Genomic DNA, 144,179 nt, shown 5'->3' with positions numbered 1-144,179 from the left:
ATTTTTCTCTGTTTATGATAAAACCCAGATTTTCTAAAAGGTCCATAACTGTCTTGAGATCTTTGATGATCTGAGTATAATCTTGAGAAAGAATCAGGATATCGTCTAAGTAAATGATGAGACGAATCCCTTTTTCTCTTAGACATGAAACAACTGTTCTCAGTAGCTTGGTGAAACACCAAGGGGCAGAGGAGAGGCCGAAAGGTAGAGCCAGAAATTGAAAGAGATGGTTTTTCCAAAGAAACTGAAGATAGGGTTGATGATCCATTGCCATGGGAATTGTAAAGTAGGCGTCCTTCAGGTCCAATTTGACCAACCAGTCGCCTTCTAGTAAACGGTCTCTTAGAAGATGGATGCCCTCCATCTTGAAATGTCGATAGACCAGGAATTTGTTGAGTTCCCTGAGATTTATTACTGGTCTCCAACCCTTGTCTTTCTTCTCCACAAGGAATAAAGTACTTATGAATTTCATCAGTTCCATAGGAACTTCTGAAATTGCTCCTTTTTGTAACATTGAGGAAATTTCCTCTTCTATAATTTTTTCTTGATCTAGTGTGAGGGGAATCGGTGTTGGATGAGAGTCCTGGAAGGGAATCTGGATGAAATCTATTGAGAAACCAAGAACGGTGTTTAGAACCCAAGGGTCTTGAGTAATATTTTTCCAATTGTTGTAAAAGAACTTCAGTCTCCCACCCACTTTTAGGTTGGAAGAAAGGGGAGGGGGTGGAGTACTCACTTTGAGGGGTGGATTCGGTAGACGCTCCTCTGGCTCGGAATCCTCTTGAGCGGAAACCTCTTCCTCTGGGTGGATAGAACTGTGGTTGGTTGGATGGTTGGTAACCTCTACCAAAATTTCCTCTGTTTCTTGGGAAGGGGCGTCGATTAAAGCGGCCGGAAGATTGCCCTCTTCTTCCTGCCCTTCCAAAAAGGTTACTGTTGTAATTGAAAACTTTTTTCATATTTTGGTGCGCTTTATCCAAGGCTGTAAAGGTCGATACATATTTACCCAGGCTTCTTATTAAATCTTCTCCAAAAAGTAGACCTTATGGATTGATAGAGGTTTCTTTTTCAGCCATGTCCGTTAGTTTGGGGCTGATTTTGGTAAGAACCACTCTTCTTCTTTCGCAATTAAGTCCTGCATTTGCATTTCCTAAGAGGACTAGAGCCCTTTGACTCCATCCGCGAATGGAGTGTGTATCAAGGGGGCAACCGTTAAGGTAACTTTCCTCGGCTGCGTCTATTATTTTTGTCAGAGGACCTAGGATGTCAAGGACTTTATCCTGGCAAATCTTAAGTGATCTTTCTAGACCTTTGCGTGGGTCTCTTCCTAGTTTAGAAAGATAAGTAATTAATTCTGGATCAAGGTTCGGAGTTTGACAGACTTTACCTTCAATAGAAGGTCTGTTACACTCCGCCCTTAGGAGATTGCGAGTCTCTCTCTCTAATGGGTTCCTAATCCATTTGGTTATGAATTTGGATACATGCTCGTGTGGGGTCCACTCAGAGCTCCTAGGATGTTTAATATTAAAGGGGGAGAACATTTCCTCTCCCAAAGGATCCAAAATATTATCTCTGGAAGATGAAGGAGCATCAATTTCATTTGAGAGAAAAGACTCAATATCTTGATCGTCTTCGTCAAGATCAAGAATATATTTATCGGGGAATACTGAGCCATCATCATCATTGTCTAGAGCACTTTGATTTATTGTGCCGCGAGGGTCACCCATTAAATTTGTGCCGCTGAGGACACCTTTCCAATTTGTGCCGCGAGGGACACCTGAGGCAAATGAGGTGCGATGACCTCCTGTTAAATTCGAGGTGCTAGGACCTCCCGTGCTCTCTGGGGTATAATCTATATTTTTACTTTTTTTAAGCCTCTTACCCCTTTCTTGCGTTACATCATCAACCTCTTCTGGATCTGAAAGATCATTATTATCGTTGATAAGGGGTCTTTTTGATGATATAACTTGAGATAAGGTAGAGAACATGCAAGATCTCATTTCCTTATGTATGAGTTTTTTGATGGCATCATCATTAAAATTTGATTCAATAGTATTATTATGTAGTGAATCAGAATCTGAGTCAGACATGATTGTAAAACAATATTAAGGTCTGAACTCGTGTATATATTATAAAATGCTTTCTATTAAATTATAATCTGCTCCTTTTTTTTTTTTTATATTAACGAAGGCAACTCTAAATAAACCTTAAATAATAATACTGGGGTGGGTGTTGGGATATGGGAACTGTTAAAATCGGTAGTAATGCGAGAAAACACTCATAAACGGCAGCGCGTTGGAGGAGGACTGTTATGATCGGCACGAGCGGAGATAACATCCGTTGCTCGGCTCTTGCGGTGTTTACATTGGTGGCAGTGGAGGAAAGTACCTTGGCAACCAGCGCACGCAGCGCGTGTGTTGCTAAGGGTCATTTCTTAAACGCCCGGGTGCTGGCGACATGGCGGTAGCGAGGGTAAAGTGCCGAAAATAAAAAACAGGTAAATGTTACCTCACGTGAAGGCGGCGCACAAGCCTAAGTGGAATCGGCGAAGGCGAGTGAGCCGAAATCAGTAAATGTAAAGCGCATTTGCAATTTTTAGTAAAGCGGCGATTTTAAGTAAGAGGGGGGAGGGGCGGGTACGCAATGAGGAAGCCGATCTCCGTAAATTGGAGAACGGGTGCCCGAATCAGGGGTAGGGTAGGGAAAGATAAGGAACAAGTTAAACGGGTGAAATAGACAAAAGTCGTTTAGAAGTTAAAACGCTTGTCAAAGGCAAGGCAAGGCAAGTGTAAGCAGTATGTAAGGAATAATGATACATAGGTTATAATAGGTACATAATCAGATAACAGTCAATAAGGTTAGTAATGATAAGGAGGATAAGAAAAACATGACTTATCTGTTTGGAGCCGCATTGCACAGTTTTGCTCGTAAACTAAATTTGAACACGATAACTATTGCTGAGATTAATGACCAAATGCATAAGTGGTCTGAGCGAGAACGGTTGTATTTCTTGAGTAAGTTTGGAGATGAAGTTGTAGACCGATTTAGAAAGTATTCAGATGATTTGGAGCCTAAGGATGTATCAGTTGGTCGTGAGGATATGCGTAAAGGTCTTTTTGTTATTGCAGATGCAGATCGGTTTTTTCAGCGGTTGGTCAAGCTACGGGATGAGGCGTCAAGACTACGGGAGGCAAGAAAAGCATCAGATGCGCCTGCGCCAGGATCGATGGAGAAATCCAAAGAGTGTTCCATCTTTGGAGCAGATAAGAGTTCTACAGTTCATGTTATGCCTATGCGTGAAGCTGCACCTTTATATGTCCCTCCTAAAGGGCAAGGTACAAGCGATGATAAAATGTCTGCGGATGCCAGGGTATATTTTATATATATTTGGGTTTATACACCATGGAATAGAGCAGATGTTATGGCACTAAAAAATGCTTTGCCTGACCCCCGTAAGAATCTGGCAGCTTTCTATGAAGGAGTGGAAGGGGCTATTTTTTCGTGTGTTATGACGCTGGTTGATATCGACCGTTTCTTTGGGTTAATATTGCCTCGTGATATGTGGAGGGCGATTCGTAAGTTCGATGATCGAGCAATCCTGGGGGCGGATTGGAAAACTTTATCCCAAGCTGATTTAGACAGGGAGCCTGCATGTAAGCCATGTCAATTAATCTTAGATCTCCCGACGGCGAATTTTGAATAAATTAAAAACACTTGTTCCCCCTAAAAAGATTGATTGGACCATGTTAGCCTCTTGTAAGCAGAAGGCGGATGAGTCGGTGTCGGATTTCTTCTCACGTTTTGAAGAAGCATTTCATGACTATAGCGGGCAGTTACTAGCAGAAGACACGGGTAGGCATTTGTTTGTTGATAAGTATGTAGCGAATCTCTTACCGGAGATTTTGAAACTCTTAAAGACTAGTGAAAGTTCCTGGACCACGGCGACCCCTGCTTCTTTGCTGACTATGGCTCAGTATTATGAACTTCTAATCAAGGGTGAGGGAGATGGATTGTGGATCCATTCCCTTTCCAAGTTAGCATGTAATCATCAAAGGGGAATGGATCACTTGTCCTGCTCAACCATTAGGTATGCAGGAATGAGGATGTCCCAGTGAAAAAAGACCCTCATGCACGTGATGGGTATGGTGGTATCTGAAGCGGTATATCTTGGTTCTCCGCTTATGGATCACGTGTGTGCATAATCATTAGGTCTATTTTCGGTTTATGCAGCCTCCACCAGGAGGTTCTTACCCATGGTTGACGCAGTAGTGAGCCAGTGATAAGGGTTCTGTTAAAAAGACACAAAAGCCAGGAGTTCTGGTTCTTTATTGTACCCGGTTATTGGCCTAGTAAACTCTATGGGAGTGCATCACTTGGACTGAGTTACGAGTACTAGATGCGCTCAGAGTGATAAAAAGGGGAATTGTGGGGGTGTACTTAAAAAAAGGTCGACATGTTTCTGCCTCTATCTGCCTGGGTTTAGGGCTTACGGGCATTCATCAGGACCAGTGGTGGGAAAACGTGAGGAAGTAAAATTAGGTGCTCAAAGGTGAAAGAAAAAGGTTTTGACCTGTTTCTCTGGACTGGAGGTCTTAAAGTACCTTGCGCATTTGATTAACACGCTCCTGTCGGATCGTAGAGCTCTTGGAAGGGGCTGTTGCACCCGATCCTTAGCTTGCTTCGTGAGTGCGCTGCTCTGCCCTTACTGATCCGGAAAAACTGCTGACTATGGCTCAGTATTATGAACGACAGGAATTGGAGGCTAAAGAGAGTACTGATAAGAAAACGAAGGAATTAAAGACGAAAGTGATGTTGGTACAGGTTCATGCTACACAGCTGAGAGGGAATGATAGAGGTAGGCATGGATCGTATGGTATGTCTTCTGTTCGTACCGACATTGCTGAGGACCAGTGTGCATACTGTAAAGAGTTTGGACATTGGACCTCAGATTGTCCGGTGCTTCGAGAACAACGTAATCAGCGTGGTCGAGGAGGTGGAAGGACACGGAATAATTATTCAGGAGCGAGGGGTGGAGTAAGTGATCGCGGCAGGTTTGAAGCGAGGGGTCGTGGTCAGGCTGATAATAATACTTTTGATCGACGGAATCAGTATCAGATATCGGAGGGTGAGAATGTGGAGTCTCAGGACTATGTACATGCATAGGATTGCGTAGGATGGGGTGTGGAATCGGTTGAAGTACCAGTAGATCAAAGAGGTCCATACGTATCAGCGGGCGTTTTGGGTTCTACTGATCAGTTCCTGGTTGATACAGGAGCTACTCGTAGCGTTCTGTCTAAAGACTTGGTTCCAAGGGCTCCCCTGTCTGGCGAAACGATTACATCAATGGGGTTCGATGGAACACCCTCTCTTAGCCCATTGTCACAACCCCTTACATTTTACATTGACAGATTCTTTGGTCCCTGCCCGTTTTTATTGTCACCAAACACTCCAGACAATATTATGGGGATAGATTTGCTCAAATACTTTCGAGCGACCATACGCTGCGCTCCTTGAAGGAGTGCGGGTTATTTTGAATGACAATTACCCAGATGTAGAAAGATTGTGCACTATGCAAGAAATTGAAGCGCTGGCCTCTCTCCCACAAACGTTATGGGCTACTTCAGACACGGATGTGGGACAGATGCTTATTCCCCCTATTCGAATAACTGTCAAGGAGGGTGCGCCTCTGCCTCGTGTGCCACAGTATAAAATATCCAGGGAAGGTGAAATTGCCTTAACTCATATTGTACACGATTTGATTATTGCAGGCGTTGTGGAGGAAGTTCCCTATAATGTCTGTAACAGCCCTATTCTACCGATTTTAAAGAAAGATACTGATGAAAAAATCTATCGATTTATTATTGATTTGAGAGAAATTAACAAGATAGTAGTGCCCCAGTACCCGTGGTGTCTGATATTACCACCTTACTTACTCTGATTCCGCCCACTGCCACCACGTTTACCGTGATTGACCTAAAAAATGCCTTCTTTTCCATTCCCATCCATCCTGATAGCAGATATTTGTTTGGTTTCACATTAAATAATAAATCGTGTAGATTTTGTCGAGTTCCTCAAGGCTATACAGAAAGTCCTAGCATTTATAGCCAGGCTTTAAAAAGACAGCTTGATTCTTTCGATTTACAGTCTGGAGTGGCTCTCATTCAGTATGTCGATGACATTCTACTTGCAGCAGATACGCAAGAGCAATATGAGGAGATTAGTCTTGCTTTGCTTTCCTTTCTTGCTCAGAACAATCACAAGGTTTCTAGGAAAATGCTTCGATATTGTAGACCAAAGGTGACCTACCTCGTCATCTTTTGTCTAAGGAGGGACGTGCATTGACATCTGATCGAATCCAAGCGATTTTAGATACACCAGTCCCCCGCACTCAGAGAGATGTGCGTGCTTTTATAGGCTTAACGTCTTTTTGTAGGCAGTGGATAATGGGATTTTCACATATTATAAAGCCTTTGTTAGCATTCAATTCAATTCAATTCAGTGATTTATATAGCGCGCTACATACCCAGAGGGTCTCAAGGCGCTTGGAGAAGGGTGGGGAGTTACTTGTCGAATAACCAGGTTTTAAGTTGCTTTCTGAATTCTAGGTGGTTCTGAGTGTGGCGAAGGTGAGTGGGAAGTGAGTTCCAGGTTTTAGCTGCCAGGTAGGAGAAGGATCTTCCTCCCATGGTGGTTTTGTTGATGCGAGGAACAGTAGCTAGGGCTTGGTGGGAGGAGCGTAGCTGGCGGGAGGGGGTGTAGAAGGAAAGTCGAGAGTTGAGGCATTCGGGTCCAAGTTCGTAAAGTGCTTTGTGTGCGTGGGTTAGAAGGCGGAATGTTATCCTCTTATTGATGGGGAGCCAGTGGAAGTTTTTCAGGTGACCAGAAATTTGATCTTTATGCGGAATGTCTAGAATGAGTCTGGCTGATGCGTTCTGGATGCGTTGGAGTTTTTTCTGAAGTTTTGCGGTGGTACCGGCGTATAGGGTGTTTCCGTAGTCCAGGCGGCTTGTAACCAGTGCGTGGGTGACCGTCTTTCTAGTTTCAGTGGGGATCCAGCGAAATGTTTTTTTAAGCATGCGAAGAATGTTGAAGCAAGATGATCAAACTGCGTTGACTTGTCTGGTCATCAAGAGTGAGGAGTCCAGAATGACGCCCAAGTTTCGTGCGTGGTCTGTTGGGATGGGTGCTTTTCCAAGGGATTCTGGCCACCACGAGTCGTCCCAGGCAGAGGGGGAGGTACCTAAGATAAGGACTTCTGTTTTGTCGGAATTCAGTTTCAGGCGGCTGTGCTTCATCCACTCGGCTACTTCTCTCATTCCTTTGTGTAGGTTGGTTTTGGCGGTGTTAGGGTCTTTGGTGAGTGAGAGGATCAGTTGAGTGTCATCAGCGTAGGAGATGATGTTAAGGTTGTGTTGACGTGCGATGGTCGCGAGGGGGCTCATGTATACGTTGAAGAGGGTGGGGCTGAGTGAAGATCCTTGTGGCACGCCGCAAATGACTTCAGTGGCTTCTGATTTGAATGGTGGGAGGCGGACTCTCTGAGTTCTTCCGGCAAGGAACGAGGTGATCCACTCCAGTGCTTTTCCTTGGATTCCGATGTTTCTGAGGCGTTGTAACAGGGTGCTATGACAGACTGTGTCGAAGGCTGCGGAGAGGTCGAGGAGGATGAGTGCGACGGTGTCACCATTGTCCAGTAGAGTTCGAATGTCATCTGTTGCTGCGATGAGTGCGGTCTCAGTGCTGTGTTTGGCTCGGAAGCCGGACTGTGAGGAGTCGAGGGATTTGTTGGTTTCGAGGAAGGCGGCGAGCTGGTTGTTGACGGCTTTCTCGATGACTTTGGCCGGGAATGGAAGAAGTTATATGGGGCAGTAGTTTTTGAGTTCGGTGGGGTCAGCTGTGGGTTTTTTCAGAAGGGCGCTGAGTTCGGCGTGTTTCCAGCTATCAGGGAAGGTGGCGGAGGTGAGGGAGCAGTTGATGACATCTCGGAGGTGGGGTGCGATGATGGAATCTGCTTTGTTGAAGATGTGGTGAGGGCATGGGTCTGTGGGGGATCCTGAGTGGATGGAGTTCATCAGGCGGATGGTATCATCCGTGGAGATTGGGTTCCAGTCATTAAGGATGTTCAAGGGGGGTGAAGGAGTGGCAGAAGGTTGGGTGGGTTGGTCTCCGGGTTGGTTGTCGAAGCTGTTGTGGATGTCTGCGATTTTGTTGTGGAAGAACGAAGCTAGGGAGTCGCAGAGGTCTTGAGAGGGAGTGATGTCGTTGGTGTTGGCAGTGGGGTTGGTGAATTCTTTGACGATGTTGAATAATTCCTTGCTGTTGTGGGCGTTGTTGTCAAGTCGGTCTTTGAAAGCGGCTTTCTTGGCAGTTCGGATCAGTTGGTGGTGTATGCGGGTGGCGTTTTTGAAGGCGTCTCTGGTGCTGGTGTTTGGGTCTTTTTTCCAGGTCTTCTCGAGGGAGCGACAGAGTTTCTTGGATTTCTTAAGATCGTCGTTGAACCAGGGGTCGTTTTTGTTTTGTTTGATTTGACGTTTTTTCAGGGGTGCTAGGTTGTCGGCGCTGTTGGTGAGCCATTGTGTGAGGTTAATGGCTGCTTGGTTGGCGTTCGATGAGTGGGCAGGGGGGTTTTGAAGAAGCGATGAGGAGATCTGGTCGATGGTGATTTTGTTCCAATTTCTTCGCAGAGTAGGTTGGGGATGGTTGTGGGTTGTGGTCTTTTTGTAGTTAAAGTGAACGCAGCTGTGGTCCGTCCAATGGAGAGCTGTGGTGTGACTGAAGGAGATATGTTTGCTGGAGGTGAAGATAGGGTCGAGTGTGTGGCCTGCGAGGTGAGTGGGGGTATTGTCCAAGACTACACCAATGCCCCTTGAATGGACAGATGAATGCCAGAATGCTTTTGAACAATTGAGACAAGCCCTTTGCTCCGCACCAGTGTTAGGTACACCAGATTGTACGAAGATTTTCACATTATATGTACACGAGAAGGATGGGTGTGCATTGTCAGTCCTAGTGCAGACACACGGGGATAAACTGAGACCTTGCGCGTATTTCTCAGCAATACTTGACCCCGTAGCACGAAGATTACCTGGGTGTTTTTGAGCAGTTGCAACAACAGCAGTGGCCATACGACAGAGTGAGGGAATAGTTTTGTCACATAAATTGTTGGTGTTAGTTCCCCATGCGGTAGACACTCTGTTAAACCAAACAAAAACTCAGTACCTCACGAGTGCACGTTTAACAGGATATGATCTCACACTGTTGGCGCCGAATATCACATTAAAGAGATGTGCTACTCTGAACCCTGCTACTTTATTGCCGTATCCAGTTGCTGAGGGCCAGGAGGAAGAGCACCATGATTGTGTTTTCCTGACTGAAGAACAAACAAAGGGTCGTGTCGACTTACAGGATACGCCACTTCCAGATGTGGATGGGGAACTGTGGGTTGATGGATCGTGTTTGAGGCTGCCAGATGGTACAACGTCCGCAGCATATGCAATCACGACACTTAAGATAGTGGTAGAAGCAGCACGAATACCGCAGAAATCGGCCCAAGCAGCAGAACTGATAGCCTTAACAAGAGCATGCGAATTGAGTGCCGGCTTATGTGTGAACATCTACACTGATAGCCGGTACGCCTTTGCAGTAGCGCATGATTTTGGCCTAATCTGGAGAGAGCGAGGGTTTTTGACTTCACACGGAGTGCACATCATGCACGGAGAACTAGTGCGTGATCTTCTGAATGCGCTACTATGTCCAAAGAAAGTGGCGATAATTAAATGCAGTGCACATAAGAAAGTGACAGACAAAGTAGGACAAGGAAACGCCTTTGCAGATTGCATAGCGAGGGAAACTGCTATGTTGCCAAAATGCCTAGCCAATGTATGTAGTGAAATCGCAGACTGAGCGACGGCATGATGCTAGAGAGGAGATATTAGACATTCAGAAATCAGCGTCTGAGGCAGAACTTGTAACCTGGGAAAAGGAGGGAGTGTTGGATGATGAGGGTTGCTGGAGGAGCAAGGACATGGAGAGATGGAAATTGCCTGCAGCTTACTTGCAGGCAATGGTTCAAATGACACATGGATTGGCACATGTTGGAGCTCTCGCAATTACTAGATTGCTTACGCGAGTCTGGGAGCATCCTGAGATTGCCAATACGGCCAAAAGAGTAGTGCAGACCTGTCTGATATGCTTGCAGCACAATCCTGCTAAAGGGACGTATACTCCGAAAGGAGGGTTTGTTCCACCAACTGCACCATTTGAAGTACTACAAATGGATTACATCCAGCTTGAGCGTTGCAATAACCTTAAATATGTCTTAGTGGTGGTGTGTGCTTTCAGTAAATGGATTGAGGCCTTCCCCACGAAGGATAATACAGCGCTGACAACAGCTAAGGTTTTGCTCAAAGAGTACTTCCCACGCTATGGTGTTTGTAAATTTTTGTGGAGCGATAATGGTCCTCATTTTGTTGGAAAAATTGTGGAATACGTCATGAAGGGATTGGGAATTCAGCAAAAATTCCATGCTGTATTTCATCCGCAGTCAGCAGGTCTTGTGGAAAGGCACAACGCTACTTTGAAATTGAAGCTAGCAAAGATTGTGGCATCCACGTCTTTGAAATGGCCGGATGCTTTGCCTCTGGCATTGCTATCTATTAGATCAGTACCCCATTCCCGAACTGGCCTCACACCTCATGAAGTGGTGTTTGGAAGGCCTATGAATAAATGGGGAGTTCCTAAGCCTCGATTGTTACATGAAGTGCCTTGTATAATGATGAACGATTATTTGGCACGATTAACAAATGATTTACTTTCCATTCATCAACAGGTTCGAGAAGCGCTCCCAGACAATTCCATTGGAGAGGCTCACAATCTTTGTCCTGGCGACTACATGATGGTCCGGTCCTTTGAGAGAACAAGCAGCTTGGAGCCGAGGTGGTGTGGACCCGAGCAAGTGCTACTAGCGACTCGTACGGCTGTGCGAGTTACGAACAAGAAACGGTGGGTGCATTCCACTCATTGTCGCCGTTTCTCTCCAGATCTGGTGAACCCAACTGTGTTGTCTGATTATTGAGACATCTTGGACGAGGAGATGAGCCCAGCTGTTACGTCTACTGAATCGGAGGGAGCCTTCCCGGACCACACCGTCTCTGGTAGAGAGAGATACAATCTACGACCAAGAGAAGCAGTTGTTTTGTGCGAGACTGGTTGAGTTACCGCTCCAGGTTTGTGAAACGGAAGCCGGGAATATAAAGGGGGGGGGGGATCAGTTCTGCCAAGTGTAGCGACACCTGTCTTGAATCTCGGAGAAGAAACCAACGGCTACCTCGGAGCTCAGCACTCATATTTTAATTTTTTAGTTGCTTTCTTTTTGAGACATTTTGAACTTTGAACTATGGCATCTTCTACAATGCGAAATAAGAGAATTCTTGGTGCAGTACTCTTTGTTATGACAATTGTGGTGATAGCAGTAATAGCTTGGGTGGTAGAACTACTGGTGCTGGCAAGAGAACATTTATTGCCAACTACCCCAATTCCATCTGAACATTTTCATTTTACGTTGCCTTATCATGAAGAACGACACAGACAGACTTATCTGAATAATAGTTTCATCCAGATTCTGCATCACACCCGTAATATGACGAACACTTCGAATTGTTGGGTATGTGGGATGTTGCCTGGACATCAAAAGAAAGGAGGCACTCCGCTTATCCCACTCCCATTCTCTCGCAATGGTTCTTGTAATGCTTGGTATACTCTTCTATTCACTTTGCGATGGCCGACAAAAGGTGGACTACTTTTCCGACTTAATAAGGTCTGTTTTAATGACCGAGATGGTTATCCACAAGCTGAAGGAACTAAATTTGAATGGGAAGAATATCGACCAGATAATGTATCTTCGCCTCGAATTTATACTAACCAAAGAAATGTAAATATGTCCAGCCTGCATGTAATCACAGTTATTGATACGAAAGCTGATCTGTGTGTCCGAAATAAAGGTACATTCCCAGTAGGAAGAAGTGAATGTAACACTACTCTCACCTTTGACACTCCAAATGGTATTACCTTTGTGGCTTCACGAAACACTTACTTTATCTGTGGAAATAAAGGTTATCACCGTCTCCCTATAGGATGGCTAGGAACATGTTATATATCCTTTGTATCACCCCCTGTGTTTATTGCCCCACCTATGTACCATAATGATTTCGTTTTATATCATGATTTTATACTGAATAGAGTGAAAAGAGCATTAGCTCTCGATGATATAAACCAGACTGATACTTCTCTGCAGCAGTATGTCGATTTTAATTTAGGTCTTTTCTCATTTGTTGGGGCTGCTTTAAATAGCAGAAAAATAAGACGACTGACACGTGTTGTAGAAGCTGTTGCTAATGAGACAGTTTTCGCTCTAGGGAACTTAGCTGAGGAACTTTAAATTACCAGAATTGTAACGCTTCAGAACCGAATGGTTCTAGATGTAGTGTTAGCTGATCGTGGGGGTGCATGTCGCATTATCGGAAGTAGTTGCTGCGTGTACGTGCCAGATAATTCACCCTCTGTATATGATGCAATTTCTAAATTACATAAGATAGCTGCTGAGATACATCCTGATAATGGTACTTGGACACTTTCGGGTTGGTTTTGGACATTGATTAGTACTTGGGGTTGGAAGCTGCTGACAATCCTATGTGTAATAATTGGGATACTGTTCTTTCTATGTCTCTGCATTCAGTGCGGCCCTATGTTATGTTCCATGTGCCTTTCTGCTTGTATCCCATCCAAACGAGCTATTGTTAAGAATGAACAAATGATTCAAATAGAAGTAGCAAACATTATGTCCATTAATATTGATGATGAATACCCTGAATATGTCAACTATGAGGTAGCTTCAGCTAACCGCTAAAAGGATCGTCTGTCGTAATTTGACGGTGATCGGGTTAGCGTTAAGCTTTGCTACACGAATTTCCCCTTATCTTGACTATAGTATTCGGAGGCCATTTTGAGAACGCTGGCGTCCATTTTAGATGCTGCCTCGTGGTCAGCATGCCCTTTTGTCCTTTCTCTGTACCGCTGACCACTTAAACTTGCCCAGCAGCAGGCTATTTTTAGTATTGGTCAAACTCGCACATGCGTAGTTAAACCCTCTGTACTAGTGGACAGTCATCGCTTAGGAATGTACTCCAAACTGACCAGTGGTGTTGTAACTCCTCCCATAAGTTGGCTGTGTTCCAAAAATGACCTTATATGTACCTAAACTGAGTAAATGTGTTCCGCCTACTCTTTTTATTACTGTAAAACTATATAAAAGAGGTCGCACCCCGATGTTCGGGGTGATACTTCTTGCATTGCCGAAGGGTGCTGTAGGAATGTACCACCACCCCATGGGTCTTAATAAACTTGTCTTTTGCATTTTCCAGTTTCCGTGCCAACGTCTGTTTTATGGTGTAGTGGGTTTTGCGGAATATGTAGGCCTGGAGAACCCAATACCACAGTATGTGTGGAATAAAACCTGTTTTAGGTATTGATTCTTTTTATACGTATTTATCTCTTACATATATGACCTTGATTATAGGTTGCAAAAAAACACCTCAACAGAGCATTAATAGTGAACAAGTGATTGAGCAAGAGGTCTTAAAGAGGCCATCCAGTGAAAGATGCCACAATTGGCCTCAAAAGCGCCATCCAAGGAACCTTCTAGTATGCCTGTTCTTGATAACTGTTGGTGATGCAGGACTCGATAAAGAGAATTTAGGGGCATATTAACAAGGGCAGTATCGCCGCTTAAGCAGCACTTTTTGCAGCTAAAGCGGTGATATTTTCATTGCCCTATTTACAAGGTGGTGCTAACATGCATTAGCGCATGTTAGTACCCGTTTTCCCGACGCCTTGCTTTGCATCTCTAATGAGATGCAAAGTGGGCGTCACTGGACGTACCTCTGACGAACTATCTTGTAAAATATCGCTAGATGTACATAGCAATATTTACAAGGAGGCCCGCGCATTTTAGCCGACGTTCATTTTTGGCGAAAACCGCAGTTTTTGCCAAAAACTAACGTCTGCTAAAATGCTGACTTACCTATACCTATCAATGGGGGGAGATTATGCTGATACGATCACAGGGTCGTATCAGCAAGGTTATTGCCGTTTTCCATGGAACATCGCTGCAAAACCAGCGATGTTCCATGTAAAACAGCGCTACCGCTGGAAAATTATCACCATTGCACTATGCGTTGTTGATACAGTGATAGCATGTCGATAATTGCCAGCAATAGCTGGCAATATATAAGTTCTCGCTAAGAGCAACCAGCGATAATTATCGCTGCCGCTTGATAATATGCCCCTTTGTTTTTAGTCTTCAGTGAGATGCCCCTTGAAGTTAAAGAAGAATACAATATATCACTATTATGCGGATGCAGTAAGGGTGCGCCAGGAGGGGGTATTAAGACACTGCAGAGTGCAATTATTTCCCGATGTGGTAATTCCTCATCATTTCTAATTCTATAGGTCAGACAGTTTCTTGTGTTTTTCCTGCTCAAAGTTCACCAGGTGTTACCTGATGAAGTTAGCATACAACTTGAAATGTTTTTGCACCCGAGTCTGAATTTACAGTCATCTCTAAAAAGAACTTATTATTTGCACAGCGAACAAAATAATGCATTAGGATTGCCCTAAGGATGGCCAGTCAAAGGAGGAGAAAGTGAGTGGATTAGGCTTCTGTTTGGCAGAACAACACAAGAGCTCACAGAACAAGTCTTGCTTCAGTAAAGATCTCATAATTCATAAGTCATAAGTCATAATTACTTAAAAATTAGCTGCCCAGTGTATGCTTTACAAATGATATGCATGCGGTTTTGGAATATAAGCTGCTGGCATTTCTTTCTGATGTATGTATTTACCTTCTGATTTTGAATAAAACACATTTGCATCCTGTTTGGGTTGTACAACAGAAAGGCAGCTAGCAATACTGCACTACTTAAAAACAGGGACAAGCACACTTGTCCCCACCCAGAGCAAACATATACTTAGTGAGTGATAGCTTCAGGCTATGGGAGAGGAATACCTGCAATTACTGTTTCTACCACAATTGCACATGAAAACTAGGCAACAGGGGAAACTCCTTGATGACAAGCAAACCACGAGTAAAAGGATCTGTTATGCGTTGTTAAAATCTAGATAAGTAACATAGTGGAAATGAATATTTCCTAAAATGTGTGTTACAGGATCTTAGTATAGTAAAAAGTCTGCATTTTTCATTATAGTGCAAAGGACAAATTGAATATTATTTGTAAAATGGCTTTAAAGAAAAAGAAACAACTGGCCTCATAAGTTCCATTTATTAAGGATCTACCTAACATCCCTGCGTGTTTTCTGATTTTAATGTTAAATGTTCTTTTTATATTTTGTACACATAACATAAATCATATAAACCTGTTCCCTGGGTTTATTGTCCCCAGTCTCCTGAAGGTAAACATTTTGTAAAACGTTGCTAAGGCCCAGGTTTTTCCATGATTTAGGATGACTACACGACATAGCCAAGGCTACCAGCATCTCAAGCACAGCTTTTAGGGGTCACACTTCATTCCAGGAGAAGCCACCAGCAGGGTCCAGGGCACATACAGTCTGAACCACTCAATTGGGCTCCTCAGGAATAGGGGCTTCATGCTTCTTGTGTACGTGTAGCTTAACAGGAGGTCAGCCAACAGAACATTGGAGTCCATTTCTTTGTCCTGGGTATAAGTCAGAACAGGTCCAGCCTTTTCATGTCTCCACACAGGTCTCAACAGTAGGTGAAGTCCTTCTACTACCTTCCACAGGCGCAGTAGTGTCCTGAAGAGGTTGCACATGGGTGCCACATTTATGCATGTTACTGGCCTGTGGGTGGGTGAAGTTAGATTTCTCAGGGTGGCTGCAATAGGGCCATACCCCTTGACAAATCCCCTGTTATAACGTGTCAGGAAATCTTTAACCTGAATTTGGGTTTTGGGAGGTTTCCAAGGTTAGATTATCTGGATCTTGGACTGGAGAGGCTGCACATGTTCTTTACCAACTTGGTGGCTAGGTAGAATGCAGACCCCTTCCGTAGCTGCACTTGCTGGCCTTGACAATAAGTCCCACCGCTGGCAGGGCCTAAAACACTTCCCTGAGGTAGGTGAGCTATTCCTGCTAAGTGGTGTTAAAGACAGCAATATCATCTAGATATGCTGCACTAATGGGCTGCAACCAAGACACTACCCTGTTTACCAGCATCTGGAAGGTGGCAGGGGCATTGTTTAATCCAAAGGACATTACTTTTAATTGGAAGGGGGCTTTAGGAGTTGAGAATGTTGATCTTTCCTCTGCTCGCTCAGTCATGGCAACCTGCCAGTGCCTGGAAGTCAAATCAGATGTACTGAAATACTTTTTTTTGTTTCAACTATGTTTTATTGTGTTTTGTGCAAGAAATAAAACAAACCATACAGTGCAAGAGTCTCTGGTTCACAGTATGTCCTCAAGAAATAACAGATGGAAAGTCTTTAAGTGAGGGTTACATCACACATGTCAGGGCAGGCATGATTTGAAGAGACCACACTATGTTTATTTGGAAACATTACAAGCGGCATACCGTAATACATAAACCAAATCAGGTATCCAAATCTTTTTGTGGTATACTTAGAATTGATACAGTTGGTTGTCACATTAGTCCTGAAGAAACAGAATGGTCAAACAATTCAGCCTTCACCATCTGTGCTAACATCAGCATCTTCTTCATTAAATTTATCAAGGAGCTGTCCCCATGCCATCTAATCTGTACGCACCAAATGCATATGTTGTTCTTCTGCTACTCCCCACTCTAGCTTTGTGTGTGGCTGTCCCAAGGGAATTCAGGAAGCCAGCTGTCACCCACCCCAGATGTGTATTGCAGAGACAGGCTAGGAGCCATGGGGTCATAATCAACTTTGACTTATCCATGAAGTTCCAGATCTGAACTGTAGTCTCTACCTGTTTCTTCCAGTTGCGGAAGATAAGGAAAATCAGCAGACTTGCACTGGTGCAGGCAGTTCTAGATTAATTTGCAATTTATATTGCAAATAAATCTAGAACTTAGTTCTAGCTCTGGTCATTTCTCATATCTAGTAAGCTAACTCACTCTACTTCGGTCTGCCACTATATCTAGTCAAAAGACTGCAACTTGGACAGAAGTAGGCCACTAGACTGATTTTTCATCAGTCCAAATGGCAACATACTTCCCCTCTTATGTGGCAGCAACATTGGCTCCCCATACCATAGCGCTGTGCCTTCAAAATCGTGTGCTTCATTTTCAAATCCTTGCATGGCACTTGCCCAGAATTTGTCTCCAATATTATTCAGCGACACATACCCACCCTCAATCTCCGTTCAGCCCACATGACCTTCTGTTCACTCCGTTCTATAAACTGAAGCGACTAGGTGGCAGCAGATTTGCGGTGCAGGCCCCCCCTTTCTGGAACAACTTATCCCTTGACATCAGATCCTGTACAGACCTCCTGAGATTCAGAAAACTCCCAAGACATGGTTGTTCAGTCAGCCATATGAATAACTCACCAGGGCTCAGGCTACTCCTATATATAGCACCAAGAAACCAACCAGTGCGCTTGTGCTCTACAAATAATTTTAACATAACAACATATCAGACAGGCTGAAGGCACTAAATGGTCTAAGTAAGAAAATGCCAACATTTGAAAAGTGGCATTTTCAGAACTGCAATTTAGAAATCTATTTCAGCACCAGTTGTGTTTTTAAAGTGTGAGACAAATACACCAAATTTGGGTGTCCCATCTCCTTCCAATTGGAAATTACACTTATGAAATGTATTAAGTCATTCCCAATGTTAACCTATAGGAGAGATTGGCCTTGCAGTAGTGAAAAACTAATTTAAGAGTATTTCACTATCATGAAATTTAAAACCAAAAAGTACATGTTCTGCTTTTTAAAAACTGTCCGAATCTTTTTTTCAACATGCTCCTAACCAAGTGTCCTTCATGTCCAGTGTCAATAAATCTTGCCCTTAACTGTTGCAGTGGAATGACACAATCGCATCTCAAAATCTTATACCCTTGAATGCTCAATTCATCTTTTACCATAGTGTCAGGTCTTACCCTTTCACTTAATTCCCCTGCCAGTTTCCAATTACCTCTTATAAGCTTCTTCCATTCTTCATAGATTTCATCACCTTCCGCAGCTTCTATACATTAACTCTCAGTCTACGCAAACTGACCCACAGCACAATTTTCCATGCTCTCTTCTTCTTTTATAAACAAAAGATCATAAAGTGGTAATCGTGATAAACAGCCACAACATGTTTTTCTCTCACCTATTCCATCCAAAACTGAAGGCCATGATTGTTAATAACCATCATACTATCCATAATGTTACACTGCCTTCCAGTTTCCTCCTACACTTAAATGTGTGCAGCAAGGGGGTTATGATCAGTACAAACATTAAATGGTAAACCCCACAAACAATCCTTGAAATCAGTAGTTCCCAACAACATGCCAATGTTTGTTTTGCTTTTGCAGAATAAGATTGCTCAAAACTCTGGAGCCTTCGTGAAGCAAAGCCTATGATCATCTCTTGTCCAGCCATAAGTTGGGATAGTACTGCTCCCAATCCAATATTGCTCGCATCAGTTTAACACTTGTTTTCTTGTTCACATCAAAATGGCCTAAATATGGTTACTCAATAATAGATTGTTTGGAGTTCATAAACACATTTTCACATTGTGTTCCCCATTCAAATGCATAGATAGTTTTTGATAAAACTCGCATTGGCTCCACTCTCTGTATAAAATTACATATGAATTTGGAACAATTTTCCGCTAACCCCAGAAGATTTTTATTGATCCTTATTCTTTGGTCTAGTTGCATCTGCAACAACCTTTATAATGCCCTTCTTTGGTCTGATTCAATTCATAGAAATTTCATGACTCAAATAGTCTACTTTAGTTTTCTTTATTGACTCTTTTCCCTCTATAAAGTTAATCCAAATTTCTCAATTCTTGACATTACTTCCATTAACAATCCTGCATACTCTTCCTTTGATTCACCTAATACCAACATTTTATAAGTAACATAAGACTTCATGATTGGCGTGAAAGTGGTTTACACTCTGATGAAGAATATGGTTACCTTTCTGTTAGCAACCCGCTAGCTCTCTGTATAGATATCCTCCCAAAGATTCACAAGGAGCGTATTTTCCCGCCGGGTCTCCCCATTATATCGGGCATTAACTCACCAACAGAACTACTTTCTCAATACATTGACATATTTTTACATCCCTTAATGACTAATCTTCCTGCATACATACAAGATACCAGAAACAAACTTCAGAAATTTGAGGGTCTAACATGGTCTGACGATTTAATGTTTGTTGCCATGGACTTGACTGGACTGTACACATGCATACAGAAACATTTTGGAATTATGGCGATGCAATATTTTTTGAGAACACGTACAGCAAATCATATGGAGCATAATGAGATGCTGATCGAAATTATTGACATCATTTTATCCAAAAATGTATTTTTACATGATGGAACCTGGTACCATCAAATATAGGGGACCGCTATGGGATCCAGGTTTGCTCCCTCTTATGCTGGCCTATTTATGGGTTGGTGGGAGAGAGAGCATGCCTGGGGCAAGTATGACTCCCCCTGGATTGACATGATTGTCTTCTGCGGGAGGTATATTGACAATATTGTCGTACTGTGGAAGGGTACACCTAATCAACCTATTGAGTTCCATGCTTTCCTTAAAAATAATCCCCACAATGTGCAGGTAACCATTAAGTACAGTCACACTAGTATTGCATTTCTTGATCTTTTATTCTTTTTGGTAACACCATACAAAGCACTATTTATCGCAAACCCACAGCATGCAACAGCATCCTACATGCCACCAGTGCCCACCCCAAGTCTGTCATCAAGAACATTTCATTCCGGGAAATGGTAAGTGTTTGCCGGAATTGCAGCTCTGAAATGACATTTAGGGAGAATATCCTGGATGTCAAAAACAGATTTAAACATCATGGTTACAGTGATTAAGTTCTTAGAAAGGCTGACCAAAGAATTCAAGGAGTAACTAAAGCCAGTACACTAGTGAAAAACTAGACAGACATAACAACCAGGCGTTCAATTCACATTTGGCTTTTGTTACTTAATATACCAACAACAGCAGTAGTCTGTTAAAAATTCTTAGGAAACACTGGGGACTGATATATGACACACCGAGTCTGAGGGAACACAACACACACACACCAAAGGTTACCTTCCGAAGGGGTAAAACCCTCAGAAATTTGCTTTGTCCCAGTTACACCAGAGGTGTGATTAACCAAACCTGGCTTCCGCTGCCCCTAATGGTATCTTTAAGCATCAGGGTTGCAATGTTTGTCCTTTTGAAAGCAACAAATCAAAAAATTCTGATACAATACCATGAAAGAGCATGAGATAAGACACTACATAAATTGTAAGACGAAGTATGTGGTGTATATTTTGGGTTGGAATGTGATAGGATGTATGATGGAAGTACTGTGAGACCACTCAAACAACATATGCAAGAACACATATGTGCGATCTGGAACAATGATCTGAAGTATCCCCTTACCTATCACATGGGTGAACATCATGGTGGTGAATGTAAAGTCAGGTTCCATGGCATTGACCACATCCCTGCGCACCCGCGTGGAGGAAATTGTGAATTGTCCCTTCGTCGCAGGGAAGCTGTTTGGATATGCCGTCTAAGATGTACCAAAATGGGTCACAACACGATGAGGAAATGCTTTACCATTTATGTTAGGTTAGAGCATGTTATGGACTAATTTCTGTTCGCCTATTTAGACGAGTGGTGGTAATGTTGTTATATCTAGCATAAGTGTTTCTGATCCATGGGCCAACATGATAGGGGTTCCCCCCCTTTCCACGGTGCTTTAAACGCATATTATTAGCCATTACATGTTGATGTATTTCTAAATTGATGAATTCCTGCATATTCTCTCCTGTCAACTTTTTGTGTTAAATCTCTCCCATTTTCCACTGTTTCTGATATATTGGCTCCCATGTTGACTTGCTTGATTACACTTATCTAATGGTGTTGGATACTGACCAGTGGGTGAATACTCTTTACCTTTGGATGGTTGTTAATATGCTTAGCTTACCATGAATACATTTTACAATATACACAGAGTATATTACCTTAGCCTTAAGCTTTTTCATCTCTCTCTTTTTGTCACCCATTATACTATCATGTTGTGCACATTGCCCTAGCCTGTAGCGCCGCTAAAGATTTGTCTTAGACACCCATGATATTATATTGGCGTGTCACATATATGTTTCATAAACAGAAAGAGTCCACACCTTGGTGTTTCTAGAGTAAGCCCCACAGTGGTGGAGAGCACTCAGTGTTCTTTTGATACCCCTCACATACCAAAAGGACCCTTGGTGTCATGCTTCATCATCGGGGTCTTCGCACCCCTCTACGGGGTGCTCGTGCTGCTAACCGAGAAACTATATGGGAGCACTTAATGAGATGACTATGTGTGGTGTGCGAAGGGGTTATGTTATTCAGTGAGTGGTGGGTTTGGGGTGAAAATAGTGAGAAAAATTAAAAAGAGCCTGGCGCGTGAAATCTAATAAATTTTAATATGCTTCCGTGCTGGCCCTGGTAAAAGGTTTGTGTTGAGGTGTATGTGTATATTAAAGTACAACACCTCATTGGTGCGTCAACATGTTTCGATGCAAAGCATCTTATTCAGGACAGGGGTGCACAATCCCCACCTTACTCACAACTAAATGTTGAAAAGACAACAATATTTCAACAAAATCAGTTTAATTCGGCTTTCCGAGGCAATTTTGTGCCTACTTTTTAGTTATAGTAGATACCATCATTGGATACTTGCTGCCAAACGAATTCTATGTCAGGACAGGAGGCTCTGATTATGCTTTTCTCATTTCTTTAATGAAATGCTCAGCAGCCAATAAATGAACAAAAAACTACATCTCCCATGAACACCAGGGAGTATAGCGTATAAAAGGTCAACACATTAGTCTGTCTTCCTCTTTCTTTGCTGCTCCGCACCCAGTTAAGTGCATTATCTTTATTACTCTTGGCATTTTACTGTTTATGTTAACATTGTGCCTTGTTGCTGACTGTCGCTTTGTGCTTTGCCTTTGCGCAGTGTGTCGCGCGTCTGGGGGCTCGGTCTCCGTTGTTGTTCATCGCGCTTTTTCGCCGCTTTTAGCGTGCAGTTTGCATGGTTACCGGAGCGTGTGTCTCACCTCCGTTTTGGTCGCTGAGCGCTTCCTAGCTGCTCGCGCGCTTCTTGTGGAGCGGGAGCAGGGGTTCCGTTTGTTTTGGAGCGCGAGCGCTCCTCGGCGGTTTTCACTGGCAGGCGACAGTCGCGCATGCGCGCTGTCCCATTTCCGGTTGCTTTCTCCTCAGCTGGTTGAGTGACGGCGTTTGTTGACGTCTTGCCCACGGCCTGTCAGTGCAATTAACCCCGTCTGACGCCGAGGTCTTTTAGGACTTTGGTTGGATATTTCCTGGCATAGGCTCTGCCTAGAGTGTTGTTTGGTGCAGGCTTTGGCTCCCTCCACGTCTTATTTGCTAGCAAGTCAGGTTTGTTCCTGCTTTTAAGCCTGCTTTGGGGTTTATACACTCCCCCTTGACTTGTGTTTTTCCAACACTCCATATTTTTTTCTAGTCGTCTCGTGGGCATTTTACCTCTACCTTGGTGTAGAATGGCTGACTATTATGATGACGCTGAAGACGACTACTATTATGCTGATGAGGAGGAAGGCTCCTTGGAACAGGATTTAGTTGAACAATTGGACAAGGGTGTTCAACAGTCCGTTAACAAAGCACTTGTACGTGCTATTAATCCTTTGAAGCGTCATCTCAATCTCTATGCACAACAGCAGGGCTGGTTGCCTGCTTCCAAGAAAACGGCGAAGTCGCCTGTTAACCCTCACAAGACTGACTTTCAGCGTCTGGCGAAAAGTTTGGCATCTGCGCCTTCCTCAACTGCTTATCTTCACGATGCTGATTCGGACAATGTGCTATCTTCCGCATCTTCAGACCATGTTTCTCCTCCACCTAAAAAACGGGTCTGTAAAGAACATTTTGTAGACGCTCCCGAGCGTCCTCCGGTGCTCAATTTCGAGCCTGCAGACATCATTCACCCGAACTCCTCCTCATGGGTGCCTTCTCCAGCGGTAGCTGCCTACATTGAGGCACATATCCGCCAGCCTTTTGAGGCTTCAGTTCGTGCCCGGTTGCGCTCCGAGTGCCCGAGGCCTGATTTGTCTGCCCATTTGGCTGTCAAGATAAGATGTTGGACCTGCTTGGGCCTCTCACTAAGATTTTGGACCTAGGTTACAGAGCACAAGAAGCTTCTGCCCTTGTGAACCCAAAGGAGATGATCGAATGGGCGCAACGGGCGATTTGCCAATTGGGAAATGCGAATTGTGCAATGTCTGCGGAACGTCGCAGGTCCATCTTGTTGAAGCTTGACCCTAGACTCTCTGAATTAGCCACTTCAGAGTCGGGCCCTGAGGCGGACGGCCTCCTGTTTGGTCAGCCATTCCTTAAGGAACTCACGCGCTTTGTATCCACCTTCAGTGGCATCGACAAGGCGCAGGCCTCCTTGCGGCGAGCCATGCGTCCGGTTTTTGGAAAGGCCGGACGAGGTAGGGGACGCTCATTCGGCCGTGGTTCTGCCAATCAGTCCCAGAGAGGCAATTCCTCTCAGCACAGAGGCTCCTACGACGCAGGTTATTCATCGAGAGCCAACTTTTATCCTTCCAGAAAAGGAAAAGGCCAGTACGGCAAAGGACGTTCCGGTGGTCATCAGGGACAATACCAGGATTCCCACTCTACAGGTGAGCCTGATTCGTGCATGCGATGTGATGTTGGGGGGTCGCATTCAGTTTTTCCTGCAGAATTGGCGCATGCTCTCCGGCGATGCTTGGGTGCTACAAACTGTTCAAGGGTTCAGAATAGAATTCTATCACCCGATGCATCAGTCTTGTCCCCCTCCTTGTCTACGTTTTTCTCTTCAGGATCAGGTTTGTCTCTCCGAGGAGATAGACTCTCTCCTCAAGAAGGGGGCGGTTGTTCCAACCACCCGTCATCCAAAGGGTTTTGCCAGCTCTGTCTTTCTGGTTGAGAAAAAAGGGGGCGGTGCTCGCCTTGTTCTCAACCTGAAAGACTTCAACGGCGGAGTAGTTTATCGACATTTCAAGATGGAGGGAATCCATCTCTTGAGGGATCTCCTTCGAGAAGGGGATTGGATGGTCCGGCTGGACCTCAAAGATGCGTACCTCTCGGTTCCGATTTACAAATCACATCGCCGTTTTCTCCAGTTTCTCTGGCAGGGAGTCTGGTACGAGTATCAGGTTCTCCCGTTCGGTCTTTCGTCGGCACCATGGTGCTTCACGAACCTGTTGAGACCGGTTGTGGAACATCTTCGGTCTCTGGGTGTCAGGTTGATTATTTATCTGGACGATATTCTCCTTATGGCGGATTGTCCACTCAAACTTCTTCAACATCTGGAATTGTCCATCACTCTTTTACAGTCTCTGGGTTTTCTAATCAATGTTCAGAAATCGGTTTTGGTTCCAGCTCAGCGTATCGATTTCCTGGGCTTCCAGATCGACTCGGTAGCTTGTCAACTTCTCTTGCCCAACCAAAAGATGCGTTATATCAAGAGAGAGTTGACATCTGTTATTTCCAGACCGACTGTGTCATTGAGGTCGTTGGCACGTGTAGTAGGTCTGCTGGCGTCGTCCATTCAGGCGATATTTCCGGGTCCCCTACATTACAGGGCAATGCAGCGCCTGAAAATTCTTCATCTCCGGAAAGGCCTCGGATATTCCGATCAGATTCCTCTTACGGAGGAGGTCCGGTGGGAGATGCAGTGGTGGTTGGACCACATGGAGGCCTGGAACGGCCGAGCCCTCTTCGGTGTGTCCCCGGATCTAGTGATAGAATCCGATGCCAGTCGGTGGGGCTGGGGAGCCCGTTGCGGCTCGGTCTCGACCGGGGGTCGTTGGTCCCCTCAGGAATTGACACTACATATCAACTGTCTGGAACTTCTAGCGGGTTCCTTTGCGATCAAATGTTTTTCCCCCCTGCAGACCAGTTGTTGTGTCCTTCTCCGGATGGACAATATATCAGCAGTCCGCTATGTAAACAAACTAGGCGGGACCAGGTCCAAAGTCCTGGCGGAGATCGCCAAAGATTTTTGGCACTTCTGTCTGCAGAAGAAGATCACTGTTATTGCGGAGTACCTTCCGGGATGCCACAATCAGATAGCGGACTGGCACTCCAGGCATCTCCGGGATTACAGCGATTGGAGGCTGCATCCTCGGGTCTTCCGTGCTCTCCATCGGCGTTGGGGTCCTTGCCAACTAGATCTCTTTGCCTCACGCCTCAATGCGCAGCTTCCGCATTTTTACAGTTGGAGACCGGACCCTCAGGCTCTGGCCACGGATGCCTTTCTCCAGCAGTGGCCATCGACCCTCTGCTATGCCTTCCCTCCATTTCTAATGATTCCCAGGGTATTGGCCTACTCCAAACGATTTCAGACGGATCTGATTCTGATTGCCCCTCTCTGGAGGGCTCAAGCGTGGTTTCCGGTCCTTCTAGAAATGTGTTCGGCTCCACCGTTTCTCCTTCCCCCATTGTGGAATCTCCTGTTGGACCCTCTCGGAGATCCTCATCCCCTGATCCTCTCGGGCTCCCTCCCCCTTCTCGCGTGGAGGATCTCGGGGATCGCTGGTCGCTCCCAGGCCTTTCAAGCGACGCTTCCAAACTCCTTAGTGAGGCATGGGCTCCCAATACTCACAAACGGTATAAGGGATCTTGGAAGCGTTGGTGCGATTGGTGTTCACAACAACAAGTTGATCCCGTTTCAGCAGATATCAGCATGATTGTTAATTTCTTGGCCTCCTTAGCCACCTCTGGTCTGGCTTATTCGACCATCAACGGTTTCAGGTCGGCTATCTCGGCGGGTCATGCCCACATAGATGGGAAACCCGCGGGTGAACATCCTTTTGTTTCCAGATTACTTAAAGGAGTTTGTTTTGCGAAACCTCCCACTCCTAAGTATGTTACCTTGTGGGATGTTTCAGTTGTCCTCAGATTCTTGGAGGCCTGGCCTTCCAATGCTTCCTTATCTCGCAAGCAACTATCGGCAAAACTGACTATGTTGCTATGCTTGGTCTCATGTAAGCGCGTGTCGGACGTACACGCTTTGGATCTGGCGGGTCGCAGCTTCACTCCTGAAGGAGTTTCCTTTCGTCTCTCCAGACGTACCAAATCTAATACGCCTTCTATTTCTTATCCTTCTTTTCCTTCTCACCCCAACCTTTGTGTGGTTCAATGCCTGAAGGATTATGAGGTGAGTACCGCTTCTTTGCGCTCAGACATGCAGGGTCAGCTTCTGATTGCATTACAAAAGCCTTTTCGTCCTGTCTCTCCAGCTACCTTGGCGCGCTGGGTGCGGGGGCTTATGTCTGAAGCAGGAATTGATGTTTCTGTGTTTGGCGCACATTCTGCACGTGGAGCGATGGCGTCCAAAGCTTATTCCATGGGTGTTACTCTGTTTGATATCATGAAGGCTGCAGATTGGTCATCTGCTTCTGTGTTTAAGACGTTTTATTTTAAGCCTATTGATAGTGTTGCTTCTGTGGTGGTGGATCAGCTTTAAAAAAGCATAATCAGAGCCTCCTGTCCTGACATAGAATTAAAAATTTGCAAACATTCGTGACAAGAATTTTCAATTCTATTAAGGACTAGGAGGCGAGGATTATCCCACCCGTGTTTCATATTTGTATGCTAATGTATTATGACTGTATATACGCAGTTACAAATATTTCATTCCTTGTTCTCCCTCCCTGACTTGTTGTTCAGTAATATTACTTTGGATATTATGGCTTCGTATCTTTTTTCCAGGTTCAGACCAGAAGTGATGTTGTTTGTTCCTTGGCGGAATCTGTTGCTCCTCCTGGTTTCTGGACCCATGGTTCTTCGGCTGCCTTTTTCAGGATCCTCTGGATGACAGCGGCCTGTTTGGAATTGTTGTTCCTGTTGTATTTGGGATTTTATTTTAACTTGGACATTTTCCCACAAAGAAAGAGGAAGACAGACTAATGTGTTGACCTTTTATACGCTATACTCTATGGTTACTCCCTGGTGTTCATGGGAGATGTAGTTTTTTGTTCATTTATTGGCTGCTGAGCATTTCATTAAAGAAATGAGAAAAGCATAATCCTCGCCTCCTAGTCCTTAATAGAATTGAAAATTCTTGTCACGAATGTTTGCAAATTTTTAATTGTTTGCACCATGAGCCTGTAAAAGGGGAGGGGTTTTGTGCTAGATAGCAAAAAAATGCATGAGATACTCTGTCCGTGTCATCCCTGGCCTGTGGCTCCAAAGAACACTGAGTGCTCTCCACCACTGTGGGGCTTACTCTAGAAACACCAAGGTGTAGACTCTTTCTGTTTATGAAATTAAGTTCAGGGAGACCGAATCCACACCATTTAATCTCTCCTCTCCCCCCTTTGCTGCATTTAGTGTCGCATATATGGTCTGTATTGCCTTTGGCGTTCCTGTATTATTATTATTAATGCCCCTTTTCTTGACGCTTTTGATTATATGTGCTATGATTCTTGGAGCATGGGGGCTTTGGGTAGTTCCCCCTTATCTTCGTGTTCACATTACCATACCCAGTGATGAAGCATTTTATGCTTTCCTTACTTATCTGTTTGGATGGTTTCTCGTACGCTAATACAAGTTTAAATTTACGTTTTTTTAATTTTTCCCATGTTGACGGATTGTCAGTTATGTATTTCTGAATGTTTGAGCTAATGCCTCTCCCACATCTGTCACGATCTTTTTAATACTGCATTTAAATTCACCTTGAATCTTTACATGTCTAGTCAGGGCTGCCTGGGGCTTTTATTAACGGTTCACATGCATGGATGGCCGTATTTCTATTCTTTCATATAGTGCCAATATGGCGTATTCCTTTCCTGCGGTCTTTGATTGATATGCATTGTCGGGCGCACCACGTGATCACGTGGTGATGTCTGTCTACGTTAAAGATGGCCCGTAACTGAGTGCTGCCTTTTTAGGTCTCGTGGTGTTGCAGTGCGAAGCACTGCCGCCACGAGTCTTATAGCTGCTGTCTGTGCCTCCAAGGGAGGCAGAGCTAGCTACAGACCTGTGCACGAGCCGATTCTACTATCGGCACGAGCAGATTCGGGTCTGTGAACGCGCTTCACAGTGGAACAGCTTGTGCGCTGCAAGTAACAATTATCACAGCATGAGACCCCACTTATCACAGCTTGTCAACAGGCGCCCCAGGCTGCTGGAGCACTCAACTATAATTAATGTGCAGTTGAGTGCTCCAGCAGCATGGGGCGCCTCGCTGCATGCTGTGATAATTATCACTTTGGGGCCTCATGCTGGGATAATTAGGGCGGCATTCTCTATTTGCAGCACTGAACATTTTCAAAGAAGGCAAAGCAGGGACATTCATTGGAGACACTCACCCTCACTCACCCTCATGCCCTTACCCCCCTCATCCCCTCACACCCCCTGACCCCTCACACCCCCTCACTCTCACACACCCTCACTCACCCTCTCACCCTCACACACCCTCTCACCCCCTCACCTTCACACCCCCTCACCCTCACACACCCTCTCACCCCCTCACCTTCACACCCCCTCACCCTCACTCACCCTCTCACCCCCTCACACCGCCTCACCCTCACACCCCTCACCCCCCTCACCCTCACACCCCTCACCCTCACTACCCCTCAACCACCCTCACACCCCCTAACCCTCATCCTCACACCCCCTCACCCTCACTCACCTTCACGCCCTCACCCCCCTCACGCCCTCACACCCCATGACCCCTCACACACCTCCTCACCTTACACACCCCCTCACTCTCACACACCCTCACCCTCACTCACCCTCTCACCCACATACACCCTCTCACCCCCTCACCTTCACACACCCTCACCCTCACTCACCCTCTCACCCCCTCACCCTCACACCCCCTCACCCTCACACCCCTCACCCTCACACCCCCTTCCTCTCACACCCTCACCCTCACCCTCACCCCCCTCACCCTCACACCCCTCACCCTCACACCCCTCACCCCCTCACTACCCCTCAACCGCCCTCACCCTCACACCCCTCACCCTCACAACCCCTCACCCTCACACCCCCTCACCCTCACCCCCCTCACCCTCACACACTCTCATCCTCACACCCCCTCACTCACCCTCACACCCCCTCACCCTCACTCACCCTCACACCCCCTCACCCCCTCACCCCCACACACCCTCGCCCCCTCACCCTCACACCCCCTCACACACCCTCACTCACTCTCACACCCTCACCCTCCCTCACCCTCTCACCCTCACACACCATCACCCTCAAAAACCCTCACCCTCACACACCCTCACCCCCCACACCCTCACTCACCATCACACTCACACACACTCACACACCCTCACATACCCTCACCAGCATAGCATAACAAAACATAGCATAACGAAACACAGCATAGCATAGCATAACATAACAACAAAACATAGCAGAACAAAACATAGCAGAACAAAACATAGCATAACATAACATAAAACAAAGCATAGCATAACAAAACATAGCAAAACACAGCAAAACATAGCATAGCATAACAAAACAAACCATAGCATAACAAAGAATAGCAAAACAAAACATAGCATAGTAAAACAAAACATAGCATAACATAACAACAAAACAGCAGAACAAAACAGCAGAACATAACAAAACATAGCATAACATAACATAAAACATAGTATAGCATAACAAAACATAGCAAAACACAACAAAATATAGCATAGCATAACTAAACACAACAAAACATAGCATACATAACAAAACACAGCATTGCAAAGCATAGCAAAATACAGCATAGCATAAGAAAACACAACAAAACAAAGCTTAGCATAACAAAACATAGTATAACAAAGCATAACATAGCATAACAAAGCATAGCATAATAAAACAACAAAACATAGCATAACAAATCATAGCAAAACACAACAAAGCATAGCATAACAAAAAGCATAGGATAGCAAAACTAAACATAGCATAGCATAACATAACAAAACAAAGCATAGGATACCAAAACAAAACATAGCATAGCATAACAAAACATAGCATAACATAACAAAACATAGCATAACAAAACACAACAACACATAGCAGAACAAAACATAGCCTAACATAACTTAAAACAAAGCATAGCATAACAAAACAGCAAAACACAACAAAACATAGCATAACACACAACAAAACATAGCATACATAACAAAACATCGCATTGCAAAGCATAGCAAAACCTAGCATAGCATAACAAAACACAACAAAAAATAGCATAGCATAACAAAACACAACATAGCATAGCCCAACAAAACAACGCTTGGCATAGCATAACAAAACATAGCATAACAAAGCATAGCATAACAAAGCATAGCATAACAAAACAGCATAGCAAAACAAAGCATAGAATAATAAAACACAACAAAACATAGCAGAACATAACAAAAAATAGCATAACAAAGCATAGCATATCAAAACACAACAAAACATAGCATAGCATAACAAAACACAACAAAACAGCATAGCATAACAAAACACAACATAGGATAGCAAAACTAAACAGAGCATAGCATAACAAAACAAAGCATGGGATAGCAAAACAAAACATTGCATAACATGACAAAACATAGCATAACAAAACACAACACATAGCATAACAAAACACAACAACACATAGCAAAACACAACAAAACATAGCATAGCTTAACAAAACACAACAAAACATAGCACAGCAAAACAAAACATAATAGCATAGCAAAACATAGTATATCAAACACAACAAAACATAACATAGCATAAAAAAACATAGCATAACAAAGCATAGCATAGCAAAACATAGCATAGCATAGCAAAACATAGCATAGCATAACAAAACATAGCATAGCATAACAAAACATAGCATAACAAAACATAGCATAGCAAAACATACCATAACAAAACATAACATAGCAAAACAAAGCATAGCATAGCAAAACACAACAAAACATAGCAAAGCATAACAAAGCATAGCATAGCATAACAAACACAACAAAACATAGCATAGCATAACAAAACAAAGCATAGGATAGCAAAACATAGCATAGCATAATAAAACAAAGCATAACAAAACATTGCATAGCATAACAAAACATAGCATAACATAACAAAACATAGCATAACATAACAAAACATAGCATAGCAAAACAAAACACAACAACACATAACATAATAAAACATAGCAAAACACAACAAAACATAGCATAGCATAACAAAACAAAGCATAGGCTAGCAAAACATAGCATAGCTTAATAAAACAAAGCATAACAAAACATTGCATAGCATAACAAAACATAGCATAACATAACAAAACATAGCATAGCAAAACAAAACACAACAACACATAGCATAACAAAACATAGCACAACAAAACATAGCATAGCTTAACAAAACACAACAAAGCATTGCAAAGCATAACAAAAAAAAGCATAGGATAGCAAAAAAACATAGCATAGCATAACAAAACAAAGCTTAGAATAGCAAAACAAAATATTGCATAGCATAACAAAACATAGCATAACATAACAAAACATAGCATAGCATAACAAAACACAACAACACATTGCATAACAAAACATAGCAAAACACAACAAAACATAGCATAGCTTAACAAAACACAACAAAACATAGCATAACAAAACAAAACATATCATGGCCTAGCAAAACATAGCATAGCATAGCAAACACAACAAAACATAGCATAGCATAACAAAACATAGCATAGCAAAACAAAGCAAAACAAACACAACCACACACACACACACACACACAACCACTCACACACAACCACGCAAAGACACAACCACAACCATACACAACCACACACACAACTATCTATTTATCTATTGCCCTCACTATCTATCTATCGCCCTCACTCTATTTATCTATCTCCCTCGCTCTATCTATCTATCTATCTATCTATCGATCTATCTAACACCTTCACTTTATCTATCGCCCTCACTCTATCTATCTATCGGCCTCACTCTATCAATCTATCTATCTTTTGCCCTCACTTTATCTATCGCCCTCACTCTATCTATCGCCCTCACTCTATCTATCTATCTATCACCCTCACTCTATCGATCTATCGCCCTCACTCTATCTTGCTATCGCCCTCACTATCTATCTATTGCCCTCACTATCTGTCTATCACCCTCACTCTATCTATCGCCCTCACTCTATCTATTGCCCTCACGCTATCTATCTATCGCCCTCACTCTATCTACCTATTGGCCTCTCTCTATCTATCGCCCTCACTCTATCTATCTAATCGCCCTCACTCTATCTGTCTATCTATCTATCTATCTATCGCCTTCACTCTATCTATCGCCCTCACTCTATCTATCGCCCTCACTCTATCTATCGTCCTCACTCTATCTATCTAATCGCCCTCACTCCATCTATCTATCTATCTATCTATCTATCTATCTATCTATCTATCTATCTATCTATCTATCTATCTATCTATCTATCTATCTATCTATCGCCCTCACTCTATCTATCTCTCTATCTATCTATCTATCTATCTATCTATCTATCTATCTATCTATCTATCTATCTATCTATCTATCTATCTATCTATCTATCTATCTATCTATCTATCTATCTATCTATCTATCAATCTATCTATCTATCTATCTATCTATCTATCTATCTATCTATCTATCTATCTATCTATCTATCTATCTATCTATCTATCTATCGCCTTCACTCTATCGCCCTCACTCTATCTATCGCCCTCACTCTATCTATCGCCCTCACTCTATCTATCTATCTATCTATCTATCTATCTATCTATCTATCTATCTATCTATCTATCTATCTATCTATCTATCTATCTATCTATCTATCTATCTATATATCTATCGCCTTCACTCTATCTATTGCCCTCACTCTGTCTATCTATCTATCGCCTTCACTCTATCGCCCTCACTCTATCTATCTATCTATCTATCTATCTATCTATCTATCTATCTATCTATCTATCTATCTATCTATCTATCTATCTATCTATCTATCTATCTATCTATCTATTTATCTATCTATCTATCTATCTATCTATCTATCGCCTTCACTCTATCTATCGCCCTCACTCTATCTATCAATGTATCTATCTATCTATCGGCCTCACTCTATCGGCCTCACTCTATCAATCTATCGGCCTCACTCTATCAATCTATCGGCCTCACTCTATCAATCTATCTATCGCCCTCACTCTATCTATCGCCCTCACTCTATCTATCAATCTATCTATCACCCTCACTCTATCTATCGCCCTCACTCTATCTATCAATCTATCTATCGCCCTCACTCTATATATTGCCCTCACTCTATCTATCGCCCTCACTCTATCTATCGCCCTCACTATCTATCTATTGCCCTCACTATCTGTCTATCACCCTCACTCTATCTATCTATCTATCTATCTATCTATCTATCTATCTATCTATCTATCTATCTATCTATCTATCTATCTATCTATCTATCTATCTATCTATCTATCTCCCTCACTCTATCAATCTATCTATCTTTTGCCCTCACTCTATCTATCGCCCTCACTCTATCTATCGCCCTCACTCTATCTATCGCCCTCACTCTATCTATCTATCGCCCTCACTCTATCTATCTATCGCCCTCACTCTATCTTGCTATCGCCCTCACTATCTATCTATTGCCCTATCTATCTATCTATCTATCTATCTATCTATCTATCTATCTATCTATCTATCTATCTATCTATCTATCTATCTATCTATCTATCTATCTATCTATCTATCGCCCTCACTCTATCGCCCTCATTCTATCTATTGCCCTCACTCTATCTATCAATCTATCTATTGCCCTCACTCTATATATCGCCCTCACTCTATCTATCGCCCTCACTCTATCTATCGCCCTCACTCTATCTATCGCCCTCACTCTATCTATCTATCTATCGCCCTCACTCTATCTATCTATCTATCACCCTAACTCTATCTATCTATCGCCCTAACTCCCTCACTCAACTGATCGCCCTCACTCAACCTATCGCCCTCACTCAACCTATCGCCCTCACTCTATCTTTCAATCTATCTATCGCCCTCACTCTATCTATCACCCTCACTCTATCTATCTATCTATCTATCTATCTATCTATCTATCTATCTATCTATCTATCTATCTATCTATCTATCTATCTATCTATCTATCTATCTCTATCGCCCTCATTCAATCGCCCTCACTCAATCGCCCTCACTCAATCGCCCTCACTCAACCTATCACCCTCACTCAACCTATCGCCCTCACTCAACCTATCGCCCTCACTCAACCTATCGCACTCACTCAACCTTTTGCCCTCACTCAACCTATCGCCCTCACTCAACCTATCGCCCTCACTCTATCTATCGCCCTCACTCTATCTATCACTCTATCGCCCTCACTCTATCTATCGCCCTCACTCACTCTATCTATCTATCTATCTATCTATCTATCTATCTATCTATCTATCTATCTATCTATCTATCTATCTATCTATCGCCCTCACTCTATCTATCTATCTATCTATCTATCTCCCTCACTCTATCTATCACCCTCACTCTATCTATCAATCTATCTATCGCCCTCACTCTATCTATCAATCTATCTATCGCCCTCACTCTATATATGGCCCTCACTCTATCTATCGCCCTCACTCTATCTATCGCCCTCACTCTATCTATCACCCTCACTCAACCTATCGCCCTCACTCTATCTATCGCCCTCACTCTATCTATCGCCCTCACTCTATCTATCACTCTATCTATCGCCCTCTATCTATCGCCCTCACTCTATCTATCTATCTATCTATCTATCTATCTATCTATCTATCTATCTATCTATCTATCTATCTCCCTCACTCTATCTATCGCCCTCACTCAACCTATCGCCCTCACTCAACCTATTGCCCTCACTCAACCTATCGCCCTCACTCAACCTATCTATCTAGATACTTATCGCCCTCACTCTATCTATCTATCTAGATACTGATCGCCATCACTCTATCTATTTATCTAGATACTGATCGCCATCACTCTATCTATTTATCTAGATACTGATCGCCATCACTCTATCTATTTATCTAGATACTGATCGCCATCACTCTGTCTGTCTAGCCATCTGTCGCCCTCACTCTATCTTTCTATCTATCTCTCTATCGCCCTCACTCTATATATCTATCGCCCTCCCTCTATCTATCGCCCTCACTCTATCTATCGCCCTCACTCTATCTATCGCATCACCACAGCATCACTCAGCACCACCACAGCATCACTACGGGGCACAACAACATCACTATGCGCTACCACAGGATCATTGAATGCCACAGCATCACTAGTCGCCACCACAACATCACTCAGCGCCACCACAGCATCAATCTGTGCAACCATTCAACAACAACTGGGTCAAATATGTTCTCTCAATGTTTCTAGCTTTATTACAAATGTCACAAAAAGAGATTAGTATTTCACTTCTGTTCTTGGATTTTCGTCACAATAAAATACACTGAACATATTCTTCACAAAAGTTATTTACAAAAGTTTAAGCTATTGCCATTTTAAATTACAATAACTTTTATTTAAGTATTAATTATTTAAAAAATTATAAGCCATTGTTATTTGTAATATCAATACATCTAAGTCACGTGAATACAACACATATTGCATTACAAATGCTATAGGTGTCACAAGTTATAACTATTGGCATTGTAAATGACAAAGCTATTATTTTTGCTATTTTCAAAACCAACACATAAATAAAAAATGTGTCATTTGCAATACCAATAGCTCAAACTTTCCTAATGCGAGACCTTATGCATTGCAAATGCTTGTTGTGAATTTTGGAGCCATGACGCACGCCGGGCTACACTCCGCACTCTCGTGAGTACTTGCGCATTCCTTTGTGTGGCTGGGGGGAGTTATTACCCACATATCCCACCTTTGATGGAGTTTATGTGCACATTCAGATACACTTCAGATTGCATTTAGGGATGTATACAAATATATAGTTTTATAAATATATGATTTGCATGTCGGATGTCGGTTTACACGGCTAGTGTGTAGAGCCGGTTGATCGGCAGCTACTTTGATTCCCTTCTGCAGGCTTTTAAATTATTTGTGTCCTTGCTGACGCATGTTATCGTCCATATTGTGCTCACCTGTGTTGGCTCGTCATAGTCTCTCTATATTGGCAATTAATTCCAATGATTTATAGAGGAGGGTGCTGTGGGTTTGATTAACCCTACTACATTACGTGCAATTGTTTGCGTGATGTGTGAACATTTGTTGACCTAGGATAAATGCACCATGGGCTCCGTCATGTTTGTGGTTCATGGGAAATATATATCATAGCCTCATGTGAATTTGGGTCTCACACCACAATTTGTGACTTGTGCTATGTGACCCTGTGATGATGAATACATTATCATTCTCTCTATGTTCGTGAGATATGGGTTGCAAAATAGGGATGTATATAACAATGGTTTGTTTTATAGAACTATGCCCTTTAATTTTGGCCTAAGCATTGCTTTTTATCTCTTTTCCATAGGTACTCTAGCTAGAGGAAATATTTCCATCTCTATGTGCGGGTCCTAATAGAATCGTGCACGTCCCATGATCTGTTCATGGCTATAATACCATACTCCAGCTCACTATTGGGCATAGGATCTTGCCATTTTATCTTTACACCATGATTGGGATTATAATCTACAGCACGGACCAGGTATGCTTTCCTATTACACAGCACACATATTTTCCAAATGATACAGAAAATAATAGTACGTGCAACTGATTGTGTGGGATATGGACTCTCGTTTTGATCTTTACAGATGCTTGGTTATAGCCTTTGTTCAAGAAGAATCTTAATACCAAGCGCAAACCCATCGGAAGGGTTGCCAGCTACTATTGACATTGTTAGGTTGTTTTAATGTGTTCACGTAGGGCATTTCGCAGCATTGTTTGTTTTTACTTTTGATCTTGAAATGGAGTGCACTTAGTTTAGTAATCACCTTTGGATCTATAACTCTCCAGTCATTCACCCACTCTTTGGGTCTAACCTAATAATTCTTTTTTGCTGGAGGAGCTACGTCAGCAAACAAGATGGCTGCTTAGGCTCCCGGCTCCGCCGACCTCCGTAACCCGCCGCGATATCCTGTATATTATCCTGACTTTACGCCTGGTCTCTGTGTGCATGAACTGTTCCGCACTCCGATGGTGAAATCCGGAAACTTTTATTGGCTTGTTGGACGAAGTTCTGTCGTGTTGAGGTTTGCGGCCTGCTCCAGCGGTAAAGCCGGGGCCTCTGTAACTTTCACAGCCGGGCTGCAGTGCAACAACATCGGCCAGAAGAACCAGGCTGGGTCCGGTCAACCGGAGTGGAGGCTTTGTTTAAGCCCGAATTTGGCGGCGATCGTCTCTATTGCTCATTATCGATGGAGGAGTGATTCTGCTTATTGCTGGCTGTGAGTGGGGGTCCCCATCCCGCGGACCCGGTATTGGGGCCGCTGGAGTTCGTGGTTCGGGGCCTCTGGCCTGCGGCCTTAATGGTGTGGACTGTGGCTGCGAATAAAGACCGGTCACCCTCCGCATCTGCACGTTCGCGATCCTGTTTGTCCCCCCCGAGGATGCCGGATTCACCTGGGGAGGTGATTGGGATTGATGTCGGGCATGAGACTATGGATTGAACGATGCATGAGCCATCGCTGAGGTCAGTACTGGCGGAAATTTGGGCGTTTCGCTCACATGTGGATATCTTGTTGAGCAAATTGGACTTGCCCCTATCTAAGATGCTCCTGGTAGAACCGGACCCGGCCTTACGGTCGGAACAGGAATCTGCAGCCATTCAAACCGTGGCCATTTTGACTCCATGCCAGAGCCCCGTGAGGAAACAAGCATTGGAACCATCGGATGGTGCCCTGGGAGACGGTGTTCCCGAGGATGTCATGGTATCACCGAACCTTCCACCACTATTGGCTCTGGAGATATCAAAGGGCGTTCCCCTCCCAGAGACTTATGTTTGTGACTTTCCTTTCACTTTGTGGCCTTCTTCTCCTTTCTTGGTGACTCTACAACTCCTGTGCAGGATACATTGGGACTGCTCATCCAGGAGGGAGAGTTCTTCAGCGTCTAAAGTTCCTGTGGACCCACTGCCTGCGAGTCGCCATTGATTGATTTTTGATGACTCTTTTCTCCTTTATTACCTCTTTGTGTGCCTTTGGGTCTCAATGGGGGGGGTTCGTGTTCTTGTTCGGAAGGGCCAAGGTTAAGATCGACTAGGTCGGGAAGGGTTGGAGTGGCTTTCACAAGTGTTTGACCTGTAACTGTTTGCTCTAAGAGGCTGGGCGGTGTCTTACGGTACCCTCTACTTTCTTCTATAGTGTTGTCATAAGTGTTCTTTTAGTGATAGGGGGTGGCTGTTTCTGGCGGGGGGTCTAAAGGGGCTGGGAGCCCAAATGTATATGCCCTCCTCCATTCTTTTTCCTACCTTTAGGGTTTTAGTTATTAGGGGCGACAGGCACGCTGCTAGTGGGGTTAGGCTGTAGCCATCTTCAGGGGTGCAGGGTGGGGGGCTGGACAGGGTTTTTTTTATTTTGCCCTTTTTATTTTCTATGGCCTTTCTTTTCCTTCTCTTTCTTTCTTAAGGATCAGTATAGCTACGAATCATTTGGATTCTTATCGTATGCTTGTATTTAGTGCTTATGCTTTTATGGTATCCGAATTCCGGGTGGGCAGGCTCCGAGAATTGGCGCAACATGGAATGTATATTGTGTGTTCATTTGCATCGATCTGTATGCTTTGGCGCCGATTCTCCATCATAGTGGTTATTATATGTATATCCTCTTTCTTACCCTGTCCCCCGCATTCTCCGGTTTGATTGTATGGCACCTGATCCTCTCTTATATAATATAAAATGAAACCTCTGACTCATCCTGGAACTCAGTTGTGCATTCTTATACCAGTTTTGTCCTGAATCGCTGCCGAACCTCTGGGTTGTCGGCTGATGAGCTGTGTAGTACTGTAATATTGGTGGTCTTAACTTGTTTAGCGGCCGGTCCCCGCGGTTGTAGGCCCATGCTTGTATTTTATCGAATGCTAAAATAAAGGTTTTCAAAAAAGAAAAAATAATAATCCTTTTTTGAAGTGGTAATTCTATGGGCATATGAGGTCTCAGGTGTTTTATTGTTAATGTTTGTTTTGTCATCCATCTTCCCATTTCATACAAACTGTCCAGTGTGTCTTCTGACTCTCAGACTTTGATCTTTTGTCTTCCTTTTCCTCCCGTTTTCTCGAGAACTTGTCTGTACATATGCATGTCAATACCGTTCACTTTTATTCATGAATTATCTGTGTAAACTTTTGTCTTTTATATCACTTTGGGTATGGTGTAGAGAGGAATTTTCTCTTTGTGTATTAGGATTGATACACACTAATGTATCATTATTTTTAATGTGATATTTATGTATATAATTGTTATGTAGATATGAATGTTGTTGGTCATGTCAAGTGTGTTTTTTCTTCATGTATTTTTATATATGGTTTTAACTTACAGCCCTGAAGAAGTCCTATGTTTAAAAGAATGAAACACGTTGGCTGATGGTTTGTTTCAAGAACTAAATAAAGAAGAAATTGATACATATTCTGTAGTTACAACAACTTCCTTCATTGACTTAGGATTTTATAAAATTCATGGAGAATTACCTATGAATTTATTGGATTAGTAGTGGTGTAGTACCAATCTGGTTGTTCTGTATTTATCAACTCGTTAGGGGTGGCGCCTCTGGACAGGTGGCACATCTGAATTGCTGCACACAAGATTGTGTTTTGCCTTCAATAGTAGTGGTAATATACGGTATGGGTGCTGCACATGTTGCTTTGTGATCAACTGTCCAGGTTTTGAGGGTCATTTTGAAACCATATGACTGTATCCCTTTCCTCAAAAATCTTTTGGATTATTCTTTGGAAGGCCTCTAATGTTGACACTAAGCCAAAAAGCATCATCCAATAACAAAACACACCCAAATGGACAACAAATATGGTTAATGATACTAAATCCTCATACAAATTGGCTTGGTGGTATCTTGCCAACATATCCAGCACGCTAAATAACTTCCTTCTTCCCATCATACTCAGCATTTCAGTGATTTTTGGTAGTGCTTGACTAACCATATGTTCTTATTTACATCCCGTAAGTTAATGCATAAACAGATCTTTCTACTTTCCTTTGGGGCCACTAACAAGGGGGCTAACCACTCCAATGACTCAATAGGTTCTATGATTCCTTCTGCATTTTGTTTGTCCAACTTCTTCTGAAGTGTCTCCTTCATCAGATAAGGTACAGGCCTCATTTTATGTACCACTGGTACAGCACGTTTCCTCTCATATTATTTTATGGGTAAAACCTTTTAACAGTCCCCATTTATTAGAAAAAACAAAAGGACATTTCTTTATTATATCATCACTTGACATGCAATTTCTAGTGTTACCATTCTCCTGACTGTCATTAATTGCTACTATTATCATGAGAAGTTTCTTAGCACTGGGATTCAAAATAATGTTCAGGTCTTTCTGCTACTGGTGTGCACATGATGTATCACCCACTTAAGTAGTCCTGTAATACATGTCTCAGGCCTACCATTGCAGTCTGTGTGGAGTTTTGAACTGCTGTTTCGACTGGCAAAATAAACCTTTTGCCAGATCTAAACATTCCTTATGAATACATATAACTCACCCCTAGGATAGACCTTACCATCCCGTCGGGGGGAAAGGGGGAGGGGGTGTTGAAATGTATTTTAACATTTGGACATGCGTTTTACATGTCCTTGTGATAAAAAAAACTCTCTAATTAGTTTTTCACTAATGCAAGGCCTACCTCTCCCATGAGTTTGGTCTCTAAAGAATTGTAATTTAAGAGCCTCTTTAATGGTATAGTTGGATTTTAAGTCACAATTCTGAATATGCCACTTCTAAGATTCTGAGAAACAATAACAGGAGTATTGCCCGTTAACCCAGTATGCAACAAACAACAATGTCTCAACTGGAAAATATTTACAAACAGGACAAATGGAAGAAGTGATATACCACAATCGGGTTGGGGAACAAAGGAAGGGAGACCCCAACGTGATAGTAGGGTGAAGAAAATAAACTGTAATTTTTGTAAGTAGTTAAGAAGCACTACAGTACACATAAATATACAATGACCATAACACACAAATTAGGCACTGGGCATGCTGGTGAAGATGGGCAGCGTAGTGACACAGGGGTGCGGAGAACAGCGTGAACTGCGATAAGAGGTAAGGATAAAGTGGTTAAAATTAAAACATATATATATATATATATACAGTGTTTATGTACAAAATTTCAGATATATAGATTGACCACAACAGCGCCCGAGTTCTAGGCTGGGAAGTCAACGGCGTTTCAACCTGAATGATTGCAGGTCATCATCAGGACATTGGTCATTATTTTGAGGGTACTGCTCTATAGGAGGAGAGGGAGAATAGATCAAAACCTGAGTAGCCCAAGGGAAAGGGGACAATAGATAAGGTAAGTAGAAATTACCTAACAAAGAGAGTCCATGGTAAGGATCTGGGTAATCCAGTAGTAATCAAAACAGCAAGGCGTCAGGTATCCGCGTTAGTGCTGTAAGGGTAAGTAGACAGAGTAAAAGGGCATTCGGAATGCAGTGTTAACCGCAGGTAAAAGAACGCACTGGACAAGTGTGTGTATATAATTACCAGAGGTAACCCGATTAAGGGACGTGGCGACGGATCGGAAATGTAGGGCGGGAGGAAGGAGTCAAGCCAGAGTTAGAACCGGGCTCAATAACAGATCGTGTTGTGTGGTAATGTCAAGGTTGAGCCATCACTTACTTGAAGCTGAAGTATGGACAAGATCCAGGGAAGGAGTGGCGCGATGGCAGGAAGTAAATTCAAGTGCTGTAGTGGAAGAGCGAAACCTCCGGGATGCAGGTGGGTCGGTGACGAGTAAAACATCTGTGTACACTGGTGTAAAGGGAAAGGAGAATAAAACCCAGAAGGTGGATCACGTGATGCGAGTCACGAGGGGCGGAACGCTGGACTGTTGAAAGGAAAGGATAGTCAAGTGCCCCCGTGGGGACCAAAGGGTGCCAGTTAAGGAAAGAAGTGCACTGAGCGTGCCAGGTTCAAGGCTGCAGTTCTAATAAAAAATCATTAAAGAGTTTAGAAATATAATCACGCACCATAATATTAATGCCGCAAATAAATTGTGTACCTTGTAATTGGCATATCACATGGGTGAAATGAAAACAAGGGCAATGAGAATAATTGTAGTGACAGAACAATTTCATCAGTTCAAAGGAGGAGAAGTATTGGACATGAGCACAGTTAATGCGGAGAAACAAAGGTAAATACATTTGTGCAAACAGGAAATGCATGTGTGGCTTATAGAACCAAGTCAATATGTTCAAACCACGGTGGTGGAACAGTGCCTGCGAGTATGCGAATAGTCACACGGTGATAATCATTTAGTCACATGATAATGTTATTACCACAATGGGGGCCATAGGACGAGGTCAAATGAACCAATCATAGTGGCCAACAATGTTGTACAGATATAAATTATAGCAGGTGAAAATAACAACGGTTAAGGATACGTAGGGTGGTCTAATGATAGCTAAGGAGAGCCTATAATATATAATATTAGGTGTCTACCTGTGGACTATGTGCATTGGGTAGAGCACTGGACTGAGTGCAAATGGGCCAAGGAGCGAGTGGTAGGTTCATGGAGCTGTAATAATCTTATTCCATTCATCCCGGGTGTGTAGACCATTTTCAACGGAATTGCAGCGTGCAATCGATCTCCATTCGCATTTATTCAGTAACAACTGTAGGTTACCACCCCTGAGTGGAAGTGTGGGGTGGCCAGTCACCAACCTGGTTAAGTCTGTTTCAGAGTGTTTTTTCTCTCTGTAGTGGCTGGGCAAGGGAGCTGTTTCGACTTTGCATCTGATGCGGTTTTGGTGCTGAAAGAAACGCTGTTTCACCATCTTGGTGGGTTAGCCTATGCATAAAAGATTATACGGGCATCGTATTGCGTAAATGACATCGTATTGCGTAAATGACATTAGCTGTGTGACAGTTGGTGACGTTTTTAGGTCTCGTGACCTACAATGCGCGCAAGCACATTGAGGGAGCGAGAATTCAAGTGCTCAAAATCCTCGTGAAACCACAGGCTTTTTGCTGCGGTTTTCTTCGAGTTCACGTGGCCACAGGCACGTGCTTTTGGGGCATAAACTTGCATTTCTCCTCCCCCTCCCCAGCCAGCTTCCCCCAGGCAGTAGCAGCACTCCTCCCACACCTTTGAAGTGAAGCTTAGCTTCACTTCAAAGGCCCCTGCTGGTTCACACCGTGTCGCATTTCTCCTCCCCCCTCCCCTTCACTGCCTTCCCTCCATCTTGTTTACCTACCCACCAACCCACTCTCTGAACAGACAGTTCAGTCTAACTTGTCTCTGCCTCTCTCTAACGCCTGTGTTCCCTTCTATCTGAGTTGTCTCTCTCATTGTTTCTATCACCTCGCAACTGTCTTCCTGCCCAGTGCCTCTTACTTTGTCTTTTAAGAGACTGTCTTTCACCTGCCTCCCCACACTTTCTCCGCTGCCTCTGTATTACTTGTTTTAATGTCCAAAGACACTCGTTATAATTCGTGTACAGCCTCATTTCAGAACGGAAGCATGTTCAATATAATATACAACGAAGGCATTTTTCATTAAGGAGAAAGCGCAATGTAAACAAGCATCTGTTGTTCCGCAAAGGCGACAGCATGTTATTTTCAGGTAGTGCACAGAAAGGTACCACAAGCTTGAGCATTAACATCTGTAGAAGAAGCCTGTCCCCTAGCTCAGCAGCTGACACTGATTTTAAAATACATAAGATGACCACACACGCCTTCAAGGTAAAAGCAGAAGTGTATTTCCGTGCATTTGTAAACACACATCGCCGCTATGTAAAACCGCCATTAATAGGGCAGGTGATTCACGTTTTAACAGCCCCCTTCACTTGTACACCAAGAATATCTCGGAGTTCATTTTACGAGCCAAAATACAGCGAGATGAAATTCAGGTGTTTAACAGAGAGCACAACGTTGCTTTTTCAACGTCTCAAATCCGCCCCAGCACTCGCCAAGCTAAACACGAGTTGAACCCTTTGAAGCCTGTCTAATGGTATCGTCCATTTCCAAGTAACACTCGTGCAGATGGGGAGATGCTAATGCGCCCGCACTTAGACCCAGGTGAGAGCCGCACTCCAAGAGGCAGAGGGCAGTGGTGTCAGCGGCTCAATACAAACACCATTCCTTGCAACGCAGCAGCGCGTAATAAAAGGCCCAGAGCCACAACTAACCATTGGAGACCGGACGCAAAACCTTGTAGTGGCTGGAAAAACTACAGCCCAGCTTTGTTTTTATTTCATATCTCTTTCAGGGGAGTTGTCTCATCTACTCATTGTGCACTTTTTGTCACCAACTTCTTTTAGTTTTTCTCTTTTCTGTCTCACGCCGTCTCTGGCAGCCAACTCTTTGCTATGCTGTCACTTACTGGTATCTGTCTGTTCCTAAGCCCTCCCCAGCCAGCTTCCCCCAGGCCGTAGCAGCACTCCTCCCACACCTTTGAAGTGAAGCTTATCTTCACTTCAAAGGCCCCTGCTGCTTCACACCGTGTCGCATTTCTCCTCCCCCCTCCCCTTCTCTGCCTCCCCTCGTCAAATCCGCCCCAGCACTCGCCAAGCTAAACACGAGTTGAACCCTTTGAAGCCTGTCTAATGGTATTGTCCATTTCCAAGTAACACTCGTGCAGATGGGGAGATGCTAATGCGCCCGCACTTAGACCCTGGCGAGAGCCGCACTCCAAGAGGCAGAGGGCAGTGGTGTCCGCGGCTCAATACAAACACTATTCCTTGCGACGCAGCAGCGCGTAATAAAAGGCCCAGAGCCACAACTAACCATTGGAGACCGGACGCAAAACCTTGTTTAAAGGGTTGTGTTGCCCTTTGGGCTTTGAAGAGGTACATTTTAGAGCCGGCATCTGCAGGTTTTGTGGGTTGGATCCCTGTTTGATGATCTAAACTCTCCTGTTGAAATGAAAAACTTGCATCCGGGAACTCCTACATAATAGGTGTACGATGGGCCTAGCATAATGTCATCTGATTGAAAATCAAAAGCTAACATTTACTGTACCCTGGTTATACAAAGTATCTTCTTGGTTATACAAAGTATCATGGTTTATATATTAATGGCTTCAGACTTTGCACGCTCTACCAATTTATGTTATGCCAACATCAGGCAATAATTAATTAGCACATGCAAGTTGGTTAGAGGTACTATCAAAAGCCCACCAAGATTTCCTCTAGGAGCATTACTGCCATAATCCATACTGTTGCAAAAGATTGAAGGGTGCTGATAAACGTGCACCATGACCCAGCCTTGAAGCCGTCCCTCTTTCCTTGATTTTTATTAGTCTGCGGCTTTCTCCTGGGCTTCACGTTTCTGTCGTTGTTGTGAAGCATGGACCAACTACCGTTTCCTGTTTGCTTCCAGTGTCTTTTTTGCAGTTAATAATTATATTTTTTTAGTTTTTGACATGTGCATGTCTCTGCAGTGCGTGTCTCGCCCTTCTCCTACTACCTTATATAGCTTTCTCCACCCCTCTTTCCTCCCATTGTCCTTTGTTGGTGCTTCCTCCAGCTGTCCGTTGCTGCTCCCATTGCTGTTCCCCACATCTGTCGTGCTTGTTTCCCACGGCCCTCCTTCTGTCTGTTTTGCTGCTCCCTCCTCTCCTGCACCTCCCGTTTGTGGCTTGTTTTGTTTGTCTTGAAATAATGCCCCCTTTGGCCCTAAAAAAACCAAGCACTGGCGTTGCCAATAGGTCTCGCAGTAGGAAAGTTGGAGCTATTACAATTGCAAATAACAATGCCTTTTATTTTTGTTTTCATTTTAAAAACATAAAGGGCTTTGTCATTTACAAAACCAATAGCTCCAACTTTCCTACTGCGAGACCTATTGACAACGCCAGTGCTTGTTAAGTTTGTAAGTCTGTCCTGCGTTTACGAATTCCTTTGTGTTGTAGGTGAAGTACATGCTATACAGGATTGACATTTATAGTGACCAAGGGTCGGCGGTAGCCCCCACAGTGAGGTCACTGTTTGGGTTTTTCTTTCAGTTTAGGGCCATTTGATAGCATGCACCAGTATGTTTGCTAGGTTGCTACCCCTTTTGTAGGAGAACAAGGGAGGTTCTTTAAAGGGTGCATGGGGTACGCAAGGGTGCATGGGTACGCAGTATTGGCCAGTTTCTTTTTATAACCCTACTGACCAAGGTGCTAGAATGACTCTAAGTCGAGACAAATGGGATGCATAGATTGGTCTGTTTGGGTAGGGAGAGAGTAGGATCTCTCTGTGGCAATACCATGCCCTTTTAGATGCACGGGAAACCATCCATTTTGGGTAGCCTCTGGCGATTAATATTTGTGAGAGGATGGCTGCGTTTTTAAAGTAATCCTTGCGGCATTTGCGATTTCTGCGGATACGTAGAAATTGACTGTAGGGTTAGCCATCCCTAAGACCTCTAGGATGATAACTTTCCATATATTTTCCAGTTGAGACATTGTTGTTTGTTGTATACTGCGCCCGGTGTCACCAGTGTTAACTGACCTTACTCCTGTTATTGATTCCCAGCATCTTAGAAGTGGAATATTCAGAATTGTGACTGAAAATCCAACTATACCATTAAAGAGGCTCTTAAATTACAATTCTTTAGAGACTAATCTATTTATCTGAAATTTTGTACATAAACACAGTATATATTATGTAATTTTGACCACTTTATCCTTACCTGTTATCGCCGTTCACACTGTGTCACTGCAACGCCCACCTTTGCTAGCACGCCCAGTGCTCACTTTGTGTGTTATTGTCATTGTATATTTGTGTACTGTAGTGCTTCTTAACTACTTACAAAAATTATAGTTTATTTTCTTTACCCTACTATCACGTTGTGGTCTCCCTTCCTTTGTTCTTCATCTCGATTGTGATTTATATCACTACTTCTAAGATGTTGGCATTTTCTTATCTCAACCATTTAGTGTGCCCTGGGTCATATGTCTGGCTACAGCTGGCATCTGGCCTTTGGGTATTACTCCCAGACAGCACGACAATGGGGGAATTGGTGTACCAGGATAGGCCATCTATGGCATGATGTGGGGGGGAGGAGTTTTCACCTGCCACACTTGCACTTCAAAGGCACTTGCTTAGCCCACACAAAAAGTAATTCTCCCTAGCCTGTTGTGCTTCCACATACATGAACCAGGGCAGGGAAGCAGTAAATTCTAGACACCTGTGTAGAGGAAACTCCAGAAGATACTCCCACTTAAAGTGGTACGTAACAACAATGGTCTAATCGGAGAGACCATAAAAAAAAGAGAAAGGGCTAAACCAATTACTGTGCCCAACTTTTCATTTATCAATCACAACTTTCGCTGCCCTGAGGAAGGGAGTAAAATATTGCCTCTGTTAATAAGGGAGAGCATATGTAACAATATTAACTCTCCTCACTCACAAAATGGTAAATGCATGATTTTTTTTACCTATATGATTAATTCAGCAGATAATTCACCAAATGATTGCTAATTCTAGTTTGTTCCCCTTCGAATCAGTTACCCAGTCCTGATGAAGACCCTTGTTGAGGCTTAGATTGGCCCTTCCCCCTTTCCCCAGGTGGAAACTTCGACATTATACAGCCTGGATTGGATATTTGGTCCATAAAGGGGCAATTATAATTTAATCAAGTACCCTGTACTAATGAGATAGCATATATGCTGTAAAATAAAATAAATGTGACAGACAGGGTTATCTGCAACGATTACAATATATGTAATAGATTTATTTTCTCCTTCCTTTCTCGATTGAAATTCCACTCACTGAAACTCTTTTTTTAGCACCTTTCTTTCTTCTATTTTCTATCTGGAGGGACCAAGTGATAATAATGTTTTGATACTGTTGATTTCCATGTCTAAAGAATTCATGCATTTACCGTTTTGTGTGTGATAAGAGTTGATATTGTTATATAGGCTCTCCCTTATTGACAGAAAAATATTTTTTTACTCCCTTCCTCAGAGCTGATGAGGTTTTCATTGATAAATGAAAAGTTGGGTACTGTAATTGGTTTAGCATTTCCCCCCTTTTTTATGGTCTCTCCAATTGGACCATTGTTGTTACTTATTACAAGTTACCCAGGTCCTTTGCGTTATTTTTCGGTCACCCCATTTTTATGTAATGGCTCACTTCAAGGTGGGCAGAGGTATAAAAAGGGGACCCTCAGACCTACTCCTCAGTGCAATCCTGGAACTGTATATACTACAGAATTACTGTTCTGCTGCTTGTGCTGTGCCGTGCTTGGTGAGAAGGAAGACTAGACTTGCACCCTGAAGTGGCTCCAAAGGTTAGTTGACTGACCTCCTGTTCTGAGCTAAAGGGACCCAACAAGTTCCAGTGAACCTTTTGGACCTGCAATTAGTCCTTCCTATGCCCTGCTGGCCCCTGCTGAAATGAATTCCTGATCCCCAAAAGGTGCCCCTCAGATCCTGGGCCCTTGGTGTGGCATCGGTTGAATTCCTTCTTGAAGAAAAGGATATATCCTGATGTTTTGGGCCAGGACACCCCCGTTGTGGGTAGCCAGGTGCTTTATAAGCTTAAAATAAATTTCAAAAAAATAAAAATACAAATTGTGAACACGAACAGGCCTGTTCGACCAAGATCTTGCCACCTACGCTGACTGCTAATGTAAAGCTCCGGTAAACCCAACTTTTCGCGTTACAGCGACTGTAAGCAATGACCAGCAACACGAGATCTGCACTTTGAGAAAAAGCATTGATAGCCAGCAGTAACCACCAATACTTATCTCCAGCAACGACCATCTGCAAAGCGAGACAGGATCATCATGACTCTAGCGAAGACCATCAGTCAATCCATCAATCAATCACTGTGCATATATAGAGTGCACTGCTACCTCTGCTCAGTGACTCCGGGGCTGCTCCTCGCGCTACTGTGATGGCCTTCCACATCGCTCACCCTGTTTCTCGCTGCCTCCTCACCAGAAACCAAACTCTTCACTCTGGACTTTAGGAGGTGACTTTTTCAGTGGAACTAACCTGGTCCCTATATTCGACCCACGCTCTATGGTCAGGTTTAACTTGTGACTTTCATTCGGTCTCGCATGACTAGATAACTGTGAGTGGCGCATTGTGCATTTAGGCGCTATACTTACCCGAGACATTTAAAACTGCATTTCTCCAGTTCTACTGATTGGATTTTTGTTATTTTGGTGTAAAATAATGTAATAAATGTTACTATTTTTTTCTGAATTGGTGTGGGATTTTTCTTGTGCTGTGTTTTTTATTACTGTTTAAAGTGCTGCAGAAATACTTTACCCAGTTCCTCTAAGTTAAGCTTGACTGCTTTTGTACCAAGCTACCAGAGGGTAAAGCACAGGTGCCTTTAGTGACTTTAAGTGGTTCACTCTCACAAGGATTGTGGCTGTTGCTTGAGTAGTGTTTCACCCCTCTCAACCTATAATCCATGTTCTTACTGTAAGTCATGCCCTAAATGACTGCCTCTGCTTGTTATCTAGGTGTTCCACAGGAGCAGCAGCTACCCAGACTTCCTGCTTGAAATGATCACTGATCTCAACAAAACTTAACCTGTTTATCTTCCAGCAGTGGCCAACCTCATCAAGGACAGAGGGCGTAGTACAGCTACCTGTAAGCAAAAAAAAGGAGTGATGTGAGTGCAAACTCTGAGTTTTATTCCAAACGGCAATTTAAAGCATGGTGCTCACTTAAAATTACAGCAATTACTCAAGAAACCACAGCATAATAATACCTACCCCAAAAGGGATTTGAAGAAGTTAAATCTGTGAAGGAATAGTAAGAACAGGATTAATCTGCAGACTATAAGAGCATATCATTTGCATATTATCTTTTGAACACTGTGCCCAGGAACTGGTGGAGACTAACGCTATGAAGGCACATTCAATGGATAAATCAAAAGACAGCAGAGAGGTAAAGAGCAAGAACTTTAATTCTCTTTGTGTTCAGAGGGATTTGCTTATGACTTATTAGGCTCATGATTACTGCATACCGAGTTTCCCAAGGAGTCCAGAAAGCGATACATGTGAGACTAGTACCTAACTGACTACCCAGAAAGAAATGTTACAAAAGACATAATGAGTATTGTTAAAAGAGGAGTGTGACTGATTTAATCATATGTCTTTCCTTTGATAACTAAACTGAAGACACGACTCCATCAACGGCTGAGTGCGTAGTTATTTGGTAGCGCAGGAGAGAGCAAATACATACAGGTCTACCCTCTAGACACTCCTCACCAACTGACCCTTTCCTGAGTCCTCTGGTGGAACACGACTGTGTGTTCCTATTTCGCAGTGCACCTGTAAGTCTTGGATACAAAACACCTTCCCAATTTATACAACAAAATAATAATAAAACATAACCCCATTGCCCCACTCAAGCTTGACAAGGGTGGACAGTGGTCAAAAACAGAAGAACAAATGTAATCTAAAGCTAAGTACTAGCGACATATCACCTTAGCAAGACTCATGGAATGGGAAACTCCTCAGTCCACCACAAAGTCCTTCAACCTTGCAGGATTGCTACCAATCTAAATGAATTGGTTGCCTTCGCTCCATTAGCGTGTACCCTGGAATTCTCTGTACACAATTACCCATTTACCCTCACACCTATCCTCCTGGTAGATGCAACATCACCCACAGATGAGCGCCCTGAAACTCCATTTGCTGGTTGACCAGCCACTAGGATGGGCAAAGGTGATATGGAAGCACTATCTTCTTAAAAGGAAGCTCTCCCGCCTAGGGAGAGAACCCCCCTTGCGCACAACTTAAGGAGGACCAGGAGGTCTAGTTCAATGAACAGTTAATCAATAATTTGTATTCAAAACGGAAAAAGTTCAGATTTCCGGGTTTATTCAAGTTCATTGGTGAAGTATCATTGTTTGCAATGCATGTCAGCAATTGTAATCCAAATCAGGGTACATAAATTCAGGCGTGTTTTCTCATCACACAACCCAATGCATTTCGGGCGAAGCCCATCGTCAGGGGGATTACGAAGTGTGATGACTACGCTAGGACTCCGCGGAGTTCCAAGGAGGTTAACTCCGCGGAACTCCGCGGAATCCTAGCGTAGTCAGTAAGTAAGTGATGATTTAATATTTAAATAAAAATAAAGTAATAATCAATACCAATAATATTTTTTTACATTAATTACCAATGACAACATATTTAATAATTAATTATAAACCAATACAAATTAGTTATTAAAAATAATGTATCTATTAACAATTAACACCAACTTAATTTTCAGTGCCAACAATGTATAAGTAATAAAATAAAATATCAATTAATAATTAACATTAAACTAATTGCCAATACACACAAATAATTTCAATAATTACTTAATTACCATTAAATTACTTCCAATTAATATAATTATAAATGAATCAATTAATACAAATTAATTACCAACTAATCAAAATTAATTATCAATTAATAATGAATTAACAATAAGTTAATTATCAATACCAATAAATCAAAATAAATAATTACAATTAAGTTACTTCCCACCCTATTCCCCTATAAGCCCACAACCCGCTACAGAACTAAAATGCTAAATTAAATTAAAAATAATTATTAATTCCTAAAAATTAATATTTAATTTACTGTAATTAAATTACTTCCCACCCTATTCCCCTATAAATCCACAAACCACTACGGAATTAAATTACGCAAAAATTAAATAACATAAAATTCATTACTTTAAATAAATTTGAACATTCATTACAAAAGTAATACATACTTTTAACACATATACTAACACTTAAAACACTATAAAATATCGATTAAAAAATCGATTTTTTTAACAACTATATTATGAATGTCGATATTACTAACTTCGATATTATGAAAATCGATATTTCTTACCTGAATTTCGATATTCTGCACCACTATATTTTTGCAATTCGATATTCTGTCCATTCTATGGAAAAAACTCGATATTCCGTTCGAATTGCTTCAGCTTCTCTGTTGCCTACACACAAGCCAACATCTCCCTATCAGTGACAGAGTATTTTGCTTCTGGGGCGTTTCGGCAGCGTGAAGCAAAGGAAACAGTACTTTCAACAACATTCCTTGAAATTTGAGATAACACAGCTCCTACGCCCTACCCACTGGCATCAGTGGTTAAGACTGTGTAGGCTTTGCCAACGAAACCTTGTAAGGGAATAGCTGTACAAATATCACTTTTGATACTGGTAATTCATTCATTTTGTAAATCTTAATCCCACACAAAGGTCTGATGCGCCTTCAACAGTTGCTTGATGCCATAAGGTTTTCCAGCAAAGTCCTTTACAAATTTGGCATAGAACTCTGCAAGTCCCAGGAAGGATGGAACATTTAACTTACACGTGCTAGCCAGTGCCTCTTTAATGGACTCAATAATCTCCCTTCTATGGCTGACCTAATGTCCCAAATACAACACTGAGCTTCTGTAAAATGTACACTTCTCTAGTTCGGCTCCCAATCCATACGTTTTACATTTTCCTGGGACCTTGTTCAAATTAACGCCACTTTGGGGATATCCTTTCACAACTGATGCATCAATCTCTGGAAGACCCCTGCAGCTGATCCCAATCCAAAGGGCATACGGGCAAATCTGTAACAGCCAATCGGCGTGATGAACAAGTTTAAGTTCCTGCTCTGTCGGTACAGCACCACATGGTCGTATTCAGAAGTTAATTCCACCATGGAAAACAACCTAACGCCCTTCATCATGGCTAACAACTCACTGATCCTAGGCAAGGGAAATTTGTGCACAGCAATGCTTTTGTTGAAGTCCCTGATGTCTATGAAAAGCCTAATCTTCCCATTAGCCTTCCAGGCTATGACCAACAGAGCTAGCCACTCTGTGCTCTCTACAGGTTCAATATTGGCCCTTTTCCTCAAACTTTCCAGTTCATCTCCAACTTCTTCCTTAAAGCTGAATGGGCATGCTCCTTACCGTGCCACACACAGGTACTACCTCTTTCTTCAAAATGATATGGTGTTAATTTTTTTCAATTTGCCCACTTTACTAGAGAACACCTCGAGGAGCAACCTTTTCAATTCCCTTACTAGTTCTTGTTCGGACTCTTCCAGTAAGATCACCTGGTCTGCACTATTTGGATTTTGAACAATGTCCAACTATTTTTGATTCACTCAACCAAGAACTATTGGACCTACCTCTGCGACATAAAACTTTCTTTCAGTGCACCTGCCTTTGAACTCAAATTTTAACTGTCTATATCCCAGCATGCTAATCTTCTCCCCTGTGAATGTAACTGGATGAATATCAATTTTGTACAACTGGTACCAAAAACAGGCCCAAACTTTTCATCCCAAACCTTTTTGTTAACAATTGTATAGGGTGAACTAGAATCTCCAAAATAGCACTGAGATCCCTCTCATCATTATGTCAATCAATCAATTAATCAAAGCATTTATATAGCGCGCTACTCACCCAGAGGGTCTCAAGGTGCTAGGGGAAGGGAGTCCGCTACTGCTCGAACAGCCAGGTCTTGAGTTGCTTCCTGAAGGCGAGGTGGTCCTGGGTCAGGTGGAGGTGGGTCGGGAGGGAGGGAGTTCCATGTCTTGGCGGCGAGGTAGGAGAAGGACCGTCCCCCTGTGGTGGCTCTTCGGATGCGGGGGACGGCGGCGAGGGCGTGGCCGGTCAATCGAAGCTGGCGTTTGGGAGCGTAGAAGTTGAGGCGGCTGTTGAGGTATCCTGGGCCTTGGTTGTGTAGGGCTTTGTGTGCGTGGGTGAGGAGTCGGAAGGTGATTCTCTTGTTGACCGGGAGCCAGTGCAGGTCTCTCAGGTGTCCGGAGATGTGGCTGCGACGGGGGATGTCCAGGATGAGTCGTGCTGAGGCGTTCTGGATCCGCTGGAGTCTCTTCTGGAGTTTGGCAGTGGTTCAGGCGTAGAGGGAGTTGCCGTAGTCCAGCCGGCTGGTGACGAGGGCCTGGGTGACCGTCTTCCTGGTCTCGGTGGGGATCCACCGGAAGATCTTACGTAGCATGCGCAGGATGTTGAAGCACAACGAGGAGACGGCGTTGACTTGTCTGGTCATGGAGAGGGAGGAGTCCAGGATGAAGCCCAGGTTGCGTGCGTGGTCTGTTGGTTTGGGTGCGCTGCCACGGGGGGGAGAGGGCCTACCAGGAGTCGTCCCAGGCGGTGGGTGAGGATCCCAGGATGAGGACTTCCGTCTTGTCCGAGTTCAGTTTCAGGCGGCTGTTCTTCATCTATTCGGCTACCTATTTCATCCCTTCGTGAAGGTTGGCTCTGGCGGTGGCGGGGTCGATGCTGAGGGAGAGGATCAGCTGGGTGTCGTCGGCGTAGGAGATGATGTTGAGGTTGTGCTGGCGTGCGATGTCTGCGAGGGGGCTCATGTAGACGTTGAAGAGGGTTGGACTGAGCGAAGATGTTACACATGGGTTTGGATTTATAGGACACCTCAAGATTGAGAACAGTACATTCCACGCATAATACTCCCTCAGCCTCAAAGCTATTGTCCTCATTATAATGTACAGAATTAGATTTTCTGGAGATGGGGTTTAAACTCTGTGGCTTCCTACTCTTTTTCCTTCCCACCTTGGCATAATGTCCCAATAGCCCACAAAACAAACACTTTGACCGGAGTGCAGGAAAACCCTTTCTTTATCTTTGGCAAGGTGATCCTTGCTACCTCATCTAATGCAACTCCAATTCATGTCACATTAGGTTCCTTTCACCTTTTTCTTAGTTAATTAACTTTCTTTCCCTTTACTAACTAGTGAACTAGACAGTTTACACACAGAAGTACTCTCCTTTTCCTTGGATTCTGATGCTAAAGCAGTAGGTAGCCTTAACACATCTCTTTGATAATTCACTTTTCTTAGCTAAAGCAATTATGTCTCTAAATGACGCATCACCATTCACTCATAATCACTCTTGTAAATTAGAATAATTAGTGTGCATGATGCACAATGAGTGGCAGACCAACTCATCGTTATAAGCACCAAACCTATAAGTAATTGCTAATTTTTTGAGTGCAGCTACATAGTCTTCAATTGGTTGTAATTTATTCTGTTTCCTTTGGATAAAATGAAACCTATCTATTGTAGTGCACACAGCAGGTTGATACTTTTTATCAAGGTTGTGTAATGCATTCATAAATACATCCTGCCTGCTGCCAGTTCTGTTTATTTTCTCAATTTTTTTCAACACCTGTAATCCTTCTGTTCCCAAACTGTGCAAAAGATTCTACTTCTTCCTCACTGCAGGGAACTCTTCTGAGCCTTCACCTTTAATTGCAGAGATATAGTTCAGGAAATATTCCTTCCACTCAGGCCTCTTCATCAGGGGTTCACCCAGACGAGGAGTGAATGGAAGGGCAGGAGTGAGTGAGAACATTTGTGTTCACATAGTTATCTCAAATAGCAATCGCAAAGATAACACAATAACCAGTATATTAGAAGGAATGCAATTCACAATCAATTAGAGGGAAACCGGGGAATTTCAGGTGCAAGAGTGTAACTACTAGGCGAAGACCACCTTTTTGCTATATCTTCTCATCCAAACCCCTCTCCCCTTCTGTGCGCCTTTATACATAGGTGTTTATGTGCACCGGGTGTTTTTACTTTGGAAGTGGGATTGGGGCCTAGCGGCTTCACGTCAATCCCTCTGGAGAGGCACAAGTCTTAGCACTGGCATACTGGAGGTAATTCATAGGCACATGTGCCAGAATGCTGGTATTGACATACTAGAGGTAATATCTAGTATTACAAAATGCTGCTACTGGCATACTGGAAATCATTCTTGGCATAAGGGGCACCTGTGGTTCTAGCACATTGAAAGGAATTCTTGTCATAAGGACAACCGTAGAAAATGGTAGGGGGTAACCATGACAATGAGTTGGCTATGACACTCTAGTGTTAACTTTTGACATAAGTGTTATCCATCGTATTTGGACAGCTCTATTGAAAACATTCTGGTACATTATATGCAATCATTGGACTAAGGAGACACTAAAGGTGTATGGGAGGCACTCATTCCAAAATGCTGACCCTGGCATAATGGGGTTAATTAACCCCGTGGCCGCGGCGGTAATTCTGCTGCGGCGCTGGAGGGGAGGGGGGGCCGCGCGACGCCGCTATGCTCGTGATGGAACCACTCCATCACGAGCCACGGGCTCACTGTGCTTGTGACGGAGTGGTTCCACCATGGCCCCGCCCGCTCTGTAGAACTGCCGCACAGGCGCCAAATTACTGCAGCGTGGGCAGGGTGGCCTCCGTCACCAGCACAGCACGTCCGTGGCTCATGACGGAGTGGTTCCGTCACGAGCACTGAAGGGGTCAAAACGTCACATTTTATTAGCCTGGCATATCATGAAAGGAATTGAATATGTAATGACTGCCCTCCTAGAGTCTAAATGTATGTAAAAAGCATCTTGAAATCTACTGTTTGACTTCCGTTTTTTAACCTAATTTATTTCCTTGGGTTGTGGAGAATGCCACTCACGCTCTCTCTAGAAGAGGGTCAGGCTCGCTTGACATCTCTCTTTAATTTAGGGCAAATATTAGGAGCCAAAGATCACTAGCTGACACTGCTAGAACGGAACTTAAATAGTGTCTTGATGAGCACTGTTTCATTTCTGCAGGTTCCACCTGGACTGCAATATTATGCTTTACGTTTTGCAAAATAAATACATCCAGAAGTGACACTTTTGATTGAATAATAAAAAATAACTAAAACACAAATATTTTAAGGCAAGTTGTTGCCATGCTTCATTAGTGGGAAGATAACTAATTGCAAATATTGTCAAACAAGTTGTTGCCATGTTTCAGAATTGTTAATAAATGAAAAATGTACTTGAGTAAAACTCTTAACCCTTTACTTCTGTGCTTTGTAGGAGTGATAGTGCCTTGCAAATGATCATAATCAAAATTGCTTGATTCCAGTGGCACAGTGGGCCCAGGACCCATGTCCGGGCATACTGGAACACTTAGGGCAAGAAAGCAAAAGACACACAATTGATGGGCGGAATGCAGAACAAATCAAAACATTCACCCCCAGTCAACAGATCTGGGTTAAATCCATCATTCTTTTGCTCACCATGCCATCCCAGTTTGGACCCAGCAATATGCAAATCACTCTTGAACCTGCTCCACATGAGAGCAGTCCAGCCCCAACTGCCAAGTCCTCACTGGACTGGAAACACGCATCCTAGGACTGGCTTCGTGGCATCACCCGTCATCAGCCAGATTAGCTTGAATCCAGTGGCACAGTGAGCACGGGCATGCCCTTGCCACTTAAGGCGACAAAAACAAAAGAAACAAATGATGTACAAAATGCTGAATAATGCAAATATTCACCCCCAGTCACAAAGATCTGGGTTAATCAATTGTTCTTTTGCTCACCACACAACCCCATTTTGGACCCAGCCGTATGCAAATCAGTCTTGACCCTATTCCTCAGGGGAACAGTTGAGCCCAACCTGCCAAGCCATGTCCTCCCTGGACCGGAAACAAGCATCCATTGACCGGTATCGGGGCATCACACCTCATTAACCAGGCTAGCTTGAATCAAGTGGTTCAGGGAGCACAAGACCCACGTCTGGACATATGCTTCCCACTTAGGGTGTCAAAATGAAAAAATTATGGACGGAGTGCTGAACAATGCAAACACTCACCACCAGTCATAAAGATGTGGGTTTAATCCATCATTCTTGCTCACCATTCCACTAGAGTCAAGCTAGCCTGGCTGATGAAGGGTAATAGCCTGAAACCGGTCCCAGGAAGCTTGTTTCTAATCCAGTGAGGACCTGATCTGGCAGTTCGGGCTGGACTGTTCCTATGGGGAGTGGTGTCTAGACAGATGTGTGCATGGCTGGGTCCAAACTGGATGGCATGGTGTGCAAAACAACGAGGGATTTTCTGTACTGGGGTGAGTGTTTGACATTGCATCAGCATTACTTCCATCAATTGTTCTTTTTGGTTCTGTATTTTGTGGCACTATATCCTTTACAGACCAACACATTATTTGAAATTTACAATTACAATTTATATAATAGAAAGAGAAATGAGGAATGTTTCCCTGGGATCTCATATCAGAACCCTCATATAGGAGGTATTTAAAATAGGGTATACAACGTTTACCACGCATTTTTTACCACGCACTACACTTACAACGCAGGCATTACCACGCATACCATTACAACGCATTGCGCTGGGGGCACTCTAGGATAGGGAATAAGTTTAATTTTATATCCAACACCTTCCCTAGTATCCACGGGGACTGGAGTTGGAATATAAAATTATACTTACCACTATCCAGCACCTCAAAGCGCTATGCGTTGTAACGGTATGCGTTGTAAATACCGCGTTGTAATGGTATGCGTGGTAATGGTATGCGTGGTAACGTCATACATCCTTAACCCCTTCAGTGCTGATGACAAAGCCAGCTCGTCATGGGTTTTACCTGCGCTGTGCTTATGACGAGCTGGCTTTGTCATGAACAATGGGAATTGTATGAATGCAGCACAGGACGGGAAAACACCTTAGCAGCCAAGGTGTTAAAATAGACATTTGTCTGTATTGTGTTGCTCAAGTTGTTGTGATAAATGTAAGCTATACCAATTATTGTAATGTCTCATGTGACATCAATTCTTGGCAAGGTTCATGGTCAAAGATCATATAATGTAATTTCCTCTGATGTCAATAGTACCAAAGTGTGTGGGATGTCACTTGAGCTGCACCTGGTATTTTGGTGAATGGCGTCCACAGTGTTTTATAACATTCAAGAGGCGTACTACGTAAATACCACAGATTAGAGAAAAGAAGTCAGCAAGAATACGGTGGGAACACTTTATACAACCTGCTGAATTTGAAGCAAGCTCAAACAAAAGCATTGTTTGCACTTTCACAGGTAATTCGGCCTGTCATGTTTGGGCAGCTAGGATTAGCCTGTTTGTTTTATTCCACAGTTGCTCATTTTGTGCCCTCGTGTTTGTTGGAATAATGGCGCGAGTGTTGTCTTTGTTTCTTGTGGAAGGTTTTCTAGAGGAGACTATGGATAGTTGCATTTCTTAACTTTATTTTGCAATAGGATTGGCCTCTTGCTGCGTTAGCATAAGAATTTTGGGGGTCCTGGCCAATGCATATTTTGGGGGCCCCTGCGGATAACACATTTTATTGGGCAGGTCCTAAGAGAAGCATGCATAATATCAACCAAACTCGCATAAATGGAGTTCGGAAAAAATTTGAAACCTTTATAGGGAATCCAACAATCCTTAAAATGTCACTGGGTGAAGAGGAATACACTCAGAGGTAGATATAGGCAGGGAGGGGAGTGGCTGAGATTGGGAAATTGACAGAAGTGAGCTTAACCTTTTGGATGCTCATGACGATCTCAGTTCGTCATGAGCGACAGCGCTCCTGTGCACATGACAAGCTGAGCTTGTCATGACCGCGCCCGTTCCGTGGAACGCTCGCACGCTGGCCTGATTCCCCTGCTGTGCTGAACGTTCCATTGGAACGGGTGCGGTCATGACGAGCTCAGCTCGTCATAAGCACCGGAGCGCCATGGCTCATGACGAGCTGACCTCGTCATGAGTATGGGGGTGCCGTACGTGCCCCCTGCGCCCCAGCACAGCGGGGGAATCCCGCCAGCTGCGAAGGGGTTAATAGAGAGCTTATTTTCCAATGGGCCCCCTAAGAGGGTGGGGGCCCAGGGTAATTGCCCACTTGGTCAATCCCTTAAAATGTCTCTGGGCTGGTGCCTTTAAAACATTGACTGTGAAAGCAAACAAATGATGGACGGAATACTGACAATGCAAACATTCTCCCCCAGTCAAAAGATCTGGGTTAAATCCATCGTTCTTTTGCCCACTACACCACCCCAGTTTGGACCCAGCCATATGCAAATCAGTCTTGACCCTGTGTCCCATGGGAACAATCCAGACCGAACTGCCAGGCCAGGTCCTCCCTGGACTGGAAACAAGCATCCTGGGACCGGTGTTGCATATGGCCAGGTCTAAACTGGGATGGCATGGCGAGCAAAAGAATGATGGCTTTAACCCAGATCTCTTGACTGGGGGCGAATGTTTTGATTTGTTCTGCATTCTGTCCATCAATTGTGTGTCTTTTGCTTTCTCGCCCTAAGTGCACCAGTATGCCCAGACATGGGTCCTGGGCTCACTGTGCCACTGGAATCAAGCTATCCTGGCTAAAGAGGGGGAAACCCTCGAAACCAGTCCCAGGATGCTTGTTTCTGGTCCAGGGAGGACCTGGCTAGGCAGTTCGAGCTGGATTGTTCCCATGATGCAGAGGGTCAAGACTGATTTGCATATGGCCAAGTCTAAACTGGGGTGGCATGGTGAGCAAAAGAATGATGGATTCAACCCTGATCTCTGGACTGGGGTGAATGTTTTGATTTGTTCTGCATTCCGTCCATCAATTGTGTGTCTCTTGCTTTCTCGCCCTAAGTACGCCAGGTATGCCCAGACGTGGGTCCAGGGCTCCCTGTGCCACTGGAATCATGCTATCCTGGCTGAAGCGGGGTGAAACCTTGAAACCGGTCCTAGGATGCTTGTTTCTGGTCCAGGGAGGGCATGGGGGCAGTTCGGGCTGGACTGTTACCATGAGGCAAAGGGTCAAGACTGATTTGCACTTGGCCAGGTCTAAACTGGGTTGGCATGGTGAGCAAAAGCTGACAACCGACTATAAGATTCTGAGCACAGTTTTAGCGTCCAGGTGGCTACAACATATGCAGGAACTAGTCCACAAGGACCAATCTGGGTTCATACCCACGCGTAACACCACTCACAATATCCGAAAGTTAACCCGATTAGTGAATAATCCGCCACCGGAAGCTAGAGCGCCCCTAGTGCTGGCAGTTGATATAGAAAAGGCTTTCGACAGCTTGGAGTGGGGATACTTGTATAAGGTGCTGCGGCTCTTTGGTCTAGGGGAGGGCTACATAAAGTGGACGAGGGTATTGTATACGGCGGCGAGAGCAAGAGTGAGGGTGGGCACCCTAATATCAGACCAATATGAGGTGTGCCGCGGAACCAGACAGGGATGCGCGTTGTCCCCACTGCTGTTTGCCCTAGCAGTGGAGCCTCTCGCGGCAATGGCTAGGAAGGGTGGCTACTACAGGGGCCTGGAACACAGAGGAAATCGCCACTCTATCTCGCTGTACGCGGACGATCTCCTCCTCTTTTTAGAGGATGCCGAGGAAACTGTGGAAGGGGCGAAAAGGCTCCTCGCGCGCTTCGGAGAGCTGTCCGGCCTGAGAGTCAACTGCCTGTTCCCCCTAAGGAAGGGTGAGATACAGCCCTTCTCCCGCCCACTGCTTAGGTGGGAGCCTAACTGTTTAGAGTATCTGGGAGTGTACGTATACCATGATGCCGCGGACATGCTGGAGGGCAATGTGGGCCGCTATCTCCGCACCGTAAAGAGCAATATGTCCTTCTGGGCTACTTTCCCGTTATCAGTGACGGGCCTCATATCCCTGCTAAAGATGATAGCCTTACCCCGGTTGCTGTATTACTTCCGGACACTGCCTATATGGGTGCCTGGTGCGATATTCCGGCAGCTGAAATCGACGATTATATCCTTTCTGTGGGGTACGGGCAGACGCAGAATAGCACTGGCCACGCTGACCCGCCCGAAGGATGAGGGAGGCCTGGCGGTCCCTGATTTTGAAATCTACTACCTAGCGGCCCAGCTACAGACCTTTACGCAAGAAATTGCGAAGGTGTACCGCGGTCCGGAGCAGGAGAGGGACAGCGGCACCCCCCGACATGTGCTGGCCTACATTGCCCTACAACAAAGATTGGCACTCAGAGACCTATCCCTGGAAGAAAGGACTTTCCGACTTTGTTGGAATCGGTCACAAAGATGAGCGGGAGTCAAACACCCATACGCACTCGAGATCCCACTGGGCATGGTGACAGCGCTCCCACATGGTGGAGATTGGTCGCACTTGCAATACATTAACGCGTCTCTGGCCTCGGGTGTAGTGCCCCCCAACTGGAAGAAGGCTAAGGTCAGAGCCCTGCTGAAAAAACCCAGCTTCGACCCTGAAGACCTGGCCAATTACAGGCCTATTTCATTACTACCAGCCATCAGCAAAATAGCTGAAAAACATGTGAACCAGGCTCTTTCTTCCTTTATTGAATCCACTGATGGATTACACTCCACCCAGACAGGGTTCAGAGCAAAACAAGGAACAGAGACAGCTCTGGTGGCGGTAGTGGAGGCAGCTAGGGGTATTGTGGATGCAGGAGGCTGTGCTGTTGGACCTCAGCGCAGCCTTCGATACTGTGAACCACTCTCTCTTGCTGCACCGGCTGCATCTCACAGGGGTCTCTGGATTGGCCATCAAATGGCTCCATTCTTTTCTATCAGACAGAAGCTTCTCCGTCTTTGAGGGAGAGGTGTCATCCAGCCAGCTGCAACTGAATCACGGCGTTCCCCAGGGATCATCCCTCAGCCCTACTTTGTTTAATATTTACATGAGACCTTTGGCTGAGGTGGTTCTTCCCTGGGGAATCCAACTTGTTACCTACGCAGATGACACGCAGCTGGTTGTGTCTTTGGTGAGGGACGATGCTTTAGATCAGGGAATCAATAATCTGACCCGTGTCTCACCAAGGTCCTGGAATGGATGACCTCCTCCTTTTTAAAGCTAAATGGGGCCAAAACGGACATTATGCTTCTGGGTTACAAAGCCCCAATTAACCTGGACCCTTGGTGGCCGCACTGCCTAGGACCCCCTCCGGTACCTAAGACCCAAATAAAAATCCTGGGGATCTGGTTAGATTCCTCGCTAGGATTTCACTACCAGGCTAAGAAGGTAGCCGCGACCTGCTATGGACTGCTGAGAGTCTTAAAAAAAGTTTTAGATCTTCTGCCATTTGAAGCTAGACGATTGCTGGTCCAGTCGCTGATCTTATCGCGGCTGGATTATGCAAATGCCGTCTATATGGGGGCCCCAGTCGGCACCATAAAATTCTGCAATCTGTACAGAATTGTGCAGCTCGGCTGCTCATGAAAGTCCCCAAAAGATGCTCCGCGAAGGCCGCACTTCAATCTCTCCATTGGCTACCCATCCAGGGAAGAATTATATTTAAAACCCTGTGCTTGGCGCATAAGTCCATCCATAATGCTGGCCCATCCATTCTTGATCCCCTGTTTCGTCGCCATCAATCAGTGAGATCTCTGAGATCTAACCAGCGGAACTTGCTGGTACCCCCCAGGGTGAAGTTGGCTCGGATGGGTGGCCGTCGGCTCTCTGTTCACGCAGCCAAAAAATGGAACAAACTCCCAGATGACATCAGGCACGAGTCTAACCATCTTGCTTTTAGGAAGCGATTAAAGACACTCTTGTTCTAATAGTGTCTTTCTATGTCCTCTGGTCTTACAGCGCTGGGATGCTCGAGAGTAGCCATGCGCTATACAAGAGGGTATTCATTCATTCATTCATTCAATACTGGGAGGAGGCAGGGCTACAGATGCTGGGGGACTTGTACGACGATGGGGCACTGACCCCGTACCAAACGCTGCAAGAGCGCTATGGCCTTCCACGGGGGGACTACCTACTGCACGCAGCGGTGGTGCGAGCCATTCAGGCACATCGGGGTGAGGGGCTAGTGGAACCACCAACGACGCTGGCCTGCCAGTACACTATGATGTCTGCAGGTACCTACAAGGTGGTCACATGCCTCTACTCCAGAATGCTGAATGAAACCTTGCAGCCTTTGACCGGGCTGAAGGCCAAATGGGAGCTAGAACTGCAGACAGAAATCCCAGACACCACGTGGGCGCAGTTGGTGAGACGAGCTAGAAAGAGCACGCTAATCCACTTTTATATTCTCCACAAGGCCTACCTTACCCCAAGCAAAATAAGGAAATATTTCGGGGCGGAGGAGGCAGCTTGCCCACGCTGTAATAGAATAGGAGCGGATCTGACCCACATGCTCAGACTGCCCTCACCTACAGGACTACTGGAGATTGGCGACACACTGAATGAAGTGGCAGATAGGGACCTCCAATACGATACAGCCGTCAGCATTTTGCACTGGTTCCCACACACGCCCAAAAATAAGATGTCAAGCAAATTCATTGACATGGGCCTCCTCTTGGCCAAAAGAGAAGGGACCAAGGGATGGAAGTCGAAAACGGGCCCCACGCATCGGAGATGGCTAAATGCGTTTCTGAAGTGGGCGGCGAGCGAGAGCACAATCAGGTACCAATTGGCACGCCGAAGGACGCGGACGAGAAGGCTCAGGAGGCGGCAATGGAGTGGGAAATCTTGGTGCAAGCCCTGCGAGATAGCTCGGTCGAGGAGGAAGAAGAGGGGGAGGCATCAGACAACGCGACCGAAACACACATAGCAATAGCACCCTCACCAGTCACACACACCCGGTAGACGGTTATGATCTCCTGCTAGTCACTACACAGACATACTTATTTTGGCTAGGCGCAAGTGAGGACACTTGGCGGGGAGGGGCAAAAGGGGAGTCGGGGGAATTCTAGATCAAGGTAGTGTAGAAGAGGCGAGTATTTCATGAGAAACCGGAGGGGGATGAAAACCTAAAAGCAGACAGCGAATCTCCTCATATGACACTCACAGCGACTGACAAGTGTAAAGATTTTCTTGTTTATGAGTATCGCCGCCCGGCCTCCGGGATGTGGGCTGAATGGCTGTGTATAACGTGTAGATACACGGATAAGGGAGCGAGGACTCCGCGCTGATAACAATAATCCCGATTGAAGTGCTGTGCATTTGGTTCTGCAATAAAAACGGTTTAACAAAAAAAAATCATTTGGGCATTGGGTATAATATGTTACCAACGCAAATGCATTGCACAGTGAAAACAATACTTTGTGCACTACTTGCTCCAGTGTTACAATGAAAAACTGGTAACTATGTTGTTTGCCTTGTTTCTCTCTTGTGGCCCATTCAAGGTTGTCCCTTTCTCTACACAGGCCCGGTTATTTGTTATCTATACTACTATTATAAAGTAAGAACTGGGAACCTTTGAGGCGGGTAAACTCAGGAACCACAGCGCCAATCCAAACACCCAATACATCATTGGAATTGGCAGGGTCTGCAGAGTGACATAGGCTATATACCCCCCCAAAAAATACGTTCTTTCAAAAATATACCTTGGAAAAAAAAGTAGTCCCTTGGAAGTAGCGCCGGCCGTCGTGTGCGCTAATGTGCTGACCTCATCAGGAGCACAAGGAGGAGCGGCGGACAGGCGTGGAGAGGGAAAAGTAATGCGGCGTTCAGCGGGAGGAGCTTGGAAGAGAGCGGCGGCGACAGTGGGGCCGTGGAGCTGAGTTGCCGCGGAACCTACACCCGGTTCACTGAAGTGCGGACCCGTGGGGAGGAAAAGTAATGCGGCATTCAGCAGGAGGAGCGTGGAAGACAGCGGCGGCGACAGTGGGGCCGTGGGGCTGAGACGGCCCCGAGGATGACGCAAGGTAAGGGAGTTCCTGCTACCTGGAAGCGTCATTGCCCCCGGACAACTTCGGAACGGACAAAATGTGTAGTAGGGAGGTCTGTAACTGTGGGGTTTTATAAGACGGACAAAATGTGTAGTAGGGAGGTTTGTAACTGTGCGTATGTTTAGGGGGAGGGGAAAGCTGGTTGGGAAGTTAAGATGTGTTCGTGAAGCAGGCTGGCAAGGATCAGAGTGAGGCTTAAACAGAAAGTAATGAGTTTGGCAAAAAGCCTCTTGGATGGTCTGTCATCGAGAAGCATCCCTCAGCAAAACAAAGAACCTCAATAGACCCGAAGATATTTCTGTTGGACAGCCCGTCCCGAGGTTGTCCGGGGGCAATTGACGCGAGGTAAGGGAGATCCTGCTACCTGGAAGCCTCATTGCCCCCGGAAAACGTCGGGACGGGCTGCTAGTAATTAATATACACTTTTAGAGAAAACCATTATGGAGAATGTGGGCATTCTTTTCAAAGGAAGTTTGGGGCAATTTATAACAAATGTTGCATTTGATATTGCATATTACCCCAGCAGGATTTTAAAAAGCATAGATATTTTAGTGGATTTTATATTTATCGTGCTGTGGCTTCAGAAATAAATTTAAAGTATGCTTGTTGTCATTATAGCTTTTGCCAGTAAGTGGCACTATTTCTGTTTCTATTGGAGAGACCAGTTTGGAGGACCTTGCCCATCAGCCACATATTCTACATGTTCTGGAGCTTGAAGGAATACATATGTGCTTTGTATGCTATAACTCCATTTGGTGCAAAGTTATTTAAAGATAACTACATTTTTTGTCATTTCTTTATGCCTGGTGCCCCCCCCCAGATGTAGCCCAGTCATCTCATATGAGAACTGCTCGATGTGGGGTGTCATCTCATAAGAGAACTGCTCAGTAGTTGGCAGCACGTGTGATGCAAGATGGATGCCACGACCTAAGCTCTGTGCTCATCTTCTTCTTTGAAGATTATTTCCCAATGAAAGGGGAATTTATTAAGTCCTCCATCGCAGCAGTTCCCTATCACTCCTTGGGGAAGCTACAGGTGAAAATTCAGGCACCTCGACCAAACGAGTGAAGCGCGGTAGGCTCATTTTCATTCTCCTCAGGAAGGGCTCCTTTCACCTGCAGGGCTCTGTGTGAACTGTGGAGGAGGCAGGCATTTCCTCCTCAGCATCCCCTTTCTTCAGAAGTTTTCCACCCCCTTGAAGGGATTTTCTATAACTTGGTTTGCCTGGATTCTTTCACCTTCCCAAGTTTAAAGGGAATTTTCTTCTTTTTTCATTAATTTTACATTGAAACTTTATTGAAACTTTATTCAAGACGTTTCTGCTCTGTTTTTTTCCACCAAAATTAATATTTCGCCAGGAAAGCCACAGCATACTTCAAGGTTTTTGTTTATTGTATGCCATTTACTTTTTAATTTATTTAAAACTATTTAAGTGCTCTCTGTACTACAACATTGGGGTCCAAATTGGTGTCAAACCACTCAAATAAAGGAAAACTAGCTGTTTCGCGACCTCCTATGAAGTCCAAAACTATAGATTCACAAGACAATTCACTATCAAATGTTTTGGAGGAAATTCAAGCTGTCCATATAAATATTGATACCATTTGCTCAGATATTAAAATCATTCAGAGAGATATTGCATCCCTACCTTTGAGATTAGCAGAAAATGAGCTAAAAATTACTGACAATACTAACGCCATTACGAATATGGCACCACGTATTTCTCAGGTTGCTTCTCTCCAACGTTCATTGTTAGATTTGGAAAATAGACAGTACAACCTATGCATATTTAATGTCCCAGAGGGATTTGAGGGACAAAGTTTTCATCTTCTATCAGAAAATCTATTACCTAAACTTTTAAACTTCAAATTTCCAGAACTATTTGAGATTGATAAATCTCACAGAATCCCCTCGATTCGTAAACCACATCAAGTTAAACCTTGACAAATCATATTTAAAGTTCTGAGACATAATCACCTATTACTTACAAGGAAAGCTACGTGAGAGATCCCTTCTCTCTTGATTGAAAGAAATAAAGTCTTTATTCACCAGGATTTTGCAAAAGAAACAGTTCAAATATGACGCCAATTTACAGATCTAAGGCCGCGTCTACTAGAAGCTGGATACAAATATGGCCTCTTTGATCCTCCGGTTATGCGCATTTGGCAAAATTATGTTTCCAAGTCTTTGTCATCACTTTTAGACTTAATACAATTTCTAGACCAGCATGACCCTATTCTCATGGATTCTCAACCATCCAGATCTACAGGCTAACATTAACTCCCCTTATTAAAGGATGTTTTTCATTTTCTATAGCAGGTGCACATAAGGTGGTTACTCTTGCTTTGTACCTACGTCTCCACTGTTTTATTGATATGAGATCTTAGAGGTTGACATCTTTATATGTTGTATGTCTTGTTTTGTCCTTTTTTGTGGGCTACTTTTCTTTTCTTGCTCTTTTTCCTTTATCCATTTTCTGCTATTCATAACGTGATATGTCTATGCCACGAAAGTTAGTAGTCGCTTCATTAAAAGTCAAGGGTTTGAGGCACCCTGTTAAAAGGTGTAAACGTTTTGAATAGTCAAAAAAGTCTAATGCAGATCTTTTATTGTTGCAAGAAACTCATGTGGATGATAAAATGCCACATACTATGTCCAAGGGATTGGTAGGATTTATAGTTTAATCTCCTGCTGCTGCAAAACATAAAATGAGGTAGCTATACTATTCTCCCGTAAACCTCAAGTACAACTAATGTCTCACTGCCATGACTCAGATGGTAGATTTGTTTACGCTCAAGTCAAAATTGACAAACATATTTTAAACGTTGTCAATATATAAGCTCCTACATCAGATGATCCTGCTTTTTGGTTATATGTTTCTGCTGAAATACTAAATATAGGTAACTCGTCCCTTATTGTGGGTGGTGATTTTAATCTCATCAAAGTTCCTTTGTTGTACTTTTCCTTTGCATTTAAATATCTACCTAACAAATCCTTTTTTGGTTTGGAACCTTTGTTTCCATTACTAAATTGGTACATTTCTCGAGATTAGAATATTATACCGGCTAAGAATTTGCTTTTTAATGCCCTTTTTTCTATCTCTAGGATTGATTACCTATTGACTTTACATAACTTATGCCATATGATTAAGGAGCCTGTTATACACCCTATTGCAGTTTGAGGTCATGCCCTAATCTCCTAATCCTTATGTAATTCTGACTCTCATACGCCGCAAAAAATATGGAGAATTAACTCTGCCGTAGTTCTTAATCCAACTAATTCTAAATACCTGCCTCAGCTATTAGTGAATATTTTTTGCATAATAATTCATGTGATGCCTCCAAAAGAATCCACTTGGATGCCTTTAAACTTATGTTCGAGAAGTTACAATTTCTATTATGGCTCATGATAATTAGTCATTCTACGCCAACCTCTCCAAATTAGAAAAACACATAGCAACTGTGGAAAGTCTTTTCATTTCATCTTGTGATCCGCAATATAAGTGCTCACTTCAGAAATATAGATATGAATTTAATTGTTTGCTTTGTAAAAGAGCCGGATTACTTATTTCAAAAGGAAAATCACATTTTCACGCTAATTCAAACAAATCTGGCAAACTATCAGCTAACTATATACTCATTAAGCACAATTGAATTCAAATTCCGGCCATCAAAAGAAATAATGGTACTTTATTGACGGTGTTGAGGAAATACTGAGTGAGTTCTTATCCTTTTACTCCTCTTTATATATCATGAGCCTCTTGTTCTTCAAAATGATGTCATCATTGACTTCCTTAATATTTGTCAACTACCTCACATTTCTGACACAGATAGAATAGCCTTAGAATATCCCATCGATGTTCAAGAAATATCCACAGCAGTTAAAGCACTTAACCCCAATAAAACACCTGGCCCCTATTCCGGCTGAATTCCGCAAACGTTTTCAAGACCAATTATCTCCTATCCTACTTTCTCTTTTTACGGACTTTCAATGCACTTCCATGTTGGGGGACTCTTTTAATGAAGCCACTATCATTGTCCTCTCCAAACCTGATAAAGAACCTACTTTAGTGTAACATTTTCGTCCCATATCTCTAAATAATCAGGATTGTAAAATATATGCCAAAATGGTAGCAAATAGATTATCTCCCATGCTTTTCTCCATTATTCAACCTGACCAGGCTGGCTTCATGAAGGGTAGGTTGTCAGCCCATAGCATTTGCTTGTTTTGTCATGCCTTGTCTCTTGCTAAAGACATCAACTGTCCAGTTGGTGTGTTAGCCTTGGATGCTGAAAAGGCATTTGATAAGGTAAACTGGCAATTTGTATTTCATACTTTGGAAGTTTTTCCATTTGGTTCTATTTTTCTCAACATGAGTAAAGCATTGCACTCAGCACCTTCGGCTTCTATTATTGTCAATGGTGCTTGTTCTTCTCCATTCCTTTTATATAGAGGTGCACGTCAAGGGTGTCCACTATCTCCTTTGCTATTTCTTATTATCATAGAACCCCTCTTGTGTTCTCTCCAAATTAGTGATAAATACACAGATGTTGTTTTGAAAAATACTAACATTAAAGTTTATGCGTATGCTTATGATATGTTATTATATGTTAATGATCATCTAATCTCCTTAACTATCATTCTCAATATTATTTATAAATATGCTGCAGTTTCTGGATATTACTTGAATATTCATAAGACAGAGTTTTTCCCCTAAATGATTTTTGTAATTCTACAATGTTAGCAAATACTGATATATTCTGGTCTCAAAAAACAGTCATATCTAGGCATAACATTTACTGATTCAGTTTAAAGTACAGTTGAAACCAATTGTTTCACAATTTTAGCTAGTACCAACAAGAAACTGGATAGATGGTCTAATCTTCATTTAAATTGGTGGGGACATATTGAGGCAATTAAAATGTCTATAACTCCATGAATCCTTTATTTGCTGTCCATGCTGCCCCTTTCTTTTCCCTCTACTTTTTATGTTAAACTTTATAAATTATTTACAAAATTATCCTGGATCAATAAACCTGCGCGCATTAGTTTTAACACATTGCAATTGCCCAAATGTGAGGGAGGGGTTGGTCTCCCAGATTTTAAAAACCATAATGTTGCATTTATTGTGGCACAATGTTCGTTATAGTTTCATAATATTTCTTCTTCTAATTCACCCAAATGGCGTACTCTGGAGGAGAATATATTGACAACATATCCATTACCTGCATTCCTTACTATGGCCAATAGTTTCTTTGTCAAACGATATCTCAATATTGCAACTTCTAAGATTGCCCTTTTATCATTTGATGGAAAATTCTATATAGCTATTGCATCTACTAAGAAAGTTTCTCTTTGGTACATCCCAAACTCCAATATCATAAGCATATTTCTTTTTGGACTTTATGGATCTTTGTTGCAGATATATGCCAAGATGATATGTTTTATTCATTTGATGATCTTCAAGCTAAATATAATTTACCTTTATCTGATTTTCCTAAATATACATTACTATGCAACACTGTTCTTAATACATATCCCCAAACTCCTACCTATGAGTTTTGTATTAACGTGTTCAGCCATACAGGGCATATAGCCTCTAAAGTCCATAAAAAACGTTCTACACCTATTTCCTACTATACACAGTTTACTCAGAAATGGTCACCATATATACATATTCATCTCTAATATGTAATGGAAGGATATTTGGAAGTCCAACACTGCTAGTTATCTTGCGACTACCCTCACACAAACTAAAATCTATCTGCTATACCAATGCTTTTGGTCTCCGGATAAACTATTTAAAGCTAAACTATTAGATACTCCAAACTATTGGCATTGTAATACTACGACTGGAGATTTACATCATTTATTTTCAAATATCCTATTATATTTCAGTTTTTTGTCAGAGGTATGGAATATTATAACCCAGATCCTTAAAATTCAAACACCTTTACCTTTCTCTATTTTACTCTTTAAATCTTCTTTCCTTAAGTCTATATTATCCCCTATGGATTGTAAACATTTGGACTTCCTTATCTACTACACTCAAATCTGTCACTTTAATTGGAAAGATGCTACATTACTTTCAGTTAATGCTTGGTGGGATTGGATTATTTTTCTTAGACGCAGGCTATTTAATTTCCACATACTACTTATGAATCATTTACTTCCAGGTCTCACGTGTGGTCTAGCCTAGATTCATATATTACTGCTTGTTCCCCAATTGTGGGCATGTATTTTAGTCTTTATTCATTAATTTAAGTTCATTGTAGCCCCCTTTTTGTTTTATTTATTCTTGATCTCTTCTATGCAATATTTATTGATATAGTATTATATTTGGATGCAAATGGATGCTTTACATTCCTTGTATTTGTAATGCATTTCAATCTTTATAGTTTGGTGTTATTTTCTGCATTGTGTTTATTATATGACAAAAATTTGAACACAAACAAAAATAAGAGAACTGCTCGATGTATAGTGCTACAACATTTGTTTTGTTTTGATTTAGACTAGAACAGATTGCTGACAGAGTAACATTTGGTAATATTGTCAAATGATTGGCACCCACTTTTTCAGTCTCAGGAAAAATGGAACAGGCATTAGGAATCAAACCAGAGACTTGCTAATCCCACATCAAGTTAACCCACCAAGCTGTAAGAATCTGAAGCGTGTATGTGTGTAGCTTCAAACAATCATGTTGTCCTGTAGTTCCTACCAATCCATAGGACCTGCACATTGTTTCGACAGCGTAAACTAAGGGCTTGGTTTCAAGATTGATTCCAGATACTCCCACAGGATATATTTCTCCTATAGATCTGCTGGCTCACAGTACCACTGTAAGCCCCCCTATTCTACCAATGAGCAAATGGTTTCTGACAACTGAACATGACAACCCTGACCCCTCAGGGATCATGGAAACAGTACAGAACTTTTTGCTCAGAACTTTACAGAGAATACACAGTGGGATTTTTTAAATAATATTTATTGAACCAACGTTATTCTTGCATAAAATACGTGGGCTGCAATGATTATTAGACAGAAGCAGATAACCGTGTTTACAAGCACCAAAAGTGTAAATAGTAGATATAGTTCTACCACTACAAGGCCGTAATCTAGCATACTCCCACTATGCAAACCCTACTCTAAGTGTACCTAGAGTGGTGTAGCTGTATTGCCAAGAATCCCTCCGAACGACGCTCCAACCTATTACCTGATGGGATAGAGTAAAGGACCCTGTCTTGATCATGAACTGGACACCCTCATGAGATGTCAAACTACTGCGTGGTGATTTCTCAGCATGCAAAGACCCTCAGTGTCAGCGGAAGTACCTCCTCTACTAATCTATTGAAATGTTCATCTTTTATAATAAAAAGCAGCCTTGTGATGTGGCCATTAATTAGTGATGTTATGGATATGTAGATAGCCCTATTGCCGCATGGATTAAGATAGTGATGACATTTGTACGTAGTGCGAAGCAAGACCTTGTACATGATGTTCAGCGCGTTGTGATAATGTTGCACAAAGCTAGATGTGAAAACAGGTTTTGTTTCAGAGAAACTAATGCAACATTGCAATGCACGCAAATATGTGTAAAAGGTCTCAGCTGGAAATGGTATTTGTGAGGACAATATAGGAAATAAGCTGCTTCACTACATGAGCCTAACTCGTTAATATAACAGTATGTTGCAATGTCCTGATGAGCAGACTGAAAACCTACCTGAGCAACAGTCAGACAGGAGTATCTTTCTGAAGATAAAATTGAAAATATTTAATGAGCTCATCATATCACAGAAGGAACGGATGGGGTGCCCGTCATGTTTGTGATGGAGTAACTCAACCTCCAAACTCTAAGGGCCCGATTCACAGAATGAACTTACTACTTTTGGCATTCACAGAATGCACTTACTACTTTTCGTATTCACAGAATGAACTTACTCATTTCGGTATTCACAGAAGTTAGGACTACTAACTTTAGGACTCCTAAATGCCTTCTGTGAATACCGAAAGTCTTAAAATTAGGATTTTTCTCAATTTAGTAGTAGTAAAGTTAGGACTCCTAACTTTAGGACTCCTAAATGCCTTCTGTGAATACCGAAAGTCTTAAAATTACGATTTTTCTCAATTTAGTAGTAGTAAAGTTAGGACTACTAACTTTATGACGCCTAAATGCCTTCTGTGAATACCGAAAGTCTTAAAATTACGATTTTTCTCAATTTAGTAGTAGTAAAGTTAGGACTCCTAACTTTAGGACTCCTAAATGCCTTCTGTGAATACCGAAAGTCTTAAAATTAAGATTTTTCTCAATTTAGTAGTGGTAAAGTTAGGACTCCTAACTTTACTACTACTAAATTGAGAAAAATCGTAATTTTAAGACTTTCAGTATTCACAGAAGGCATTTAGGAGTCCTAAAGTTAGGAGTCCTAACTTTACTACTACTAAATTGAGAAAAATCCTAATTTTAAGACTTTCGGTATTCACAGAAGGCATTTAGGAGTCCCAAAGTTAGTAGTCCTAACTTCTGTGAATACCGAAATGAGTAAGTTCATTCTGTGAATACCAAAAGTAGTAAGTGCAATCTGTGAATGCCAAAAGTAGTAAGTTCATTCTGTGAATCGGGCCCTAAAACATGGCATTTATCTCTTTAGCAAGAGTAATTACAACAATCAAATCAACCAATGCAATAGTAGCATCAACATTTTTTGCCTTCAAACTCCAGGTTGTAATAATTGCTTATTGTCAAAATCTTTCGATATCTGAAAAAGCCTCCAGGAATAGTTTACTTGTATTGCAGTGCTTTTTCTGTGGGTTTTTGCTAAAGGCATTTAAAATTCACTATTTTAAGGTAATAACTCAGACAGTAAGCTAGAAAATGTCTTCTATACTATTTCAAGAAAATGCCACCGCAAGTCCTTTGACGACATATCCATGGAGTGAAATGCATCTTTCATTGCTTGTAGTTGCAACACAAATGTAGGGCACCTACAGGAAGTTGCAATTTTATTGTTCAGATTTGGATGTTGCAAGGACCTTTGGAAATTTAGACCAGACCTCTCCCAGAGATGCTTTTCCATCTATAGTGCAGGAGAGTGCAAATTGCACCTGTACTACACATCTTTATATAGAGTAAGACGGTAGCAAGAAGATCTAGTGAGTGCATGAGGTGAGGTAGAGAGAGAGTTTAATACATTTTGCAGAATCGAAGCACAGCAAATATTAGAGTCTAAAAGTGTCCACTGATTTAATTTTATTCTAGCCAGAGCTTTTTCTCTATAACATCCCAGTTGGAAAATCTATAAGAATAATGAGACTGACTATCAACATGTGAAACATTCACCCCAAGTCCAAAGAGCTTCTAGATGCTTCAGGCAACCTCATTCATTGGTAGATGCAGCTCACTGCTGCCAATAGTGAAACATAGTAACCTAGCATTAGGCTAAATCCTCTCCTCAAGTAAATATACCACAATGCTCCCTCATCAATACAAACAATTCCCGCTTCGAAGGTCTCCACATGTGCACTCACATGTCCGCAGAGAGGGCTGCTGTTCCTGCTGGCTGGAGGGGAATGTTCTCTGCTCCATGTTTACCCTGAGGCAGTTCATCTTGTGCTGGCTGTTCGCCCCCTTCCCTGCCACCCTCCAGCCCTCTAACCAGTTTCACGACTCCTCAGGTGTGTCAGAGTGCCATGTCTTTCCATCAGTACATGCCAAACATGAGTTTTGCATGGAAAAGCATCATGTATTTAACCTCCTTGGCCAGCAAAGCCTTTTTGACTTCATCAAAGTTTTTACTTTGACACTGAACTTGCCAGGTGTAGTCCAAGTAGAAGCAGATCACTGCGTTTCTCATATGCATGTCGCCCGGCTTCTGAGCTGTGTGCAGAATAGCATATCGATCCCTGTAGTTCAGGATTCGTGCTATTATTCTTCACGGAGGGGTTCCAGATTTTGCAGGAGGTCCCACCACTCAATGCACTTCTCTTAATCGAGATGAAATTAGACAGTCGTTTTGGTGTTAATTTGCTGTGAATAAGGCCTTCTAGAAACAATTCAACACTTGGGCCCTCTGACCCCACAAGGACCCCTGCCACTCTTATGTTGTTCCTCCTGGCCGTCCCCACCTGATCTTCCAGTCTGGCAGCCATAGCAGTATTCTGCTTAGGTAAGGTCTACATTTGTCCCTAAATCTGTTTCGTTGTAGAAAAAAACAATACTTCGATGTGCATCTCCATTACGGCAATTATTTAGAAAATCTTGTGAAAGTCTGCCCGAAGTAGATTAACATTTACTGTTACTATGTCAAGTTTGTGCTCAATAGGTGCTATGGAACCTTGTGTTCTGGGTTTGTGGTCATTATGGTGTGCAGGTAGCGTTCCCTCTCCTGCTGCAGCTCCCCGCCCCCACCTCCACCATCTGCCCCCTACGTCTGCCTGCCTGTGGTAGACAACCTCGCTGCATATTTGTCCAGGTTGTTCTGTTGGGCGTCCCTTCAACATGGCATGGGACCAAACCCTGTACATGCTCCTCACCAAGAAGCTTCCCTGAGGAACCAAGTATTGACCTCACTGAGCAAGTCGTTCTATGGTTTATTTAATGTAAAGTAATATTTTGTTATCATACGTATAGCCAACCCCTATCCGTGCAGGGCCAAAAGCTGTGCACAGCAGGGGGATGTCCGCAGGGCATGGCTGGTTGGGCAACAGGGTCTGGCTGCCCATACGCATCCTACCCCATGCTAGGCACCGCTTTTGGCTGTGCACAGCAGGGCTTTGGCAACAGGGCCTGGCCTGTGACTAGGCCAATCTACCCAGAGGCAGCAAACCCTCCTGCTGGCAGCTAACCCCACGCTGAGCACGACCCTGCGTGGTGTGGGGTTGACCACAGGGGATGGCTTGCAGCCAGGCCCTGCATCCAACTCCCTGCAGGCAGCCACCCAGCAGCAACCAACCCCATGCTGCGCATGGCCTCCAGTCATGTATGGCATGGGATTATCTGCACGGCCTGTCTTGCAGCCAGGCCCTGCCTCCAGCTCCCAGCAGGCAGTCAACCCCACTCTGCACACTGCCTTTGGCCATGAGTAGTGGGGCTAGCCACAGGGCTTGGCCAGATGCCAGGCCCTCTGGCCAAACCCCCAGCAGGCTGGCAAGCTAAGGTTGACGTTCTTCCCTGGGTACCCATCCCCTGGACCCAAAACAGATACATTAAGGGGAGAGGGGGGCATGCAGACCCTTCCCAATGCTGAATTGACCCCGGGGATCCCATCCCCCAGTGTCAGTTCCCCCAAAAAAGGAAGGGGGCATGTAGCCTCTTCCCAAGCCTTAAATGCCAAGGCCCCGGGGACCCTATCCCCGGGGCCGAATATGATTAAATATGAGAGGAGGGCATGCATCCACCCTCCCACAGCCACAATAGGCCAGAGGACCACATCCACAGGGCCACATACAATAAAAAAGTGGAGGGGGGCCACGAGCACCCATGCCAATACCTTACTAGGCCCCAGGGACTCCATCCCTTAATAAGCCCCTGGGGGCCATGGGGCATTTTTTATTTGAAAGGAGAGAGAGGCTGCATAGCCCCTCTCCCGAGCCTTATCAGGCCCCAGAGTCCGGGTCCAAAGCCAATTATAAAGGGGATAGGGCATGTAGCCTCCCCTCCCCAAGCCTCATTAGGCCCCTGGGGCTCCAACCCTAGAGCTGAGTTATTATTAAAGGGAGGGGGCTGCCGGCCCCCTCCCTGAGTCTTTAAAGTCCATGGGCACCCCATCCCCCTGGGAAATGCCTTATTAAAAAGAGGGGGCACGTGGACCTCTCGGGGAGCCTTAGGACCCCATCCTCTGGAGCCAAATATAATAAAAATTAGGAGGCAGTATGCATCCCTCCTCCCCAAGCCGCATTAGGCCCCGGCAACCTCATCCCCCGGACTGAGTACTTAATAAAGGGAAGGGGTCATGCTTCCTCCTCCCCAAGCCTGATTAGACCCCAGAGACTCCATCCCTGGGGCCAAATAATTAAAAAGGGGAGGAGGCTGCCCAGCCCCCCTCCACAAGACATTGTAGGCCACGGAAACCATGCCTTATTAAAAACGAGAGGGGGCCACGTGGGCCCTCTCTCTGAGCCTGATTAGGCTACTGGGACCTCATCCGCTGGGCCGTGCGGTTTCTGATTAAGGGGAGCCATGTAGTTCCCCTTCCAGAGCCTATTTTGGCCCTGGGTACCCCATACCCCTGGACCTACATCATTTAAAGGTCATTACCCCGGTGCCCACCAAGCACATGTTGAGGGTTGCAGGAGAGCCTTAAGTCCCCAACTGTCCCTGGCGGATCCCCATATTGTGCACCCGGGAGGAGAAGCTATTTATGCTGCTCCCTCCAGGCGTAAGCCACATGCTATACCGTTTCACTGCCTGCATATGTGTGGGCAGGGAAACAGACCTCAAGCCTGCTGCCAGCTGGCCAGAGCATTTTCAAAGTTCCCGCCAGCTGGAAGCAGACTTTGGGCCTGAATCGTGTACGTGGTCCCATGATCGCCGTAGCAATGGTGATGGTCTGACCACTGCCTCCTCGGTGGTCCGATTGCCCAATCACGACCATTGCTTTTGGACTGCCGCAAGACTGCTCCTACCTCCAGGATCTTTGGTGGCGGTTGCAAAAGCAGTGATCAATGATGGCTGCAATTTTGGCCCTGTGGGTCTGTGCATGGGGGCACATGTTGTCCCTCGTTCTGCTTGCACTGTTGTTAGTGCACTGTGTGCCATGCATGACTTTGTGCATGGTACACAGTACACTGATGTGTAAGTGGCTGTACACGGTGGCAGCATGTGCTGCAGGCTGTTTATGAGCCAAAGCATGCCACCATCGTGGCATCGCATGGCGCTGCCGCTTCAACACCACCAGCCAGGTGGGAAAATCCTAATGGTGGCATTCTCCCAACTGCTGCATTGGCGATGGAGTATCACTTCAAAGGGAGCAGGAGCACGGTTTAAAATATTGAGTGGACATTATATCGACTTTCAAAAATATAGTGGTGCAGAATATCGAAATGCAGGTAAGAAATATTGTTTGTCATAATATCAAAGTTAGTAATAGCGACAGTCATAATATGGTTGTTAAAAATATCGAATTTTTTGTGTTTTAAGTGTTAGTATATGTGTTAAAAGTAGTTGTTATTTTTATAATGTATGTTTGAATTTTTTTAACCTGATGAATTTTATGTTAATTAATTTTTCTCTAATTTAATTCCTTAGCGGGTTGTGGGTTTATAGGGGAATAGGGTGGGAAGTAATTTAATTATAATATATTTTTAAGCATTATTTAGAATTAATTAATTATATGTGAGTTAATTTTTGCATAATTTAATTCTGTGGAGGGTTTATAGGGGAAAAGGGTGGGAAGTAATGTAATTGTAATTAAATAATTATTGTATTTATTAATTAAAATGTAATATTTATTAATTTAATTGTTAATTAAGTTAATTAATGTATTATGAATTAATTATGAACTCATTCATAACAAGTAATAATTGGTAATTATGTTAATTGTATTATTTCTTTTATTAATTAGTAATTCATTAAATATACATTATTAATAATTATTTTGCAAATATGTTAATTGTGTACTTTTTTTACGAGTGGGTTGAGGGTTGATAGGGGAGTAGGGTAGGAAGTAATTTAGTTTTAATGTAATTTTTTATATTTTTTTATATTAATTGTGTGAATTAATTTAGATGTGATAGTTATTAATTTGATTGTTAATTATTTTGGTTAATTAATTGTTGTGGGAGGTAAATCAATTAAAAAAAAATTACTTAATTAATGTTAATTATATTTCAGGAGTGGGTATACTAAACTATTCCCCTACGCTATCCAACACTTTCCCTACTGTTACACTTGGTGGAGTGGGAATAATAAATTATTTCGACCCGCTATCCAACACTTTCCCTACTGTTGAATTCGCTGGAGTGGGAATAGTAATTTTTACCCTCCTGCTATCCAACCCTTTCCCTACAGGTGCACTCACTGGAGTGAGAAAACTAATACTAGGAAGAAGGGGTTCTTTTACCCTGAAACGTGTTGGCAAGATAAATTACATAGCGGAGCAAAAGGGCAGGCTGCATGGAGAAGCCAGATGGCAGAAGGCTGTTAAGTGCCCTCTTGCAGCTTTAGGGCACATTGTTTGACATATATATATATATAAATATATTTTAGATTATGTTTTTTACATGTTATAATTAAAAATATCAAGAAAATATAGTTGGAAGGTTCCCCTGGTTCTATTCACAGGGAGGGGAGCAGACGCAGTGGAAAATAAAACCCTGTAGTTTCTATTGTCGTCAAAAGTCAAATGTGTTGACTATTGTTAGAACAGTGTGGAATATTGGGGGGGGGATTGCTAGTTAGAATACATTATGAAATGCACATTGAAAATTAGTACCAATGGGTGTCACTCTTGAGTACAAGAAACAATTAAACTAGAATTTATAAAAATATATCACGATTTATTAAGGTACCTCCCTCTTAGGGTTACACTCTAAATTAAAAACATGGGTTTAAAACAATGCATTTCATTATAAAAAACAATACAAATGAACATAAAACAGTCAAAAAGCAAGAGTCGACGCGGCGTTTCAGTGTCCCTGTAACCGAACTGCGAATCATTCCTTCACGTCATTTGCAGAATATATACAAAGTCTTTATTCTGGTGAGTAGATAAGCAAAATCAGAATTAGAGACTAGAACACCAAAGTGCAAATCCTAAAAACAATACTATAATGTTGTGATGTGCCCTCATTAGTGATTCCAATGTGAAGAAGGAATCCACAAGGTCAATTTGAACAAGACCACGTAATTAACTACGGTGGCTCCTCCGTGCCGATATAAGAGCGAATAAATCCTTAAAAAGGTAACGGCAAAAATAATAAAAGAATGTAACAGAAATCTTTATGTATGAATAATTGAACTAAATACAACCATGATGTTCTCTTACCCTCGTAAAGGCCCAGTATCGGCCAAAGATCTACAATAGTTCAAGACAACTTTGAAGAAAAGTCTTGTTTCCAACAAAGTCTTCAATCTTAAGGTATTAGAGGGATGAGAACGTCAAATTACCACTAAATAAATTCAGCACAGATAGAGATGTGCTAAAGAGTTTGAATTGTGTGGTGGGGGTCCGATTGTTTCTTTCTTTCTTTCTGGGGTGTAAAAGATTTTTACTAGTAGTTATGCCCCCATAAATAATCGTCACCTATGTGTCACTGTACAGAAACAGGCATCTAAAACAATGTTTTTTAACTTTTAGACTTCAAGTCAATCTAGTCAAAACTTCCTGATGAAGGTGCAACTACTATCACAAAGCCACCGAAACGCCGCGTCGACTCTTGCTTTTTGACTGTTTTATGTTCATTTGTGTTGTTTTTTATAATGAAATGCATTGTTTTAAACCCATGTTTTTATTTTAGAGTGTACCCCTAAGAGGGAGGTACCTTAATAAATCGTGATATATTTTTATAAATTCTAGTTTAATTGTTTCTTGTACTCAAGAGTGACACCCATTGGTACTAATGTTCAATGTGCATTGCATAATGTATTCTAACTAGCAATCCCCCCCCCAATATTCCACACTGTTCTAACAATAGTCAACACATTTGACTTTTGACGACAATAGAAACCACATAATTAAAAATATTACATATTTTGTAATATTAATAAGTTAATATATATAATAAAAAATAAAAAACATGTTTATTTTTTTACATTACGTTTAATATTTATTAATTACAACTTTTTAAATTATGTTTAAGTATGTTTTACTTATTTATATTTACTATTGAATTCATTTTATATTACTTTTAAGACATTTAAAAAAGTCAATATTTTAGCAAACTATATTATTGACAACAATATTTATTATTCAATATTTTTGTACTTATCTGTTTGTAGATAGGAATTCGATATTCTGCCACTCGATATTTTCTCATCGATATTCTGGCAGCTTCATATTCTGCTCCTCGATATTCTGTCAGTGATCCCAGGAGTACATCTAGTTTTCAGGACAGAGCCCATGTAGTCATGCACAAACTACATTTGTGGAACAGTGTTAGAACTGGCTATTTCTGGTTGGCTAAGGCTGACGCCAAAGCTAGGCTGAAACCACCATTCTAGTCAGGGCAAGGGAGTCACACGCCAAAATAACCCCTGCTAGCTTGGCACGAGCAGACAGGCCTATCCCGGAGGCAATGTGTAAAGCATTTGCGCCAGCACACAACAGCAACAACATCCTAGGCACACCACAAAAGGAACTCCACACAAGGTTATATAAAAATAACTTCTGTATTGTAAAAACACATCAGATAGAATCACACATGTACATTGTGCCAACTGGCACGGGCAATATTCACAAGGGATTATTTACACAGGACAGGGCCACGTGGGCGCCTGTCAGAATCAGCACTTAGTAGAAAATAGAATATAGGATATAAAATCACTGTAGCACAAATTAGCAAATATAAATCACAACCAGTAACTACTGGTAACAGGTAAGTACTACCTACGCAACCCTAAACACCTTAGGAGAAATGTCACGCAGGGAACCAGGACCTCACTAGGACCACCTGTACTAAAAAGAACAACCACGTAAGTATCACAATACAGTTAGGGGTATAAGCAAGAACACATTACACATGATGCATCACAACATTCAGAGGTGTAGGGAAGGAAAACACATGATGCATAAAACATACATTCAGCGGTGTCAGAACAAGGCACATGATGCATCAAAATCACATACAGAGGTGCAGGGAAGGAAAAACACATGATGCATAAACCAACACATTCAGAGGTGTAAGAACAAGGAAGACACATGATGCATAAAAACATTCAGAGGTGTAAGAACAAGGAAGACACATGATGCATAAAAACATTCAGAGGTGCCAGACCACAACTAAATAGCGCAAAAACACATGATGCATAAAAACATTCGGAGGTGTAAGATCAAGGTGCGTAATCATAATTAAATGCATTACATTTCCTAGCACTACATCACATTGCGCAAAACACACATTAGGCAATTACCATCACATAGATAATCACATTGCGCCTAAATAAAATCACATACCAGCCCCCATCTAATAAAGGGACTAAAGAGCCCTGTGTCCAGAATGTCAGGGCGTGCTGCCAATGCAGCGCCAGTCAGGGGTGCGCCACCGGGGCAAAACCTAAACGTTGCAGGTGCCCACTACTTGCTGGGCACCTGGGAACATCACAAGACCTAAACGGTGCAGCTGCCCACTAATTGCTGGGCAGCTGGGAATTAAAACTGCAACAGGGTCCTCACTGACCCTAGAACAGAACTGCGCCCAATCGTTGGAGCCGCACAGGCTCTGACACAACACTGCGCAGAGCGTTGGAGCCACACAGGCCCTGAAAACACTCGTTTCCACGTTGAAGCCACACAGGCTCTGACCTAACACATGCCCCCAACTGTTGGAGTCACACAGGCTCTAAAACAAATATGCCCCTGTAGGTTGAAGCGATGGGGGCTTTAAGCAACACATGCACAAGTCCCTCCCTAAAATCACTGTGGGCCTCGTTGGAGCCTTCGGGCTCAAGTCATCAATTATGCCCGTTAGAGCACTCAGGCTCCTCAAACAATCATTTGGTGCTCGATAAGGGGAAAAGCTGGCCCCCTAAACACTGCCACTTACAAAGTTAATATGCCCCTGTGTGGAGCCCCGCGGGCTCAGTACCAACGTGGGGGCGGCCCGCTGCCATCCGGGGCCGCCCGTGCCTCTAAACCGGCCGCACGCAGACCCCCCAGCCCTTTCTAATCACCGGGCTGTCTCTTGTGCGGGGCTCCTCCGGGTGGCGGCTTACTCTCACCGGCTGCAGGGCTCTCCCTCCATTCTGGGAGCCTCGTTGCCCTCGCGCCAGACTTCTCTCTCTCCCCGGGGCTCTCCCTTCACTCGGGAGCCCCGGGGAACCCGGCGGGAAGCTTCCTTTCCTCCTCTCCCGGCTGCGGTGGGGCGGGACTTCTGTTCCTTCTCCCGGTCGGCCTCAGGGATTGGCTGGCCGGGTACACACTTCCGGTCGTCGCGGGCAGCGCGGCGGTCCGCTTCAGGCACTTGCAGGTGGGGTCTCATTATCCGAGGGGTAGGCTCCCTCGAGATAAATTAATAAAAAGTGAATACGCGGCGTGGGCAGCCGCGGAAGGCCATAACAGCGCTACCACGCGCTGAGGGGATAAGTACAGCGCTCCCAGCGCTATAAATGAATTAAAGTGCTTATAAGCGCTAGCAGCAGAATAAAGCGCTCCCAAGCGCTAGGGGATAGTTCACACTGCTCCTAGCACTAGAACAGCAAACAAAGCGCTGCCAGGCGCTTTAGGCTATAATAAGCCCTGGCAAAAGCAAGAAAAAGTTCCCAGGAGTCTACAAGGAGGGGACCATCGGCAAAGGGCCCTAGGGAAAGTCGATCAGGTGTCCAGGGGCTGGGCAGGGCTCAGGGAGGCAAGCCTTCCCCTGAGCCCAAGCAGCAGCACGCCCCTGGCAGGATTCAAGTCTAAAAACAAGAACAAATTGTAAGGGGACACAGACCCTTTTTATACTGTAAATTCCTTTGTCTAGCAGGGTGCAGGCAGTGAGAGAACCAGCTAGAACTGGTTATAGGGAATTCCTTTCACTGGCCAGGCTAGGGACATCAGACGCACCCCAGGGGGTGGAGCCAGCATTGTATGGAGAAAACCCAGCCTCATTCAGGACCCTCAAACCAGACGGTCAATCCACAAGCAGGCCCAGGCTCACTCCTCCCCTCATATCTGCATGCTAAACACTCCATTCACCATGCAGACCCTCCCAGACTCTTGGAGCCAGGCTCACCAGCCAGCCTCAGCCAATCACACGCCAGACACAAATTCCACAAATATGCCAACTTCTAAAAGTGGTATTTCTACACTAGACAAAATCATGCCGCATATACCATTACGCAGCATTAAATCTCACGAGTTCGCACATACCAAACTCGACCCTGCACTCCCCTAACATCAGGAACTACCATGGGCATACATATTCCCCATTCATTCCTATGGGAGGGCAGGTCACTCACTACACATACACAGAGAGCTCACGCACTTTACACTGTACCACAGTGAAAAAGTGAGCAGAGGCCTAAAATCACCAACACCAGGTCACAGAAACTGGCTAGGGAAAAGCAAAAAGTCTTGGGGTGGACCTGCCAAAAGGTCCGGGTCCAACAAACAGTAATATATTCCTTAATTGACATTTAAGACATATTTACATGTGCTTTGGATTCTTTCGAATTATTATTTTTTATGAAGTTTAACTTGCATCATTTTTAAAACGTGGTTAAATATATTGTTTACATTTTGAATATTTTGCGTGGTAGATGACAATGAGAAGGGTATTTATTAAGGTGGGTCGAATTGGTGGTTATCATTTTGAATAAGGAGCACACGGTTCAGTTGAGGGGTGGGGAATATATTTCTTTAAGGTTCATGGTTGAACCGGAACTGGACACGGGGTCAGGGTCACCTTTTCCAATAGATGGTTTTCATGTGTGTAATTTCAGTTGGAAACATTTAGGTGATGAAGGAAGCAGCAATGGTGGCTGGTGTGAACGCGGAGGACGTAGTTGTTTACGTTTTGTGTAGAGGCACTTATTTATGGGTTCAGGTGTTGGTCACGGATGTATGATGATACATCTCTAACCGCCACAACGCCAGCAAAGACCACTCAGTTTTTACATCGCAAAAGGCATCACATCGCACGCATTCGGTGTTTATGCTGTCCCCATGCTATTGTAGTGTCTGCCGCTTTAGGCAAATACATCGCAGTTCATCAAATCGCATGCTATTAAATCGTTTTTCTGAAAGTGTTTACTATAGTATTTGGGGCGATTTGTATTGTAATCCTTTAGTATTCAGTTTATCTCCTGTAATATTAAATGGCAACATACACATCTCATCTGTCATCTCGGCACTCCGCGTTCAATACAAGTAATTGCTATTTGCACAATACAAAAGTTTTTTTTCTTATTAAATACAACTAATTGCATAATAATTTTTATTAAATACAAGTGATCAGTACACGCATCTGTCATTTCCCATGTACCATCTTCCATGTCATGGTAGCACCCCCGTGGCTATTGGTATGACGTCACCGCATACCATTGAAATTTCCGCTCTCATCACCGCATGACGTTACATCTCGGCACGCCGCAATTTCGGCACTCTGCGTTTTATTGAATACAAGTGATCTTCCATGTTATCTGTCATCTCGGCACAGTCATCTAAGTGGCACGCATCAAATATTCGTATTGAGATCTCCCATCTCATCTGATAGCAATGTTGCACGCCTCATTAATTTTTTGAGATCTTCCATCTAATCTGATACCAATCTGATCTCGGTACTCTGTGTTTTATACATCTCAGTGTCTTGCATAAGAATGTTTATTAAATACAAGAGAGTCAGTCCCGTGTACCATCTCCCATGTCAAGGCAGCACCCCCGTGGCTATTGTTATGACAACACTGCATGCATGCATCAATATATGAAATACAAGTAATTCATAATTGCATAAGAATTTTTATTAAATACAAGTGATCGGTCCTGTGTACCATCTCCCATGTCGTGGCAGCACCCCTGTGGCTATTGGTATGACGTCACCGCATGCCGTCATACCAATACGGCACAGTCATAATTTTAATTGAGATCCTCGGCACTCGCGTTTTGTCATGCCTAGCGATGTTAATGTCAATACGCATTAGTAGCATGCATTCTAAAACCATGCAATGTAATGCCCCTGCGATGTGAAAGTCGCGTTGCGATGGCAGCGCGTGAAAACAACGTCATTGTAATTCGTGTTTCCCCATATTATTTGTTTGAAGAAGGCAAGGGTGGTTCATTTTGGCACGAAGGGCAATGCATATGATTCAGCTTTGATTTAGTCAAAGGAATATACAGTGAGAATTTTTTCTTTAATAGTATGTTTTTGAACAGTACAATTCACAATCAGATATGAAAGGCATTTTAAGGTGTATGAATACTTATGTGTTCTACTTATTTTTACCGTAACCCCTGCGGAAGGGCTAAAAGGCATTGGGTTTAAAAACATGAGGCAATCCAAGATGTGTTGTTAAATCTGACGTGTAAGCGATAAGGCCCGGATGGGCATGATTATGGCATTTGACATTGTTTTATTTGTGAATTAACGCTACTTATGATTTGATGTGATTTGTTACTTGTAAAGTGCTCGAATGCCGTGGCGTCTTGAGGCTGATTGAGGTACATAGGAATGGAGAGCTATGAGTGCAACCATTAGATCGTGGAAAACAACCAAATTTTCAGCTCTTTCCTAAACCTCTCTGAAGATTTGTAATGAGTCTGCGAATCGTTTTTTTTTAGTGTTCAGAAAATTGGCGCACAACTTGTTACGGTAGGGTATTGGTTGATAGATTTACTATAGGTATATTCTGGTAGGTGCTTCTTGGTCAGAGGACAAACCTTAACCTCTGTGGTTGAAAAAGAGATCAGAGACCTCCTTTTCGTTGAATTAGGCAATAGGTTCCAGAGCACACAATATGTATTTATACATTAGTTTGTCCTAAACTGGTGGTAGTAGGGATAGATCGGACAAAGTGTATGTTTTTCAAGGTTTTATTCACCAACACTGTTGGTGAATAAAACCTTGAAAAACATACACTTTGTCCGATCTATCCCTACAACCACCAGTTTAAGACAAACTAATGTATAAATACATATTGTGTGCTCTGGAACCTATTGCCTAATTCTCTGTAGATTAGGTTGGAGTTGTCAGGTGGACGGCATCTGACTCCATAGCTTAGCTGCACAGAATGACAGAGTATGCCCCCCCCCCACCTTACCTTGCTGATTTTCGGAGTGCAAATGAGGCCCCTCATTGTGGATCTGATGGGAGAGTACTGAGAGAACAACTTCTGTATTTCCGTAGAGATTCCTCCATAGAGGGTCTATGCTCAAGACAGAGGGACTTGAATTCAGCTCGTTGCAGGACTGGGAGCCTGTTTAGAGTCCTGATGGCAGCCCGATGGGGAAATCCTTAGGGATGTTCATAAGTAGTCTGGCTGCGGCATTTTGCAGGGATTGCAGCTTCCTCCTCTGCGCCTTATCAATTCCTACAAAGAGCATGTTGCAGTAATCTAACTTAGAAAGAAAGAGTGCTACTACAACGGTCTTTTGAAGTTCATGTGGGATGAATGGAAAGATTTTTCTTACATTTTTCAGAAGAAAAAAGCAGGAGGAGGTCAAATGGTTAACTTGGGCCGAGAAGTTGAGTTGATCACTCCCAGATTCCTAACCTTAGTGACTGGGTGCGGGGCCTCTGTTGGCCACCAGGTATTATTCCATAAAAAAGGTCCCTTGCCAAACTCTAGGAGCTCTGTTTTGTCAGTATTTATCTTCAGGAAATTTTGGCTCATCCAGATCATCCAGATCATGAGATCTTTCAAACAGGCATGAAAACGGCTGGCAACGATCTCTTGTTGTTTAGATACCGATATCAGGAGCTGTGAGTCATCGGCATGCATGATCAAGGAAAAGCCGTGTTTTCTGGTAAGATTACCCAACGGGGATACATATATATTGAAAAGCGTTGGTGACAAGGCAGATCTCTGTGGGACACAGCATGGAAGGTGGAAGGTCTCAGATTGTAGATTCTCCCTGTAAATATTCTGCTCCCTATCTTCTAGGAAAGAGAAGAGGAGGGTCAGAGCGGTATCCTCTATTCCCACTAATACCGTGTGGTTCACGGTATCAAATACTGCCGATAGGTCTAAGAGGATGAGGACCGCTCCGCCCCTCCCCCCATCGACTTCCTCAGATGCTACTATCAAGGCAGTCTCAGTAGAATGACAGGGTCTGAAGCCATGCTGTGCCAGGTCAAGCAAACTATTCTCTTCGAGGTATTGTATTAGCTCCATCTTCATTGCTCTTTCAAAGATTTTTGCGGTCATTGGCAGCCGAGAAATCGGCCAGCAGTTTTTTGTTTCCGTCAGATCAGGAGTTTTTTTGAGGATTGGCCTAATACAGGCTTTTTTCCAGGCACTGGGATATAGACCCATTTCTAAAACCTGGTTTAGAAGAGGGGTAAGGTAAGCACCAATAGTCTTAGATACTAATTGAAATATGGTTGGAGGGCAAGGGTCATTCGGGAAACCCGATTTTGTTCATAATAAGAGCTTGTGGACCTCCTCCAGAGAGAGTGACCTGAAACTTGAGAGCCTACAGTGTACTGCCCGGGCTTCCATGAATGGAGTATTGCAACCAGACATAGCAGTGGCCAAGTTCAGAAGATCATTATAAATCAATTGCACTTTGCTTTGAAGAAAGGTAGCCAATTTGTTACAAAAAGCTTGGTCTCGCCTGAACTGATTGGTGTGCTTCGGTTTGACTAATGTATGAACTGTTTTAAAAAGTTCCATAGAGGAATTTTTGGCCTCCTCAATTTTAGCAGTAAAATATGCCTGCTTGGCTTCACTGATGGCCCTCTTGTATTTTTCTGGGTTTCTGGGTGTAAGTTGTAGGCTGCCTTATGCTTCGAGCTGAAGTCGGACAACAGGTCCGTTCACTTCTCCTACAGTTCATCTTTTCGCGTTTAAAGTCAGGACCGTACCAGGGTGCAGTTGCGGAGACTCTTTTAACTGTGGTGTTTACTTTGGGCAATGCCGTTTACAGCTCCCCGGATCCAATTATCGAGCTGGTCAGGAGTGAAGAGCCTGTTCCAAATCATACCCTTGTATCTTATTCCAATCCCGGAACCTCACCTTGGTAGCATGGATGTGAATCAATCGGCTAGATTTAATTTTCATTACCTCAAAGTAAATAGCCCTGTGATCAGTCCAGGGTAGAGGAAGTGTCTTAGGTATAGTTATGTCTGGATCATTAGTGAAGATCTAGCGTATGGCCTGCAGAAGGCATGGGTTCGGACACTAATTGGGTGAGACCATACGCTGCTAGATTGTCCAAAAGTCTAGCTGTGTCTTGGTTATTACATAACTCCAGGTGATAATTAAAATCGCCTAGAATGGTAAATGATTCTGAATCCAGACACAATTCTAAAAAGTTCAGGAAGGCTTGCAAGAAAGCCGCTCTTGGTCCAGGGGGCCGGAACACAAGTAGACCTTGAAATGTAGAGCAGTCATTAAGTTTAATGGAGAAATGTAACGCCTCTGCAGGAAAGAGCAAGGTGGCCTCAAAACGCAGCTTTAGATGATCGCGGTAGATCAGGGCTATACCCCCGCCTCTACCCCGCATCCTATCCTGTTTAGTCACTGTATAGCCCGGGGGAAGGGCCAAATTCCAGTCAGGGTCTGAGCTTTCATCTGTCCAAGCCTCCGTCAGAAAAACAATATCCAGCTTGTCTAACTGTAGGAGACATTCTAGTTGGAACTTATGTTTTACTAATGATCGTGTATTTAATAGCAGACATGTCAAGGTTTGTTTTTGCCCTTGTTTAACAGCCCTGCCTAACTAACTACAGATTATACATGCATTATGCAAGGGAGATTGCCTAAGGTTCTGGTCTTCCGTTCGTTTTAGGTTGGCCTTATTCCACATGTACAGTGTGTTAGGGTCCCCACCCACGCTCATGGTTGCTGGGGTAAAGTAGAAATCACAACCTGGGCATTCATATGTTCTAACTTTTGCCCGCCTTCCAATTGTTAGGAGCGTGGCACTCACCTATCTTAAGTGCAAGGAGTTGCTGACGTGAGTACCTAAGGACGGCAAATTGGCCAGGGGTTCTAGCGCTGGACGCACTCCGGGCGCCTCCGGGCGCAGACGCGGTTGCCTTTGGCATGCTGGCGGCACCCCCGCTGCACGGTCGAGTCAGCGTGGTTTTTATGGTGGAACAACTAGAACGCTGACCCTTGATAGGCAGGCTCACTCTGACAGGCAGGCACTGCAGGTCGCCGGAAAATTAACTAAACTCCCTTACACTTTTTTAAAGACTTTTTAAAAACAGTTTTAAGAACAGTAATGCAAACAGACTATGCAAAGAAGCAATAGCAGCAAAGTAACACGCATTCAGTTGTTCAAAGTACCCACGTACCACAGGCTGTGCGGTCGAGCCAGCGTAGTTTTTATGATGGTTATGGCGGAACAGCTATATATGTGTATATATATATATATATATATATATATATATATATATATATATATATATATATATATATATATATATATATATATATACACACCTTGTCCGGGAGCAATCATGCTTCAGGACCCCCGCCCGTCCCGACGTTGTCCGTGGGTCCCCCAGATCCTTCCTTCATATATTGCAGTATTATACCTCTATGTTTCCTTTGTATGCTTTTGTAACCTGCACACGTCAAATTTTGCTTATGTAATGCATCGTTTGCTAGCTGTTGTATTTTGTTGGCTCACGATTCTCACTTTTGTAATGCACGGTTTGCTACCTCTTTTGCTTCATTTAATGCTCACTGCTCCTCCCCGCCTGTATTTCACCTACGCTCACCGCTCCTCCCTGCCACTTTTTCCTCATGAAATGCATCGTTTGTTACCTCTTGAATGTTGTTGGCTCACGATTCTAACTTTTGTACGATTCTCACTATTCTAATGCACTCACTTTTGTAATGTCCGTGGGTCCCCCGGAGCCTTCCTTCATATATTGCAGTATTATACCTCTATGTTTCGTTTGTACGCGTTTGTAACCTGCACGTGTCACTTTTTCCTTATGTAATGCACCGTTTGCTAGCTCTTGTATTTTGTTGCCTCACAATTCTCACTTTTGTAATACACGGTTTGCTACCTCTTTTGCTTCATTTAATGCTGACCGCTCCTCCCCACCTGTATTTCACCTACGCTCACCGCTCCTCCCCGCATGTATTTCACCTACGCTGACCGCTCCTCCCCACCTGTATTTCACCTACGCTCACCGCTCCTCCCAGCCTGTATTTAACCCAAGCTCACCGATCGTCCCCGCCTGTATTTCACCTATGCTGACCGCTCGTCCCCGCCTGTATTTCACCTACGCTCACCGCTCCTCCCCGCCTGTAGCTTTTGTATTTCACCTACTTCATCCGCCGCTCACCGCTCCTCCCCGCCTGTCCGCCGCTCCTCACCGCCTGTCCGCCGCTCCTCCCCGCGCTGATGTCCGCCGCTCCTCCCTGGCTCCTGATGTCAGCACGCACGTCGCGGCCGGCCGACGCTACTTCCAAGGGACTACTTTTTTTTTTTTAGGTAAATATTTTAAATAACGTTTATTTTATATAGCCTATGTCCATCTACAGACCCTGCCAATTACAACGATGTATCGGGTGTTTGGATTGGCGCTGTGGTTCCCGAGTTTACCCGTCTCAAAGGTTCAAAGTTCTTCCTTTATAATAGTAGTATATATATTTATATATATATATATATATATATATATATATATATATATATATATATATATATATATATATATATATATATATATATATATATATATATATTGCTTCAGAAGTACGGGCTCTGCGTACTACCAGATTGTCAAGGGGGCCGTTAGATCGCATCTCCACCACAACGCAAATATATATTCAGTTTCCTTTTCCCATCAAACACAAGAGGCGGCACTCCAGGCTGAGTTTTTCATGTAACAATTTATTTTCAGGTACGAAAAACAATCTACGTGTTTCGGTCGCCCAACGCAATCTTGTTCACGATTAAGTATCATATTGTTACTTTAACCTAAATAATTTCACACAATGTATTACCCACAGTGCACTGCGTAGGGGTCATCATTAGTTTTCACAATTCCATTTAAATACTAGTGTTCCATCTTATAAGTTGCTAATTATGCTTTTACAAACATTTTCTGTCTGTTTTAAGACGTATGATTCTGTGTCTCCTGTATGACCAAAAATTAATAAATTATTAACTTAATTTCAAATATTAAAAAATTCATTGATTTCCTCGATGTATGAATGATATCATTCTCAATATATAGTGGATAACAATTCAATTATTAATTGAAACTTTCTTAGGTTTCTAGTCGGAACATATAATTTATGCAATATATTGTATACAATAATGCAAAATACCACCCAAGTGGGCCATGGAAAATTAATCTTCACATTTCACAAACTGATGTATTACCTATTACAAATATAGAATCTTTTAATTACATTTCATTATGTTCAAGGCCTAATTTTCATAGTACTGCCCATATTTCATGCAATATATAGTGTATAGTAATATAATACACAACGCCACTCCAGTAGGCCATGGAAAATTCATCTTTGCATTTCACAATCTGAGGTATTACCTATTACAGTTTGTTAGAAATGGGGGTCTCTAGTTGGCAGAGGTAGGTATCTTTGTCCAAATAGGGACCTTTGCTTCTAGTCAGGGTAAGGGGGATACACTCACAGCAGGTCAAAGGGGAAAAAGGAGTTCAGGGGAACTGGGGGTGAAGTATTTGTGTCCCTGACTCTTCTGAACAGGAGGCAAGCTCAATTCAAGCCCTTGGAGATTTTCCTCAAGCAGGGGACATAGCAACAACAAAAGCCCTTTTCTCCTTTCCTTGGCAGCAAGTAGCCACGGAAGGCCAGGGGCAGAATTCCTCCTCAGTTTCTCCAGCTCTTCTTCTTGGCAAAGTTACCTCTTGACTCCCAGAAGTTATCTAAAAGACTGGGGTATGTGCCCCAATATTAATACCACAAAATCCTTTGTTCTCTGGTGGCAGAGAAGCCCTGTGCTTAGTCAAAAACAGTTCTGTCCTCTTTGGTGCAGCTTCCTGGCAGGAGGTTGAGACAGCATTGTCCTTTACAGACCAGACCCATTCAGGTGAAAGGAAATTTCCTCCCCTACTCTAAATGCAGCCCAGGTCTATTCACTCCAGCCCTGACTCATCCAGACTCCCTGGAGCCACTGCACATCCCCAGCCCCTATCACCCCAAAGCCAGACAGTCAATACACATCCCAGCAAAGGCACACTGGATGGTTAAGCAAGAAAATATCTACTTTGTAGAAGTGGTATTTTGAAACACAGAATGTAAAAATCACTCTCACTAACAAATGCATTTTAACATTCAGAGTTCAGGCGTACTAAATGTTATATCCCTACCTTGTTCCCAAGGGTAGTTATGTTTATAGTATGGTAAAAGCAAGCTCCCCATTCCATCCTATGGGAGCAGGTAGCCTTGAAATAGGGAAAAATTGAATTGGCAGTATTTCACTATCAGGACATGCTACACACATTAGGGCAGGTCAGGTCTACCTTCCACATACACTGCACCCTGCCCACAGGGGTACCTTGGGCCTTTCTTAGGGGTGACTAACATGTAAGAAAAGGGAAAGTTAGGGCTTGTCAACTTGCCAAGTCGACATGGCAGTACTAGACTGCATAAATAGACTTCACGGAGAAGCAGTGGCATAGGGAAATATTTAAAGACCTGCACCAGATTCAATCCCCGAATCCTACAACTAATAACAACAGTACAATCTGTGGTCTAGGAGAGCTACAGCTAAAGAAAGGAAAAAACAGCTATGATATCTTCTTAACAAGTCACATCCTATTTCGAAGAGACCGTAAGAGAGCTATCCCTACAAAGCGAAGATAGAGGTAGGATTTCCATCAACTGCCCTTCGTGGCCAGTGTCATCATTTGGAATTCCAGTTTCCCTGTCACAGTGCCCCATCCACACAAGGGTTGACACTGTGACCTAGGAGCAAAGAACGGATAACCAGAATCCAAAAAAGACCAGGGTTCAATGACCAACAGTTTCTAGTCCAAAAAAACACAGGACAATTTAAGTGCAGTGCAAAATTAGTGAGGAATTTAAAAAGGACATGGCAGCAAACCAAACAATTTTATTAACCGCATCATTGCTACAGCAAATTCCCGTGCTGTGCTGCAATTTTAAAAATCCCTTGTTATGTGACAAGGTCAATTCGTCAAACTCACAGCGCAGGTAACACCCATGACGAGTTGACCTTGTCACAAGCATCGAAGGGGCTAATGTTTGCTTCCAAACCTGCTAAAAGGAAATGCAGGTACGGCTCCCAACAAATATGCCGTAAATCTTAGGTCGACTAGTTTCTGCCAATATGGGCCACTTATCCTGGCTTTCTTCAGGACCTTATATACTACTAGCTACTGCAATTGGTGAAGTTGATAAACAAAAAAAGTGACTGAAAAGTGACTTGAACCACAATCACAGTGAGCCCACTTGCGATCATATAAAATACCTCTCTACAGGATGGATGAAGTTCCCACCTAGAGAGGAAATAAAAACAAAATTACACTCGTGCATCTACAAAAAGCGCCGTATCAAGCCATATTCTTTCCTTTGCTGTAAAAACACCTTAACAGGTACACTCACCCATTCTGTGTAAGGTATTTGCCTCACCTCACCTGGTCCAGACTCAGGTTTTCAGGAGGCCCCGCCATGTGTGGGAAATAATTCAAAGTTCTTATTCACATGGACATCTACGTGGAGAACTAAGACAGCGTAACCACTACCATCTATTACCCTATGATTATCGTCCTGCCTATTCCTCACATCCAGACTTCATATCTACCTCTATCGTCTCAAAACACATTAGAGAAAAGACAAAATAGAAAAGACACTGTTACTCGGTTGGGACCAAATACCAGTGTCCCCGTTCAACTAAGGTAACGCTATGAAATCAAACATATATATATATATATGCTCCTATTGCACACATCCAGCGTTTCACTCCAGAGGCACAGATCCAGCATTTTACTCCAAGATTCAAGATAGAAGATTAAGCTTCGTTAGTCCCACCCATTGATTTTACTTGTCTCATCCCGAAAAGGTGGCGGAAAACAGGTCTTTACAGAGTAAAAGCCTCCCAACAGTACACACAATTAAAAGCGCTTTTCTAAAGACAGAATTGGTGAGTCTACCAGTTAAGGTGTTTTTACAGCAAAGGAAAGAATATGGCTTGATACGGAGCTTTTTGTAGATGCACGAGTGTAATTTTGTTTTTATTTCCTCTCTGGGTGGGAACTTAATCCATCCTGTAGAGAGGTATTTTATATGATCACAATCGTATTGGATATTCTAAGTAAACCATTAACAATTTGAGACCTGGATTTTGGCCTGAAACCATTCAATATTTTTAGTATGGGAATGTGCAGAAGGCGCAAATAGCTCGACCTGAAGTCAAATCTAGAACGACTTCATGTAATACAATATTTGGTATAAATACCCCTGGATCCTTAGTAACGCAAAAGTGTACGTTGTATTGGCACTAATTTAAACATATATTATTATTAACGGGCTAAGCCCAAACCCTTACAATAATACTCTTATGTGCAAAACCTGCAATTGTTCATGAAGCCCAAGATTTGGTTCTATTAAATTTTGGCAGGCTCACCAAATGTGCAAATATGTTCACACATGTACAAATAGAACGAGTATGAAATTTATATATAAATATATGTACAATAGCTGCCTCCATGTAGCAATAATAAAGTGCATAGTGCAATTTTGTATACGCATGGCGCAAAGTTAAATTATAAACAATTATGAATATTAAAATAGCCAATTATAAACCTGTGAGTCTAGATGGCCTATTGCGCCTGCTTAAAAACAGCCTCACATGTCTCAAATTGTATCTCATTACTAACTTCTGCATGTACCCTGATAAAATTACTCTTAGTACCAGTTTTTTATTCCAAATACCCAAATGGCTAGAAATATATATAAATAATGTATATGTTGTCCACCCGACATTACGAAAGTGCAAAATTAGTGCTAGTGCAAACATCTACATAAAGTGCTATACCTAAATACATTAAGGGAAGTAATCAGCATTATATCTCATTGCAGAATGCATAATATCACATACAATACTAAGAACTGATTAACTACATATTCTCATAAATGAGAGTAGATACTAGAGGAAGTTGTACAGCTCCTCCCAATCGTTCAGTCCATTTGGGGCGCTAATGTCTTTCTCTAGTATGAACTTGGATTCAAGTCTTCTTAGGAGTTTTTCCCTGTTGCCGCCTCTTCTTAGCGGGGGTATTGTAGCAATGACAAAATATTTTAAGTAATTAAGATTGCTACCATGCACAGATTTAAAATGCCTAGCTACTGGATATGACATATCGGAGTTTACTATCGTTCTTATATGTTGGAGAATGCCCATGTGTACAGGCAATATTGTGCTGGCTACGTATTTAAGCTCACAGGAGCAGGTTAACACGTATACAGCATTATCTGTGCATGAGTATACCCCTTCAGCTTGCAGCTTCTCAGGCCATATACCCTGGTTTATTTTGTCGTATTGATACCAAATTTGCAAGAGCGGCAAGAGCTGCACTTCACAAATCCGTTTGTTGGATCCAACCACATGGTGGTAGGTTTGGGTCTTAGGAATTCCCCATAGGGGATAATCCTTATTAAGTGACCTGGATGAAAAGTCGAAGCATGCAGCGTTGAATTGCCTGCAGTTTTCTTTCTATGGAGAGTAGTCTCCAGTTTGTCTTTCTCAATGTATAGCTGGACATCTAGGAAATCAATGGCATTGTGGTCCAACGTAGTTGTAAATTGTAAAGTGAGGTTTTTGTTGTTGAAAGCCTCAATAAAAGCTTTAGCAGATTCCTGTGAGCCCTTCCATATCAAGAATATATCCTCAATGAAACACATCCAACAAAAGATGCGTTCACCCCAGATCTCCTTATGTTCTTTCTTGAGAATCTGCTCCTCCCACCAGCCCATGTGTAAACACGTGTAGCTGGGGGAGAAGCAGGATCCCATGGCAACTCCTCTTGTCTGCTATTAGATGTCTTTGTTAAACATGAAAAAGTTGATGTCCAAACAGAACCGCATCATTTCGACAATCATTTTACCATGTCTGCATGCTTCAATGGGCCTATTCATTAGAAAGAAATCTGCATCATTCATCCCATCAACATGATTTATACTGGTGTACAGTGCACATATATCTAATGTAATCAACTGACAATCTGCCATCCATTGTATGCCGTGAGTTTTCCCTAAAAAGTCATTTGTGTCCTTTATATAAGAAGGCAGCATGGTGACCAGATCTTGCAAATAGTAGTCTACATATTTAGAAATGTTTTCAAGCATTCCTCCTTTTGCATTAATTATAGGTCGTCCTGGGACTGAAGTAGTCCCCTTATGTATTTTGGGAATAAAGTACATAATGAGTGTCACCGGGAATTCAGTCTTTAGAAAAGATTGTTCCGCAGTTGTTAGCAAGGCCTCTCTTTTCCATTTATTGAGTTTCTGCATACATTGTTCTTTGGTTGCTTTGACTTGCTGAATTGTGACTTTGCTATAACAACTGATATCATCCAGATTTTTATGAGCTTCTGTTAGGTATTCATTTCTCGCCATTAACATATTTCCTCTTTTATCTGATTTATTTATAATTATTTTGCTGTGTTCTTGAAGTTTTTTAATCAGATTTTGGTAAGCTTAATTCTTAAATTTACCTCTTTGTGTCTCTGGTCGACAGATGAAGCTTTTTGATATCTTCTATCACCACATCCTGATAGATATTAATGGCGTCCAGTGGCATGATTGGAACAAACGTAGAGTTTGGTTTAAAAGGGCCTGCCTGGACAATTGAAGATTTTATGCCCACTTCTTTTATAATTTTTTTTTTTTTATAAATCTTTTTATTAACAGTCATCGACATATAGCAAGTCATACAAAGGAAGCAGTATTATTATAGGCATGATGAGATTAAACAATCAATATTCATAGTTGGACACAGTAGGGACAAATCATGGGGTAAGCAGGTAATCTTGATCAATACTACACGGGGAAGTTCCACGGGCTCCATATTCGGGAACACTTTTTGGGGCAACCTCGGGCCACATATACCGTCTTTTCCCTGTACATGCACCAGTCAAGATTTTTCCACCAAGCCTCTACTGTGGCTGGTAGCACTGCCCCCCAGGCCTGTGCAATGTTTTTTTTCGCTACCATTAACCCCAGAGTGGCCCACTGTGTTTGGTATGCATTCAAATCAGTAGGTTCCCATATGTTATGGAGAAATCTAAGTGCCTCCCGGCGGATAACAATGGCGAGCACTGTACTTATTACCTCATGTATTTCCCTCCAGTATGATTGGATATATTCACATTCCCATATGATGTGCATAATGGTGCCTAATTGTCCGCATTTTCTCCGACATTCACCTTTGTTCGCCCTTCCCATCTGTACCAATTGGGGTCCCGTGACATACACTCTATGAAGGATATTGAGCTGTACCAGCCTAAGTCGTTCCGGGATTTCCACTACCTTGGGGGAGGATGCCACCTCCTGCCATTCTTCATCATTCATTTCTAAACCATCTGTCACCCATTTAGGCCTTAAGATTTGGAAAGGGTCATCCATATTATGGATTGATTCTTATATATGTGATATAGCTTTCGCAGGGAGGAGGTCATCCAGTACCCTATCCTCCAGCGGGGAGGACTCCGGGGGGGGGGAACCCTTTGGGAGGAGTGAATGTAGTGCATAGCGCACTTCTGTATAGCAAAAGTGTTCAGTGTCAGCTAGTTTGTGCTGGTGTTGGAGGGCAGCAAATGTTTTCACTGCTCCCTTCTCCGATATGTCTTTAATCTGCGAGATACAAATCAGGTCCCATTTATCAAATCCCTTCGATTTCCACAGGTTACCCAGTCATTCAGAGTCCCTCAGTGGGGTAGCTAGAGTCAGCCTATTCCCCATTCCAAGGGATCTGTTTGCTGCATGCCATACGCTTACTAAATGCCTCGTTGGGCCCGTCAAGTGAACAGGCCAGGTTTCGAGTAGAGCGTTCTATTGTAATTTCCTCCTGGGGGAGCCACTTATCCATATGATACCCAGGGTCGTTAGGGCTACCGTAGAAACTGTTGTTGATGGCTGCCAGGTGTGCAGCCCAATAGTACTTCTTTATGTCTGGGAGGCTACAGCCACCATCATACCAATGTAACGTGAGTTTACCAATCCCACAATAAGTCTCTCTGGAGGCTCTACATTTCTTTTAAATATGTCATAGGGACAGGATTAAGTGAGTTTTGCAGGGCTTATAGGAAACAGGCGAGGGACATCATTTTAAAAAGAGCAGCCTTTCCCAGGAGCGGCAGGGGAAGCGATTTCCAACTCGCTATATCCCGTTTTAACCGCAATAGTGGGGGAAGCAGGTTTCTATTGTAGCGGAGCGCCTGATTTAAGTAGATAAATATTCGTAAGTATTTGAATCCCATAGCACTTGTCTGTATTTGGCAGACTCGTGGTGGGGCAGATGGGTCTCCCTGGAGGAGGTACAAGTGGGACTTGGTCCATTTGACGGTGAACCCAGAATATCTACCGGATATTGCCAGTAAGTCCAGAACTGCCACCAGAGATTTCCTAGGGGAAGCCAAATAGAGCAGTTGTCATCCGCGTAAAGTGAAATGCGTTCCTCCCATTCGGGAGACCAACGCAGTCCTTGTATAACCTGATTTAAGGAGATAAATATTCCTAAGTATTTGAATCCCAGAGCACTTGTCTGTATTTGGTAGCCTCGTGGTGGGGCAGGTGGGTCTCCCTGGAGGAGGTACAAGTTAAGCATGGGCGAATTTTGCGAATTCGCGATCCGCGAATTTGCGGATTTGCGAATTCAATCCGCAAAACTCGCGAATTTGTGCGAATTTGCGGATTTTTTTATTTTTGCGTGTTCGCGGGGCGCTTTGCGTGTTCGTGGGGCGCTGTGCGTGCTCGCTGTGGTTTTTTTTTTGCGTTTTTACTTTTTGTTCCCTTCTGCCCTCTGCCCTTCTGCCCTCTGTCCCACTCCTGTTTTATTTTAGGATGGCGCCAGCAAGCTGCCAGCGCCATCCTAAAACAGTTACTAAGTTATCAGGAAGCACTAATAGATAAAATAAAGCAGGTGCACCTGCTTAATTTTATCTATTAGTGCTTCCTGATAACTTAGTAACTGTTTTAGGATGGCGCTGGCAGCTTGCCGGCGCCATCCTAAAATAAAACAGGAGTGGGGCAGAGGGCAGAAGGGCAGAGGGCAGAAGGTTAGCTTCAACAGGAAGCACTAATAGATAAAATGAACCAGGTGCTCGAGCACCTGTTTATTTTATCTATTAGTGCGTCCTGATGAAGCTAACTTAGTAACTGTTTTAGGATGGCGCTGGCAGCTTGCCGGGGCCATCCTAAAATAGTTACAAGATTGAAGCTTGAACTTTTGCCGCCAGATCTGTTCGCTCGCGGATTTGCGGATTTTCGGCAAATTCGCGGGAGTTCGCGGATTGCGAATTTACTGAAAATCTGCAAAATCGGCAAGCAAAACGGATTTTACGCTCACACTTAGTACAAGTGGGACTTGGTCCATTTGATGTTGAACCCAGAATATCTGCCGAATATTGCCAGTAAGTCCAGAACTGCCGCCAGAGATTTCCTACGGGAAGCCAAATATAGCAGTATGTCATCCGCGTAAAGTGAAATGCGGTCCTCCCATTCGGGAGACCAACGCAGTCCTTGTATAACCGGATCCCTCCAGATCACTGCCACAAAGGGTTCCAAATCCAGGGTAAACAGGAGAGGGGAAAGCGGGCACCCTTGATGGGTTCCACAACTCAGGGTAAATGTGTCTGACTTTTTGAGATTAACCACAACTTGTGCCAAGGGCATCGTACAGAAGAGGCGTACCCATTGAATGAATCCCGGACCAAACCCCATTTTTTGGAGCACAGCCAGGAGATAAGGCAATTTGATAGTATTGAATGCCTTGGTTGTATCCAGGGACACAAGTATGTCTGGTTCCTGTATCGTGGCCGCTCTACCTAAGACTCCATGAACTCTGCTTGGGTTTAACGCTGTGTTCCAGTGTGGTATAAAGCCGGATTGGTCTGGGTGCACAAGGCTTGATATGATTTTAACTAAACGGTTAGCCAGAACCTTGAGAGAAGTTTGGGCTCTGCGTTGAGGAGTGAGATCTGCCAATATGAGGCACAGTCTGTTTTGGGTTTGCCCTCTTTATGAATAGTGATAATAGTGGCTACTCTTTGGTCCATTGGTAATTCCCCCCTCTCTTTGCTTTCATCCAGCATGGCTTTTAGGTAGGTAGCTAGTTTGTCGGGCCTGAGTTTATACAGTTCGATAGGAGTGCCATTGGGACCAAGAGCCTTCCTGACTTCAATGGCCTGATCACCTGTGCTATTTCGTCTGTCATCAAGGTACTGTCCAATAACTGATGGTCTGCCATGGATAGGGTGGGTAGCGTAATGTTTCGCAAAAGTTCGGAGGAGTCGTCTTCAGTATAAGGTGCCACCGTGGTGTAAACCTCAGTGAAATGTCTAGCAACACGATTTTCAGTTATAGGCGTGTTATCTGCGTCCCGGGGACCCCGGACTAGTCTCCTCGACTACGCTCTTTGATCAAGCCAGGCTATTAGTTTCCCCGCCTTGTCTCCCAGGACGCATAGTTTGCCGAGTTTCTCTCTCCCCAGGGTTTTAGCCTTTTCTGTGCTCTATATTCATCCTGTTTAGGAAGCAGCAAATGGATTGACTCTGATGTGGTCTCTGATTCCATTTCCCTTTCTAGGCGATAGAGCTTGTCCTCTACATCTGAGATCTCCTTATGTTTTTCTTTCTTCGGTCCAGATATGAGGGATAGAGCCTGACCCCTGATTACAGGTTAAAAGGCTTCCCATAGTGTCTGGTATGACTCCACAGTGCCCTTGTTTTCACAAAAATAGTTATCCATAGCCTTGACGAGATCCCTAGGGATTTTGGGGTCCCAGAGGTACCATGGATTGATTGGGACTATTCTCCCAACCTTTACATGGTCAAGGAATATGTGTACCCACACCAGCAAGTGATCAGAAATGCCCCTGGCTAGGTGTCTGATTTCATGAATATGTGACATTTGCGGGCTGGGGACCAAAATATAGTCTACTCGAGAAAGACTGTGAGGCACCCCGTAGTGAAAAGTATGTTGTATTTTGTCAGGGTTATACGTCCGCCAGCTATCCTCCAGCCCTAGGGCTTCAAGGAAGTCTGTCAGCCATCAGGAAGATAGCCCCATTTCATGTGGGGGGTGGTGGTCCAGCTTACCCGAGACCACTGAGTTGAAGTCGTCCCCCAGTATTAAGAGACCATCCGGCAGTGAGAGGAGAATGGCGCTCAACTCCTTAAATGTAGTAGCTTGTAGGCCAGGTGGCACATAAATAGACAGAAGTGTTATAGTATGACTCTCCCGGGAACCCGTGATCCATATGTATCTGCCCCTGTTGTCTGCCATGTGGAACTCACACTAAGGGGGAATGAGTTTTTCAACATAATAGCCACCCCTGTGAATTAGTAGTAAGCCCCGAATGTGCAACAAGTTTGTATCCCCATCTGCACATCGCTTTACATGAGTTTCCTGCCAAGTGCGTCTCCTAGAGAAGGACAATATCAGGGGCCTGTTTTTTAATATGTTGAAGGACTATATTTTGTTTAATTTTATCCCCAAGCCTGTTAACTTTCCAGCTCAATATTCTAGCACTCTTGTCCCATTGTGTATTCATTAGAACTAGTAGAAATCTTCATGTCCTCAATCACGCCGTCAATATAGCTGGTTGATGAAAAAAATTCAACATAAAACAAATTCAAACCCCAAACCCAACAACCCCCTCCCTGCTTCCCTGCCATCTGGGCTTCGAACTGCCCATTAATAACTAGCAGAGTGCCTGTCACCCTAAATGTCTCTAAAAGAAGAACTTTGCAGGATGCTGCACTCCGCCGCCCATTCTCCGTTGATAGCAGCAGTGTTTTCCCCCAAGTAGAGTCATGCTCCTTGGTCACCAGGCGGTATCTCCATGGGGGGTGCCCGGGTACCTGTCCCAATGTGGCTGTAGTTCCGCCTAGAACCGATGAAGCCTCTTCATACTGTCAGGGCTGTTCACTTCCTGTTTCGGGGGGGATGAGTGCTTGCCACTGTCCCGGTCAATGAGATGTTGACCTAACTGGCTCTCCAGCCAGTCTGAGGCCAACTCCAATTGCTCGAAGAACAAGGGCCTGTCATCAGCCTCCACACGAAGATTTGCCGGAAATAGCATTGCATATTTAAATCCACCCTCCCGGAGTTTCTTCTTGACCTCAAGGAATGTCCTCCTCCGCCTCTGCACCATTTGTGTGAAATCCGGGAAAAAGGTGATTTTTGCATTGTCATAGTAAAGCGGGGGTCCTTTCCGTGCAGTTTGTTTAACCCAAATGCAGGCTGTACCAAGGTGTTCCGAGCATGAGCTGGTATGTGGAAGATCTGTTTAAATGCCCGGCAGGTGGCATGTTCCATGATGTTGATTGATGACAGGGGAAAAGCTAGTTGGCCATACGTAATTGAAGGGAGTAATTTAGCTCTTATGACCTTTCTAATGGGTCCAGTTGTCGGGCTACTTAGTTTGGAGTACAATTTGCAAAGGGCATACGTCACTGCCTTAGCTTTTGATTCGATGGTTGCAGTGTATGCTGCCGATTTCCCACTGCTCATAATACAACCCCCTAAAGTAGATGTATTTGGTCGTTGTTGCTATTTTCAGGTTACCCATTCTCTATTGTTTTTTTAGTTTATTTGCATACTTCCCGAAAATTACTACCTTTGTTTTCCCTGCGTTTGCTCTTAAGTCATTTTCGTTGTCATGGATGCTTAATGCAGTCATTGCTCATTGCATGCCTGTTTTTGTATGGTCCATGAGCACCATGTCGTCTTCATACTGCAGTAGAGACAGTCTAGTAGATCCAATTTTCGGAGGTACCAGATTGGCTTTGGATATTTTTTTGTCAAGGTCTGCAGTGTAGAGATTAAAAGCAAGGGTGCCAGTACACACCCTTGTTTTAATCCTCGGTATGTGTAGATTTTTTTGGTTAATAAGTTTGTCGATACCTTCACATGTACCCAAGTTCCGGTGTAGAGAGCAATAATTGCTTTCCGCAGGGTGGTCGGAATCCCCCAATCTTGTAATTTCCTCCACAGCAAATTCATGTTGACTTCATCGAATACCACAGAATAATCCACAAAGCATGCGAAGAGTGGAAGCTGGTTTGCCTGAGTGGACTGTTCTACCAGGTAGGCAAGGGCTATGATGTTATCTAGTGTCGAAACTCCTGGCCTAAAACCGGACTGGTATGCTGGAAGAATTTCATTCTCGTTAGCCCAATTTTGCAGGTCTTGCAGGAGGAGGCTTGCATTTAGGGGCATATTCACAAGGATGTATCTCTGAATTATCCACACTTTAACACTTAAAAAGTGGTGATAGAATTAACACCCCATTCACAAGCTGGTGCAAACTGCAGACATAGCCAGAATTCCCGTGATAACATCCCCAAAACCTAACACCACAGCAGACACCACCAACTAACCCTAATGAGATGCAGAGTAGGCGGTTCCTTACATAAACACATGAAAAAACAGCAACACCACTTTCACAATGAACTGACAGATCCGTGAAGCAAACCGAAAACACGCGATAAGCCGCGTTAGGCGCAGGTATTTAATACCTGCCTCAAGCAGGTGTAAAGACGGACGACTAGCTGCAGCTGGCAACGGAGCCCCGCACCCAGCCAGATCCAAAGACCGAACGATGCCATGGAGCTACTCATCATGCAGCTCGGAGCCCCAACAGGGCCACAACACCCACCGTCACCACCCCCAGGACCGCCACCACCCCCTGGACCCGGACTCACCCCCTCTTGGACCACCACAGAGGCAGCGCAGAGTTCGACAGCGGACCTACCGAATACGCACCACTCTCACAGACCTAACGCCCTGAGGAAGTCATTGCTCACTACAAGCTCAAAAGGACAACCATTCACTGCAACCTGACCCACATCGCCCACAGGCTGACGGTCCCAACACAGCGGAGAACCAACATCCCTTCGCAGACGAAGCTGCTGGCTGTGCTGCACCTGTTGGCCTCTGGTACCTTCCAACCAACTACTGCCAGAGTCGGAGGGGTCTCACAGCCAGCCATATCAAAGTTCATTACACCTGTCCTGGACGCCATCCTCAGCTTCATACCCCAGTACCTTCACTTCCCCAACACTGCGGAGAAACAGCTGGAGACAAAGCAAGGCTGCTATGCCATGGCTGGATTCCCGGCCGTGTTGGGGGCAAATCAACTGCACACATGTCCCACTTGTGCCCCCTGCGGATACTGCACACCACTATAGCAATAGAAAGTACACGCATTCCATCAATGTGCAGGCAATAGTGGACTACCGGGGACTTTTCACCAATGTCGTCACCAACTAACCAGGAAGTGTGCATGATTTCTTCATCAGTCCATCATCATCCAGCCCTTCCAGGATGGCACAAATGGAATGGGACTGCTCGTTGGTAAGTACCAAGTCAACACATCACACATCCAAATGCCTCCACAGCACAATGCAAAACTGTGGGGATGCACATGTGACCAAACCATATTCAACATGTCAAACTACACGTCCATCCAACAAGAAGCGACCACAAAACTCCATGGTCATCCTGGCCTACCCGTGCACGATATACAGACTGGTGGTGTAGTTGCCAGCATCAGCTCATCCCTGCGAGTTGGCGAACACTCACCCCACACACAGCCAGCACAGGCGTCACTAGATTGGTGGACCTGCCATCACATTCTGCCAAACCAAGTATTGACTCTTTTCTCCCTGCACTGTGACAGGTGATCAAATATATGCACTCTGCCCTTGGATGATGACACCCCTCCGAGATCGGAACACATCCGCACAGAGGCAGTACAATGCGGCCCACATATGCCCCAGGGGCATAGTTGAACCCACATTTGGAGTGTTGGAGTCACATTTTAGGTGCCTGGATGGCACGGGTGGGAAGCTCCTGTACATCCCAGACACCGTGTTCAAGATGATCGTTGCATGTTGTGTGTTGCACAACATCTGTGTTCGCACCAGGGCCCCATGGATTCCAGTTCCAGAGGTCCCGGCCAATGATGGTGGTGATGGGGCAGGTGGCCCACATCCCACTTCAGCAGCGGCAGGAATGTCCCATAGGAATACCATCATTGACACTTACTTCTCATGAGCCCGTCACATTGGGCCCGATTCACAGAATTAACTTAAGACAAAATCGTAAACTTACTACCATTTTGGTATTCACAGAAGGCACCTACTCATTTTGGTGTTCACAGAAGGCACTTACTCATTTTGGTATTCACAGAAGTTAGGAGTCCTAACTTTAGGACTCCTAAATGCCTTCTGTGAATACCAAAAGTCTTAATGTTAGGATTTGTCTCAGTTTAGTAGTAGTAAGTTAGGACTCCTAACTTTAGGACTCCTAAATGCCTTCTGTAAATACCAAAAGTCTTAAAATTGGGATTTTTCTCAGTTTAGTAGTAGTAAAGTTAGAGTTAGAAAAATCCTAATTTTAAGACTTTCGGTATTCACAGAAGGCATTTAGGAGTCCTAAAGTTAGGAGTCCTAACTTTACTACTACTAAACTGAGTAAGTGCCTTCTGTGAATACTAAAATGGTAGTAAGTTTAGGATTTTGTCTTAAGTTAGTTCTGTGAATAGTGCCCATTGTTACCGTCCATGGCAATCATTCGACGGTAGAGAATGTCCAAATAAACTGCATGTGTGAATAAACATTTTTGCAGGTCTCAGCTTGTACGAGTGCATTTTGTTGTTACCTTTCCCTGCGTTCCAGATGTGATTTGTCAGGTTGTGCACATTTGCTGAACAAGTTTTGTCCTGTCTTAAAATGTGGTGGGGGTGCTCTTTGACCTCGGATGTTGTCACTACCTGGGTGCACTCCTGATTGTGTGCGTATGCTGCATGGTGGGTGTGTATCGCACCTGTGGCTCTGCTCTGTCTGCCACTGGTCTGTTTCGTGCAGTGTGCCTGTTGGTTCTGTTCTTTCACAGTGCTTGGATGTTGTGGTGTACATGTTGTCCTCTGCATTTGGCCAGGGTGCATTTGTCGTACTCCGTTGTTGATGATTTTTGTTCAGTCGCATTTTCGGTGTGCTGGTCTTGTACTATTTTCCCGCATTGCGCGTGAGTACTGCTGCCATCGTGCTGGTTGTCACTGTTTTCATATCCCGCTTGTGCCCCTTGCAGTTTTTGTTGAGTTGGGGAATCTGTTTTTATCTCCGTCACGGTGGTTGTTCCGCGGACATTGTCCACGGTGTCGGCCGACTATCGCATCCTCCCGCCGTGTTGTGAATTCCACGTTGTCACTGGGTTATTTTCCCACGATGGGCTGCGATGCTGAAAGTTGTGTTACGCTACTCTTGCGGTAGTTATCACACGATCTTGTGAATATACCCCTTAGTGTGCTAAGAGGCTGCCAAATTGCATGCAGGGTCATTGCACAGCACAAAGCTATTAGCACATGAAATTATTTGCCCCCCACTTTAAATTCTGCCTCACTGATAGATCTGTAAGAAATCTTCTGTATCAACAGAAGATTAAGCATGCTAAGTCGCTGCCAAATTTCACGAGGATTCATCAAATGATGCCATAAATATCACCAAATGAACACGCTTTTCCTTCTTCTTTTAAAAGTGCCCCCTTGAAGAATCTACACAAATTTAAAAATGCAAAAAGTAAGCTCAGTATGGTAAGCATTTGCCAAGTTTCATGAAAATTTGTCAAACAGCATTAAAGATATGGGCAAATAAAAAATACAGCTTTCCAGCAATCAAGATATTTCCAAAATTGAACCTCTTAATGCCCAACCAGAGCATCTATTTAAACACACATTTTTCGAACCTGACAGAACAGATATACAGAACAGATTTACACCTAAACAATAAAAGCACAATACTTAAGCAAGTTCGAACTTTGTAGCAAGTTCGGTACAGTTCTGTTAAGCCATGCTGTGGTATCAAAGAGCAAAGAACCTTTGGAAATATAATGGGAAATATCCCTTTGAGAACCCCCATCCCCCATTTCTTCGTCGTAATACCAGGACTGTCCTTCACAATTGGTAATAAGTAGCATATATTCGGTGCATCGGTAGATTTGGTTTACACAGGCACATTGTTTCATGTTTCATTTTGAAAGGAACGGTATTTAACCAAAACCTGGATTCAAGGGATACATTTGTACAATAAGTAAAATCACATTAAAGAGACCCCCTGACCATTAACGGGGTTGTTCCCCTGTGTAAAGTAATCATTAAAAGCAATGTGTGAGACTGTGAAAAGTTTTTGTCTTGTGATATATTTGCCAAACCGAGATAAACTCGAATTTGACCTGGCCATTATAGTAATAAGTATGTTAATGTACACTTAGGAATAGTGTTTCTCTAAATATCTTGTTATTGGTCCACGTGTGTTTTCAATTTATGCATCAACATGTCTATTGTGTGTGTATCTCCACATTTGCAAATAAATAAATAACATCACAGACTTGCCAAGGCCAGACTTATTGCCTTTAAATTGCACTTTTATTTGATCACAGGAAAACTTTCATTGTTAGAATACACACCACTTGTCCCTCCCTCCATTCCATGCTGTGTGAAGTACACACCTTTTGTAAGATGAAAAACTGCAAAAGGTTATACTTGCTGCTGATGGATTCCTCATGATACAGGGAGTCTATTTTCTGCTCCCGTTGTCCAATCTCTTGCAAAGGTCTAACCAGCTGTTTGCAGGATATCAGTCAAGACCTTGTCGCACCCATCCAATGTTTGTTCAGATGGCAGTATGTGAGAATAAAAGCAGCGCGCTGAGTTTCTTGCTGCACGTATTTCAGAGAATGTGTTCCCTTCCCTCCCTTCATCGGCATGCATTGATATTTAAGGCACAATGAGCAGAGATTTAAAGAACAGGGGCACAAAGCAGGCAAAACTAGTGGTGTAAGCATGAATGGCAGCCCCTCCATAAAAAGTAGGTTTTGCAAGTAAAGTTGCTGTGTTGAATAAATAGGAAAGAGCAGAACTGCGTCTAAACAACTAAGAAGTGGAGAATATCTGCTCTCTCCCTGCGGTGGAGCACTTTTGGACACCTGCGTCGTCCAACTCAGGGGCCCTTGCACCATAGCGCAGGGGTCTGCTTTGTGGTCAGCATCTTATTTTGTGTGGGGAAAACTAGACGCTATAACTGTAACTGTAGGAAACCCTAGGCTTTGAGGCATTTTCCTCTGTGTATGTGTGCTGTAGAATGTAACACACATACAAAGAAGAAAAAACAAAAAGAAAACACATCATTGTTTTGCCTCCCTCAGGAAAACACAGGATTTTGGGGGAAATCCCTCTCTACAAATCTTTGTAGATAAGAATTTTTTGTAAAACCCTTGGGTGGACCCCTGGGAACACAAATGCGCCACCGTGGAACTCCCCCTTGATGCAGAGTAACGCACAACTGTGCTTGGGTTGCCCGTGTTTCTTTGCGTTACAATCCATAAATCCCACTAGTAGACTTTACCACAAGTCTGTGTTAAAAAAGTAATATAAGCGGAATGCAAAGTCCTTGTAAATCAGGGTCCTTGTTTGTGGGTGCAGAAGGTAGTAAGAACATGTTTAATCAGGTGTTACATTTTTAGTTTAATCCTAAACTTATGGAAAGGAGCGTTAAATCGTTATCTTGTGTGATTAATCAATTATTGTATTTAATAAGAATCAAATCCGTAGGCAAGCTTCCTTAGTATAAAAGTTCTGAAGTTTATTTATGAACATATATTTTTCCCAAAAACTTGATCCAAAAACTTGTATAACATAAATTCAATCAGCTTACATGTTTTGTCCGCACTTGGTCATCATCAGGACTGAAAAGAAGGAAAATAATATGTATATCAGTTTTAACATCCCTGCTTATTCAATACACTCATCTATTTCATTGCGAACCAAATCAAATAAAATGTACATCTCTTAAACCCAAAATACAAATGAACAGAAGCCTGTCTATCTCCAATTTTCACATATATTCCCTGAGCCCAGGGAGTTACTCCAATTTCGTACAACATCATATTGTCATATCATGCATCTCTAGATTATTCACATTAACCCCCATTGACTAATATCATGATATTCTTCGTTCGAAACACTCTATATGTCCCTATTTTCCTTATATTATGACAACGTTATTTTGATCCTTTGCACCCACTTCACTCCTCATAATTGTTCGATACAGTAGTTTGAGACATACCTCAAAATTTGTGTTTTTTTGCCTCTTTCAATTCTTTCCTCAAAGGTATTCATCAATTCTTCCTCTCATACCATTCATGAGGGATTATTTCTAAGTAAAATATATATATAACAATTTACCAAATTTACACCAAAGATTGAGTGCAGGTTAAACAAATAGCATCCCCTAATTTATCCATAGGTTCCTGCATGACTACATCCTGATCTGCCAAATTGCATAAACGTATACACTATCTTAAATTAATGTCAAAAACTTATATTGACTGACAATCCTTAACAGTCCATATCACCTGACTGACAGCCGTCCCAATCTGCCCACTTGGAAACCCGTATTTTCAAAAAAAAAGAGGAAAAAAAGAGGATAAATTCACCATTAGATAAACAATTAAGCGGTGGACCACGGGGAGCTGAATGTTTAACAAACAAGGGATTGCTGAGTAATAACCAGGAATACCCACCAGTGCGCACACGTGCGAGGCCCTCACTGCCTTCTATAATGGCTATATTAAAATGTGAGTAGTTTAAAGAGTAATAGGTTTTCTACCAAAATATCTGTTTGCAGCTGCTATTATAAATGTTTCCAACTTTATGGGTAATAAAATTTTTGGCGACGTGTCCAATTTAAGCCCATTTTAAACAGTGTGCACTTTTTGTGCAATTACTGCTGCCACCATTGTCTGCCTTTGTAACATATTTTCAATGGCACGTAATTATGAGCCTGGACAAGAGACTCCACTTGGAAGGTAATCCGTAGATTGCTCTGTCTATGAAATGTTTGGAGGAATGCAATGCCCAGAGGCAGCCTACTTTCAGCCCCAGGGCTCGTGCTCTGTGGTGTTATTAAACCTGGCATGTTTATCTCTGATCTTCACCACAACTCTAACCACTGTAACCCACACCACTCAACACTTCAAAGCTTCACAAAGGAATCCTAATCTAGCACTGATAAGTGCGTGGTACTGCAGGCAGTGTTACGTAATGAAAACAGTGCGAAAGGACATTTTTGGAGGAAATGCTTAAGCTTTATTCACAATACTTCAAAAACAGAAGAACTTAAATCAGTGGCATAGCATAAAATGATGTCCTCCCCCCCCCCCCTCCGCTCCTGCAGGATGTGATGAGGGACACTAGTCTCCTGTAACTAAAAGGTATTGGCCCAAAGATTCCATTTCAAGATTTGTAAATTGCGACAAATAACAATTTGCGTTTGTGTTTCCTTAATGAGAATGTACAAAAATGAATTTCTTAGAAGTGGGTTCAATTTGCTCACCAACTTCTAAATAATCCATTGGTTTTTTTGGGTACCGACCTATTTATTGATAGGTTGGTTCCCAAAATACCAAAATTCGAACTACCTCGTCAATATGCATGAGGTAAACTGTAAATTGAAGCTCACTACGATTGGATACAATGACAGGCATAGTGGCATTCTGCAGCCAGGAGACCAGAAATGACACAGATCTTTTTTATGAGCTGGCAATGGTCTCGTGGACCATTGCCTGCTGCTAAAAACTGTAAACCGCTGGGAAACCCTTCCCATTTGCGTATGGCATGCCACCCCCTTTGAGGAGGTGGAAAATATTAATGTTTTTCGACTGAATTTTGGTCGCTAGACGTTAATAGATAGCTTATAAAATAAAAGGGCATATTTACGAGAACATTTTGGAGTGCGGAACTGCTACAAATTTGGCAGAGTCGTGCTCCAACATTTTCAAAACTTAGAGATGCACCATACTCACAAGAATTTGACGCACCCCTGTGTTTTCCCTAGCGCTGGTGCTAAATTTAGATGACTGGTGCCAACAGCAGGCACCAATGCACCATAGTGCAAGGGTGCTTGCGTTGAAGTGAATGATTTTTTATATGCAGGAAGTTGTCCCTTCCTGCTCATAAACAATCTCTAATGGTGATTTGTTACTTCTATGTGTGCTGCAAAATGCAGCACACATAGAATTAGAAAATCGTCATTATTTTATGATTATTTATGTGCAGGAAGGGGCACCTTCCTGCACATAAACTATCATTAATGGCATTTTACTCTTTCTATGTGTGCTGTAGAATGCAGCACACATAGAAAAAGCAAAAACGAGGAGAAATAAAAGTATTTCTCCTCGTTTCGACATTCTAATGCCTGCTCTTGCATGGCATTAGTTTTTGGTGCTGGCTCAGATTTTCGCCACCTTGTAAATCTGGGGCAGTGCTAAAAGCAATGGGTGTTGTGGCGGAATGCTCACAGCAACACCCATTGCACGCCCCTTTCACGCTAAGTGATGCTTGTTAAGGGGCCTTATTTACAAGGCTGCGACAAGCCACAAAAAGTGGCTTAGCAACGCTTTGTTAATATGGAGAAGGGCATATTGCTACCAGAACGTCACTAAAGGTAACGTTCTGGTAGCGATATCCCTGTGTAAATTTTTCCCTCAGTATATAGGAGGGACACCCTTAACACACCCCTTCCAAATACTGAATCTGTATTTATTCCCAAACCCAATTAGCGATTCATAAGATTCGATTAGATTCGATAACATGTTAGCAAATCACTATTTGGTTTTGGTAAATAAAAACATGCTGTTTTGCAGTTGAAAAGTTTCTGTTTTTCCCAATCGGAGCCATTCAGCCCAAAAAAGTTTTTGTACGTGAGGATCATTCATTAGTCTTTAGCTGAATAGTTGCCCCCCCTGAAGGGCTAGGGCCCCTCTGAAAGGTTGTGGGTGCCCCTGAGCCGCAGGCACTGCAGGGATCTGCGTATGTCACTGATTTAAATTTGCTCTGGGTCACACCTTGTTGTTAGATTGGAGCCACGGCTTTAACAGTGACATCACATCTTACATTTTGAATGACAATCAATACCATTTAAGTTTATGCGTCACGTTGTTAAGCCCTGCGTCACATTAAACCTGCGTCAGGTATAATATATGCAGGGTGGGCATTCCCTTGCAGGAAAGCTGCGCCTGTTTCTAGGACGCCACTGCGTCAAAACCAGGAGTGGTGCAGTGTATTGAGAATGGAAAGGGGCGACCACTCGGTCCCCCCGAACGTATGGCTGAGTGCCTCGATCCCCCCGGGAAGCCATTTTTGGGCGGGAGGCGCGTCTCGGCTGGTATGCCCGAAGCGGCGTAGCCGGGGCGCGCTTTTTCCCGCCCTATAGTGGGCTGGCCTAGACACCGACGCAGCCAGCCACGCCCTCGGGGCGGGCAGGGGCGGGTTTTCGCCCGCCCTGAAGACGGATAAAAGAAGGCGCAAGACCAGAAGACGTCCTCTTGTTCTTGTGCTCCGAAGCTGCACCTCCTCGCTACACGTGAGCTCGGGACGGAACGAAGAGCCAATTTTGAGCGTTTTGATCTTTTTCTTTGTCTTCTAGATACTTCCTCGGAGAGATGCCCAAGAAAGGCGCAAAGAGAATGACGACCGACCAGATGGTGCGGGCCCTTTGCAAAGAAGTGTCCGACATAAAGAAACGGTTGGCGGAGCGAGATGGGGAGGAGGGTTCGGGCACTCCGCCGGCTGGGGGGAGACCTAAGAGGCCGAGAAAGGTTCCAGCCGGTGGGGCCGTCCCGGTTCCCTCTGCCCCGCTCGAGGCGCCGACCCCAGTACCGATGGAGGGGAATCCAATCCCCGTTGTCGTCACCCCGACATCCAAGGAAGACATGCCCCCCGAGCTGGCAGCACAGCTAGCAGCATGGTTGGGGGATAGTAGTGATGGCGCCACGGCTGCCGAGGCACAGGCGCTGATAAAAGGGCTTCGTGAGAAGAAAGAGGCAGCTAGAGTGGCTACGCCGTTGGCGGGGATAGACAAGCCGCAAGCGGCAGAAGCTGCGTCCGGTGCAGGTAAGCGGCCATTGCCGATTGCAAGGGACGAGTCAGCACCCTCTCGTAGAGAGAGATTAGGACAACATGTGCCTTTAGCTATAAAGGAAAAGATCTGGGCGGGGGAGTACGTGAATATTTTTTCCCTGCTTGTTGATCATTATGATGTGGAGCATGTGAAAAGTCAGAAGGACTTAATGCATCCGAGTGTTTGGCGCGCAAAGATGGCCGCCTTTAAGGTAAATGAGAACATTGGCAACTGGGGCAATGCATGGGGTATTTTCACATCGATTTTGGGGGAACGTAGGCCCGATTTGCTTCCTGAGTTTCCCGTTTATCAATCACGAATTATGGGTTACTCGACAGCGTATCAAGGTAACCATTGGTTTTGTTATGACAATTTGTTCAGGAAAGAAAAGGAACATAACAAGAGTTTGACTTGGGATTGTTACGATTCTTTAACATGGGATAAAATGAAAGAATCGGGGATGTTAAGAATGCCATTGTTAGGGAGCACTGTTGTCGATTACTCCCGCCAAAATGTGGGGACGCCCTTTCGACCAAGTACGAGCACCGACGACCAGTCGAGGCCCGCAGGCAATACAGGGAGAAAGGGTTTCTGTTTTAATTTCAACAAAGGGAAATGTACCAGGCCTCCGGGATCGTGTAAATTCAAACATGAGTGTAGTACGTGTGGGTCGTCCCATCCTGAGTCATCGTGCAGAGCCAGAACGAGTGAGAATGGGGGTAAGGGAGGCGCCAAACAGGTCTAAGCTAGGCCGAGGGGCGCCTTTACCAACCCCGATTGATACCTTGGCAATGATTCCCTGGCTCAGCGAATACCCGGATCGTACTTCTGCCGGGGTGCTGCGGAACGGTTTTACACATGGTTTCCGCATCCCGGTAGGGGACTTTCAGGGTGTAGGGATGTGCAAAAATCAACTTTCCGTTTTACAACATGCATCTGTAGTGCAAGAAAAAATTCAGAAAGAGGTTAGCCGGGGACGGGTCGCCGGCCCGTTTAGTGAACCCCCGGTACCGGATTTCGTTTGTTCTCCGTTAGGGGTGGTCCCCAAGAAGGACCCGGGTGAGTTTCGTTTGATTCATAATCTATCGGCTCCATATGGTCTTTCGGTGAACGACGCAATTGAGCCAGAAGTTTGTTCGGTGCGATACGCATCTTTTGATGAGGCGGTAGCCATCTTGAATCGCCTGGGGCACGGGACGTTGATGGCGAAATCGGATATCGAGTCAGCGTTCCGGTTGCTTCCGGTACACCCAGACGATCAGCGTCTTCTGGGATTCGGGTTCCAGGGGTCATTTTACATGGATAGGTGTATGCCAATGGGATGCTCTATATCATGTGCTTACTTTGAGCAATTCAGTACTTTCCTGCAATGGGTGTTCACTAAGAAAACGGGTTTCCGACATGTAATGCACTACCTTGACGATTTTCTGTTCCTTGGCCCCGCCGGTAATCCCGAATGTGCCCGGGCCTTAGCAGAATTCTGTGTGTTAATGGATCATCTTGGCGTGCCATTGGCACCAGGTAAAACTATGGGTCCCACGACTTGCCTCGAGTTTTTGGGGATCGAGTTGGACTCAAGGGAGGGGTGCTTCCGTTTACCAGCTAGCAAAGTGTCGAAATTCAGGGCAGCCCTCCAAGTATGTTTGAATGCATCCAAAGTTACACTGCATCAGTTGCAACAGTTAGTGGGAAAGTTGAACTTTGCCTTGAGGGTGATACCAATGGCTCGCCCCTTTTCCCGCTCAATTGCCCAAGCGATGGTTGGCTTAAAGGAGGGTCATCATCGCACAAGGTTATCGGCTGAGGTCCGCCAGGACATGCGGATTTGGTTAGCATTCTTGGCGGACTTCAATGGCCGGGTCGTCTGGAACAAGCCAGCCGTCTCCTCTGAAGAGCTTGGGCTATGGACAGATTCAGCAGGAAGCGTAGGTTTTGGCGCCATCTTCGGCACAAAATGGTCGGCACAAAAGTGGCCCCTAGGGTGGCACGAGAAGGGGCTGACAAGTAACATCGCTTTCCTTGAACTATTTCCCATTCTGGTGGCCCTGAGAACCTGGCCAGAAGGGTTCAGAGATCATTCTGTTGTGTTCTGGTCCGACAATATGACCGTGGTAGAATGCATCAATAGTCAGGCAGCCCGTTGTAAATTGATTTTGAGGCTCCTCAAAGAAATTGTCTTACTGTGTATGCAACTGAACGTGGTATTCAGAGCAAAACATGTCCCAGGGGTGATGAATCAGGCTGCTGATGCACTGTCTCGTTTTCACATGCAGGCTTTCTCGGGTTTCCTTCCTTCAGCGGACCCGGAGCCGGCACCCTTCCCCGAAGCTCTCTGGTCTCTCGGTGCCCCGAACTTCGTCACCTCGTGGGAGAGAGTCTAGCACCCAGGACAAGGAAGGCATATGAAGGGGCGTTCCAGGCCTATTTAGCCTTTTTGGGGGCAGAGAGAGGAGGACTTTGGGGTCAGGAGGAGTTGGTAGTACTTTTTCTGATGTCCTTACGTAGGGCTGGGAAATCGGTGGCTACGGCCCAAAGGCATCGTGCCGCCATTTCCTTTGTTGCCAGGGCCCATGGCATCCTGGACCCAACAGCGTCTTTTACGGTACAGAAAGCGCTACGTGGGTGGCAACGTCTAGAGGGTCGCAGAGTAGACGTACGACGACCGATAGGTCTAGACAGATTGTCCCAGTTACTGGTCACGCTCCCGAACACATGCTCGTCCCCGTTCGAGACCTGTTTGTTCCGGACCGCATTTACGCTGGCATTTCACGGGGCTATGAGAGTTAGTGAGCTGGTTGCAAGGAACAAACGGGACGTGACGGGGGGCTTGTGCAGGGAGCATGTCCAGATCAGGGGTGATGCGATGATTGTCTCCTTTCTCAGGTCCAAGACTGATCAAGATGGGAGAGGGGACTGCACGATCATCCGCAGGAACCCCGACTCATCCATGTGTCCGGTACAGTGCTTAGAAGATTACCTAGCACGAAGGGTGGCATCATGGGGGGGGACATTGTTGAGGCATGCAGACGCCACCCCGCTGACGAGGTTTCAGTTTCAACGGGTGCTTGCAATGGCCATTGCCGCAGCGGGCTTGGACCCGGGCGAATTTGGGACCCACTCCTTTCGTATAGGGGCTGCCACTGAAGCTACAGCCAGAGGTCTTAATATAGAACAAGTGAAACGTGTGGGGCGCTGGTCCTCCAATTGTTATAAGAGGTACGTGCGATTGCACATGTTGTGAAGCTGTAATCATGTACTCACGCCTCTTGTCTTTTGTTTGTTTTCAGTTGCGCAAGCCTACGCGGCAGGGCAGACTGAGCAGTCGACCCAACACCAGGTCAGCGGTCGCACGTCACCGGCTGTGAGGAAGGAGGTTTGGGTCGTGGGCCACTCATACGTGAGACGGGCTGCAGACGTATTCAAAGCAGGTGACATGGTTCACGTACCTGAGGAATACGGGTACAGGGTGTCCTTCTACGGAAGGGGCGGTCTCTGTATTGACCAGTTTCAGGAATATTTTGAGGGCTTGTTAGAGCGGATGAGGTCACCGCCGTCCATAGTCATAGTGCATTTGGGGGGCAATGATTTGGTCACCACCGGTAGACGACTTCTCCTGGAGGCTATGCTTTCCACGGTAAGTTGGTTAGCGAGGAGAGTTCCGGGGTGCCTAATCGCATGGTCTCATATGATCCCACGAAAAGTGTGGCGGGGGGCTATCTCGATCCCTGCTTTGAATCATTCTGTTAAAAAATTGAATAACAAAGTGAGTAGGTTGTTCCGTTCCAAGGCATTGCATTCGATCTCGCATAATTGTATTAATGATGACAGTATGTATCTGGGGGATGGTGTGCATTTGTCGAGGGCGGGGAATGAGTTACTCATAGGAGACTTCCTAGCCTGGTTAAAATCTTTGAAACATGACCTTTAGGTAGGAGTTTTGTGGGGGGTCCGGATAGCCGGTCAACTATCCGGACCTGTGGCGGTAAGGTCATGATCGGTGAGCACTAATTGGTAGATCCCTATGAGTGGGCGTCACCCAACACGGATGGGAGCGCTCGGGAGAGGTGGCCATTGGCCCCTCAGTGGGGAGGCGGTCCCGTCTAAGGGCGGGTCGCCGGAAGTAAAGGAAAGGCGGTCAAGGCCCCTTCCTTTGTAGGAGGGGTTACAGCCCCCTCCTGGGGAATTTCCCGGGGCCAGGGTCATCTGCGACGGCAGATGCGGTAAGTTGTGTGGGGTGGGGAGAGGTCAACGATACCTTCTAGATACCACACACAAGTGTTCGAACGACCTTTAAAAGGCGTCGAGTCTTAAGTGCCCCCGTCAAGTCAAGGGAAATTGTTAGTAGTTGCACTTGAGGTAAGCCTCTGTGCTGTCGCCCCTCCCAAGTGGGAGGGGTAAGTCTGGTTAGGGATCTTGACACCGGTTATGACCTTGCCGTTGGCCCTTAAACGTTAGGATGTACAATTTCAGTGTTCTTAGAGAATGTTTTGTAGGATGCTAGTTCGGCTAGGAGAACCTCTGTATTAGAGATTATGTTAAGGTTAGCCAAACATCGTAATGTGATAATGAAATTGTACATAACATGAAAACGTTTAATGTTTTAATTTTTTGTTTTAATAAATACGGCCGGGATGGTCACTCCATCCCACATCCAAAAACTTTAAGAACTGTTTCCGGTTTCCCTCCTTTTGGGGATTGTGTTGAGAGGGGGTGGCGGGTATCTCAGCCATATGGAAAGGGGCGACCACTCGGTCCCCCCGAACGTATGGCTGAGTGCCTCGATCCCCCCGGGAAGCCATTTTTGGGCGGGAGGCGCGTCTCGGCTGGTATGCCCGAAGCGGCGTAGCCGGGGCGCGCTTTTTCCCGCCCTATAGTGGGCTGGCCTAGACACCGACGCAGCCAGCCACGCCCTCGGGGCGGGCAGGGGCGGGTTTTCGCCCGCCCTGAAGACGGATAAAAGAAGGCGCAAGACCAGAAGACGTCCTCTTGTTCTTGTGCTCCGAAGCTGCACCTCCTCGCTACACGTGAGCTCGGGACGGAACGAAGAGCCAATTTTGACCCACCCACCAGCCCCTGAGGACAGCAAGTTGTTGTGCAATAAAGTGAAGTTATAAGTTGGTTTTTCCATTTCATTTATAGGCTGTGACAGTATCAGTTTGTGGTTAATCATAATAAAGTATGGTGAATACAGTCTAGGTTGTTACGATTAAAATAAGTTAATGTAGTGTTGCAGTTCTAGCATGCTCTTTCGGTCGTAGTGACCAATGTTTTCATAGGTTTCAGAATTGTCGTATTTAATTTTTTGGTAGGCGGTAAGGTCATGATCGGTGAGCACTAATTGGTAGATCCCTATGAGTGGGCGTCACCCAACACGGATGGGAGCGCTCGGGAGAGGTGGCCATTGGCCCCTCAGTGGGGAGGCGGTCCCGTCTAAGGGCGGGTCGCCGGAAGTAAAGGAAAGGCGGTCAAGGCCCCTTCCTTTGTAGGAGGGGTTACAGCCCCCTCCTGGGGAATTTCCCGGGGCCAGGGTCATCTGCGACGGCAGATGCGGTAAGTTGTGTGGGGTGGGGAGAGGTCAACGATACCTTCTAGATACCACACACAAGTGTTCGAACGACCTTTAAAAGGCGTCGAGTCTTAAGTGCCCCCGTCAAGTCAAGGGAAATTGTTAGTAGTTGCACTTGAGGTAAGCCTCTGTGCTGTCGCCCCTCCCAAGTGGGAGGGGTAAGTCTGGTTAGGGATCTTGACACCGGTTATGACCTTGCCGTTGGCCCTTAAACGTTAGGATGTACAATTTCAGTGTTCTTAGAGAATGTTTTGTAGGATGCTAGTTCGGCTAGGAGAACCTCTGTATTAGAGATTATGTTAAGGTTAGCCAAACATCGTAATGTGATAATGAAATTGTACATAACATGAAAACGTTTAATGTTTTAATTTTTTGTTTTAATAAATACGGCCGGGATGGTCACTCCATCCCACATCCAAAAACTTTAAGAACTGTTTCCGGTTTCCCTCCTTTTGGGGATTGTGTTGAGAGGGGGTGGCGGGTATCTCAGCCATATAGGCCTCAGCATGCATTGCTGGAGTTGCTTTGTGCTTGAGACAAGACTCCAGGAATGCGTGACTTTTGCGCCAACAGATGCGCCAGAAATTCTGATGCATCTATCAATCCTTGCGCCATGGTGCGCCGTATTATAAATACAGTGCATCCATGGTGGCACAAGGGTTTCGCAGGCTGGCGCAGGGAAACTGACGTCTGTAGAGATACGTTAGTTTCTTGTAATTTTGCTGCGAAGATTATCCTACAAAACAATTGTCTTTGATAAAGTTCCTGCAGCTGCCTATTCTGTCCATGTTACTGTGACAGAGTCTGGTAAATGCAATGCTGTTACATTGACTAATGTAACACCTATTTGAAGTTCCCCCTAAATGTGTGGTTTGAGTGGCTATAAAAAAAACGTTTCTGTCATTGATACTTGAGGATTTACAGGAGCTTGTCAGTAGATGTTCTAAAACTGACATGACAGTATCTGGATTCATCAGAAACAATTGGTAACATGTCAAGAGCTAATTTAAAGCAGACCTGCCAACTCACACGGTGCCACCACGTGTCACGCAATTTCAGCTCTCTTCACACCATCACACAATCACCCAATGAGAGGCAAAAGGAGCCGCAAACCACAGAAAAGTGTGAATTTCCTGCTCCTTTTTAGACGCTGTAAGTAGCTAAAGTCCCTTAAGAGGTATGAAAACACAACAGGACGTCGGCTGCAGCCCCAGCTAATTTTGTGTTTTTTGTTTTATTGGAGGGGAAGGAGGTAGATGAGGGCTGGGCACAGGGGCAGCCACACCTCAAAGGTAGTACTCAGCATAAAACCTGCACCTCGAAGCCCACACCTACCTCTCACACAGCAAATGTTATTTTTAAATTGGCAGGTCTGTTTAAAGAGGGGCCAGATTTTAAATGTAATAGAGTTGGTTGGAGCTGTAGAAGCATAGGGGTAGGAATAGCTCAGGAGAAGGAGCAGGGATTAAGTTTGCACTGTAGGCTCTTTGTATGTTGGGATTTGCTAGTTGAGAGGTTTGCTCTTTTTTGATGGCACTGGTTCCTGGCTCTGCAGAAGTCAGCTTCAGTCTCTGTCCCCAAATGGAAGTGTCTTGGAAAGGAGAAGGCATGCAGAAGCACAGCCCAAGAATGATGGAATTTTAGTGCTTCAGTCTCCAAGAACTAGGGGGAATATCAACAAGAACGCGATAAGTATGGCTTAACACGTTTAGCGTGTTTGTCATTATCGCCGTCTATCGCCGGGTCACATTGCTGTGTTAGCGGCGTATTTGCAACGCTTTGCTAACAGGCGATGTGAAATCCAGTGATAGACAGTCAGAATGAGCATTAGCGTACAAAATCCCATGATAAGGGTACTGCGCTAATGAAAATGTAGGTAATATGGAGATGTGGACTTAACCTTGTGATCCATCTCCCATTATACAGATTGCCTAATCGGAAAAAAAGGAAGCTTTTATTATCGCTTCGCTTGTCCTGGGCTAGCTTGCAAATACTGCGATGTCTGGTGAGCGAGTTTTTCCCTGTTGTTTCTGGGAAGCAACGCCTACTTCGCATCTCATTAGCAATGCGGGCCGAGGTGTTAATGTGACGGCTGCTAACATGCGCTAATGCATGTTAGCAGTGCTTTAATGATAATGAGTTAAAATAATCTCCGGCGCTATGTGTCGGAAAAGCGGCGTTATGTCCCTTGTTGATGTGCCCCTTGAGGCTTCTCACATCCTCTGTGGCCCTGTACCAGATGAACTGGCTGCTCGTCCATTTCTTTCACAAGAAAACCTGACCTGAAGCAGTGTTGTTCATTAACATGTGCAGTCACCAAATAAATTCCTGCATTGTTACACCCATCAAGGGTGGAAAACTCTACTTCTACAGAGCCACACGTGTTCAACAGTAGTTAAAAACATGTGGATCAATGGAGTGATGCCATTTGTTTTGAAAGGTACCAACAGTAAGTCTTCCTAAATTTTTTAGAACCCCGACTCAATTTTTAGGACAAATTGTTGCGATCCACCTTTAAAGGGCATGAGGCCGGGCGTTTTTTGTGTGTAAGTAAAGTTTGTGTCATACCCTGGAGGTTTGATGGCCCAAATCCAGCCACCAAAGGGACATGTCTTGGGTGTTTGTAGAAAGCAAACACACGGAGATGATGGATGGAGTGCTGAAACGTTTCAGACATTCACCCCCAGTCACAGATCTGGGTTGAATCAATCATCGTTATTTACCTCACTTCGCCACCCCAGTTCAGACCCAGCCATATGCAAATCAGTCTTGACCCAGTTCCTTATGGGAACAGTCCAGCCCGAACTCTCAAGCAAGGTCTTCCCTGGACCGGAAACAAGCATCATAGGACCGGTTTGGGTAACACACCCATCAGCTAGGCTAGCTTGAATCCAATGGCAACGTGATCAAGGGACCCCCGTCTGGCCATACGATCCAACTTAGGGTGCACAAAGCAAGCACAAGGAGATGATGGATGGAGCACTGAAACTTTTCAGACACTCACCATGAGTCACAGATCTAGGTTGAATCCATCAATGTGATTTAGCTCACTTCGCCACCCTAGTTCCGGCGTATCCATATGCAAATCAGTCTTGACCCTGTTCCTCATGGGAACAGACCAGTCCGAACTGCCAAGCCAGGTCTTTCCTAGACCAGAAACAAGCATCCTGGGATCAGCTTGAATCCAGCGGCAAAGTGAGCAAGGGAGCCACGCCTAGGCATACCTTGACAACTTAGGGCAGACAAAGCAAACAAAAGCAGATAATCGACGGACCGCTGAAACTTTTCAGAAACTCAACCCCATTCGCAGATCTGGGTTGCATCCATCATCCTTCTTTACTTTCCCATAAGGAACAGGAGATCTGTCCATCATATCTTTGTAGTTGCTTTGTTTCAAGTACATAGCACTGCTGTCAGTTCTAAAGGCAGTGGATGTTAGGTAGCACCCTACTAGCGGCAACCTCCTGAGGGAACTGTTAACAGAACTGTATGTAGTTCACTGAAACATCAGAGGCATGAATAGACATAGTCACCAGACCTGTCCCGGGACGTACTACTGTGTGGAGGGTTACACAACACTGTCTAAGATCCAGCTGAGCTTTCATTGTGCCTGTCCTACCCTTTACTTCAGCATAAGACCTAGCAATGTTGGACTAAGTGCTGTTAGAAAAGTAACTTAAATGCTCTATTAAATAAAACATGTTTTGATTTTGAAAATCTTGACCTTGCTGATCCTTCATTCTTTCCTTTCCAGATTTTCAGATTTGTACAATTTCTTGCTGGAGATAACGAGTGTGGATGGTTTTTAACATGATCTATGGCAGGTACGGGAACAGTTGAAAGATTGTTTTCAGTCAAGGGGTGATAGTTAAGTGAAGGATTCAGTCCAGATTTTGTGGCAGTAATAAACGAGTGTGAATGCATTAAATAATGCAAATGCACAATAATTAGGAATTAAAAGTGGCAAGCAAATGAGGGTTACAGAATTTGGAGGCAATATGTTGTAGAATGAATGTCAATTGTACAGCGGGGTGGTAACGGAGGGAAAGGGATCGTGGGGAGTCAACAAGGGAATGTACTATATGTGTACTGTTAGCCTGTAGAGTTGGTGAGAATTGTACGAGATTAACAGGGAAGAAGGGATGAAGTCAGGAGAATGATTTAGTTGTGAAATTGGTATGCCATGTAAACAGTGGGAGAACAGTTGCTTTGTTGACATAAGGGGCGCATTGGAAAAATGCCTGGGGCATAATGCAATGTTGAACTTTGGATAACTGAACTTTTATTAGGGTTGTTAAATTATGGTCAATATAATAATTGGTGAATGTTTTATCTTTATTTATAGTGACCCCTGACGAAGGGCGCTTGCAACCCGAAATGCATTGGGTTTTTATTGAATAAACACTGGCAAAGATGAACTTTGCTTCAGTCATGTTCTTTCTAAGAGGTCCGGAGGGACACAGTTTGAACACTAGAATTTTGGAAAATAGCATTTACACTCTGCGTGTGGATTCTCACAAAAATTGAAAAAAGTTGTGGAAAAAGTAATGGGTTTAAAATGATGCAACTGGATAAAAGTGAATGAATATTTTGTTGCCAAGTTGGCAGAATTCAGCTGTGCGACTGGTTGGGGCGAGATGACTCCCCGTTCCCTAAAGTTTTTGATTATCCAGGTGCCATTTGGGCATGGCACCAAACCAGTCTGCACGCACACGTGGAATAATATTGGATGAACTTGATTAGCATTATTATTAGGTGTGCATCCTAATCTCATAACAGATCTTAAATAAGCTCAGACATAGTCCTTGCCAACAATGGCAATGGCCCTCGCTGCTGAAAAAGCCTTTGACAATGCCTCTTGGACCTTCCTACATGAGCCCCCTCCGCAAAATTCCAACTTGGAGAGTATTTCGTCCGAATGGTTATTGCCCTATGCACGGCTCTAGTGGTGAAGGTTATGATAAAGGGCTGTCTATCCAACACCATTCCCTTAGCTCAAGGTACTAGACAGTGTTGTCCTCTCTCTACCCTGCTATTCCTTTTAGTTATCAAATTATTCTTATGCTCCCTAAAAGTGAATGAAGATATCAGAGCCATCCATTTCGGGCAGGAAGCTGGTTGCTGCATATGCTGAGAACATCCTGATCTTTACCTAAGATACAGACAAAGCCATTCCACATATTATGTCTGAAATTGAAAGTTTCTTCCGTGTATCAGGCTATACTCTTAACTGCTCTCAGACAGAAATCTTTCCCATGAATATCGACTGCATCACTACGATACTTGGTAATTGTGGCTTCAAATGGCGTCCTGTGGCACTACAATACTTAGGGATCTTGTTTGGCAAAGAGGTACACACCTCCATCTCGATCAACAAGAGCAAAGCACTCTTCAAAATGACTGACCTTCTATCCTCCTGGTCGCCCAAAATCTTGACTTGTTGGGGCAGGACAGAATTAGGAAAAATTATCATAGCCCCCAGTCAACATTCTCACAAGTATGCTCCCCATAAACATATAAAACCATTTCTTTATAGCAGTAGACAACCATATTTGGAAATTATTATGGAAAGAAAAGAGGGCTAGGATCGCCGGTCCCACCTTAAAACTGAATAAAAGCAGAGATGGCCTCAATATGCCTGATTTTCATCAACAAACCTTCCTGACTGCTCAGGGTAACTGGTTACTTAATAAGACCACGGATTCTCCCCTCCCTAGCTGCACATTGAATCCACTTCAATCCACTTCAATCCACTCTGAGGGTTCGTGGCCTATTTGAAACTACCTTTGGCCCAATCTTATTCAATTCAACGGGCACCATTTTTTTCGTTTATGGCCAACAGCCAGCTGCATATACTCATGTTCATTTAGGAAAAGATTAGCATGCAATTACCAAATGTTTTCAAAACATATCAATTCTGGAAAATCCCTGGAATTACCACTTTCGTATAAAAGACTCTCACTCCCCCTTACCAAGACAGAGGAGAAATTCCTTCCAAGCGGGACCGAGACTCTGCAGGCTGATCATTCGACCGACAGAGACCTGACATCCCTTGTGGGGTGCCATCCTCGACACAGAGACAGGGTCCTCCATTCAGAACTATCAGGTGAGGGGTTGGCACTATCCTGGGGAATTCTTGGCTCCATTAGGTTCCATTAGGATGTATCTTAGCACTTAAACATACATGGTTCACCTACACCTCTTGGCTAGGCACAGTTAGGTACACTATGCATCGTAGGAGTATGCTATTGCTATTGTTTTATGTAATATACTTTTATTTATCTTATTAGCACTATGGTAGAAATGTATCTACTTTTTACGATATTGGTACTAACAACTACATTTGTCTGCTCCTGTCTTTTGATTGTCGCAGCTAACAGGTTTCATAATAGACTGATGCTTGACCAATAAATAATTATTGAAACTGTTCCAATCCTCATTCTTTGTATTCTGAGAAAAGCAAGCAAGAGTGACTGAGCGAAAGATACCATATTGTATCCATGATACCTGTGGGAATCAGGGATGTCATGTTCAGTGGTTGCCAGAAATTACCTAACACACTGTATAATACTGGGGGGTGGTAGTGGCACTGTAGAGCTAGCAGGTCTAACGGCTGACTCATCCATTGGGGGTGTCCAGAGTCTGTCTGCAGACCAAGCCCTCAGTTTGGGTCATCGAAAATGCGCAGGTCCTGGGGGGTGGTGGGGGGTCCTAGGAAGTAGACAACAATAGCAGACACGGTACCTGCCCTTCTGTGAGCTGATAAAACCATGTCCAACCGACTCCAACTTTGCTTCTCTATAGCAAAACCATACAATCAAACTAGAAGGCAGAACACTCTTCTAGAAACATTGGGCCAAAAGACGCGTTTAACTCCATTGGAGACCTAGGTACAACATAAAATCCCATTCATGCTACGACTTCCCTCCTATCTAATTTTCAAGCTTCTGAAAACTTAAAAGTGCAGTCAGGAGGCTTCCAAATCCACACATTCCTGACCACCCCAACCTCCCTAAGGAAACTAAAAAGAATAGGTCATGTCGCATCCCACATCTATAAACTCTTAGTTCTCCCACAAACTCACCTAGTTAGAAATCTTATAGAGAAAGGATCACCACACGTACCGGAAAATGCTAACACTTCTCCGACTCAACCTGTCAAAGAACCTGCCATTCTCCCTTCCTAACGAAAATATGACTGACAATAGGACAATCCAGATTTTAGTCAATTCAGAAATCCTACTGACCCAATCAAGGCTTTAAAAACTGTGGTTATCACAATCAGATAAATGCTCGCACTATGAGGAAACACCCGAGACGATCAAACACATGTTCTTCACCAGCAAATTGATCCAACCGCTTTGGTCCGAGAAACAAAACACCATCCACGATATCTTCAAAATCTACTTTTCCCCGCCTCTATTGACTGCTAGTTTAGGCCTAGCGGCACATCACACTAACCTCAAACTAAGTACACAAGATTCACTCCTACTTGACCTCATGCTAACCTAGGTACACACACTGTTCTTCTAGAGTGGAAATACACTTCAGTGGCCCCATTCAAGAGATGATGGAACATCTTATGCACCCACAGAAGCACCAACAACATCATGTATAAAAAAGTATACAACTCCACTCACTTACACAAATTATAGAGCACCCTAGACTTCTAACTCCAAAAAGTGGACCCTCTAAATTGGACCTTCCATCAGTGGAAACACCATTTCCTCCTGTCCTTATCTGTGTGCTAATTTCACCCCCTCACGCTTCACACCTTGCAGACCTACCTTCACTCAACACAACCAACCTTTGTCTTTTAACATGGGTCAACCCTCTCCTCCTCTCCCCACCCCTTCAACTGTCTTACTATCTCTTTGTTTGTCTCTATCTATCTTATTTCCATATTTGTTTCTACTCTTTGTCTAGACTCGTGCTCACTCTGGTATGTTATCCTTGTACCAATCTGTGGGGCTCTCCCATTGGTAACCTCTCTTATTGGTAACCATTAAATTATTAGCCCCATCATTGTCATCCCTGCTTCAGATACTGGATTTTACACATGCTGTTCTCCAGTGTCCTCCTATAGTGCCCCAATCTTTACAGTGTAGTCTGCATATTTGCTCTACTTTGTCACAGTACTTTCTGTTATTCTTTATTTATGGAAAATTATTTTGGATGTTTAAGAGCCCCCACCCACTAAAAATCTGCTGATTCATGCACCAGCATTTTGGGAAAAGGTGTGTATGTGTCTGTGTGTCTCTTAACCCCTTCACTGCGGCGGCAATTCCGCCGCAGTGCTAGGGGGTGGGGGGGTCGCACGGCTCACCTGCACTTGTGACGGAACCGCTCCGTCACGCACCTCGGGTGAGCTGTGCTAGTGACAGAACGGTTCCGTCACAAACGCGCCCACTCAATAGAACGTGCCGCGCAGGTGCGAAATCAGCGCCCCGCAGGTGCGAAATCAGCGCCCCGCAGGCGCGTCGAGCGGGCCGTGACAGAACCGTTCCGTCACTAGCACAGCTCACCCGAGGCGTGTGATGGAACGGTTCCATAATAAGCGCCGAAGGGGTTATTTGGAACACTAATAATAATGACCAATATGATTATCGGAGAATAAGAAGAATAGTACAGTACGTTCCTCCATTTATGTCTCCTTCCCAAGCAACAATAATGAAATGGACGGTACCAACGAAAGGCTTTGTCATTAAAATGCATTACTAACACCCTATCAGGGAATATTTTTTACATTTGACAGTTTTATTGAAAGCATATGGTAGCCACATTTCGGTGGCAGGTTTTTTTTGTATTTGTATTTTTGTTTTATAAGCGCGCCGTAAAGAATACCCATTGCGCCGGCTTTCCAAGGCAAGACCATTTTCCTTTGCTACTGCTAGTGTTTGGTTTCTTTGTAGTGTGGACATCGGACTCCTGGCAACTTTTAGTCGCGGTGCAGCCCTCCCTACTTGTGAACATCACAAACCATTGTATATGAGAAAAGCTTGTAATACATAGAAACGTCTGCGTCACAACTTCGAAACTCTGCTTTCGTTTTCTTTGATAGCATGATATTAAGTTTCCAAAGACAAAAGGTAATTTCATCTGTTTGTGACAGGATAATTTACCCCTTCAAATGATTTGGCAGGAAGGGGTCGTAACTACCGATTCAAAATCCCATCATAGCTCAGAGACAGTTTCTGGATTGTAATTGTATTTGTATTGTAATTGCATTTGTATAGCGCTTACTATCCCTTACGAGGCGTCAATATGCTTTTTCGACGAGTACCACGCTACTTCGGGACCCATAGAGGATTAGTGTTCAGTTAGTATTGTGAAACATGCGAGTACATTTTAAGTGGTGGATAGGTTAGTCAGTTATTTGGATTTGGAATGATAGCAGAAGGATAGAGGAGGACAAAGGTTTGTATTTATATAGCGCTTGTAGACGCATGCTATTCAGGAAGCCTACAAAGGATTAGTGGTGAATTAATATGGTGAAATATGAAGTAATATCAGTGGTGGATATTAGTCAGCTACTTGAAGTGAGAAGGATGGCGGAGGTATAAAAGGGGAAGAAAGATTTGCATTCATATAGCACTTGATACCCCTGATTGGTGTTGAAGCGCTTTTCTGGCGAGTAGCACACCACTCCAGAACCCATAAAGGATTACTGTTGAAAATTAGTATTGTAAAAAATATGAAGTAATTTGAGTAGTGGATATGTTATTCAGTTATTTGGGTAGTATATTAGTATAGTTTAATATGGAATTTGAGAAGTGAACATGTTAGTCTGTTAATTTAGATTGAAAAGGATAGTGGAGGGATAAAAGAGTGAAAGAGTATCATTTTTTGTTTTTTTTGTTTTTAGGTCTTAGCAATAGGAGGAGATTTCTGGACGAGTAGAAAGGAGTTTTGGAGGGGAGGACTCAGTGGATTGGGTATTGCTAAATGAAAAAAAGGCAAGCATTTCTGGCCTTAGTTCCGTCCAGTCTTGAACAGGCTCAAACAGGGAACTGTCCTTGTCCTCTCCGCCCGGGCTGAGATGCCCTAACCCTGGCCTTTTATAGCCCTAGTAATCAGGTGACCCCTTCAGCCAATGGGGTCCCTAGCCCTAACAGTATCCAATCACAACACTAGCCCTAAAATCTAGAACCAGGACCTCACAGCCAATCTTAGCCCTAGTCCAATCACCCAATCAGTTCAAAATCCTGTATGTCTGCATCCAATAAAGGCCCTAGCCCTACCAGTAGTCTCAAAACAAGTCCATGCAACCAATGTCACGGGTAGCCCTAGCCCCCACATCCAATAGAAAGCCTAACCCTACTCTAAGTCCCACACCCAGTCCAGCAACTAATCACACCAGAAGCCCTAATCGCTACTTCCAATTAAAGTCTAAACGTAACCCTAGTCCCACTCTACTCCCAACAACCAATAACCTAAGAAGCCCTAGTGCCTACTTCCAATAGAAATTCTAACCCTAGCCATAGTCCCAACCCTACAATGATTGAATCCAGACCCAGAAACCAATCAGAACCCTCAAATACCCAACCTATGAGGACATTAACCCTAATCCAATAGAAACACCAGATACAACCACCAATCAGTGTAGACATGTACCAACCACTAGCAGACCATATAAGGTCCCAGCGACCTCAGACAAGGTTTTGCTGGCCAGGGAGTTGGAAGCTGCTTCTCCTGTTCAGAATCTACCAGGAGACAGACAGGCTCAATCCACACTTTGGACTACAGCAGGTAAGGGCCTTACTAACTTGAAATCTAACAATACTGTTTGAATAAAACTTCACTCCCCCTGCTGGCCAAAAAACGAAGTGCATAGGCCCTAGTAAAACACAGTTTAAACAGTTCACAGAAGCACCCTCTGACGTAGAAAATCCCTGTTGCAGGGTGGAGGCAGGGGGGCTGGTTTCACTGCCTTGTGAACACAGAATGGTGGCTGGGAGTGCACTGTTTTAACATACAGGTCTTAGCACAGAGCAAAGGAGAAGTTTGGAGGGAAAACAGAATTGTCGACAAAGAAATGATGAGAGGGACACACTACAGAGGTTGGACGCAAATCCCACAATTCAGCACTAGTCTGTCTCCTTACCACTTCCTGGACTCTGCTCACTGCAATCTGGGGCACAGGTAGGCTGCAACTCACAAGATGGAGGAGAATGATTTGGGGTGCACCCAGCAAGGCCTTAAGGGGCCTGGGCTGGTGTGAGAGGAGGGCTCAGACTTACCTGGTAGCTGAATAGCCAGTAGTCTGCTGGCCTGGGTTGGGGGCTGGGCAGCTGCTTCTCCTGTTCAGAATCTCCTAAGAGACAGACAGGCTCAATCCACACTTTGGACTACAGCAGGTAAGGGCCTCACTAACTTGAAATCTAACAATACTGTTTGAATAAAACTTTACTCCCCCTGCTGACCAAAAAACGAAGTGCACAGGCCCAAGTAAAACACAGTTTAAACACCTCACAGAAGCACCCTCTGATGTAGAAAATCCCTGTTGCTGGGGGGAAAGCAGAGGGCTGGTTTCACTGGCTTGTGAACACAAAATGGTAGCTGGGAGTGCACTGTTTTAACATACAGGTCTTAGCACAGAGCAAAGGAGGAATTTGGAGGGAAAACAGAATTGTCGACAAAGAAATGATGAGAGGGACACACTACAGAGGTTGGACTGCAAATCCCACAATTCAGCACTAGTCTGTCTCCTTACCACTTCCTGGACTCTGCTCACTGCAATCTGAGGCACAGGTAGGTTGCAACCCCTTGGGATGTCACGCTTATGAAATAAACAATGAACAGGGAAAGCGAGTCAAAAACGGACAAAAGTTGCAAAAAAAAATATTTGCTCAAAGATATACGTGTGAGAAGTTGCAAAGTGTTTTACTGTAACCTTCACTAAGTAAAACGCTGATACTTCGTGAAGGTTGTGTATCTTATCGTTTCACCAAAATCACATAAAACATGAATTTTGCAACAATTTGATTTGAATACATCCTTGTTCTATGCTAACAACATAATTATGTCAAAGAAATTCTATGCATAAAACAGTTATGGTATTATTTCAGGTTGGTGAAAAGGCGGTCGCGAGGTGGTATACCCTCCCTATTGTGGGTGGGGCAACCATCACTGGTTTTCCCTGCCCTGGAGGACCATGGAAGGGAAAAAAAGAGAATGCCCTGACATCCAGGAAGAAAATAATTTTTGGGGTTACTTGCAGAAACACAAAAAGTAATCTTGGGGGGCTTGATGGGCGCCTGGCAGTCTACTCTACATTCAGAGCACCTGTCCCAGTGACAAATGTACTGGAAGTATAGATGTTATGTTATGTTATGTTATGTTATGTTATGTTATGTTATGTTATGTTATGTTATGTTATGTTATGTTATGTTATGTTATGTTATGTTATGTTATGTTATGTTATGTTATGTTATGTTAAAATTAATTTATAGAGTGCACATACACCAGGGAGGTTTCATGGCGCTAGTTTGGTTGAGGTCGAAGTCATAGAGAAGGGTTCAGAAAGCCTGTCGGAAAACCCATGTTTTTAAGAGACTTCTGAAGCCAAGAAGATTGGTACAGAAGCCATTTCGGGGGGTAGGGAATTCCAGAATATGGAGGACAAGGTGGAAAACCTGGCACCACCGGTACGCTTTAGTATAAAAGGAGGGATAAGTAGTAGATTTTTGTGAGCTGAATGAAGATTTTGTGTGGGAGCGTATTTGTTAATCATATTATCAACAAATTTCAGGCTCCTTCCATTCAGTCACTTAAAATAAGACATCCAATCTTGAAAGCACACCACTGACCAACCGGAAGCCAGTGTAATTGCTTCAAGAGAGGAGTGATGTGATGATGCCTAGGCTGGTGAACAATCAGACACTAATTGTTTTGTACTATCTGTAGGCATCTGGAAAGATAAAGAGGGATGCCAAAGTATAATGAATTGGCATAGTCGACATGGGACATGACCATGGCAATAATGACCTGAATCCGGGCATCTAGAGTGAGAAATCTACAGATCTTTTTATTTTGCGAAGTTGAAAAAAACAGGTGGAGATGACTGATCTGATCTGAGGCTTCAGAGTGAGATCCTGACTAACAACCACTCCCCGGCTTTTAGACGAGATAGAAGGGACGGGGGCTGACCTAGCTCTCTAGGCCAAAAGTGGGGTCCCCATGGATTTTTAGCAATGCCACCTGTTAAGACCAGCTCCTTCTTGTCCGGATTGAGTTTAGATGGTTCTTGTTCATCCATTGACTGATGAACAGCATGATAGATTGAAAGGCATGAACCGACTCTGAAGAGTTACTGGTGGGAAAAAATGAGTTGGAAATCATCTGCATAATTGAAGGTGCAGACTTTACGCTCCTTCAGAGCTTGGACAAGAGGAAGGAGGTAGAGATTGAACAACAGGGGAGAGAGGGAGAAACCCTGAGGGGCTCCAGAAGAGATGTTGACTCTAGGGACGGTAAAGCTGGGGTATACAGACTGCCTGGGAGCGGTTTTCTAGAAAGGAGCTGATCCAGCTTTGAACAGGGCCTGCGATTCCCGCGTCCCTCACACGGTCAACCAAGAGGGAGTGGTCGACCATGTTGAAGGCAGCGGAGAGATCAGGCAGGACAAGGGCCTGCGAGGAGCCACTATCAACCTCATCACGGAGGGTATCTAATACTGTGAGGATTACCGCCTCGGTAGAGTGCGCTGGATGGAAGCCAGCTTGATGGGAATCGAGGAATTTAGATTCCCCCAAGAAGTCTGTGAGACAACCTGTAACATAAGCTTCCAAGATCTTAGCTAGATAAGGAAGGAGGGAGATAGGGCGATAGTTTATCGGAGTTAGTGGAGATACCACCTTCTTAAAAGGGAAATTCTTTAAAAGTTGCAGGGACTGTGACTTGGGACAGAGACTCATTTAAGAGATTAAGAGCAGGACTAGGAAGGATAGTAAGGATTTCCTTCAAAATGCTGAGAGGGCAACAGTCAGTGGAAGAGCCTGATTTGACTTTCGAAAGAAAGATTTATAAAAGTGCGCTCACATATTGAGGGGAAAGTTGTGAAAGAGCTTTGGTTTAGAATGGTATGAGGACTAAAGTCCAGGTTTTGACAGACCGGGATACTGGACTTGATTTTATTGATTTCATTAATAAAGAAGAGATTCAAAGCATTACAAAAGGTTTGTGAAGGGAAGGGCTTACATGATATTCTGTCAGGGTTAGATAACTCATTCACAATATGAAAGATCTCCTTCGAGCGGTTAGTTGCCAACAAGATTTTAGATGAAAAATGTGCCGCTTTAGCAGTTAGAATAGATTTTTGCTAGGTGTTCAAGGAGTTTAGGTAGAGCAGTTTGTCTTCGGGTCTGTAGTTATCTCGCCACTTTCTTTCCAATTGTCTTAAGGCTAGGTTTTGGTGTTTCAGCTCAGTGGAAAATCATTTCTGGGCATCATGGCGGCGGGGGGCATGGATCTTCCTAAGGGAAGCAAACTTGTCGCTGGCGGCCAGTAGCCAACTGGTTAGCTGTGCATCAGCAGGTTAATTGAAGAGTTGCCCGATAGAGTCGAATTAGCGAGTGAATCAAAGAATGAAGGTTTCTCGATCTAATTCCAATATCTGGGCGTGCTCCCAGCTAGGCTGGGTTTTTTTTTTGCGAAATTATCTTGAACAGTGAATTTGATGAAATGGTGATCTGACCATGTACATGGTAAGACTGAGACAGGAGACAAAACTATGATAAGACAGACTTAAGTTAGGATTTTGTCTTAAGTGTGTCTTAAGTCTGTCTTAAGTTTGTCTTAAGTTTGTCTTAAGACAAACTTAAGACAAAATCCTAACTTCTGTGAATACCAAAAGTAGTAAGTTCATTCTGTGAATGCCAAAAGTAGTAAGTGCATTCTGTAAATACCAAAATAGTAGTAAGATTAGGATTGAGTCTTAAGTTCATTCTGTGAATCGGGCCCGTAGAAAGCAACCTCACTAGTTTGTACGCTAGCAGGGCGGTGAAACACAATATACCCCATGTGCCTAACACAACCATGAGGGTACATTAATAATGCATGAGTCCTACTAGCTTTGTCAGCTTGTCTCCATTCTATTCAATAGTACACTATAATTCCCTTAATGGTAGTAAAACACTTTAGCAATGCAACAACAAGGAAGAATGATAGCAAAATATGTGCTTATATCAAGTCATGTAACAACTTTCAATATTTCAACAATATTCTAGCAACCGTAATCTACTTGAAACACTAAACAATACATCCCTTTTATTTTACACAACGTTACCTAGTACCTATAGATGGCCGAACAACAAAATCCTCAGACATATTAGAGCACCTGCACAAAAGCATCAGCAACCTGATGACTTTTAACGACAAGAAACCTATATGGGAGTCAATCTTCCTAGACCCCCAGGAGTCTTTGGGTGAGAATGTTAAGCAATGCTGGGTAATCATCTGGGGTACACCATTACTCCTGGTGGCTTCCACAACTGTATACATTACTTGGTGTTGACCCTGCTGGGGACACCGTAAACCATATGCAAATTTGTGCACAATAGCCCTATGGGGCACAATGCTGCCCAAAGGTTGTTCCTGTGTGTTGCAAATGGTCATCGTTTTCATAATATTCCCCAAGGCTATTTGCCTTCACTACCCTATTTGTTGCAGGACCTGTTTTTGTTGGCTATAGAACTGCGTAAACTTTACTTCTTCTAATCAGAGGTAAAGTGCTTGTGCTCTCTCTTTTAATCGTCATAACATTATTGGCATCCACCGATTTGACACATCTAATTTACTTGTAAGTCCTTAGAATAAGGTACTACATGTTCCTAGGGCATGTCAATTAAATGCTATAATTGGGCACAGCCTTCATTGTGCCACCCACTAAAGTACCACTGAACAACCTGTCTCAGATCTGCCTTTGCAGCCTGTAGTGCCGTTTTAAACTGCCATTTCAACCTAGGAAAATAAACCTCCTGCCAGATTTCAACCTTCCTTTTTAAAACCTTTCACCTACCCCTCTCTCCACTTCACCCTGCTCTCTCTTATCAGTTTAGCTCTAAGGTAAATGGCTCATGGCTCAATTGTTTCTAAAAACGCAACAACAGGTGTTGAAGGACAGTGGAAGTAGGCCAGGTTTGAGGGGGTGGACTGGTGGGCCATGCTGTCCCAATACAGCCCGATACCAATGAAAGGAAACTTTTTTCCAGACAGTGTTAACATGTTAAAAAGGGTTAAATAATAAAGTAATACTTTCTCACATCATTTTGTATGATATTGTCAACCTGGGTAAATAATTTGGTTCTCCCGCATTCTAAAATTCCACTGGCTCTGATTATAGTGCTGCTGTTACTCCTCGGGTTCTAAAATGATGATAAAGATGGGTGAAGCTCCTCCTCTCTTCTGGAATTCTGAACAGGGCCCCAGCGCCTGGATATCCCCCCCCCCCCAGGTGGTTAGTCGTGCTATACTAATCCATTGATTGATTAAATGTGAACTGAGGAGACAGGGAGGAAATAGGGAGGACGTGAAGCAGGAAGGAGGATGTTGAGGGGGACAGAAGGAAAGTGAGTTGGAATGAGGAGGAGGGTTAGCAATATTGACCGAGAAGGGTGAGGAAGAGAGAAAAGGGGGGGACATTAAAGAGTGAGATGGAGAGAGAAGGGTGAAGTGGAAATAAAAGGGAAAATGAAGTGAGACTAAGTTGAAGCACAGTGAAAGGATGGCAAAGTCAGGATAGAGGGTAAGTAGGATAAGGAGGAAAAAGAGATGAGTGTGAGGGGAGAGAAATATGAGGCATAAGTGGGGAAAGAGAAGGGCACAGCATGAAAACAGGTGGATAGTTTGGGGATAGAGTAGGATGAAGTGAAGAGCGTAGAGAGTGAGCTGGGAGGAAGTATAGGGTGAGATGAACGAGACAGCAGGTACAAGAGGAAAGAAAGGAAGATGAAGTCAAAAGAGAGGAGGGTAAAACAGGGAGAACAGAGGGTGAGGTGGTGAGAGTAGAAGAGATCAAGCTCATAGATGCAAATCTCTTAGAAATACTCAGAACTGGTAGACAGAACAGCGGCGGCCACCATAAATAAAGGGTGGCAAGCGTGTGGGGTGGCGCAACAGACGTTGCTCGGGGGGGCTTACAAATGAATGTTTTTTAAAAATAGAAAAAACCTTACCCTTTGCCAACAGCCTCCTCCAGCTTTCACATCTCGTCCTACTGTCTCTCCTCTTCCTCTTTCAGACTCACATCCAACCCCCGCACTGCAGAGCAGCGCGTGGATTGGTCTGAGCAGGCAGGAAAGATGCCAGAGTCTGTGGGGTTTATCCAGCCTGCCTGCTCAATGCAGCTGGGCTGTAGAAAACCTAAGTGCACATGTGTGTTTTAGTCAGCCTGAGACAGCAAGCCAAAGCACATATGCACACTTAGGGAGTGGATTGCACTCGCACTCCTCCTCCCATACCTAGGACCACCCCTCCCAACAGCACTGGCTAAGAGCCGAAAAATGTTAAATAAAACAATGCAAGAGCATCGTTTTATATTACATTTGCTGGCTCTGAGCCACGCAGTAGGGCGACGCTCCTTCACCATTGCGGAGGAGCCGTCACTAAGACAGAACCCAGCAGTAGGCATGGTAGGCTACTCAAACCTGTACAAGACTATCCTGAATGCCAAGATCCAGCCCTCTGACAATGTTTTGAGAGGGGGATCTGCAGATCCAGGTATTCTAAAATGTATGATTAAATGCATGCACGTATACCCTTGCCCACACAAAATATTTCACAAAGTATTTTCTGATTTTTGGGGAGGTTTATATTTGAAAATTGTAACCTTATTATTAGTATCAAGTCATGCAATTACTTATTTATAGAATTAGCCAGAAACACACATTATTCAGATATGAGTGGATAGTTCTCAGAAATGTTTAATGATCATTTTATATTCTTGTTGCTGTGCATCAGAGATCTGTAGCCAACATGTGTTTTGGCCCATTGTGGTGCTCAAGCCAGGGGCTTTTTAAAGGACTTGCGATGTAGGTTTGTGCTTCAAGATATGGCAGGTCAGAAATAGTAGCCTGTTCATATTTGGTCTGACAAGTCAGTATTTCACCTGAACTGTGTGCTATAGTATGACGGAAAGTGTTCCCGTAACTGTCTCTGGTGGGCTTTTGTTATCCAGTCTCACACGGTCTGGATTAGCATGACCGACACATACCTCTGATAATTATTCATTTGTATCTGACAAATGTATGTTTCTGGTTAACTCTGTAACTAAATATTTGTATAACACGAGACTAAATAAACAAGATTACAAATTTCAGCTGTAAGCATCCCAAAACCTGATAATTTCTAACCCTCAGAGACCTGGGAGTTGTGGACACCCCTCTCATCGTTATGACCAACTCATTCTTCTTCTTGGCCCTCCCACATTCTAAAACTGTTTCCTGGTCACCCCCATAATGAGATGTAAGCACAGAGGTGACTGATGCATTTCTTGGCCGTTACTAACCATGCAATAATCTGCCCTGACAAATTTTCCACTTTTATTCTCTGATGCAGTTCACATCAAGATTTAAGAAACGCTTAGTCTAATCCATGTCTTACTATGTCAGCAATGCATTTTGTTTAGTAACAATAACAATTTTTACTAAGTTCCGAATATTTATTAGACAATGACCACAGTTGCCTCAAGGACCACATCATTATATCTTCCACCTCCCTTACTATGTGGACTATGCAACTATCCGTTCTTTTGTATCGTATGCTTCCATGCATTTCTCAACCTTTTTTGTTATCCTTCTTTTATGCCTGCTCCTAGAAACAGTTATGATTTGTGGTGTGTGTATCATAAGCAAAAAAAGAAACAAAAAAATCAGGATGAATTTGTCCCTGCAGTATATTGTATAATGGAGGACAAAAATATAATGGCAAATTAATACCATGGACAGCACAACAATGGGCAGAAATATCAAATGTAAGGACATATAGGATAATATAGATATACTATTTATAACTATGTTCCTTGACTATATATATATATATATATATATATATATATATATATATATATATATATATATATATATATATATACATATTCACTGGAAAAAACCATAGGTTTCAGGGAGGTAATAGTTAGTTGGACATTTCACTTGTACAAAACCAGAGAAATTCAGCCGTTATAGTTAGTTGAGCTAACTATAACTCACGCCCCGCAATGCACTGCTGATGATGTCACATATGACATCATTCATGACATGGTCAGTGCATCACTGATGACATCACTGATGACATCGCAAATTACACCACTGATTACATCATCCAGTGACTGTGTGTTTCTGTAAAGTTTAAATATGTTTTATATACATATATATTTAGGCCAAGGTATATTGAAGAATGAATGGGTTTATGACTGAATGGATGATTTAATAGGTGTGTGACTAACTGTATAAGTGGGTGATTAAATGTCTTACTGAATGCATGGGTTAGTTACTAAACTGTAAGAATGTCTGTATCCGTCTGTTAGTTGGTGTGTACGCGGCTACATGAGTGTCTATATTGGTTATTGATTGGTTGTCTGAGTGTCTGTACGGGTGCCTGAGTGTCTGTGTGGGTGAGTGGGGGGTGTCACTGTGCATAGATGTGTGGGGGAGTAATTCACTGTGTATGGGTTCAAGAGTGCATCTGTGAAGGGCTGTAGGTGTGGGTGAGTGTGTATATGGGTGTATTGGTGAGTAAATGGTTGTCTCAGTGGTACATGTGTGAGTAACTATATATGTGAAAGGCAGTATATGTGAGTGTCGGGGTATATAAATCCCTATATGTGAGAGTGAGTGATTGTGAGAGTGGCTGTATGGATGAGTTTGTGCTTGTATCAGTGATTGTATAATATAGTAAGTATGTGTTAGTATCTGTATGAATAAGTGATAAGTGAAGTGGTGTGTGTATGACTGTATAGGTGAGTAAATAGGAGTGTGAATGATTCTTAGCATGATTGGCTACGTGTGTGAGTAACTCTATGGACGAGTGGCAATGTGTGAGTGTCTGTATATAACAACAGAGGTGCTGAAAGAGGTGTGAAGGGTACAGAAAGAGCAATAGAAATGCAGAAAGAGGCAACAGAGTTACAGAAAGAGGCAGGAGAGGTGCAGAAACAAGCATGAAAGGTGCAGAAACAGAGGGAACGGGTGCAGAAAGAGGCAGGAGAGGTGCAGAAAAAAGCAAAAGAAGTGCAGAAATAACCAAGAGAAGTGCAGAAAGAAGCAAGAGAGGAGCAGAAGTAGGCACGAGGAGTGCAGAAAGAAGGGAGAGAAGTGCAGAAAGAAGCAACAGAGGTGCGGAAAGAGGCACGAAGGGTGCAGAAACAAGCAAGAGAAGTACAGAAGGAGGCAAGGGAATTACTGACAGAAGCAACAGAGGTTTAGAAAGAAGTGAGAGAAGTGCAGAAAGAGGCAAGCGAGGTGCAGAAAGAAGCAAGAGCAGTGTGTAAAGAACCAACAGAGGTGCTTAAAGAGGCAATAGGGGTGCAGAAAGAAGAACGAGGAGTGCAGAAAGAAGCAACAGACGTGCGTAAAAAGGCACAAAGGGTGCAGAAAGAGGCATGAGAAGTGCAGAAAGAAGCAACAGAGGTACAGAAAGAGGAAAGAGTGGTACAGAAAGAGGGAAGAGAGGTGTAGAAAGAGTCAAGAGAGTTGTGTAAAATAAGGATCCACAATTTGTAGGTAAAAAGTAGAGGTTTATTCCAAGAAAAGATCTCATCCACAGGTGAACATCCAGCCAGCAATAAAGTAAGATGCAACTGCTTCGTGGTCAAATGATAACATTCCATCTGAGAATCCAGTGTCTCATGACATCAGCGCAGCTATGTCATGAGGCACAGACACACAGGACCAGGATGCCACACATCTCCCTTCTAATAACAACAAGACAATTATAAGAGAAAACAAAACAATGTTAAAACAATGATCACACAGTGACGTAGTCTTTTAAATATTTAGGAGAATGAGAAACCCTTGCAGACTTGCGAAGAAGTGAGGAGGACTCAACTCTAGGAGTTTGAGAATGACGACTGCAAGAAGCTTCCACAAAATCATTTCTAACCACCACCACCCTGTTTAAATTCCAAACACGATGATCAGCAGTTTTGATGGCGTTCTTGAAAACTTTGATGACACGAATAGGCTTCTTAAAGGTAGCAGAAAGAGCCTTATTGTTTTTGCAGGGATTCTTAATAAGTACCCAATCTCCCACTTTAACAGGTGTGACCTTAACAGAGTGTCTCTTATCAAACATCCTTTTTCTAGACTCAATTCTAGAAAGTTCACGCAACATCCACTCATCAGAGTCATCACGAGGAGGTGGTTGCAAGTCATTGACCCATGCCGGTACCACAAGGGTATTAGGAGTGCGTGATCTAAAAAGTTCAAAAGGAGTCTTTCCAGTAACGGCATGGGGAGATAACCTGTAAACCTTAACCTTCTTAAAGACATCTGTTCTCCAATCTGTACCAGCAGACTTAGCCATTCTAATAGTCTCTTTAAGGACACGGTTAAATCTCTCAACCATACCGTTGGTTTCTGGGTGGTAAAGGGAGGACCTTTTGTGTTTAATTCCTTGCTCTAACAGAAAATTCTCCATCTCTTTAGAGACTAATTGGGGACCATTATCTGTGAGGATGGCGTTAGGGATGCCCTCTCTAGCAAAAAGTTTAGTTAAAAAATCCACTACATGCCTAGTCTCGATACCACGAGTTATGGCAATTTCTGGCCATCTAGAAAAGAAATCAACCAGAACAAGAACATACCACTCACAACCTGCTGAAGTAATAGGCCCCAAAATATCCAAACCCACTTCTTTCCAGGGCGCATCCGGTCTGTCTCTAATCACCATGGGTTGGACTTTAGGTTTTACTACCTTCTCACTAAGAGCACAGTCAATGCAATCCCTAACTTTGCGCTCTACTTCCAAATCCATATTTGGCCACCAATATGAGCTCCTTAAAATCTCCTTAGTCTTAGAGATTCCTAAATGACCGATATGTGCTAAAGACATAAGCTCATCCCGAAGAGCTAGGGGTGGAACCAATCTAGTTCCTCTGAAAAGTAAGCCATCTTGTTCAGAAAGCTGATCCTTGACATGCCAAAATTTCTCAAGACCTTCATTACATTTAGGTTTAATCTTCCATCCTGTCATTAGGAGTTTAAGTACCTCTACCAGAGTCGAATCTTCCTGAACCATCTTCAACCACCTCTCTTTATCAACGACAGCCTCTTCCACAACACAAACCATCTCATCATCAACATCACAATCTTCCTCATCCTCAACCTCAGAACTGGGAACAAGGCGAGACAAAGCATCAGCCACTTTGTTTTCTACTCCAGGTAGATACTTTACACTAAAATCATAATCCTGTAAACCAACAACCCATTTTGTGATTCTACCAGACACCGCATCTATACCTTTTTTCTTTAAAATTTCACAAAGCGGCTTGTGATCTGTCCTGACCTCAAAATTGGTTCCCCACAATAAGTTTTTAAGCTTCTTGACTGACCAGTAAACAGCAAGAGCCTCACGCTCAATCACTGAGTATCGAGTTTCAGCTCCCTTCAAACTCCTTGACAAGAAAAGAATGACCCTCTCAATGCCTTCAAATTTCTGTACAAGCACCGCACCTAAACCTTTCAGGCTTGCATCAGTAATCAAAATAGATTTCTCAGAAGGATCAAAACTGCTCAATTTCGGAGCAGAGGCTAGCCTTTCCTTGATGACCTCAAACTCACGCTGACATTTCTCCCCCCAAATGAAGTCTACACCCTTCTTCAACAAATACCTCATATTGGTACACAAAGAGGCAAAGTCTTTCACAAATTTGTTATAATACTCAGCAAGTCCCAAAAAACTCATCAACTCTTCCTTGTTCTGCGGGGGAGACATCTTAGAAATTGTAGAGATCAGATTTTCCTTAGGCAAAATTCCTCCTTCTGTAATAGTGTGACCTAGATAATCAATGGAAGTTTTTCTAAATTTACACTTCTCAATCTTAACAGTCAAACCTGCATCACACAACCTTCCTAGAACCGCAAATAGCCTAAGATCATGTTGAGGATCATCTATGCCAAACACAAGAATGTCGTCCTGATAGACTCTAACACCATGTAAACCTTTTAAGACCTTTTCTAATGCCCTCTGAAAAACCGATGCGGCTGACACTAAACCAAATGGTAGTCTAACGAACCTAAAAGTGCCATATGGTGTCACAAAAGAGGTTAAGTCTTTCGAATCCTCTTCCAACCTAATCTGATGGTACGCGGACCTTAGATCAATGGTGCTGAAAATTCTAGCACCTTTAAGAAGCATAAGCATGTCCGCAATCTTGGGTAGAGGATAGTGATCAGTAACCACACACTTGTTGAGTTCTCTTAAATCAACACAGAGACGGAGAGAGTTGTCCGATTTCTTGGCTGCGACAATCGGGGCGACCCACTCCGTTCCCTCTACTGTCTCTATAATGCCTCCCTTGACCAGCTTATCAAGTTCATCTTTAACTTGTTCTCTGACCGCTACAGGTACATTACGCACTTTGCAGCAGACAGGTACAGCATCCTTCTTCAAGATGATACGATGACAATAGTCATTAAGGCATCCTAAATTTTCCGAAAAAACTTTAGGGAATTTGGCTTTCAGTTCACTAGTGAAATCATGAGAAACTAATGAAACAATTTGAGGTGTGCAGGGAAAGGGTTGTTTTAGGAGAATAGGGGGTGTTGAATTCGGATCAAGCATAACACCCAAATCCTTGAGAGCAAACCAGC

Source organism: Lissotriton vulgaris, chromosome 8, assembly GCF_964263255.1.
Source record: "Lissotriton vulgaris chromosome 8, aLisVul1.2, whole genome shotgun sequence".
Classification (NCBI taxonomy): domain Eukaryota; kingdom Metazoa; phylum Chordata; class Amphibia; order Caudata; family Salamandridae; genus Lissotriton; species Lissotriton vulgaris.
Note: the sequence above shows the minus strand (reverse complement) of the source record.